This window comes from Larus michahellis, chromosome 3, assembly GCF_964199755.1.
Source record: "Larus michahellis chromosome 3, bLarMic1.1, whole genome shotgun sequence".
NCBI lineage: Eukaryota > Metazoa > Chordata > Aves > Charadriiformes > Laridae > Larus > Larus michahellis.
The window spans coordinates 70799076-70941336 of NC_133898.1; the positions used below are offsets into that span (position 1 = coordinate 70799076).

At 39.7% G+C, this 142261-nt stretch overlaps 2 protein-coding genes and 1 long non-coding RNA gene across 9 annotated transcripts; 1 reads left to right on the forward strand and 2 right to left on the reverse strand.

Annotated features, from left to right (window-relative positions):
• Positions 1 to 7968: 7968 nt before the first annotated feature.
• Positions 7969 to 113715, reverse strand: AKAP7 (A-kinase anchoring protein 7). 7 transcript variants are annotated; one of them, XR_012586225.1, is made up of 9 exons: positions 113442 to 113691; positions 110267 to 110410; positions 108369 to 108514; positions 103393 to 103529; positions 98273 to 98433; positions 85099 to 85211; positions 73463 to 73607; positions 25072 to 25703; positions 23458 to 24738 (listed from the first exon to the last, which is right to left on the reverse strand). XR_012586225.1 is itself a non-coding variant. In XM_074580710.1 (8 exons), the coding sequence occupies exons 1-8, from the start codon at positions 113611 to 113613 to the stop codon at positions 7999 to 8001; spliced, it is 1062 nt and encodes a 353-aa protein (XP_074436811.1). In that variant the 5' UTR covers positions 113614 to 113691; the 3' UTR covers positions 7969 to 7998. The 7 variants fall into 7 exon arrangements, 5 of the variants coding, with proteins under 5 accessions (XP_074436811.1, XP_074436809.1, XP_074436810.1 ...); XR_012586224.1 differs by having other exon boundaries at positions 24982 to 25703; XM_074580710.1 differs by lacking the exons at positions 23458 to 24738; positions 25072 to 25703 and adding an exon at positions 7969 to 8042.
• Positions 18427 to 22904, reverse strand: LOC141740998 (uncharacterized). The gene is made up of 2 exons (XR_012586226.1): positions 20258 to 22904; positions 18427 to 18652 (listed from the first exon to the last, which is right to left on the reverse strand). It is a non-coding gene; the product is annotated as an uncharacterized LOC141740998 (long non-coding RNA).
• MSH5 (mutS homolog 5) lies at positions 77111 to 80677 on the forward strand. Its single transcript, XM_074578302.1, has 2 exons — positions 77111 to 77237; positions 78241 to 80677. Exon 2 carries the CDS (start codon positions 78242 to 78244, stop codon positions 80675 to 80677), a length of 2436 nt encoding a protein of 811 aa, XP_074434403.1. The 5' UTR covers positions 77111 to 77237; position 78241.
• Positions 113716 to 142261: the final 28546 nt, after the last annotated feature.

Genomic DNA, 142261 nt, shown 5'->3' on the forward strand with positions numbered 1-142261 from the left:
CCCCCCAACTCCTCAGGAGTCCGCAGGGTCCCAGGAGCAAGCTCAGCTGAATTTTTTTACTTGGGTAAACAAATGTTTTGCCACTCAAACATGGGCCCTTGGCTGTGTAGCACCCCTTCCTCTACACCACACCCAGCCACATGCGCTCTGCCAAGGACAAGGAGAGATATTCCTCTGCTCCCGAGCTGGGGCATCCTACCACATACAACTACCGCGGTCTCCCCAGGGCTACCACCAAGGTGGTTTTCGTTACAACAGGAGCCATTGAATTAGGAACAGCAGGAATCCTGTCAGAGCAAACTCTTTTTGATTGATATGTTTGTTGCACCGTAATGATAGCAGTAAGGCAGAAATAATGTGACCTATCCTTGGCTAATTTAGTCATCCGGAGCACTTTAGAAAACTGGCCCAACTGATCTAATCATGCTGTGGAAGTAGACTAATGAACCATCAGAGGTCAACTAGAAAAACAGCAACTGCATCTCTTTTTCCCACACTCCCTCTGTCTAACAGAGATGCCAGATGTGGCTCTTTGCTCCTGTTCCTGGCATCTTCTCTCCACTTGCCAAGAGAGCAGGCATCTGTGCTCTGCCTGCTGGATAGATGGGACTCTGGAGTGTCTCTTCTCCAGGCTTTGAACCTTACCCATCTTTCAGAGGCATAAAAACTATGTATCTGGGAGAATGGGCACCATGGGAGGATGTTTCTAATAATAGGACTTCTCTTAGGGAATTCTGAGCATTTTCTGTGCCTGTGGTGTCACCTGCTCACAGAAAGAGCTGGGAGCACTCCTGGCAAAACGCGTTTTCTTTTCACATTCATGAAAACCATGTTAATGAAAGACTACAAAAATCTGACTGCTGTGTATTTAGACTACATGATAACCATAACAACTGAAAAACCCTTCTCTTCCTGAATATATGCTCTTTATATTACTTGCATGGGCTATTCAACTATACAATTGTGTAAATATTGGGCAAGCCTTGCATAGATTTTCTAATGTGTAAAACGAACCTGGGGGGGGGGGGGTGGAGCGTGAATCCAAGGGAAGCCATTGGCACAGTGCTCCTGTAACCTAACCGTGCTTGCAATATTTTCCATCTGATGCCCGAAGCAACGGTTTGGTCTAACAGAGATACGCATGTTCAAAGATCTGTCTCTCCTTTGATGTTGTTAAATATGATCATAATATATATCAGTGAAATTGTTAAAAGCCTGATGGATTATTACTGCCAACAGGATCTCTTCATTTTATCAGTCCTCACACTTGGTCCAGATTCCTATTGTTATCAAAGAAATAGGCTGAATTAATGAATGATGCAATAACACATTCTGGTTTAGATCTTTGCTATTAAAGCAAAGAAAAAAACAGCTTCAATCCAGATAAGTGACTGAAGCAAAACTGAGACAGAATACTGAAGGTTTGTGTTAATGGACAAACCTGTACGCTTATTTTATGTTCATATTCTAGACCAGTAGGACACAAGCCACCTCCAGGTTAGAAGCTGCAGAGCTGTGACTGAGCAAACCAGCCACAAAACCAAATTTGTTTACATGGTGTCCAGGCTGGACCTGCCTTATGTTCAGCCAAGCTGGAGTGCACAGAGTGGGCTGTGTCTGTGAGCACACACCTATGTGTGCTCTTGTGGGTGGGATCCATTAATTATAAAATAATTTTACTAATTTTTAAGCATTTTTTTGTTTCAAAAGAAAATTTATTATAAATAGATTCATTTGCTAAATTAAAAATGTACCTCAAACACTATACAGTTATAAAAGCATAGTTTTAGAAACTAGCTCTGCTTGTTGCATTTTTTTATTATTCTTTCTTTCTTCATTTCTTATGTCCTTTCTTTCTCATCCTTCTTTTCTCTCTGACTTTCTTCCTTCCCTCTTTCCTGACATTTTTCTTTCCTTCCTTTCTCTCTCTGTTTTTTAATTTATTTTTTTTTCCAAGCAGATTTTATTTGTACAAGATGGCTCATTTTTATCCATTCTCCTGCCACGCACTGTCGTTGGCTGGATGGGGCTGTTCAGGGAGGTTGTCTCCTGGAGGAGCAGCTCCATTGCCAAGCCAGAGAAGCTGTAGGTGCCTCCTACCAGGCAGCGCCCTCAGCTTTGCCGTTGATACACCTGGGAGGGCCAGTGATGCACCCTGAAGGGTGTCCCTCAAGGGACTGTAACTCACACATTCAGGCTTGGTTTCATAAGGCCCCAATTTTTTCCTTACGGGATCTTCCATGTCTTTTTCTGAAGTCACCCTAATGCCACCGACCACAGCCAGGCTGCACTGCACCCTCTGGTTTGGTGACCTTACCTTCCAGCTCACACTTTCTTCTAATGGGATTTCCCCCTCCCCGCCGCCTTTTATGTTGTTCTCAAAACATACTTCCCATAGCAACCACCACATCAATAGCCATGGATATCATCTCACACAGTGCTGCTGGCTATGAGATCTCCCCGAGTGTTTTTCCTCCAGCTAAAAACCGGCAGACCGTTCTCACTAACAACTGTTTCTCGTGCCATTTGTAGCTGGCCTCTCCCCACAGATCATCCCTCTGACATTTGATGCATTCAGCGCCGCGGTGCCATACCTAATTGTTGCAAACCAGCCATAAGACTGAGATTCACGAGTGCTGGTTTTGGCTCAGCAGTTACAGCGGGACTACTTGGCTAGCAAGGGATGCTGCCCGTGGGTCAGCAACGTAACCCGCATCTCCCAGAGGAACATGGCTGTAAATGAATTTTTTCTCTCTTCTGAGCACATTGTGCTGATGGCCCGTAGGCTCCCCCAGCTGCAGTAGCGTCACTTCTGCTTGGTCTCCCATGCGCTGGCTCTGTTGCTCAAAGTGACACAAGCCCATTGATGGTGTTCAATAAAATTAGTGGGTTTATGCTCTCTGGTTGCTTTTGAAATATCCACCTTGTAACAAAAACTGAGGGACTTCTTAGCAAAAGGGTTTGCACATTCCTGTGAATCCCATTGACAATTAGTCAACCGTTTCAGTTCTATGAAAAAATAAAAAATCCTGCATGTTCAATACAGCTTTTGTTCTGTATTTGGAAATAGGTTAAGCTACCTATAGCCTATTAGGATGCCACTAGTAACTCCTAAGGAGGTTAAGCAAATTCAGGGAATATATTCAATTCAGTAGATGTAACCAATCTATTCCCAGCTCCTAAAAGAGTTTGCTGAGAAGACTTTTCCCCATTAACAGCACAGAAGTTCCAGATGATCTGGAAGAGTGATAATATAGTGTCAATAGTTTGTAAAAGACTATCAGTGTAAACAATGTAATATACATATATAGCAGCCTGCCACAAATCCTAGGAAAAATAATGATGGAAAATACAAATCACGGCTGTTAGAATTTGTTCAGTCCATTTCAGTTATCAGGTGATGGACAGCGGCCTGATTGCAGCATGTATCTTTCTAGGAAGAAAATAAAAGATGCAAAGATCTTCTTTAGTCTATCAGAAAAAAAATAATCAAAAAACCATCCTGGAAGGCAAATTCAGAGGAATTCAATTAGCAATTAAGATCACATTCTTAACAGTAAAAGCACTTAGTGGGACAAGTTGCTTACAGAAAGGAAGGGTTTGCCATCTCTTGATGTTTTCCAGAGAAAGCTGGATGCATTTGTATGGAGCAGGGCTGGGATCCACGGCGGGTGTTGAACATGTCAAATGAGCAGGACTGCATGGGGCAGGGAGGCAGAACCAGTGTCGGCAGCCCGTGTCGCACCACACCGCCGGGCACGGGCAAGTCACCCCTCTGCTATTCGGAGAATGTCCTAAAATCTGATCTGCTGCCTTTCAGCTCAGATGCTTTAGTCCATGTGGTGGCTGAAATGTAAATGCTTTGAGGTATCTGCAGGTGGGTACTTCAGTGAGCTGCAGCTTACTTCAGATAAACAATCTCCCCTTCCCCAGGGGCTACGCACCCAAAGGCAGGGCATGGACACCCTGGTACCCCCAGCAGTAACAAACGCCTGGGCAGAATCGCGCTGATCTTTTCTGGGGATTCCTTCCTGCGTGTCAGTGTGCCAGGACTCCACGCACTGACTGTTCGGGGTTGCTTCTCATGTCTCTCTCTGGCACAGTCCATTTTCTGTGATTGCCCAGGAGTTTTATTTAATATATTCCCTGCAGCAGTGAACCTAGAACATGGGCAATGCCTATGAAACTCTCCTCTCCAGCACGTTATACATGCTGGTCTTGACCTTTTGCAGCAGGTTTTCAATTTGCTACGAGCAATTGAAAATGGCTTCAGTAAATGCCCTTGGATTTTTCTCTCTAGCCACCCATTTCCTGTGTACAAGCCGGTCCCTTTCAGCTCAGTGCTCCTACAAACCCAGTGCTTGTGTGTGCAGTGACTGCAGCGTTGTGTTTTCACTGCTGTTTCAGCCTATTAGAAAAACAGTTTCCAAGCTGCCTTTCAGCACTGCCTCTGAAAAGACGATGATTTTGGCTGTTTGGTTTAGTTCTGGTTTTGTCATCCCCCTTCCAACAGACGGTCATGTGGACTGCACAGAAGTGGGAAAACATAATCTGTACCAACTGTGGCCCCTGAGGGTCTAACGACACCTCACCTCAGAGCCTCGGTGTTCATCCCATGCCAAAAGAGCCCTGGTGATTTCTTCTGCTCAGTTAGCTGCTGCCCAAATTAGCCGTGCGACACTTAAACGCTTGCCGTGCTCAGCGCCAGGTAACTGGCAAGCCAGAGCCACACTTCCTCGGCTAACCTTCATCTGCGGGGGCTTTGAGCCCTCATTTTGTGGAGTGAAGTGAGGATGAGAGAAACTAGAGGAGCCTCGAGCAGCCCTGCAACGCAGTGCACGCAGCCCGGCTCTGGGCCAGGGGGCTGAAGGAAAGGGTTTATGCTGCAAAAAGCTGAGCTTTCACAAAGGTGAAGAGCATGCCATTTTTTCTCTGGATGCCATTGAAACATCCTCATTCATGCAAGCTGCAGTAGAGAGAATTGTGTTTGTTTTAAGGATTGGAAATGGTGAGGACCGTGTGGCTGTAATCCATCCTGCTTCCAGCCATCACCAGAAAACATGCATGTAAGTATGCCCAGGCGTATGCCCCGGGGGCCTCAGAGACCACCAAGTGCTTGGTTTCTTGGAGACTACTGACATGTCATTTTTGAATACACGGGATGGCCCTAAGGCGCTCTGCAGGGATGTGGTGGGTCTGTAATGGGGCTGGGCTGGAGGGCCCTCAGCCAGCCTGGGAATGGCCGTGGCTCACACAGGACGTGTGTTTTCCTTGAAGGAAGACGAAGAGCTTGTCCTAGACAAGCTCAGTGACTTTGTTTCCATGGAAAAGAGCTTTGCACTGAATTAAGCCATTTCTGGCCAAGCTCGGAGAAGAAACGGAGTGTCCCAGCCAGGTGGGAGGTCTCCCACTTCAAGGCAGCCCACTGTTCCCCCAGCCTGGCAGCCGCCGCCCTACCAGCATGGTGGTCAAGAGGCACTGTGTGCTGGCAGGGAGAGGAGACGGACACTGGTGCCATGTCCAGGGCAAGGAGATGCCCTGAACACCACGAGCTGCTCCCTTACGCTGCTGGGGGCAAAGCCAAGCCAAAAGGGCCAGGTGATGGGGGCCCTTCCCTGATGCTCCCTCTGTCTCTAACCTTAGTCTCGTATTTCCTCCTTTCCCTGCTAAGTGTTCAGGCCTCATTACTGTCAGTGATGACTGGTACAAAACCGAGATGGAGCAAGACTCTCTCTCTCCAGACATCCACCACATTGACTTTCACCACAGCTATTGTAGTACAACGTGGACCTTGGTTGGCGAAGTGTTTTGCAAGATGATTTGAGCAACTTGGTCTAGTGGAAGGTGTTTTGAAAGGGGTTTGAAACTAGATGATCTTTAAGGTCCCTTCCAGCTCTAACCATTCTATGATTCTATGATGGGCATCAGGAGATTTTTTTTTTCAATAACAGCAGTGGGAAGAGTTGTTTCTGTCATGCCACACACTTGTCAGGAGGGGTGCTCAGTGCCCCAGCATGTGCCCATGGGTTGGCAAAGCACAACTCTGCCTGCCTGCTTCACCCTGAACCACGACAGGTGGGAGGGCACAGAGGAAAGAGACGAAATCTGTGGGAACAAACCTCATGGATAAATATGAAGTGCTAGGAAGCACGGGCAAGAGCCAAGTAAAACCAGACAAATATAAACAGTAAAATAATAATAATAATTAAAAAAAACAAACAAAAAACCCCAAACAACAAACAGATCAACAGTTTCCACATTGATGTTAAACTCTCAGCAATATACCACCTTGACACTTGGGATTTTCATACTGCAACCTGGGACTTTGGCAGGAGGATTTCTGTGCTGGACCAGGGTGGAAACTCAGCTGACATTTCCCACTGGCATCAGGAAAGGTCTTTGCAATGGAGAACTTCACCACCAGAGCTTTTCCATGTCCGCCCTGTTACTTTTCTGATAAAAAAAGTTTGTAACAACAATTTAAATTTCAGGATCTGATCTTGCATACCATAAATTAATGTCAATGTTTATTCATATTTTTTCTTAAATGACATCTGGCTGAAGTTGAGTCATTCTGGCAGAAGGAGTCTACACTGATGAAGTGGCATATTGCCACCTCCAATGACTTTCAGTCCTTTTCTGTGCAGGTTGGGGGACGTGAGAAAAAACAGACGAGGCAGTTTAACACAGTTTTTCCCTACCAGCAAGGTCAACTGTCCTGTGTCCCTAAATCTTAGTACACCTTTCAAAGTGTATGTTGTGAGTCCCAGTCTTGCTTCTCACCTGAGAGACATTTAAGGTCACTATGAGAATTGTGGGTCTCAGTAACTCATTAGAAACAATAAATTAATAAAACTGTGAAACAGCCCGAAGACCATGATGCTGTCAAATGGCTGCAGCCCTTTTATTTGCTGGCAGTTACCATACAGTGACATAGTGCAGCTGCCTGCTGTTTTGTGATGCATCTGTTGAGTCAGATGGGGGCAACCACCAGTAACCACCAGCCCAACAATGGTGTCCCTGTGAACATGTGTCCGTCTTGCAGTGGAGACTGGTTGTGTCTGGCAGCAGCAGCAGCAGCTGCAGGACATGTTGGCAATGTTCCCTAGGTACCAGCTCACCTCCATCTGCAGTATTTGGTGGTGAGCCACCGAATGGGGCATACTGTGCATACCAAAACATTTGTATGTATCTTTAGCTCTTTTAAGGTGGTTCGGTAGAATATGTTGCTCTCTTTCCCCACTGTTTTCATTCTTTCAACAACAGACGCAGCCTGCCTGGTGGGCCCTGCTTGGGTCTCTCAGCCAGAAGTAGGGTGGCCATAGGCACTGCATCCTCTCCTGGGGGAAAGCAGCTCCCCAGGAACACGAGAGAGGTCTCTGAGGCCACACCACTCCCAGAGACCTCTGTCCCTTGCCACTAACACCAGAGAGAGCGTGGGGAGGGACGGGGACATGTGTCTGAAATGTCCAGACTTTGGGGGATCGGCTGCTCTAAGGGGGCAAGTTGTTTCCTCAGTAGCTACATGGATTTTGGGACCATGTTCAGGTCCTGCCTTACAGCTGGTCACTGCTCCAGTAACTCACCTAAAGACTCTTAAATCCAAATATGAACAATTTAAAAATAGTGTGTGTAAAAGACATACTATGAATTTGTTGGGGTTTACTGTAAAAAAAGGTGAAAGAGGTTTTTCATTTTTCCCCTGTGCTACTGAGCACCTAAACAATACGTTCTCCTAGACCTTTAGTTGCCTAAGCTGTTTCAAAAGCTCAAAACTCAACTAAAACAAAACAAACCAATCTCAGAAAAACTTTTGAAGTGAATGAGATTTTTAATTTGAAAACTGAAAACAGAAAGTCCTACTCTCCGAAGACCACAGAATTGGAGTCAAACACAAAACATAGGGTGGAGTCATCCCACCATGACCATAGGGAGACAGGGAGCCTGGTGTAGCCCCAGCTGCCGCGAGCATGTCGTCACCAAAGGCGTGGACTTTCTTCACCGAGCTGGAGGAGCCGTTTTCCCATGGGTCAGGAAATGCCCTAGAAATAGAGAGGAGGCACCAGCTGGAGAAAGGGACATACCTGGATAGGAGTGCTGTGGCTTTATGCCATGAAAGAAAGCATGGGTCTGTATAAAAGTCTGTATTTCAAATTAATGTATTGTAGCGACCTCTTGTAACACCCCCTGGCTGGAACAAGGCAGGTCAGGGTTTTCCCATGGCTGCTCTCTCACCTGGCTCCAACGAGGTTGCATGGCAATTGCAGACACTTGTCTGAGATCTTAGAGGCCCCCATGTCCTGGCTAATGACATCCACAGCGTGTCAGGGTGCTGTACTTCCCAGCACGCGCTAGAGAGTAGCCTTAGAGGCCATGCTACAATATTAGTTCATGAATACCCTCAGCTAGGTGAGGAAAGCCTCTGTTTCCCAGCCCAGTATTTGTTTTAATAGATGCTGGGAGGGAGGCAGGGAGGAGAAGAGATTTGCTACGGGTTCAGAGTAAAAGAACTCGCAGGGACAGGCAAAATTGCTTAAAAGGTTGATTTAAATAAAATGTTAAATAAAAAAGCTGCTTTAAGTACCACTAGGCAAGATTAGCATCCAATATCATCAAAATGCCAAAGAAACAATAAGAAGGTCTCATTAAACAGCAAATAGCAAAAGGAAATGTACCTTTCTCCGCACAGCAGGAAGGAAAAGGAACCAATCGATAAAGGACTAATGAAAGTATTGAACAATTAAATTGCCTCTGGCATTGCAAATGAGAGCTGTAGACAAGTGTATATATAAAACTCAATTTACAAGGTCAGAAGAGGACTCCTGCAACATGTAAAGAAGTGGCATCTGATCACACTTAAGAAATTAAGAATATTTTAACCGAACAAAGATCCTCCCAGCTGGAAAAACCTATGGAGAACCTATGGTTGTTTCTTGTTTTCAGCATTTCTCTGAGGGAAGAGAGATCGGTCCAAGAAAAGAAAGGTGTGTTTTCCTCAAAGGAAGATTTCCACGTCAGATTTTCATTTCAAAATAATAACTGATGTAAAAAAAAATTCATGGGATTTTTAAGACTTTTGCTAATTTTTGGTTTTGATGTTTTGTTTGTTTTTTTTTTTTCTCTGTTTCACAGATGCTGCTAGGACTGGAATTGCTACATAGTTGTGTTAAACTGTTCCCAAGGTATTTTCAGCCCAAACAGAAACAGGAAACCCCAGTAACCATAAGGAGAACTTTGTTCTCATCCAGCCACAAGGTTTAGGTGCTTTTTTAGTTGCTTATCTAAACACCTGCTGTTATCTCTAAGTGGATTTTCCAGGATTACTTATCCATGGCAGTTGTGATATCTGGAGGCATGAGACTGTTGCATTTGTTTTAAATGTGTTTTAAATGTATTTTAAATATTAAGAGGACGTATCCTGTGAGCCAAAGTTCAAGCACTCGTGCTCTTGCAAATGAGATGTACGCTGTGGACTATGTCTAAATAGACAAGAAAACTTTTGTATGGATAGATCTGTTTCTCTGTCATTGTGGAAAACGTAACCCTAAAGGCACATTTTCAGGCAGGTTTGTTCTGAAGCAGAATAAACTCAAGTCAATAAAACTACATTTGCATATGCCAAAGATCTTCTTTGGTGCTGAGTTTTGCGTTTGAGAATGAAGACTTAAATTGGATTCTGGCATCTGTCAGTCTTGCCACGTCCTTCAGAAGGCTGATGGGGTCTTTCAAGCTTGCTTTCCGCAGCGGTAGAGTAGCAGGCAGCATTGCCGCTATACGAGCAGGTTCAGGATCAAGCCGTGGGGTGAACTCTGGTTCTGTCCCTAGCGCTAGCAGAAAGGAAAGTGCTGTAACGGGCTCCTTGTCAGGAGAACAACTCGCACACTGAAGAAATGGAATCTCTGAAGAGAAAATCAATCTAGTATTTGATGTTCAATATTTAGTCTGACTTAACGCAATATTATTATTGTAACTGAGTTTTAGAGATCACTGCAACTAAGAGATGAAGCTTACACGGGAATGAAAATATTTCCTGCCTGAAAACTGGAACAGAAGTCCAGATGGTACAAAATGGCTTTAGCATGACAGAAAATTGAAAGCAGCTTTCTTTTTGAAAGCCAAGAATAAATTTTCTTGTATGAAACATTATTAACTTCAGCATGCGGCATTTTTATTTTTGTTAAATTCTCTCTCTCTTCTCTCTCTCAGACCCTTATTTCCTACCCCTCAAATTGCCTAGATCTAAATACAGTCAAGGGGAAACGAGTCTAGATCAAAGCTAATGTAAATGCTTGGAAGATCTCCCATCTTCTCTTTCCTACAATGAACAGCTGCCTGAGTTTGTGCCCTGGTTTCACCTGCATGAGCCTTGGCAGAAGGATAAAAGGGGACGCCCGTACAATTTGACCTCCACCAGTATCTCCATTTTCTCCCCTTGGGAAACTTGGGAGCTTTCATTAGCCAAACTACTAATCTGAAAGAGAAGAAACACTCTTTTTTTTTTTTTTTTTTTAAGTTGCGAGGCCATCTATGGTCCAAAGTTCTTCTGGTTATTGTTGAATTGAGAAGTAGGTAGTTGCACACGAGCTCAACTATTTGAGCTCCTCATACAGCAAAATAAAATAATTTGTGCCAATTTTGTTAAATTTGTTATTTTAAAGGTTCTAACCTAGTTTTCACAGCTTATTTTGACACAAATAGCACTAAGACCTTTCTGTTGGAAGAGCACTGTACTCTCAAGGCCACTGGCAACAGGTGCCTGTTCTTACTGCTTTCTGTTTAGTCTTTAGAAGTATTCTAACAAATCCAAAATAGTCCTGGCATTGAAAACAACTGTGCTCTTCTGCAAGTGGATGAGGTGCTAAGCTTGCAGTGTGGCATTGCTTTTCCTCTGAAATGTCCCACAGCAACGCAGCAACACAGAGAGAGTGAAGTCTGGCTACCAGACCCTGAGTAATTTCTGCTTGAGGATGGTTTGAAAGGACCAAACTCTAACCCGTTGCTTAGAATTACCTCAGATCCCAAGGACTGGAAAATGGTAAATGCGGCATGAATATTTAATAAGACCTCCCGGGGAAATTTGGAAAATTACAGGGAGATAAATCTGCCTTAGGTACTGAGCAGATTAATGGAAAAAAATATTTAAAGATAGATAAATATGTTATATAGAAAATGAATCAACAGGGCTTTTAGAGTAAAATCTGTTGGAGTTATTTGAAGATACGAGCAAACACACAATTAAGGATGAGCTAATCACCAAATCATTTTAACAATGTCTCTCCTGAAAGCGCATTAAAAAAACTAAGTAATTATGAGTATAAAATGAGTAGAGTAATAGGAAATGGAATAGCTGTAGAACTCCATAAATGTTTGCAAATGTTCATGAAAAGAATGTGAAGAATCAGGAGACACTTTTTGCAGATGATATTGAATTATTCACAGTAGTCAAAGCTAAATCCATCAAGAGCGGTAAAAAGATTTTTTGAGAATATCAGTAAATAATGCAATTACTGAAGAAATTCAATACTGATAAATACAAAGTAATGCAAAAGCTACCCTAATTACACAGTCACAAAAATGGTCTCTATATTAGCTATTACTACCCAGGAAAAAGATCTTGCAATTACTGAATACTTCTTTGAAAATTTCAGCTTAGTCCAGGGCAGTGATCAAAAAGATAAACTGAATGTTAAGAATTATTAGGAAAGAAGTAGGGAATATAAAAGAAAATACCATCATGACAGACTATATATGCCTTTGAAATGACAATGGTGTCGTCAGTTCTAGTCACATCAGCCCAGAGGGCCTGGCCTAGAGTTAGAGAGGTATAGCAATGGCCAACAAGGGTAAAAATACAGAAATACAGAATGGTTACAGCATGAAAAGAACACACACTCCCCAATAAAAGAGAAATAACAAGTAGGTTATTTGTATTAGTAAGGAATTGAACTAGGGGGCAAGGGGCGGAGGATAAATCTGTGTGCCAGCGGTCGGAGACACACTGCTGAAGCATGAAAATCCCCTCAGGCTATAAGAGAGTGACTTGCACATCTCATCACCTCCAATAGGCTGTCCTGAATTTACCAGGTCCATGATTATATTTTTATTTGTTATCTGATCACAGCTTGGTAACAATATTTTTCCTGCGTATAATCAAATGTATAGTACAGCAACTTTCCAAAGCCCAAGGAGTAAGGGTGAAAAAGCTCACAGATTTTACTGAGTGGCTGAATTAAAATCTTAAATAATTTCATATTTTGAAAGACAGAAATAGCTTTACAATTGGGGCTTTCCTGAAGTGGATCTGGTTTCCATATCAATCCACAATAGATTTCCTCTCGAAGTACTCATCCATTCGTCCCCTGGAGCCATGTAAAGATTTTCCACTAACAAGATCCTTCTGCAATAGGTTCCACAGATCGATTATCTGCTGCACGATGAATCCCTTCTTCTGTTTGTTTTGTGTCCTGCCAGCTTCCCCTGATGCCCCTTACTGCAACACAGTATATTGGAAGGATCCAGGCTGTCGAAGCACAAAATAATAATATGCACCCAGCCTGTTGCCATGTATTTGAGAAGAACCATAATTTAGAGGAACATAAATAGGAAAGGAGCATAACAGAAAAGGAATATGCATAATGCTGTCTCTCCAGTTAGCACGTTTGGTGCATTAAAAAGAACCAGACTCTTCCGCTAGTGTGGCAATGTTATTTCACCCTCAAACCAAATGGAAAAACAAAAGTGTCTTTTCAATTGTAATTATTATTCAGGCAACATTTCTCCTGACCTAATAGCACAGTAAGAACATTTTCTTTCAAAATATGTCTTTACGTTCTGCAGTTACAAATCTATCATACATTAGCTATTTTGCCTAATGAATTGCATTTGACCCTCTGGTCTAGTTGAAACCCATTTGCCCTGGGAGGGTGTAAGTTAGCCGAATTGCTTACCTGTGAGAAGGAGATCTTGCTAATGACACCACATCCACGCCAGGCAGAACTGCATGACTGCTCCTTGGCTGGTGGCCGTGGCCTCTGGGCCTCCCAGGTAGCAAGGATTTGCAGTGTCCTGTTTAGAATCATAGAATCATAGAACCGCCTAGGTTGGAAGGGACCTTACAGATCATCTAGTCCAACCATCAACCTAACTCTGACAAAAAACATCACTAAACCATATCTCTAAGCACTATGTCTACCCATCTTTTAAATACCTCTAGGGATGGTGCCTCAACCACTTCCCTGGACTGCCTGTTCCAATGCTTGACAACCCTTTCAGTCTAAAATTTTTCCTAATATCCAGCCTAAACCTCCCCTGGTGCAACTTGAGGCCATTTCCTCTTGTCCTATCACCTGTTACTTGGGAGGAGAGACCGACCCCCACCTTGCTACAACCTCCTGTTTGAAAAACAGAGCTGCCCACCGACTTGTTGCTGGGAGCAGCCTCCTTACCACAGCAGCCAAATATTTCTGATTCAGCATGGCAATAAAAGGACAGCTGTCAATCTCAGTATTTAAGTGCTCTGGGCAAGGCTTGCTGCAGGATGCTAAGAAATGTGGTGTAGTACGTGCTTTGCCATTCCAGGTGCACACGATGGGTACAGATTCATAGCCGATAGTAGTCGTGCCTATGAGCAACCCAAGCCACTCAGCATTTTGCAGCCCACCCCTGCTTCTGTGAGAGCAGGGAATATACCAAATAATGCTCAATTCATTATTATTAAACAGAACTGAGTTTCTCTCTAGCGTATTAATTCACTTATGACTTCAACTGTCTTTTATTATCGTCTTCTTATGTGTCTTCTCTGCTCTTTGGAAATCACTTTCGTTTTTGGTAATCAGGCTGGTAATCAAAGCCTCCAGCTCCATACGCAAGCTCCCACTCACAAAATCCCTGATGGGTTGATTGCTGGCAACTGGGAGAACCTGCCAGGGAGAGAAACACTTGACTGCCCCTGTTTAAGCAGCCGCCGCTGGCTGCTCTTACAAGGCAGCAACACGGACCTTGGCTCTAACTCAGTTCTTAAGTTCACATGAGTGAAGTAGATGGGGAAAATTTCCAGTTTCAAATAATATGTTTATTCATGTAAACTACGGTTTGATACGTGTAATACCTGTTAAGACAGGGGATAGAATTCCTATTCTCATTCGGCTCTGAAGTGCTATAAGAAGGGGAACAGTCAAAAACAGAAAAAAATTGTTGAGTTTCCCTAATGTTTTGTTTGTCATAAAAACTGGGCTGATTATTCTTGCATAATCCTATGCATAATGATTTTTGAGCCCATAAAAAGCAATAATGTGACTTGTGGAATGAATGTGTGAATACATCCACAGGTTTACTTTGCCATTGTTCAACTGCATTTATCCCAGAGGCTCAGAACAGGTTTTAAAAGTATTCACTATTGGTCTAAGTCTACTTCCATTTCTGTTAATGTAAATGTCCCATCCTGGGTATGTTTTTCCTGTAGCCTGTTAGGTGAATTTACCTCAGTTGGGTAGCAATGGCATTTTCAGTTTTTAAACATAGTCTAAAGTAGTCTGATTAAAAATAGGCCTACTTTATACATCACGCCAGCAGCCCAGTCTATAAACAACTGCCTAAGAAATATTTACTGGTTCAGGTCTGGGATTCTACTCCTACATCTGTCCTCTCACCACAGAAATCTGAGTGATGAAAGACCCTCCGGAAAGTTATTTTGATTTGATATCGGTTTCTCTAACTTTGGTGTCTCCTAGCCCAGGTTTGCTTAGCTTCTGGGTGTGCTGCCGCTCTGAGCTTCTTTTTCTCCCCACCTTATGGTGGTCACATATATGGGCAGAACCCTTCTTGTCACACAGGTAACTTATGTGACATGGACTTCTGCAGCTGCAGTAGAAAGTGGAGGGAATACAAGTGATTACTTGAGCCCAGGCCCACGTGTGACCATGCAGGACGCTCACCCGTAGCCACCAGGCAAGACTCTTTGGCCTGTGCTTTGTGCGTAACCTGGCGTGCCCACTCGTACAATTAAGAGAAAGTCTGGATAGCAGCTAACCCATTGGTAAGTTTTTCTCTCTATGGTTTAAGAAATGGTTTCTTTTGAAAGCTTCTTAAATTATTTGTATGATTTCCAGGGTAAGTGTTGGTAGGAAATGAGGTTTCTTTAATATCAGGGGAGTGTAACTCAGTTGCTGCAACATGTTCACACCAGACTGTGCTCTGTTGGGCTCGTGTTTCTTTTTAAATTGCTCTTGCACAAACCTACAAATCTAAATAACATGGATAGTGAGGGATGAATTACACAAAACGGCCGAACATGAGCATTTCCACGTGGCATAGCCCCCACCAGAGGAGCACTGCAAGATGACTCTCAGGCAAGCCAGAGAAAGGAAAAGACTATGTGCAACGTGGAGATTTTATCTGTGTGTTCAGTGTCCATCTCCCCAGGTTTCCATTTGATTTTGGCCACATGTCTCTGTGCCTAACCCTCTGGGGCCAGCCATGGCAAAGGCAATCTTCTCTTTGGATTTCTCTAGAGCGAGAAAAGGAAACAGAGTAAGAAAACGCCAAACATTTTGGCGGAGCTAAGTGCCATGGGATTTCTTTCAAGAATAATGATTAACAAATGTCAGCTAACACTTTTTTGAAACCTCCTTTTTCTAATTCTTGCAAGAACCAGTTTGAGTCTGGAATATTAATAGTAACATTAACCCACTCGTGCGTAAGCTAATGTAGTATTTGGATGGAAATGTCTGCTGGTATGGTGAACAACTCACATGCCAGCTGTGGATGTGGCTAGGTTTCCAGTTGCGTTGGGGCTGTGGGGGTGATGTGGTGCAGGACCAGCCAGCGGAGGCCGTGGGGAGCATGCTGTGACCCACACGCCACCACTGTCCCCACCTCTCCGTGGTCCCGGCTGAACACGCACTGAGCCCACAGCCCGGGATGGGCACCTGAGCACACGCCACAGGCATGGCCGGCCTTCCTCAGCGCTAGTGCTTGCTCCTGCTCCTCCGGGGAGGAACAGCATGGATGTCCAGCCAGCACTTGGCTCTCCTGCCTGGTACAGGCCACCTACAACCAGGTCTTAGCTCCTCTTCCCTGCCTGTGACTTTGCCTTTGGCTCACAGCTCCCCCCAGCTGGGGGTCTGCCGCTCACCCGCCCCGGAGCTGAGGTCCTGCTCTGACATGGGCCCCTGCACAACTCTGACTCAGGCTGACGAGGATGATGTGAGACACCGTGGCAGGAGGTTGGCAATGCAAAATGGCCCTGCTGGGAATCGCTGGGTCACACGGTCAGCGCACCAGCGTCGGTGGAGCGGGTGACCAGCAGCAGCTCAGCACCGGGGATGCTCCGGTCCAGGGCACTGTGGAGACCAACCCCCTCTCCTCCTGTCTGATGCCCACCTGGCCAGTAGAGAGACTATGGGGTGGGGAACAGGCTAATGCTTGGCTTGGTAGTTATCAAATCCCAATTTGTAATGTGTTACGCAATAAATGATCACTTTATGCTTTTGAGTTGTGCATGTTCTGTTTGCAGACTCTCTTTGTGCCTGGTTAAAGGCACCCAAACAGACTGACCCGAAAGACAGGCCATAACACATTTGGAGCTAGGACCTACTTGTGTTCACCTTTCCAACCCGGGTTTTCCTGTGCTGGTGGGGTAGGTTGTTCACCCAGATTGGTAGAGCACTTTGCTCTAGAGAGACTCCCCATCCATGGTCTTTTAGTCTCTCTTCATGACCCTGGTGACTTCATTGACTACAGAGAAGATCCTTCTTCCCTTTGATCCCACACCCTCCAGCCTCTTTTACTCCATCAGACTCCCCAGTATGAATTATTAATGTATATAAATTATTAATTTGCATTGACAATCCAGAAATGCTACACTAGTAAAAAACCCAGAAGCTTAATAAGTAATTATGAAGGAGTATCTTCACAGCTACCACAGATGAAAGCGGTCTTCCAATAGCCTGAAGTTACAGGATAGCAACAAGACAAAATTATGGGAATTGATCTGTGGCTTCTCTGTATGTATCTTTTGTGTGACCTACTAAATCCAGTGATGTCCAGTAACATGTGTTTAGTCTGTGTTATTCTGAAAGCAAGAAACTCTCATATACTGAAAATGCCAAAAGTGTCTAGTATATAACTAAAGTTAATTTCCAGTCTCTCAAAAAAGCGCATAACTTCATTTCCTTCTTTATAATCTTCTTTTAAGGTACAAATTAGGTGGGTGTCCTCTGTATTTCAGTGCCTTTCCTGTATTTCTAGAAAAATTATTATTGAGTCTACACAGAAAATTATAGAATACACGTGTAACAAAAATGCCAGGTAATTTACAATGAATGTTAGCTTGATGAGCAATGAGTCTATTTCTATATGTCCGCTGCATCTGCCACTAAGAGTAGTTTCAGTTATGTGTTGCCTTGATTAACACATTTTTTAAGGTTTAAGCGTAACGGAGCTATACATATTAGAGCCCTGCCCTGCACTTGAAGCTTTGCCAGGAAGGCTGAAGTTAAGAATATCCGGATTTACCAAAAAATTAATCCCTTTTTCCTTTTTTACACCTTCTCTTTTTAAACGTCTTCCTTGTCTTTGCAGTACTATTAATTTACTATGTTCGTTTAGCCATTCTCCACATATTCCTTTGTTAGCAATTGTTCGAAAAACCAAGAGTTTCCACCCTGGTGCAGTGATACATCTCATTTTAGAGCATAATGGTAAAGCGGCTTTTAATTTATCTAGTTATTGTATTTCCTTGACGATTCTGCCTGGTTTTGCAGTGGAACCTTTTTGGTAATTAAGCTAAATAAGTTTGGTGACGTTACCTACACAAAGAATAGACATCTCATTTCCTCTTACCCATGATTTGTATTCCAATATCCTGTACTTTACAAGCACAAAATAACGCAGCCAGCAGCTTGATGCTGCAGCCATGGCATGTGGCTGTTTGCAAGCATTCAGCCATCCCCTCGCTTCCCGCCCCGCTCCGCTGGCTGGCAGCTTGCACGCCACAGAATTCAAGATTATTTGCACTGAATTTCTGTAGTTCTCTGTCCACATTTAAGGATTTAACTACCCAGTCCACTTTGATTTCTAGATGCAGAAGTTCAGTGGACCTACGCAATGATAAAACATATCAGTAAAAGGAGCTTGAAATGTACGTTTTGATTCCTTGCTTCTTCCTGCTCCTCTAGAGATCATCTCCCTGAGCGTTGCCTTGACTCTGCCTTGACTCAGCCTCTATCCTGCAATATTTCTTGTAGCCCTTCACTTCAGCGCTCTGCCAGAGCGGCATTTCACAGCCACGTGCCGTTCAGCCTTCCCTCTCACATGTATTCGACTGGAAAATGTGACTGGGAAATGGGACATTTGCCTGTACAGTACAGCTGAGCGACACGCACAGGTGTGCACCATTTGACTGACCAGATGCAGAGAACGCTATCGTTTCACTTCATTTCATCCTTTATTCTCCTAAACATTTGGACTTATTACATCTTTTTTACACTGGCAGCTAAAGTTTGAATTTTATCAGTAGCTGCTGGCGTTTCCTCTTGGCTTTGTTTTTCTGTTACATTTTTGTTGTCTGAGTTATGACTGATGTTAAATCGTATCAGCATGCTTTCTTCTTCTTCTCTTCTGACTGTTTCAGTGCCTCAAGTTCTCTGTATGGCTGGGGGGGGAAAGAAAAAAGAAGAATTAACAATAAAAAGGATTCTGCAAGTGCAGTGCTTTCCCTTACTTTTAATTCAAATTGTAATTTTGCTAAAGAAACCCCACCAGAATCTCTAGAGTCAATCCTGACCTGAAAATATCTCTGCCTTTCTTATCTGAAAGAAAAACTCCTTTTATTTCAAATAAGTTTCTGCTGAAATCCTCATGTGTCGTTTCTTAATCAACTCCTTTTAACTACCCTAATTCTGCATTTTTGAATGGTTTAATCCTTAATCACCAGGGGCAAAAGGGGGGGTTTATTTTCCAGCAATGAGGGGAATCCCTTGCAAGGAACAGTTCCACGTCCCAGGCTCTGCTGATGCATTTTTGCACCCAAGAGTCACTGAACAAAGGCCGCAAACAGCAGCGGGAGCAGAGAGCAGAACGCAGCAGTCAAACCCCAGCCTCTTGCTGCAGAAGGTTTGCTTATCAATGCCGGAGTGCCCTTTTTGCTATGCCAGGAATGGCAGGCATATCACTTTTTGTTTTCCCATGTACCGTTCTAATTATTGCTCCGCTACGAGTGCGCTTTATTTCTCAGCCCAGATACCTCTCAGGACTGATTTTCATTCAGTACAAATGTTCTCACTATAAAGACTTAACATGAGGAGAATATAAATGAGAAGCTGAGTGTACGCTAAGAACTTGCTTATACAGAAACTGTATTGACCAAAGGAACAGCGGAGTAAAACACATGTCAGCATTAACGGGCTCCTACTTCCAGGGTTCAAACAGTTTCCTTTCCCATAAGAATGGTGTGACTCCTTGCCTCTGAAACCAGGCCAACACAATGATTTTGTTTAACTGAAATGTTCAGTTTTGGTCCCCGCTATACAAAAAAGATGTGGACAGGCTGGAGAGGGTCCAGAGAAGGGCCACCAAGACGATCAAAGGACTGGGAAGCCTGCCATATGAGGAAAGGCTGAGAGAACTGGCTTTGTTCAGCCTTGAGAAAAGAGGGCTTAGGGGAGACCTTATCACCGTGTTCCAGTATTTAAAGGGGGCTACACCCTTTAACGGATGGAGACTCCCTTTTTACAAGGAGTCACATGGAAAAGCTGAGGGGTAATGGGTACAAGTTACTCCAGGGGAGATTCCAACTGGACACAACAGGATCATTTTTCACACCGAGAACAATCAGCTATTGGAATAATCTCTCCAGGGAAGTGGTGGATTCCCCATCATTGGACACTTTTAAGATTCAGCTGGACAGGGTGCTGGGCCATCTCATCTAGACTGTGCTTTTGCCAAGAAAGGTTGGATCAGATGATCCTTGAGGTCCCTTCCAACCCGGTATTCTATGATTCTATGAAATAAAAAGTGCAAAGCGTTTCTATAGAACATTATGGTACAGCACTCATGACCTCTTTGAAAGCAAATGCAGCTTCATCAGTTGCAGAGATTACTCCTTATCACTATGTGAAAACTTACGGAGGAATCAAAATTCCAAAAGTTTTTCACAAATTAAATTACTACATGACCATGACTTAGAACAATTTTCAAAAAGCTAAAACAATGCTCACTTTATCCACCCGCCCACTAACTATGCAGCTGACCCACTCACCCTCTCGGTTCCGGGAGGGTGCGTCCCTCAGGAACTGCTTTTGCCTGGTGGTTTTGGGCCATCTCCACCACCTCAGGACCAGACAGTAGTGATCTGTAGATGAAGACTCAGTGAACAGCCGCGCAGGCCCTCCCCTGACCTCTGGCAGGACGAGTGTGACCAGAGGTATCTCTGCAAAGACGTCAATCAACCTCTGGGACTTCAGTGACAACTCCCATCCTCCTCCAAAGGGATGGAAACATCTGAAAGCTACAGTACCGATTCAGCCCCTCATTTTCTCAGGCCAAGACAAGATGCCAACAGCAGCTGAAGAGAGGCAGAGGGCATTCACAGATAAAAGACCACTTTGAAATAGATTGTGTAAAAAAAAGTCCTAGGCTAGAAGCAGAGAGAAGCAACCCTCCGGTGTCCAGCTACCAGGCTCCACGTGAGGCAACCGGATTCCCTCCCGGCTTCTGCGGGGCTGCAGCTGGCTCTGCAGGCAGTATTTCATCTGCAGTGAAAAAGTTTCAGTTTACACTTCATTTCACGAGCATATTCTCAGACATAACTGAATTCAAAAAAGTAAATGTGTGTTTTTACTAAACTTTAACGTCCAAGCTGTACTGAGCAAGGTGGTTTTGCTCTTCTGTTTTTCCTGCTTGCTGATGACATAAATGTGTAGGATATTTCTCAAGACTTTTACAAAATCAGAATTCTAACAAGAATACATGAGTCACGTCTAGACTGACATAAAAATGAAACGGTATCATTCTTGTCACCAGAACGAAGCATGGCTGACACTCTGATCCATGATACGCTCACATGGCCGTTAGGCTAAAATAGCATGCACAAACGTGTGCACAGTTATAATCTGCAACTTCTATAAATATATAACATGAAGCCTCGTGAGTCCTAACTTCCAGATTGTGTAACCTTGCCATGAAGCAGTATTTTACCACTCAAAGCATCATACTTACTTCAGTAGGAGCAGTAGTGGATACAGGGCATTATCCAGTGCGGGTCCCAAAATCTCTATATTTAGATACAGCGTCTGAAGTTCCAACCCCTGCTAAAATTTGTATCACCTTCAGTCAACACAGAAATAGTATTTACTTTCCTTTTCATGAAAAGCTTGATGCACATTCATCTCTTGCGTTACTATCTATCCACCAAACTGAGCATCCCTGTGCCATGTTCACCCGCGCTTGGAGACATTGGTTTCTACAGCTCTCTTCCTACATCAGAGAATTGGTGTCTGTTGGTCAGGACTCACACGCGTTTACTGATCTCTCTGGTTACTCTGTCAACTCTTAAACACCTCTGCTGCACAGCTCAATGGTGCAGAAAATTCATGGCAAGGGCTGCTCAAATGTACATACATATCAAATATATGGCTTCTGCAACTTTTGTGCTCTACACCTAGACCAAGCGTAGATATGAGGACCGGTTTCTCAGTGGGTCCCGGGCAGCCCAAAGCTTTCCAGCTAGCCTAGCCCTGGAAGCTGAGCTACTACTGTTAAACCTGTCACAGACATCTCTACAATCAGCAGTGTAGAAATACTCTCGAGCATGAGCAAGCTAGAAAGTAGAACTGAAAACAAAACATGGACAAACTTGCACCATCTGTTTTGAAATGCCAACACTTTCCCAGAATAACCTGTGCATCACTACCTCAAGACATTCCCCAAAAGGAGAGCCTAATTGTAAAACAGAATTGTTGTCTGAAAATGATTTATGAGTGTGAGGAAGGCAACGTATTTGTTCTGGTGAAGCCCAGAGCTTCACACCTGCCTGTATTAGGTTCAGTCTCCATGTATCTGCACTCTTCAGTGCTCATCCCACAGCTCCATACAAAAGATTTATTCCTTAATCTGGCGGCCAGGCTTCATTACCACTGGAAAAGAAAAATTAGAAAAAATAGAGAACGCAAGAAGAAAGGTTGTCATATGAGAATGACTCCAGGTGCAGAATTTTTTTCACCCTATTTTGTTTTCAGTTTTGAGTAAATTAATATTGGTCACTTGTCAAAACCGGAAATAAAGGCTATGGTTGGCATTTTAAAAAGAAAGTGAATGCTTTAGAAACAAAAGCCCTGTTGACTTTCATGGGTCAAAGCATCTGAAAATCAAAGGTAGGTTTTAGCTGCCTAAACATAGATATCTAGTGTCTTTTTAGAGGCTCTGGGGGATCCTCTAGCCCACAGATCCTGATCCCGAAGAACACGTCTCCCGTAGGGTTTGGGTCATATTTGCCAGACCGATGCCAGGCCCACTCTAGGCCACCTCAAACGACAATAGCTGCCTATGTTCAGGCCATTAACTCCCCTATACTTTTTATTTTCAGAGCTGCTATTCTTGATGCCATCCATAAGAACTGGCCCTGAGCAGAGTCTCTAAAAAGCAGGTCACCTATCAAAGTGTCTGGACATAAATTCAGTGATTAATTTCTACAGTTTTACTTGAAACTTGAAAACAATGACTGTTACAAGCTGAACTACATAAAAAGGCACTTAATCATGGTAATGACTTGTATGGAGGAGAGGGAGATGACGACCTGAGATTCAGATAGAATACAATAAATTGTTTTCCTGTTTTCATAGCTGAATGGCTGGTTTTGTGTTGTCATCTGGATTTAAATTTCTTGATACCATATGAATAGCCGTCTCTGAATGATCTAGTACTCCGTAATGTTTGATATGACAAAAACTTCTCTCCTCAGCCTATGGAATAAGGGAACAAGCTGGGCTCAGAGACTCCCCGTGCAGGTATGTATGGATCCACTTGTGAATGTTTGGGGTTTTTTCTATCTGGGGGTGATTGTCGATTCAGATTTACTTATTTTTTAAAAATTATTATTCTACAGAAAATTTGAGACTACTCATTAAACTCAAATTCAATTTTTGATTTTGAATAGTGGATATGGACCTCTAGGAAGTTGTACCAGTACTTCCTTCTAAACCTACGCTGCCCAGAACATAAATTAATCCCTAGAGTTTTGAAGTTTTGCCATTTAAAACAGTAATGACTTGGGACTAGCTTATCTGCATGAATTTCTTCACATGATTTCAGCTCCCAGCTCTAGATCAGTACCTTGGCACGACACCCATATTCCACTTAATGGTGTGATTCACAGAAGCACCGTTTCTGTCAATCCTGTTATTTGCCAATACTTTATTTTATTAAAGTCCATTTGGAGACGGGTGAAAAAGGTACATAGAGTGCAAAGGAAAAAAAACTTTATTGTGGACATGGCATGTATGAGACATTTCAGAATATACTGTTATATATCAAATGAGAAAAAAAATAAGCTGTGATGCATGAGATAAATGACCAGTACTTGAGACCAATGAAGAATATGCACACAGCTGTTCTAACAGCACAGTTCTGATACCAATCACAACATATATTATATACCTTTTATGATCAGAGGAAATTTTAAACAACGTTTATAAAAAATGCAAATATTGGACCTATTCCTGCATTGCTGTACATCCAAAGCTTCAGTGAATCTTGCAGGCGTGCAGAGGGAACCATGAGAGCAAACTGACACCCCACCTCAGGCAGCAGAAGGTAGAGATGGAGGAAACATCAAAAACAAAAGACAAAAACACTGTTCTACAAAAGTAAAAAGGCAAATATTATCCCAAGGAATATTACTATTTTCACAAGAAATCTTAATTGCAGCATCCCGACTCCATTAAATCCAATGAGAGTCTGCCATTGGGATCAGTGGAGCCTGAATTTCATTCTGAAATTTAAAACATTCTTGCATTAGTGTAAACATCAGCAGAAACAACATATCGGCATCTATACAAGTATTCAAGTGCTGTTTAAAAAAAATAAAAAACAGACAGTGCTAAGCCAAAATGCCAGTACATATCCAAAAGGCAGATAATTAAAAGAGGGTTGTTGTTTTTTTTCCAAATATACATTGTTAAGTATTTAAAAGCATTCATTTTTTAAAATTTGTATATCATCGCTAAGGAAGGGAAAAATCTGAATTGTTTGCAATGATAAAGGAAGGGCACAGTGTTTGCTCAGATTTATTTGAAACTAGTATTTTTCCGCTTTGGAGTCTGACATATACCTGCATATTCAAGTGTGTTTCAAAGCAGTGCTGAGGAGCGGCTGTACTTCATCATTATGAAATATAATCCCGCTGTGCAAGTATTTCACCATGATTCCTCATGAGCCATTTACACCCATTCATATTTTCAGTAAAAAGAAAGGAAAATTTCTTGAAGAAATTTTTTTTGCCTTCAAACAACCCAATGAGATTTTACATCATGGCAATTTACAATCATGCGTTTGGAGATCCAGAGTCAATACAACTTTTCCATTTACTGTTAGATCTGTGCCTGTCTTCAAGCAGTTCTTTGCTTATTTTCATGCGGATCTCAGGACTGGATAACAGCTCCTTTATCTGATTCAGTCTGGATAACAGGGCTTGTGTTTCTCTGTGCAAAGCTTCCTTTACTAAGTCTGCTTCATGGCTCTTTCCTAAAGGAAAAGAACAATATAATACATTTTATAACAACTAATGTCATTTAGCGTCATTAATGTATGGAGATAAAGAGATCGTATCTGCTTTGGACAGTATTAATTGCTCAGCCTTTTGCCCATATCCATTTTTTAAAAAAAGTTACTTTGTCAAAAAAATATAGTTTACATCAACAAATGCTACCAAAAAGTAAAGAACAGTACAGAGTCACATTTAAGAGAAACTCCTGCCATATTACATACTGTGTAATAGTATCTGCGATGAATATCTGTAGTGGTAATTTTTAGCTTGGGGTTGACTGCTGTTGACTAGGAAACAGCATGTGCTCTCACATGGAGTAAGCAGCCCTGCGGCAGTGCCAAACCCTCAGGCGCAGGGCATCGCTTCCACTTACGGCAAGGCCTCTTCCACGGCCATTCATGACAGTCCGAAAGGCAAACACAAAGGGTTCAGTTTCTCCTCAAAAGCAAGGAAGGGGCTCTTGTTATCAAGAACCAGTAAAGACTGGAGCCGCCTGCTTCACCATTCTTGTCCTTTTTCCACCGTCCATCCCTCCCAGCATTCAACAAATTTTCAGCAGTGCAAGCACTTAGTAAACTGGTAGACAATGTCCTTCGATTCAGAACAAACTTTTGATAAGAGACTCACAAAGCAGAGTGCCTGTCACCCAGCACCACTTAGCAAATTTCAGCGGGGAGCTGGGACATGTTTTTGTGGTTATTCTTGGTGGGATATTTGCTCCTGGGCTTTTTGCACAGTGCTCACTTGCTGTTATCATTGTCGCTCTCATTCTTACTGACGCTTGCTGCTGCTTCAGTTTTCACGGGGCTCCCATCAGTCTGTCTGGTTTTGTTTTGCGTTTCTTCTAAATACTGCTGTACAGCCTTCAGCACTGCATTCTCCACCAGCCTTTTGCTGAGGCTCACCAGCTCTGCATCGTCGGGCTCTGCTGCATGTTTCTCACCTATGTGTCACAACAGACAAGAGAAGGAATTCATTGCCACACCACGGAAAGATAGTAGCTGTAACACCAGGAGCCTCTGGCTGAGCTGGATTTTAAGTTATTAGCTGCTTCTTCCTGATTGTAAAAAGTAATTTCTTCCTTCCCAAGCTCTGAATCAAAAATGTTTCATGAAGATGTATACTGTATATCAGATCCAAAATATTTCACTGCTCGTCTTTATTGTAACACTCCAGTAAAAGCCACTGGCTAACACTATAAGCACCCACTCAGCTTAGAAGAGTAAGAGCACAAATTTAATTTCTTCTGGCCAACAATCATCTATGCCATCTGGCAAAGATGAAGAACACGGCACATGATGAATTTACATTTTAGCAGCATTCTTAAATTTAGCTGCCCCTGATTTTTGATTTTGCTTAATAAATTTAAAATCTTCTGCCTATTTATTCACTGCTTGTAATTCAAGAGTTTCTCATGGGAAAAATGACTAAAATACTCTAAGCTCAGGTCAGAATTTTTTTTCTGAACAAAGCATAAAACTTGGAAAAACCTCATACTCCCTCCCCCTCTCTCTTCTGTCTTCTAACTTAAAGCTCCTGCCATTGAAGGAATGCAAAGTCCAGCAGTCTATTCTTAGGTATCTGTTGATAAAAGCAAGAAGTTGGCATCTCCCTGCTTTGTTAAGAGTTCACATGAATAAACGTCTATGATGAAATAACTGTATACCTAGTGAGGATTCTTATACATACATGTATGTTGAAATTGTACTTTTCCATTAGTCATTTTCCTAATAAACTATATAGCCTACTACAGCATCCTCCTTTTATGAAGAATACAATCCAGGAAAAGCAGATTTTATTGTCCAATCTCCTCTGGCCATGTAATTTGTCACTTTGCAATTTCTTGCACTGGGTAAATAACTCTTTCTCTCCATCTGTATTTAAAGGCCATACTTTTAATGGCCTTTTCTGGAGTTAGCATTCTGCAACCAGTAATAAGAGGCTGCTTAGTCACACACATCTGGTGAAAGAGATACTATTGTATGCTCTCAGCACAAAGCTTTGTACTGTTCAATTATCTAAATTTGCTCTTTTTCACGTATGTAAATTTATTCAAGTTTGCCAGCACATATAGATTATAGTTATAAAAGACTTTTATTAGTCTTCCTAGTGGATTGCACAACCCAGGAGTGATTTCACTGATAAAACATAATTCATATGGGGACTCAAGAGGGCGAGGTAAACAAAACCCTTAATTTTGAGAGTCAGCGTCTTAATTAGCTGTTAGTACGAGCATCCTGCTCTGACACATCAAGACAAACCAAACTCTTCCAGTTCTGGGCCTCCATGGTGCCATCACCGTGGGGAAGGAAGAACTGCGCTCTCCAGCTGAAGAGTTATCAGACTACACCTGGGTAAAGCATTTCACTATATTTTGGAAAAAGTTTGGGAAAATACTCTGAAAAATATTCAAAAAGGCAGCTATGGCAATAGTTTCGGTTAAAAGAAAATGAAAAACAAAACAAAACAAACTAAGAGAAAACATTAAAAATGGGTTTAGCATTTCCAAGAAGAAAAATTTTAGGTTAACATGTGAGTCCAAGGGAGGTACAGGCACTATTCCCAAAACCACTCAAACGGCTACATACTCCACATTCTCTAGCCCACTGCTTACTGTGTTCCTTCACTATCTCCAAAACCTGGGCTTAAGCCTATCCTTTAACTTATTTAGAGGAGGGACTTAATTCAGACTCTTATCTCTCCGGAGCCACAAGATATATATGAGCAGCATCTCCTCCCAGCTTTTATTAATTGGTCCCACATGCTCCTTTGAATGCAGTCCTTTGATTCCAAATTTCCTTTGCTTTTATTAAAGATGTTCGACAAAATGTTTTGGTTGTCCCAGTCTATTTATTCACTAGAAAAAAATAACACTGTGGTTTCCAGTTGGAGAGTTTCTTATTTTTCAGAATTGCTAGTGAATCACAGAAATGATCTGTCACTAATGATCTGTCCATGCAACTCTGAACAAAATCAATAGGAAATATGGTGCTCAGCCACTCTGACACTTGACCCTATAGTACTTACTATGCAGAATATGACTAATCAGTCACGGAGGCCTCCAGATAACACAAAACAGAAGTGGTTGTATTTACTCAGAATGTAATTTTACTTGGAGCACATTATATATTATTCTTACAGTCTAAAAAAGGAGCTCTTCTCTCATAATTTCTGCAAAGCATTTCTCATTTACATATACATGTATAAAATCCATATATCTACTAGCACATTTAGAACTTCAAATTAAGTAGATAGCTCACTGTGTAAGTAATTTTTCAAGCATGAAAAACATCAGACTACTTAAGGTGAGCATTTTAAAAGTATGGTTTATATAGCTACAGAAGAATATTTGGGGTTTTTTTGTTGTTGCTTGTTTGTTTTTAATATTTTGAGACATTCATGGCTCACCAACAGTCTGGAGTAAAATCTATAGCACCTCCTAAGTGAGCTCTGCACTCCCACTGGGAAGACATACACGGGATCTAACGGACATGTGAATGCAAATGCGTGCACGTCCCTGTATGAAGGGCACCCTTGGATTTATCTGTCCAGCCACTTTGGTGGACTAGCACATGGGGCTATATGATTCATTCATACTCTGTTTATATTCTCAGACTCCCTAAATAGCAGTTGTGTGAGTGTCTGTGCAATGCTGAGGTTCATTGGCAAGGTACTAGTATAGTATTCTATCATTCCTATTTATGACTGTTGACAAAAAGAAATAGGTCATGTAACAATAACAGGTATTGATCATCTGTGTTTATTTGAATATTTAACACACATATATGTCCTGTTTATCTCTCTCTCTCCACGCTGCATCTGCTGCTTGCCTGCTTCTTAGATGTATACAATTCCTTTGCAGCAGGAAAACACGTCTTTGTGTAGACTGTCTTATGTTCTAGGAATTATCAGAATATCAGTAAAAAGTCATTGCAGATATGAATGTTTTAGATTTAAAAGGGAGGTTTGACAATTTGCTTTGTTTGTAAACTCTGTTCTGGAAAGGGAGCAGATATACCATGTGCGCTGTATTTGGATCTATGCTGTGCCTCTCAGAATGGACTGTGACACTACTTTATTTCTGTGCCTGTGAATAAAAAACTTCCACTGCCTTCTCCTGCATGTGGCTTAGAATAAAAATGAAAAAAACCTTTCATTTTGTTTATCACAGAATTCTCTTCTATAATTCTCAAAAGATGAAAACAAATTCATACTTTGTGAATGTATCTCAGTGCTAAGCAGTGCTTTTTATTACTGAAACTGAAGCGTACCTATTGTCCCAAAATGACCACCATTTTTTACAAAAGGGAACTGTCAACTGCACAGAATTATTCATAAGGGGCTTTATGATCCTACAGAGTGCTGCTAGCAGTTATGGACATGAACCAGATCCCTGCAACCAAATACGAGTTTAGATTCAAATTCACTGCTGTATCTCTCTACTGGACTAAGTTTAGTCTCCAAGTCTACACCCCCTTACACTTTACAAGACTGTGATCTGGATTTTGAAATATTGCATTGGAACAAATCAGATTTTGTGGTCCTGTACAGCATTTTCAAGGTCCTGACACAGCCCGTTTTAGAGTCCATGTGGATATCTCAGATTTGGAGAGAGGCAGGACAGTTACTTGGATCCCTCCCCTGTTTATACTACTAGTCCTTTTTTTATGAGAGATTTAGTTGAAGGAACCAACAGTGGATCCCTTCTACAGGAAAAACCAGTTTTACAACCTTTTACCAGCTACATTCCAGGACAACATTCTGCAATCCTTGTCTGATGGCCTCAACACACTGGGTTTTGTTTTTCCCCTCCAACAACCTTTCATCACAACACAATGATGCCAACATGGGGCAAATTATAAAGGAGACTCTTGGTATTTTGTATAGGTGACCGAAACCCGCTGGGAAGTCTGTACTCAGGCAGCAGACGTTACAGCCTGCACCCTGGGGAGGGCTGTGGTAATAGACATGCCTCTGTCCACACTTTGGTTCATCGGTTTTCTATATACTGTTTTTACAAAATCTAGAAACAAAAAAAAGCCCACTAGGGACTCAGGCAATCTTTCAAAAACTAAACATTAAGAAATTCCTTCTGAATGCTGGAAAACTTAAATTTTCTACTTACACTGTGCCTCCTACTGACACCGAGAGGGCGAGCCAAGTTGCTGTTGCATACATGCAAAGCTTTCACCACAAGATTCCCTTTCTATGGGTGACTCCTCAGTGGCTCCAACTCATAATAATCCCTCACTGTAAGATTGAATAGTAAACCCTCCATACAGGGGCAAAAGCTTTGCTGGTATGCAGTATAGTGGGGCTAGAAGGAAGGAGACAACTACCCTAACCATCAATGGACTATCGATTATTTCTGCATATGGTGGGGTTGGAAAAAACGAAGGAAAGCCAATAAAACAAATGCAAGACAGATGTCAGCGTGTGAATTTATACAGTTTGCAATGTCAATGGCTGTGCCGTTATCATGGTTCACTATCTCTATGATAGCAGGAAAAGGCCTAAGAGTGAAGACACCATTTATACTCACAATGCCCAGGCAGATGTAGACTATTGCAAAGCTGCAAGGCCCAGTTGCAGCCTGGGGAAACATCTAGCTTTTGCTACACTAGACCTTTGTGTCTACAGAATCTGATTCAAAATTAAATTAAATCTCTTTGACTTCCATGGGAATTGGATGAGGTTTCCACACCTGCATACAGAAGTGCAATGTCCTATGCATCAGACCAATGTGATGAACAGTTTCTTAACTGAGGAATTTCAGATAAATTTGGTAGGCCCTATATGTTAACAGAACTATAGCATTAGAGAAACACCATTCCCCCTCGCCCTGCAAAGATAGTGAGCCCAGAGTCCATAATAAATTAAATATCAAGCTATAACCAGGCACCAGACCATATGCTTCCCACCCTTGCAACAGACTGTGAACGAGCCAGCACATTCAAGATCATAGTTTTGAAGTAATGAACACAAACATGAGCATGTGCCCACATCTAATCAACACAATAAGCATGGACAGGAAAATCACAACTCTGAACATTTCCTCGTTAATTAGGAAGGACTTCCATGAAACGTCTCTTGAGTGGTCACTTAAGGAATTGGCACAAATAAGGGACTGAGAGGAAGGGTGAAATTATAATCTCATCATGACATGATGGTGATGAAATTTGTGTTGTTGGATGTTCCCACCTGATGTAAAGCAGCCTGTGTAGTTTAGCTGTCCTTTTGGCAATCTAACAAACTTCTTTAATTTTACAGATGTTGCTCTGTAAATACAGGACTGTCTAACAAGGCAATATCAATCTGCTCTTTGTGCTGACTACATGGGTTTCTAGTTCGCTGGCCCACCATGGAATAAACTCAACAAAAATAGGGATTTCTAGTAAAGAGAAAATTAAGTGTGTTGCAGCTATTCTGGGAAAATGGTGCTATTGCCAGTTTCAGTGATGACAGCCAAAATACCTGCAGCTCTCTTTGAGCTGGAGGCTTGGTGAACATGGCAAAAGTTTGTTTTGTTTCACACAAAACCCTTTGAAGCTCAGTGATCTAAAATTTCTGACCACCTCTAACCATACACGGAGAAAAAGGATGTGCTCTGCTAAACCTACTCTTCCTTCTATGAGCAATGAAGGATATAATGCCACAGGCATGAGCTTTCAAAAAAAAAAAAAAAGCAACTAAGATTCTGCTCCTGGTGTACCAGGAATTCTGTTAAATATCTTGGTCTTATTTTTCTATTAAAAGAGGCCTGCTGACAGAGAAATTTCCCGACTCCCTTAACGTAGTTTAATGCTTAAACTTAATGAATTTATAAGAAGTCTAGCGTAACAGGAAAAAAAGAAACAAAGATATCATAATGGCTGAAGGAAAGAAGATGGCTTAAAAAGCTGTGCGCTTAACTCTATTTTCTCGCCAATACTCAGGCAGAGAAAACAGCCCAAGTCACAAAAGTGTTTTACATAACCACAGGAACATCCACCACGCACGCTGACAATGGGAGAACCAAAACTTCTAGACAGATTGAGATAGGAAACATCTACGCAATATTATTCACCCCCCTTCACCATCCAAAGCGCTGCCTGGATGTATCTGAAGTTGATGAACAAGCACCTAGTAATCAAAATTAATATTATTCTTGAGTCTGCTTCACCATTAGAAATCAAGAATAATTGAGTCCTGATTATTTGTTTAAACCAGTAGGCCTCACTTTCACATCCTTCCTGTGCTAAATATCAAATAGTTGTAAAAGCATTTTCTTTGTGAAAGAACATAACCAACATTTCCCTACCTAACAGCAACAGTTCTTTCACGAGTGTAGTCCCCTAGAGCTCTTACACTGCACTCTAGCAAAAGAATAATTCCCTCTTTCTCTTCCCCCATATTTCTACTTCCTCAAACTCAGTGAGTCAAAACCTATGCTAGCAGCACTTCAGTGAAATCAATCCAGAAAAATACGTCTGCTATGCCAGAAACTGAACTAATCCTCACAACTTTTAGCAACTTAAGTTCTGTAGCATAACGGATTGCTCATTACCATGCCTTAAAATTGATGATTCTCTTCTCTTTTCACTCCTTTTTCCATTCGCAAATTTTGTTATCTCTACCTACACATTATTCACAATTGCATCCCTTCCTCTGCAGCATCCTAATAGTCCTAACTCTGTCCCATTAACATCAACGGAAAACTGCTTATTTATGCCAGCTGGTCTTCTGGTCCATTATTTCTATGAGGCTAAACAATTCTAATTCAGAATTTCATCTTTGTTTCTTCATTCCCTCTTATCTTATAGTAATATTTTTCTCAGTCTTTCTCCACTCAGAGTAAAGGAATAAACATTGGATATTTGTGCCAAAAACAATTTTTGCCATTTCTCTTCACTACATTCAGAACCAACTGTGAAATCAAAAGCAGGTACTTTTTCTTCATTCCAGCTAAACAGCAATGCATTTGATTCCACATTGCCTTTATGTTTGCCACATAGAAAAGTTCCCCCACTTCCATGTTTGGCTGCAGGGGCCAAGAAAATTTCATTGAGGATGAGAAGAAGGAAGGAGATGGGCAATGTTTCCCCTCAAGATCAAATTGTATCATTCATGATTTTAAGATTTCCTGAGATGGGTAAACACATGCAATAGTTGCATGGCACAATGCAACGTGGTTTTAACTCCAAGAATGCAGATATAGCTATATATCAGAGGGTTATGTACTGTTACCACGTGGGGCACCAGAAGCAGTAACCTAGAGCATTTGAGAATTAGCCTGTCCTCACAGCCTGGGTGCCAGCACCACGTCGATCCAGCTATTCTGCTGCTCCTGTAGGAGCTTTGACATGGACATATCTTACCACATGAAATGTTTTTATCCAACATCTAATCCTGTAATCTCTTCTAATTTTATGCCTTCTATAGAGAATATGCCTAAAAAAGGACCAAGGGAATGAAATTAATCTTTCAAAGCAAAATTATGTGCTTCATTTGAAATGGAGTTAGTATTATTATTCACTTGTGCTGAAGCAGGCATTACAGGCAACGCCTCCATGATCTGGCTTGCACTAAACTAAGCCCTCTGTCATTATTACACTTCGTCCTCCTTCCAAATTTTTCAGTCTAATTATAACAGAGAACACACACAATGTGTGAATAGGGCACACAGGTGGGATCAATGGAAAGTAACATTTATTTCATTAAATCAGAGGATCAACAGTGTTTCAAAACATGCAAACACTACACTAAATTTCATTTTAACAAGAGAAAGGTAACCCCAGACTTTAGGAGGGCATTTAACCACTAGAATTCACCTTAGTCACAGGTTATATTTTGTAGAACTACAAAAATAAACTTCTCATGTTGTGCTGGGAAAATCTCTCACATTTTATTGATGATGTGTGTGTGAAAAGTAAAAGGGGAGCTGAGAGAAGAGAGGAAGAAAGGAAAACCTTTTTGCTTGCATTAGGCTATACTGGATGGTAATGGATTTTTAAGACAGTAAACAAAGTTACTCATTTGCTGATTGTCCTCAGCCACAGTAAGTGCTGCTGAAAACATGCCTGATACTTAATACGTTTTTCTTCAATCCTTGTGCTTTGTACTAAAGTGGAAAATTGAATAAAATGCCATTTAAAAAATTATTGCTATGATATGAAACAGAATGAGTAACACAATAATAGACCATGGCATAAGACACTTCTCCTCTTAGCAAGAAGATACAAGTTCTCTAGCAACAGCAAATGAATTATCCATGCCTGAGGATTTTAACTCGCAGGAAACTCAGCAAATGCCCAGATGAAGTTCACCCGAGACTGGCAGATACTCAAAGGGATTAAGTCATCAGCTAAAGATAAAGTTAAAAGTGAGTAAAAACTCATTTCTAATAAGAAGTGAGTTCTCTCTATACCAATTTAGGACAGCAATTCCTAAGGTTCATGAGAGTTACAGGCAGGGTCAGGAGCCTGACAAAAGTTCAGCTGTCTATGCTAACATAATTACAATCTAAAAGCATCAACTATTATAAATGTTTGGCAGTGCCAAATCTATCACTGGTATAGTGTACTTTTAGCTATTTAAGGCCCAAGGACTTAGTCTATACTCAAATGTATATCAATGGAACATATCTAAATTTTAAACAATGTTTGTGGCTTCCATTCCATTTTCTTTTTGTTAAGGCAGGATAACTTCCTAGCCCTATCTCCATCCTAGGTACACATGCTAATATACAACCCTCTCCTACACCCCTCTACACTCCTCTAAATCACAGTCTCTTTTGTCAATTCTACAGTTCAAGTCTATGGAAACAGAATCACTCAAATTTTAGGAACAGCAAAACTGATTAGGTATGAAATATTACTAAACCAGCAATAATCAGCTGCTGAACAAGGTGCCAGTATGCCTTATTATGATACTTTTCAAGATATGTTATTTTCCACTTTGCCTCTAATAATTCCACAAACGATAACAGACCACTGTCATCTAAAGGACAACCCCTCACTGGACCAAAGACCTTTGTTTGCTTGTTTTCTTTGTTTGTCTGCATTAATCTGAAAATCTTGGTCACAACACTGTAAAACATAGAGACTCTCTGCAGTCCAGCATCTGTCACTGACAGGAAGCTTTCCCTGAAATATATACAAAATGTTCTCTCTTGTTCTTATTGCGCATGATGCAACAGAAGCAATCCCGTGCTATCTTAACAGTTGCTTAATCATGTTAACCAGTTCCTCCTTCTGCCTTCTGGCTTTGTAGCTTCTTTTCCCAAAACTAGCTAGTTCCTGCTTTCAGAGCACGTGGGCTGTCCCCAAGATGGAGCTTTGCAGTTCCCCAAGCATTTTCTTGAAGTTCAGCCTGGGCCCCTACTTTGTACTTTGAGCATTATCTTCTTTTGAAAACATAACCCTTCCTCCAAACTTCTTCCTCCTCTGCTCCATAGTTGTGCCTCTTGAACTTCTAGGACAAAAGTTATACTGCATGTGTGCCACTTCTGCTAAAAGGTTGTAGGTCTGGTGGCACACGATCTTGCTGGAGGGGAAAAAGAGATAGGGTTTTAGTTTGTTTGGGTTTTTTTTCCCTCCCAGAGGTGTACCTTTTCCGTAGGTGAAACCTGTTTTCCCTCCTTTTTCAGAGGACTGAGTACAGCCTCCTGGTCATTCCAGGTCAGTACAGAAATGTCAAATTTGAGAGTCTGATTATTTGTTCAGATTTTCGTTTCTAGAGACCTTTAATGAAATAAAATAAAATAACTTATTTCTTAATTATATGGTATCTTTAGGAGAGGCTGTGCAGACCAATTTTATAATGTTTTTTAATTTTAATGGTTTCTGGAATCAAGGTTAAAACATGCCTGCCTGCTTCCAGGAATACCACTCTCCATTAGGAAAACAAAGCACTCAATCAGCTAGCATTAAGCATCACAAATAAGACAGTATAAGAGAAAAAAAAAAAGCACATTTAAAATATCAGGTTGGGAAGAAGTAGACAACTACCACATTTTGGTTGTATAACACTTTCCCACTCCCAAGTGTGGCTATTCTATTTCTGTAATAGATGTTTTTTCCATATGTTACAATTTCTACATTGTGAGCGGCTCCACTCTAAACTCACAAGGATTAGGTTACTGTAGGACCTATCATACAGCAATACAATAGGTTGAAGCAAATGAGTATCTAAATTAAGGTAGCTGTTCATACATAGCAACAGGGAATGGTATTTCATGTTTAGCACGTCACACTTCTTATTTGGCTGCAAATGCTCGACATCACTTGAGCAGGGAAGGAAAATCCAGCTTACATTCTATGTTGATGTTAGATAAAACTCCTGTCCTCAGTAACATGAAAAGTAACATGAAAAGCACCTCTGAAACCCAGTGTCTCATTCAGAGGTACCTGGTTATGTTTACACTGGTGAGCTCCACAGTGCCAGTACTTGTTCTTTGGCCATGGGGGCAATTAGCACAGAGCAGCTCAGCTCAAGCTCTACTAGCCCCTGAAACAGCATGGCTGCATCCAGACTGCCTACTGCGACTGGACTTGGGTTGGTGCTAACTCCTAACAAGCGCCCAGGAGTTGCTGCAAAAAGTGCTCTTTTGCCAGGGCCAGAACCATGCCAGGGTCCACAGTAACAATTTAGGAGCACGGGCAAGGCAGTCCCAGCACCCAGGTGCACCTCTAGGCCCCCCTTCATGCAGTGCACAGGAGTCCAAGAAACGCAGAGTGGGCTGTGAAGCCATGGTGTGTCTGTAGGTAGCAAAGCTGAGAAGTACACTGAGCTGAATTCTGCATTCATCAACACACAGTTAACTTCTGTAGATTTCTACTGGCAGAGGTTTTGACTCTTAACTCCAAAGCAGCCCAGCACAAATGAAAACAGAAATACGAACTAAGAACGGTTTCAGAGAGTAATGCAGTAGTGCCTAGAGTAACGGGTGTGCCAGAGGATAAGATTTGTCTTGTGACTCCAGTAAAGCTGTGGGAACAATACAATTTCTATTTCCCCTTCCACTACAGTCAAATCCTACTGCTGTTGTGCAGACTTAATCTCCAGAACTAAGGAAATGGAAAGGTAAAATTCATAACTAAGTATTTAGACTTTACGATGCTTTCTACTTTTCAGGGCAGATCTTACAGCACTTCAGAAAACCATGCTGCTCCTTCTGCTGTTCGGTGAGTAACAAGTGGCACGATTTATATAGTGAGTTGAGAGGCACTGTGCCAGCGTATACATAAAACTCAGTAAAGTGAGAAAAGAGTATATAATAATGAATATGAGAAACAGTACTAAGGGGATTTCCATTAGACAGAATAAGGTATTTGCATGTTGTTCACTGGGAACATAGGGCAGCTTTTAACATTATCTGATAGCAACAAACCTGTAATTTACCCTTTGGAAATCCACAAAAACATGATGTTGTAGCCTTTGCCTTATTCAATAGTATGCTATTGAAGCAGAGTTCCTCTGAGAACCCAGTCTGCCTTTTACTGTGGCAATGGTGTTACTAAGATAATCTTTATATCATCTTAACAGCTTAAAAGACAGAATATCTCATATCTAGGTATATATGGGGTGAATACAAAACATATTTTCCACTAATGAGCAAAAATTTTTAACCCGCACGCTTATAAAAGTATGAGAAATATAATACAACACTTCCTCTTCTTAAGTGGAACATCTGCATACAGGACAGTCAGTGAAGTTACTCTCTTCAGTTCACCCAAGACATGTTTATGTATATTTACTTTGCCTTTTGCCCCTTATTCTCCCTTTCAAACCCAAAAGGATATGGGATAGTGGCAGACACACTGCTTTGAGCAAAGACGTGTAAATGCAGAAAATTTAAAAGTGATCCTATTTTGATTCCAGGCTCACTCTTGCTTTAAGAAATCATGTTGGAAGTCTCCTGCAGGAGCCATGGGAGCAGACTACCAGCCTGATTTTTAACATCCAGGGCTGCAAGAACAGTATTTTACCCGTGCTCCTGCCCTTGCTATGTACATGCTTACAAAGAGGATTCCAGATGGAGTTGGCAATTTTTTGGCTTGCCATCTGAACCAATCTCTCCGATATTATTTATAGAAGGTCTGCTTTTAAATGGGCTAGCTGATGTTCTCATCCATCTCGCTACAGCCCTTGACTCCGGGGACTGCCAGCGGACTGTCACAGCCATGACCCTTGCCAGGCCTGGTCCTCGGTTGGTATAAATCAGCACTATTCTTGCTTACTGCTGCTAAGGGTTTCACTTGACATTTTCACTAACGCTTGAATCATGCCCCAGATAATCTGTCTCACTTTCGTGGTTTTACTTGCGTGTTTAGCAAAAATCATTAAACACTGTTAGCTTGCTTCTAATTGAATATTCCAACTGAAGTGTCCTTTTAGACAGTTTCCAAGCACTGGAGGATTAAGTAGTATATTATTATTTTTAATTAATATAACCCTTATTAAAATTCCCAGTTCAGTTACGGTATACTGAAAATTTTCTGAGATTTTATCACTACCAGAAAAGTGTAATTTTTATCATACAGAAACAAATTCATAGGCAAAAGCAACATGTATTCTTATTTATGTTATGTTGCAAACTAATAGACAATAGTTAACTGTCAATTATTTCCTCTTTACAAAAGATGAAAAGCTATTACCCATCAAAGTATATTTTAAGATTTATTCATTTCTATTCAAGTTGTTCAAACTTCATGCTGGAGATTAACAAAACAAAGTAATTGCATTTGAAAGATCTGGCCCCATGAGAAATGGTATTCACTATGCTTTGGTCTGTACTACTGTTTGGTTTTTTGAACCAAGAAGCAACACAATTTGGAATATTAATTGCAATTTTCATCTGTAATCTGCCACTGCAGCTGGTGGCCCACAGAAATGCTGAGGGCTATTTGAATGCTATTACAGCAGAACTAACTTCCAAATCCTTGTAAAGCTTTTTTCCCAGACTGCCATATGGAGTGGTTTTGGATATATTCTTGGGCCTTTTTTATTCCCCCCTAACAGGGCAAGGAAATGACCTACGGTGGATGGAATTTAAACTGATAAAACCTGAGAAATACAGGGCTCAATTCTGTATCTACTGAAGCTTCCTGTCTCCCCAAATGTTTGCCAATCAATTTAATTGAAGGAGCATCCGTGTGCTCAGTAAGGGGATCAAGGAAATACTACTTTTCCTTTGGAATCTGCTCTTTTATTCATACTGTTCTTTGAATGAAATACCTTCCAGAAACAATGAATAGAACGTCTGGCTAATGTCATGGTCAGAAACTTCTCCACATGAGCAAGTTTCCAGCACATTACTTCTTCACGTGGACTGCCTGACCTTGTAGCAAGGCGTACTAAAAAATTACTTGGCCATAAATTTTAAAATAGAGAGCAAAAGCAAGAAAACAAATGACAGAAATAATTAATTGCATCAACGTGCAGTAAAATAAATATTTTAAGGAAAGTCCGTCTCCTTGACAGAGAATTAATTTTTTCTTTCCTTTACAGTGCTATACATATAACAGCAGCAATACTGCGTGGTACTGATCATCATCTCTTACTGTGTTTTATTTCCACCCAGAAAGACTTGCATAACCATAGTATAACTAATAGTGCATTTTTCACAACCCCCTCAACCGGCAGCCTCTGTTAGTCTGACAAGCATGCTGACTATTTCCAGCAGTGGTGACCTTTGTATGGACTCACTGAGATCACCGGCTCAGTTCCCATAATCTGCAAAGAAGCCTTCAGCTGTAAACAAAACAATTTTAATGTTGTCTCTCATCTTTGCTCAATGAAAAATCCCATAACAGAGTTATCCACTGCAGTACTAACATGACTAAACAGTGAAGATCTCCTCTGATATAACTAAATAGATTGTTTTACCTAAAAATCCACAAATGGTTCATACAATGCTGTTCACAACAGAAATGAGGTATAAACTTGCATCGATTGTTTCATTTTCTTCCATGGCTCTTAACACTCCCAGACTGGCATTAAATAACTTAAATTACTTCTTTGTCAATAAACTAATTTCTGGAATTCTCTGGAATTATGGTTTTGCAAGTCAGAAGAGGGTGGGGAAGCATACAAATACAAAGATAACCTTCTTTTGAAATATAAGCATGATAAACGCTACTGCACCTTGGAAATTAGCCAACCAATGAGAAGTACTGCACTTTATCCTGTGGGGCAGCACCCATATGAGGCAATACAACTGGGAGGGATGGCAAAAGGGACATATATAGTCCATACATTTCTCAGGGATTTGCGCTTCTAATTAGTCTTGCTGCAGTTCCTGAAGAGGAACTGCAGGTTCCAACTGTGGCTGGACTACAACCAGGCAGGTCCTCCTTGTTCTCTCCATCTGAGTGCAGGGTTGGTACAGAGACACCTTTGCACTGCCCCGAGAACCCTGAATTTAGCGGGAAGGCTGACCCATCTGATGTCTACATGATCTAATGTTTAAGCCACAAGTATCAGTGGATCAATCTGCAAACAAACAGAGTTTATTACTTTAGATACAGTAAAATCCCTTTCATTGCACCAAGGCAGTAATACAGTTTTACTTTATCTCAATTTAAATGTTACTAATAGAGTCTTTTGAGAAGGACACTGTAATCAACCTATTCTGGTCAATGCCCCCTCTCCCCACACCGCTAATCCTTCCCACATGCAAGCAAAGCTTCAGCTCCTTGCCACCCCAGCATCCTCTGCTGGCAGCAGCAAGCCAGCATCACCACGACTGCATACGTCCACAAGATACCAAGGCTGCTCAGCGCTTTGCAAGACTGAGCCTGTGTCTTTCTGAAGCAACAGATATTCTTTACTAGATCCAGTCATACAGTGGAAGAAGTTATTGCAGCTAGGTGATGCCTACCGTCATCTGCCCCAGGGTTTTTGGGGATTCCTTAATGCACTTCAAGCAAAATTAGCCAGGTTAGTGAGCCAATGATGGAGAAGACCTCACTGGGGTGATTTTGCCTTAAAGGAGTGCTCACATAACCTGCTCTGCTATGGATCAGCGTACACCAGCACACATCACCAGTGCACGGTGTACATGACCGGGGATGGTGGCAGCAATGACTACATGGGATCAGCAACCTCTTCTGTCAGCACTTTTGAATCTAGAAGAGGATGGGTTTTTATGACCGTAGAGCCATTATTGTTTTGCTTATCTAACAACTGCCAGCATAGTAACTTTGTTTCTATCAACATTTATCTGTAAAAAGTAAGGTTAATTAGGACTGTGTATGATCACGTATTTCTCGCTAGAACTCACCATGAAAGAAGGCAGCTTGCAGCAACCAACCACAAAGTACAGGGAGGGTTACCAAAAGTGTGGCCAGTTTTCACCGTGATAGTCTTACCAGGGAGGCAGGCATGACAGCGATCACACAACTGCCCCAAAGAGAGTAAAGAGCACTGTGAAGCACAGTGAGCACACAGAGAGCACATAGCAAAGGTGAAAGCAAAAGACAAGAGTTAACTTATGCCCTTCTGCCAGTCATTTAAACGGATATAAAAGATATATATAATTCTCTCTCTCACAATGTGTTTGGGACCTAATACGGTTGCAGAGGTACTGACAGTAAAGTAATAGTAGCATGCCAAATATAGAATGGTGCACTTGGCCTCAATATGGAAAATAAACACAATTGCAACACTATGGGAAGAATCTATGCAAATACTTCTGCAAAATATTATGTGTCATCTGATAGCCACAAAGTTCCTTTATCTCACCTACCCTTTATCTCACCTATGCAAAGTGATGGTTTGCCAATTATGCTGACCATAAGATGGACATTAAGTTATTTACCCTTGAATACTTAAGCTAATGGACAGTCTAGATACAACAGACAGGAACAAACAGCCCACAAAAATATCCAGGAGGGAAGTTTTAAGAGGGTCTTAAACATCAGCGCAGACATTTTCTGGTGGCATCAGTGGAAGACAGGAAACAACCAATATACTGCAGTACCAGCAGGCTGTGCTCAGGGACCTGGGCAGTTCTCATCTTGCTACACAGTCACAAATCACTGGAAGCTGGTTCTCTGCCAACACGCTTTTTGAAAAGTGATGCTTAAGTTTATTAAACTTCCAACTCCACCAATGTGGAGTGAATTTTAGCAACCTCATCTCCATTTCAAAGTTTCTCAGTAGGGTCTTTCTTATTACTCTTTTTCTTTCCCATCTTCTCTTAGCGAGATCAAGAAGTGTTGGTACCTGTCCCATCATGAAACTAGTCACCTATACCAATTAGCTAGTACTGGTCTTCTGCTTGCTACAACTGAAATGAAATGAAATCTCTTCCTAATTTCCCATGGGTAATTCTTCAAGTCCTTTACTACAAACAGGTTTGGTTAAGGGCTTTGCTCAGGTTTGTGAGTGTACAGTAGTTACAGATCACTGTGGTCCAAAGTACTCTCAAATAAAGCTGTCAGCCCAACATACATCTTCATTTCATACATAAGCACATGTTACATAAAGGTTAGACTTTTAACTGAATTTACAATTTTCGCTATTGTAGAACAGTTACAAACTAACCTGGACATTTTTTGATTACGAACCAAAGAACTCCCTGTCTTTGCTCATGTTTCCTTTCAGGAAAAAAACAGTTCTGCCATATCGCTAAATAAATTATATAATAAACACTGCTGCTTTTTCGCCCCATCAGTAACATAACTTAATAGCAAGACAATCACATTCAACTTGATTAATCTCCAGAATTTCTAGCTGCAATTCGTTTTACAAAAAACATCCTGCCAGGAAGGTGGAAGGGAGCCTAACATCTCCAATCTAATAGATTATAGAGCACGACAGCCTGCTGCATACTCGTGGTTAAGGTAAATAAAATAGTTGCCTTTCATTCACTGAACTTTCCTTTACCCTCAAAACCCAATCCCTAGTTTGATACAGTTGGGCAATTTTTGGTCAAGCCTAAAAGAGCAAGATCTGGACTGAATTTTCCTGACCTTGCTGTGTGTTGCAGCTTGCCTGGTTCCTGTGCACAGGGTACACAGCCCCAGACCCTGTGTTCATTTACTTATTTCCACAACTATTTGTACGTGTTATATTCAATATGCACCACAAGTAATAGCGTATAATAGCTATCAAACAACAAATTACGTGCTTAATCTCATTAAATCAAAACATGTAAGAGTGCTCACACTGCTATGCTCTGCCCTCTCAAAGTTGTGAATCACATCTTTTAGAATGCAAATAAGTTCCATGTTCTATTTTGATGTGACCAGCCTTATTTCACGTCCCATCCCACTGACATGGGAATTTTGTATGCGTTCAATATTTAACAGCCTTTTTAAACAATTTCTGGCCAGTACAACAAAGAGTAATTTTTGGTTTCCTGTCTGGAATCAAGGAGCAAATGGGCTAACACATATACAGCTAAAAGGAAGCGTTACAATGCTTATTTTGTAAAATGCTTTCTTTTATGCCACATTAAAAAGTGTCACGCTATGAAGTTAACAAAAACAAACAACTTCAGACCAAAAATAAGCTTCCAATGAGATCATCTCAAAAAGCAGTTAAAGATCATTTATTTCAAAACGAAAAAGCGCTTATTTAGCATTGACATAAGCAAATAAATATGAGGTCTAACTCCAGAGTTACCATACAGGGAATTCCTTCATGATCTCAGAAACATGAAAAATTATTTGTTAGACTACATGCTATCCTTTTTTTGGAATATACACTCTTTCAAAAGCCCCTCCTTAAACATAGCATGCCAAATTTTGAACCCTCCACCAACTTCACTGTAATTTAACATTGTTGAATGATAGAAGAAATAAAGTTGGGATTTTTTACTTTTTCTTGTTTTTAAATAAATGGATTTCCACCCTAAGACTTTAATTTAGAAAAAAAAAAGTCTTTGTAAGTTTCATCAAAATTTTCATAAATTTTATCAAAATTTATGTAACTTCTAAAACTATTATTTCCATCCATAAGCATAACTTCCTTAAAATTTATAGGAACCTAAGGGATCTCTTGTGCAAGATCAGGATAATAATATCAATATGGTTTCATTTTATGTACCTAAAAACAAAGAAAAAACTAGTTAAGCCACTGGTTATTTAAAAAGGGTTGTCTGGTAAAGGACTCAACATAGGATGAATAGATTAATACACATAAAGACAGAATTTACAGATGCTGAATCAGGTATCTGCATCCCTGTAGAAAGTTCCCCAGCCTCAGAGGGGTTACATGATCATTCACGTAGACAACTGAAAGAATAGTTTGTGAAGGTCCTAAATGCCTAAGTTATAACAGCTTCTACCCATGCTTTATTTGTACCTCTGTCCCACAACCAGTAGTGAGGACAGACACTTCTTTCCTTCATTTCTCTGCAGAATACTCTAGCTCTTTGCTCCCCAGAGTACATTCTGGGAACTGATTTCTATCAAGTGTGGAAGAAAAACTGTTTATTTAGATAGTAATCAGTAAATCAAAGTGTATTTGTTGGCACGGCTAATAAGGTTCATCATAAAATACGTATTTAAGCTGTAAAGCTCCTTGACAGAAGATAGCGCAGATATTAAAAGTTTGCATGGATTCAAGAGGTGACTGGAAAAATTCCTGGAAGAAAAATTTATTAAAGACTTTTAATTATCAAGAATGCCACCCCACTTCATGAAGTGCACAAGCCTTGAACTGCTGCAGTACTAGAGTATTTTGAGGATCACCTTCTTATGCCTGCTCTTTTCTATGGTTTTATCCCGCCTACAATGCTGGGGAGAGGATCTTAAATCTGGTCCAGAACAACCACTCTTATGATCTTACCATAACCATTAAACTTGGCTAAATGTTTTCCAAGTTATACCTGTATTTGAAGAGAATAGGGGCGGATGTGAAATCCATACCGTGTGTGGATACAAGATGTAAGCAAGTGTCTGTTCATACTTAATAACACAACTCAGCTTCCACTTGTCACTACTTTGTTGCATTTCAGTCATAGGCATCTCTTAATTTTTAAGGTTAAATTTATATATTTTTATATATAAAAAATATATATTTTTTAAAGTGCAGATTAGGCAATGGGTTGAAGCTAAATTCAATTCCGACTTGATGTGAAATAGATCTAAACTCAAATTTTAAAAGCACACCATGAAAGAAGTGAGCTTTCACTTCACTCAACACAAATATGTACTATGTAACAGTACCAGATAATATAATCTACACCACCATTTGAAACTGCCCTATATATGAAATGGAAACATTTCCTTACTGAGTAATAAACTCTCAGCAATTCAATAACTGGCATTTGTCAGCTGTGTTTAACTCGGGGCACCTCAGCTGAAACAAAACTTATAGGAAGACCATAATAACATTTTCATCTTCACTGTGACTGAAGTGAGTCAAGTAGCGTGGGGAGCTGCTGTTTACTGCAAATGCTTGCCTTTATTTAATGTACTTTTCGTTTCTTGTATATAACAATCACATGATTGTCATTTCCACCTGCATGTTTGCTAACTGGGATAATTTAGTGGCAATAAAAAGCCCAGGTTAATTTCCCAGCACAATTAGTTTAAAGGCCATCGTGACGGTATGATAAGAGGATGAAAAATGGATGTGAAAATCATTCCCTTCTGCCTGTTCCGTGTGCCCAGCTTCAAATTGTCAGTTTAGCTGGGGCACAGCCACAAGCAGCAGTGCTTCCTCCCACTGTCCAGAGGGAGACCCAGGCATGGCAGAAGAAAGGGAGGGAGGCCAAGGTACCAGTCGAAAGGCAAGCCCCTTCTCTTCTCCCTCTTGTCTCCAGACTGTGCTGGACTGCGGGAAAAGCCAATCATATCCACCATGCTCATCACATACTTCCTCTATCTTGAAGATGTCTCAGTCTATCTTATTTCCCCACAAACTCTGGTAAAACAGTGCCACATCTGTTTTTTTCTCTCCTTGTTTCAGGCACCGCCCTCTTAGCTTGTCCATGGCCAGACCTCTTTGTTTCAGATTCCCATCGTCCTATAACTATCCTTTTTGTCCCGTCCTCATTCTCAGGGGTTTGTGCTGCACTTTGCAGTTGCGACATGCCAAAAGCCCACCTTTTTCAAAAGCCTGTGTGACTCTGCAGGCAATGACATCTCCCAAATGATTTTTTTGACTACAAGCAGTTTGAGGTCGTGCTATGCTAAATGTTAAGTTCCATTCACTCACAGGAGCACGTATAAGGAAAGTTGGTGCGTGACAGGTAATGCCAGAAGAAAAGTCAAAAAGCAGTGAAGTGAGGGGACCGAGAAAAGCAGGACACAGAAGAATCTATCGCTCTTTTGTATCTTTTGTTCTGTGTCAACAGAACAATTTTAAAAACAATTTTTATTTGCAGTCTGTCTGACTGCAAAGAGAATTCACCTATTCTGTATATTAGAAGTGAGATGCATTAGCTACTTGCTTTTCACATGAAAACATTCTCTACTGACTATATGATAAAAAAAGTTTTGAAACATAAAATCTTCCTAGCCATTTTCCCCACGAAAAATTTACATTTACCCTCATACCATGACCTGTGAAGGAAAAACATTTTAAAACAGCCAACTCATTTTCTTGAGGCTGTCTTCTAGATTTCTTGCACTATTGGTGTACGCATCTATTTTTTAATTGATGTTATAAACTATCATTTTATTTATGCCTACACAGCTTCCTGAGTAACAAGAACGAAATAGAAACCAGATCAGAAAACTGGATTTCCTAGCCCACAGCTAATGAATTATGTGAATTTAGTTAAAACTGATTTCGGACACAACGTGACAGAAATTTGGCTGTCTCTTCTAGAAGAAAGGTTGAAAATATTTCACTAAGTAAAAAGTCAAAAGTAAATATTTTATTGTGTAAGCAAACTTAGGACAAACATCATTTTCAGCACATAATTTAACAGAAACAACATTCCAGTCAAATTAGCTAGTTCGACTCAGTGCACCAAAGGATGAGGCAATCAGAACTGCTTCCTCTAATTCAACTTATATTTACTCAACTAAAAGCAAGACCAGAGATATATACTTGACAGTCACTCCAGACACTACCAGATGAATATGTGGAGATAAAGTGCAACTATTCCCTCACTCGGTCAGCTTAAAACTACACATCCAACCAACACCCAAATGGAAAATGAACTGATGATTTCCTTCATCAGCCGTCAACATTGCCATCAACAAAATCTCCATTCTTTCTATCTGTTGCTAATGAGCATCAGCATGCCTACACTATCAACATCAAAACCTTCTAATTTCTTACTCTAAATTGCACTGGTTAAAATCACACTCGCATCTGTCATTTTAGTGGCCAGCCCAGCCCAAACCACGACAGGTCCTTTTAATCTCTTACTCTAAATCTCACTTGCTAAAAAGGAAAATTAAAATACTCACTTTGGCTACATTTGCTCAGAGAAATGGACTGATAGAGTGCTCATAAAGAAAATCAGACATAATTACTTATCTCTATTACAAAGAAATCTTAATCTACTTAGTGGAAATATTGCTCAATTTGTCTCCACCTCTCCCCATCCTTGCTCTAAAAGGCAATCAGTTAATTTTCCAAAAGGAAAAAAAAACAAAACCAACCCAAGGAATGCCCGCCAGCTCCCCGCAGCTTTCCTCTCCCCGCGGCGGCAGCCGCCACGCCACAGCCCGCCGCGCCGCACACCGCTGCCCACTTACTGATTTTTTCCTCCCCTCTGGAGAAAGGAAAGCAGCAGAGCTGGCCCATGGCATCTACCGCTTTAGCTTCTTCCTCGTCCTCTCTGCCCGCACCTCAAGCCAAAGCTGTAGATCAGGCTGCAGTCCGTGAAGAAATTGATTATTCTGCTCTGGGAGCCAGCGGGAGACCGGGAGTGAGCGGCAGGCTCCGCTCCGCCCCGCCCCGCCTGCGCCCCGCCTGTGCCCCGCCTCCGCCCCGCCGCCCCTCGGCTCCGGCGCCGGCTCCGGCTCCGGCTCCGGCACGGGCACGGCCACGGGCACCCCCAGCCCCAGCCCCAGCCCCAGCCCCAGCCCCCCTCCAGCCCCAGCCCGTGCTTTCCTCCCTGCCATGGAATTTGTCTTAAAGACAGCTGCCCCATCTCCCCTTTCTCGTCTTTCTGTTAGAGGAGGGATGGGCACTTAAAAAAAAATAAATAGGCACCATTCGGCCACCTTAAATAAAGCAGCGGTCGTTTAAAAAGTCTAAGTGTGGCTGTGTGCCCTCTGCCACCACAGCTGCCCTCCACTTCACAAAAGTGTGCTGAGAAAGGGGAGAAAATATGGCTAAGTATATTTTAAGTATATATATTAAGTATTTATACTTAATAAATGGGCTCTCCTTCTTTTCTCCAGAAGCAAAAATGAGGTTATAAGACTAAGCAAGGGAAAAACTGCTTAAGCCACTGGAGGAGCAGCAGCCCCAGCACGAGATGCTGAGAAACAAACTGGGATTATTGCTCTCAGTTCGGTGGGAATTTGCTACCAACTTCAGTAGGAATAGAGCTGGTCACCTGGCTTCACTCCATAAAAAACTTATGAGATGCGACACCAGTAAAGAGTAAATTAGTGATTTAAGATGAAAAATAATCAAAGACGGTCCTACAGGGATTAGTACTAGCCCCAACATTACTCAACACAGACATTAATTACTTGAAAGTAAATAAGTAATAAAACACCTAGGAGTGGAAGTTTGGCATACACAGTGAGACAGGACAGCAAATGAGCACAGCCTGTACGGCTTTGGCAAACTGAGTCTATTCATCCAAAGTATGTAAATAAAACGAATTGTGAAGACATATATTTTGTTTAAGTCTTCTTGTGTTCACCAGAACCAAAACTGCTTGGCTTCCTACCTATGTTGTCTTGTGGTTCATTGAATTTTTAAAAGGCATTAAACAAACACTATTTGCACGTACATAGGCTGTTAGCTATCAAAGCATCCTTGCAGGGTAAGTATATTGTGAATATCCCAGCTTTCACTGCAAATAGCTGTTCTTTTAGACAACAAAGAATGTGCATGAGCTACATGGCTGAGAAGCAGCTCTTTGGTGTCCAGTGAACTCATACTGAAGACTGACCCATGGAAAGCCATTCATAATGGCAACAGTCCCTGCACGTGCCTTGTGCCTCTTATAAGTTGAGCTCATACTGCAATCTTTCCTTCATCGTCAGAGTTAATAAAATCTCTCTCTTCTATCCGGATGTGTATTTCTCTTATCATGTAGATATTTAACATTTTGAGACTTCTACATCTGTTTAATTTACCAGAAATTTGTCAACAACTTTCAAAGTTATTGTTGTAATGGACAGATAACACCCACACATACACAAAACATGATCCCACAAGCCTTCTATCATTAGGCTAACAATGAAGGAGCGCAGATATACATAGAAATCGTGGGATCACTGTCCAGAAAGTCTGCACACCATTTCCTGTCCAGGAGATCCAGGCAAACCACAGCGTATCCCTGAAAGATCATCTGTGTGCACTGGAAAAGCAGCCTTTCATGGCTGCAGTCAATTTGCATTTGAAAATAATTTTTTTACCTTCAGAATGTAAAAAAAAAAAAAATTCAGAAGAAACCAAATCCACAAATACTCTCCATTAAGTCCTAATGTTGCACACCTTCTCTGGTAATACCTGCAGTCACTGATAGATTTTGAGTACCCATTGAACATAACAGAAAGCCTGTGGTAGCAATGGTTCTTAACATACGATATTAATATGAAGGATGGATAAAGCTTGCACTTTTCTTTATCACACCAATAAAATAAATGATAAGGCTTAGATGAAATTTTTTTATATTCTTGTTTATATTCTAAAGACTAATATTTACAGTTGAAAAAAGAATCCATTTAACACAAAATGAGAGTAAGAATTCTGCTACTATTAACCTGCACTTTGTAAGTGTTCTAGTTAGTATATGACACACTTTCCAGAAAAGCAATAATTTAATCAGTGGCAGAAATTCTCCAGAAAAATGTCTAGTGCTTCATACTCAAACTACTATTTGATTCACCAAATTACATGTTGGTTTTCCTAGATGTAAGAATCTCAGACTGGAGAATCCTATGAATATTTCATACTTCTTATAGAGATAAATCAGCTTATCTGAGAAGAATGGGTATAATATATTTAACATATTTGTAAAGCACTGTTCCTTATGAAAACAGAATTGTCTTTAAGCTAAGTACTATTCCAAAACTAAAATGCATTAAAATAAGGTTGGCAGGTTGTGATTTTTTTACTTTTTTCTATCACTACTCTGTTATTAACAATAATTAAATCATCTAATATTTTAAGAATTATTACCTTCCAGTAGAAGAAACAAAAAATCAGGACGGTATACAAGTTTTTAAAATAACTGTAACAGTTATTAAGTTCTATATTCATAGAAATTCATTTCAGCTGTGCAGTTGCCTCACTTGAGGAGATGCTGTCAGCCTAACCAAGAGCAAAAAGAAAAGAACATGACCCATATTCTACAACATAAGTGAATTAAACATGAATACTACAGGGCATAAGTAAAGCCAGTCATCAAAGCACAGAGACTATTTCTAAGAGTGAGCAGTATCTTCCATTCTGCTCAGGATCAAAACAAGAACACAGGCCATATCTTAGGCAAGAAAACAAATATTCTTCACCATGAAAAGTTAAAAAAAAGATCAGGAATGTTCAAGTAATACACCAAACAATAATATACACTTTTCAGTTTCATATAGGCATTATCTCCCTCTATATAGACAGATCACATCTACGTAATGAATACAAAATTCCTGGTGCCGTCATCTTTTGATAAGCATGTTTTACAAAGCAGCACAAGAAGCACAAAGTCCTCTTGTACTTAAAACCAAGCATCCTTCTGTTAAAACATGCAATAACCATAGTTCTTACTGATTGCTTTCTAAGCACTCCTGGCAATTCATGGATGTCAGGTTGACAATATTCTATTAAGCTGTTCTGGAATAGTCACAACCAGTGACAGACCTCTTTCATCCATCTACAAGCTGTATTTTAGCCCAAACTAACAAAGTACATAAGCACAAATGTGGATACAGAGAAGAAACAAAGGATTCAAGGAAGTTCCTGGCCATTTAACACAGGCCAGCTCAGCGTATGTCCTTTAACGTGCAAGATGAGGGTAAGGATCATGAAGTCAGTTGAAACCTCGTCAGCTGGACAAGGTCCATCTTAAGTATCTGGGCATACATTCTGTGAGAAAGGTGGGCCTGATCACATTTGCAGTGCTTCACTAGCTCAACGCCTGTAGTTTGCTCTGTTCTGACATCTCTTGAAATTCTGGTGAAACACGCAAAGAACATTTTGACAGATGTTACAGCACAGTGGCAAAGCTTTCAGCTGTTTCAGGCACGTTAGAGTGACTGGATATAGAATTATAATAAGTCTAGCCATATGAGGCCTAAACAGCCAAAGTATTATTAAAAATGAACAAGCCCCAAGAGGCACTGGTGTGTATTTTGTTGGGAGGCAGGGAAACTGGAGGGCATCTTGGGATTGAAGCTCAGGGGTGGAATTTTTCCAGGTAAGGAATGTCAAGGTGCCATCCTTTATCAAGGATAGTTGTCTAGACTAGCCAAGACAAACTGGTGCAAAACCAGCAAACAGGACTACTGGCCTCCACCAAGCAGAAATTACAATTTTGAATCTTGGAAGTGTCTCTCTTCAGAGCAGATAAAGACTAAGAGAAACTAAAACGTATTCCTTATAAGCAGAGGCAATTTCAGTCTTAATGCTCCTGAATACTGTTCAGCTGATCCAGAAGAAACCTAGCAAAGCTTTTTTTAGATGATGCTTGTGGTGCAAATTATGTAAAAAGTGGATGAGGAAGAAAAGCTGATCTGCATTTCAACTTAAAAGTATTTCTGCACTCAGAACCTAAGCTGTTCCCAAGCCTTTGTATATGAACACACATACATACAGAGTGCAGAAGACAGTGCACCACTGTGTTTTTTTGGGAGCACCTACCAATTCAGAATTACAATCTCCATTTAGAAGAAAAAACTGGGATAAACAAATCATCTGTTGGACTTGCCAAAATGCAAACATTTTCCTACTGTGTTTGACAGTGTGGACTATGCTCCCATTTCTTTCTGATATGTGGTTTGTAATGCAATGTGTAATTCTATCAAATTTTCCATCGTGTCCTGAAAACACTTCCAATTCAATTTTTTTGAGAAAAAGCTTAAATGACTAGATTAAATTAATTTTAATGTATTTGATTTTCTTATTCTTCAATGGCTTAAGAATGTTCCTAGAAACATGTACTATAAAGAAAAAAATGATACTGAGTTGTCATTTGCGTTCTAAAATAGAAGTGCCTATTTTAACTACGCTTTTTTAAACCGCATTAAAATACTTCCAGGGAAATCTCACCACTAATATGTGTTTTACAACACTGCCTTCTAGAGAGAAAATCCTGCTCCTATTCATTGTAAATCACTGTTTCTGTGAGTTCCATCTGCTGAATGCACTGTATGTTTTTCGCAATGGCTGGGACGCCGGCCATGGATATGCCTGCCTTCTATTTTAAGTGCAACCTCAGGGCGAGGCTCAAGACCAAATTTGCCAACTGTCCAGCTTGTTTACCCTCAGGAATGCATTCAGTGCTGTGTTTAGAATAAGCCATACAGCACCTCTGGGTGAAAACCCCAAATATATTCAAGCTCTGCAGAGTACTCACAGGGTCCTTCTTTGCAGAGTGGATGTGGCTACCTGTGGTGCGTATGTCCCAAGGTATCGTATCCCATCCCATCCCATCCCATTAGAGCCAATGGCAAGGCTCTAATGACTAGGTTCTAATATCTAAATTGGTAAACCTTTATTTCCAACAAATTATCACTACACTCTTTGCCTTTTTTTAAGAGGACTTCCATTTTTTGGCTGAATGTTGTTTGAAATATTTACTGTCGTGATTAGATTCAGCATTTTTAAATGCTTATTTTGATGAACAGGAAAACCTAACTACCAAGAAAAAGTAGTTAAAGGTCTGCTTTTTTACTTCCTTCCCTCGCTCTCCATTCAAACATGACAAATTTTTTACATGTAAATAAAATGCAATATGAACATAGCACAACGAGGTTTTTTTGCAATGTTTATATATTATTGATCACATTATGTTAAAACTTGCTTTCTGGAAGACTGAGAGTTGTGCACAACCTAGAAGAACAATTCTTCCTTAAAAAAAAAATCAAAATTAATTTTCCACTAGAACAAACAAATTGAATAAACTTTTTTAAAAAGAAAAAAACCCCTTAAAATAAATGGTGACTACTAATATTCTTTCCCTTCGAATTTGTCAAGGAAGTCAGTGAAATGCACTGACACTGTACTGCAGTTTTGCATGTCAGATCCGGTAATGCCACTGACCCCAGTCAGTATTTTATTGCTGATGTATTGCTCTTCATTACCTTTTTACACTAGAATTCTTCTGGGATTTGGAACATGTACTGAATGTGCCCAAAATTTAGCTGGCCTAAGGCTGCACAGGGAGGCCCTGATTACAGTCTGCTTTCCATTCCTGTTGCAAAACTCCTCAGTATTGCAACTTATCCCCAGTCTCCTCCATTTGGAACTTCAGAGCCCAGATTTGTTAACTTTCTGAGAATATTACAAAGCTCCTTTTCTCCTTCTTGTTAAAGCTGCTGGTGAGAATGCAAGGGCTGAGATTTAAGGTAGTCCTTTCTGTAAAATTTTCATTTATTGAAGAGGTACTTGACACTACAACAGCAGAAGGCTCCTTAAATACGTATTTTTACAGTCTAAAGAAAAAGTAAATGTTGAATAGGCAGATGCCCTATGCTCTTTGAAGTTCTGAAAATCAGTAGTAATAGGTTATTTCTGCTAACTTTCTGGTGAGAACAAAACCCCAGCATTTTACAACATTTTTTCAGTCTTTTGCCATATTATTCTGGTATGCCAGTGAAAATGTGGTATTTGGTGCTGTGCAAATAAATACTTAGCATTAAAGAACAGAAAGTGAAGGACCCAATGCTATTTACCATGCATTACAGCTATGTTTTTAAGACTGTATCAAAGGCTTTTCATGATTCATGGGAGGAAAAAAGGAAAGTAGCATAAAGTCAGCAAAAGAATTCATGTAAAACTTAAATTTAAAAAACTACAATTAATAAGGTTTTGACATTGTCAGCTGATAGCACTTGCAAGATTGCTGCACCTTAATATGGTTCACTGAAATCTGCCTGTGTGCTGTCATTTGCTTCAGTAAACTGTATAGCTAGCCAAGGAACACACCTTAACCGATCTGTTTGTTCAGATTATAAAGAAAAAAATATTCTGAAAGAAAAGGATTAACTCTTGACTCCCTTTCCTTTGAAATGGAACGGATTGAGAGCAGCCCTGAGGAGATGGCCTTGGGGGTGTTGGTTGATCAGAAGCTGGCAATGTGCGCCCACAGCCCAGAAAGCCAACCACATCCTGGGCTGCAACAAAAGCAGCATGGCCAGCAGGTCGAGGGAGGTGATACTGCCCCTCTACTCTGCTCTCCTGAGACCTCACCTGGAGTGCTGCATCCAGCTCTGGGGCCTTCAGCACAGGAAAGACATGGACCTGTTGGAGAGCACCTCTCCTATGAAGACAGGCTGAGAGAGTTAGGGTTGTTCAGCCTGGAGAAGAGAAGACTCCATGGAGACCTTATAGCAGCCTTCCAGTACCTAAAGAGGGACTACAGGAAAGATGGGGAGGGACTCTTTATCAGGGAGTGTAGTGATAGGATGAGGGGTAAAGGTTTTAAACTGAAAGAGGGTGATTTAGATTAGTTATTAGAAATAAATTCTTTACTGTGAGGGTGGTGAAACACTACCACAGGCTGCTCAGAGAAGTTGTGGATGCCCCGTCCCTGGAGGTGTTCAAGGCCAGGTTGGTCTAGTGGTCTAGTGGAAGGTGTCCCTGCAGGGGGGTTGTAACTAGATGATCTTTAAGTTCCCTTCCAACCCAAACGATTCTATGATTTTATGATTCTATGACTCTATGAGTCTATGAAATAACACATTTCACCTCAAAACTTTCCAGAAAAGGAATCTTTAGATTTGAATATATCCTTAAATACGTCCTTTTCTTTCACAGACAAATGTCCTTCGAAAAGATCAGCCATAGTGGGAAGAAGGTCTGTGAAGGGCGAAGGAAGAGAAAAGGATGCTCTGACCAGTGACCAGATTCAGTACAGAGAATCCTCAATTTTAAATGCTTAACTGGCACACACATGAAACGTGCAGGAAGTCACAATGATTACCAAGATTGATGCCCAGAGGAATTCTAGCCTCCTCTGTGCCAACGAGATGAGAAAGCAGCTTAGTCTTCCAAGAAGTTCATTCTCCACCATTGCTAGGGCTTTGACCGCTGTCAGCAGTCAAAACATCTGTGTTCCATGCCTGCACCATGCACCTGTGAGACTCCATAGAACATCATCTTTTCAACATACCTAAACCAATTCAGCTCGGCAAAGGGCCAGGTAGGCTAACAGCCCACACTACAGCAGAGATCAGGCTGGACTATGGAACCACATCTGGCTTTTATACTTCACGCAGCTTCAACAGCTATTTTTCAGAAATTCAGCAGTCTCCACCCTGAGTTTCAAACAGAAATCAAGTATGGACCCTTTAGGCTGCCCTCTTGTTTGAACTGTTTTATCTGATTTATGTGCAGCACCATGGCTTTCATCAGAGATGCACAATGTAATTTAAAGCAGTATGTATAAGGTTAAGCCTGTATCTACCCTAGCTAAAACTGATACACGGAGTACAGTCTTTTGCAGATAGCAAACGTGCTAAACTGTTAAGCTCTGCTCTGAGTATACTGGTTAAACCAAACTTATTTCAGGAACAGCTTTGTTCTCAGTCCTTCCTAAATAGACAGAAATGGGGCAATGGAAAATATAGCCCACATATTCTAGAATATTGTAAACAGTCTAGCAATCATTTATTGACTCTAAATTTTAAAAATCTTTTCTTCCCTTTTACAATTTTTTTCTTGCTATTCTATTTTACACCATGAAAAGGAAGGGGAAAACAGCATGGAATTCAAAATGTTCATTCTCACAAACAGGCACGAAAAATGCATTCATTTTTCATGTATCTTTGCAGCAAGTGTACTGAATAACCTGCACTTATCATTTGCAGGTGACTCCTTAGCATATCTATTGCTATGTGTTGGTATCTACCAACACATCATAAATCCATTACCAAAGGATTTAAATTTGGATAACTGTTGGTGTAATTTTAACTAACAGGTATTACACTGCCACAGCTGCGTGTGCGAATCTATCCGATTCATCATTGTGAAGAGAAGTGCCAGATAGATAGTCTCTACTAAAAGATCAGGACGGGCAGTAACACTGACTCATTTCTTATGGTATTCTGTTCCAAGGTTTTCTTGAGACCAAAGCAGAAAACTCATTCTAAATGGAAAGGAGAACTGGGAATGCCAGCCAGCTTTGGCTTTCTTGGATGACTGTGAAGTAAACTCCTTTTGGTTAGTCATACACAAATTCTTGTTATTCCTTTCATATATTCTCAGAAAAACCTAAGTAACACAAAAATGATGTTCTTCCTCAAAGTTAACAGAAACTTCTGCTGGAACCCAGCCATTCTTTTGCTACAGACCAACAACCTCCTAATTTTAATATTGATTTAAACAAATAGTTCTGTGAGTTTTTCACTGGCCTGCAATTACAGATGAGATAAAATACTAGAGTTCATGATAATAATGTAAACCTAACTATACTACTTACCCAAGAGACTCAAACATTAACATATGTTTAACATAAGAATATACTTACAGATTTAAAATTAAAATACGTGCTGAAAATGCAAAATAAAAACTAAACTCAAGCCAATAGGTTATTTTGTAAATTACTATGTATAAGAGTATCAGCAATTAATCTGAATGTTATGTATACCTCAAAGAAGTAAAAAGTAAAGTAAGAACAAGTTAAGCAAAGCTTGTGCATTATGATTTTCTATCACATCTCTACAAAAAGATGTAAAAGTGATATCTACCTAATATGAAGTTGGTAACACTGAAAGTCCTCCTAGAAATCCAGGGAGTCAAAAGTGAGCTAACAGCTAGGAGTGATTTACTGGAAGGTTCTCAAAAAAAACCAGCTAGCACTGGTTCTAGACCTAGACCTAGACCTAGACCTAGAAGACTTCCTCGTATCTTCATCTAGAAACATGTTTATTGTCTTTCAGTCTCAGTTTTTAAGATTTATAACTATGAGGGAAGTGCATTCTGGAATTTTAGTTTCATATATGAACACCTATTCTATTTGTACAAAAATTATATAATTTTGAGAAAAATATTTTCCTTCTTAAAAAGAAATTCAAGAATTGGGAGCTTTGTCTGAGATGCCTGTATTAACTGAGTACAACATAAGTAACTGAGTGGGCATTCCTACATATTTCTTTACTCCAAGGACACGGTGATATTTCTAAAGGTCAAAAAAAGGGAAAGCGATTCTGCATGTGCTGTCAGAGTAAGCAGAGGATACAATATCTACTAAGTGAAACGACAAATTCTTTCTCCCTTCCTCAATGTATTGAGAAATACTTCTTTACCAAATGTACTCATGTATAAACACGCTTTAAAAGAAGTAAAATGGCTTCCTTTGTTCACTATGGATTCTATTTATTTCCATAAAACTTCTGTGTACTGTACAAAGTACAACTGTGTTTCCCTCCTAGAGAAGGGAAAGAGACATTTGTTTTCATCCTTAGCAATGATAAATACGTTTTGGACATAGGAGAAATCACTGGTTACAACTTCAGTATCTGCTCTGATTTTTAAATTGCTGTTTTATACTAACTGATAAAATAGGATTTACCTATTTATTTTAATTACAATGTTAAACATGAACTTTTTATTTAAGTGCTAATGAAGCTTTTATGTAAGAATGCAAAAGATAGCATAGCTTGAAAAATAAGCTAGCAACACGCAACAATCAAAAAAGAGGGTCCTTTAAATGGACGTTCATAAACACGTCAGTATATCAGACCCTCCAAACTGTTTTCAAAGAAAAGGAACATTTCAAAAGAAAAGGAACATTTTGAACAGGCTGCCCAGGGAAATGTTTGAGTCACCATCCCTGGAGGTATTTAAAAGATGTATAGATGTGGTGCTTAGGGACACGGTTTAGTGGTGGACTTGGCAATGCTAGGTTAACGGTTGAACTTGATGATCTTAAAGGTCTTTTCCAACCTAAACAATTCTATGATTCTATGATTCAGTGAAACATGTACTAACAATACATGAGAAAATTAACATCTTGGCTGTTAAGTCCAAAGCCTATGATGGGGAATCTGCTGTGCAGCTTTGATATATGTCAGGGTACCATACGAGTCCCATAGTCAAAGGCTGTCCAAAACCACATTTGTTCAATGCTTTTCTGGTGTGCTTTTTCTTAAGCTCCTCCATGTGAACACCACCCACTTCTGTGGCTAAATTGATTAAAAGGTTTCCAGCAAGAAAAGAGCTGCTTAAAAGGAATGTTTTGCATTACCTCACAGTAAAGTAAATACTGTGAGTTATGCTATGTAGACATGCATGCATGTGCATAAACAGAAACACGGAAGCACACACACACACAGACATACATACCTACATATATATATGTACTGGTAATTTGTCTCTGATGAATACCAAAAAAAGACAAGCACCAAACAGAGCATTTAGACAGGAGTGTTGTGTCAGCCTCCAAAGACTGAATAAAACCCACATATTCTACTATTGTCCAGCAGTAGAAGTAGTCATGTTCAGAACTGGCTCAATTTGAACTGCCTGGGATCCATCTACTTAGCATCCAGAAACTAGACACTCCCTTTCCTTTATCAGCCACAAGATTAAAAGTCCAGTGGGCATTTTAACATTGTGCTTGTGACCTCCTTAAGACTAGACACTCCAAAAAATAATCACAGCATTACAGAGTCTGACTCGGGGCAGGGGGCGTTCAATCTTTGGCCCTATGAGATGTCAAATCTTTGCTACTCAGAAGCTCCTTGAAGGAGATTCCATGCCAAGCTGCTGGTTGTGGCTTTTCCAGCCTTTGGGGGCTTGAATTCCCCCGAGCTGGGGGAAGAAAAAAGCCCTGATGTCCAATTTGAGTGGGAATTGTAATCAAACAATACATGTAATAAGTATTTCCTCTTCAAAATAAAAAAAGTGAAACATGATTTAAGTACCCATGTATCATCCGCAGAGGATACAGGGCTTTGGATCCCAGTAGGGTGAGATGCCTAACTCAAAAATCAAAGAAAGACAGAGGTGTTGATACAGTGTTTTGGTGGGTGCTTCCCACTGGCTTGTTCAATGCAGCATTTAGTTCAGCCTGCAGTTTCTTGACTCTGCTCTGAGATACTGGACTCTGCACACAATTGGAAATGGAAACTTCTCATTCTAGGGCCAAATTCCTACAAAAGATATTCACCTAAAACCTTTCTTTGACGTGTAAATTTTGTTTATACACAAAGATATATAACAAACCCCTCCTTTAATACAAAACAGCAGGACTTGTCAATATAATACACCTATCAAATGCTATATAATACACCTATCAAATGCACTTTTCAGTCAGGCAGATAACACACATTCAGTCCATGTGTTGTATTTCATGGCACAAAAGACTGGACCAGGACTGTGGACCAAAGTCTGTTTGGAAAACATCCCTTAAGAGAGAATCTGTAGAGAGAATTCTTACTCTAATGGCACTAACAGCAGAAAGTTATTAATATAATTGCACTGATGGACCATTACATTTGAATTTGCACAAATGTAAATTTGCATTGAAAAAGTTTATACTTGTGACAGAATGCAATCCCTTACAGATTCTTCCATTAAAGAAACCAATAAAGACAAAAGTGTTCAAATAAAAAGGCAATAGTCAGAATAGCTACCACCACAAAAGCTAAACTTATTAAATATATGCATCTGACTAATTCCATGCGTTTGAGCATTGCAATTCATCTAGAGTCTAGACAAGAGGACTGCTAAGTAGAAGCTCAAAAACATTCAAATATTCAAAAATATTTTGTACTCAACCACTGCACTCTACTGTATAATTCTTACCTTCAAATCTACTCTACTATAGAGCAGTATTCTCCCCAAATAATATTTTTTTCCTTAGAATTTCATTAGGTAACCCTCCCCAACACTGGCTCTGTACCACTGAAGTCCCAAACTAAGAAAGAAGTGAAGAAAGGGACTGAAAGTGATTGGAGAGTTTAAAATTGAAAGGGCAGATAAACAATCAGAAAGAACTCAATTTTTAAAATCTCTTAGCCCTTGTTCCTCATAAGCAACCTGGATAATTACAGCATCATGGTGAAAATTGGTAATATAAGCCAACAAAGGCCCCATGAAATAGAGAAGTGGTAAAAATACAGATGATTCTTTATCAGGAAATAATTCACAATAGTTTAAAAATAACTAAGGCATTACGATTTACACATCTGTATTTCAAATTATGGATTTGGGCTTACTTTGAAATACATGTTTGTTATCCCTACAATAGAAAGAATTGTATTATAATATTTTAAACTCCATTTGGAGAAACAGTATGTCTTCAAGTGTTTTGTGTTCTTCAAAATTAAGAAAAGTTATCCCCAAGAACATAACTAACCACTAAGTACATTCAAACCAATCCAGGTACTGAATTATGAAGAAAGATAAACCAGATGTTCTGTATATTTCTGAAAATAAAAAATATATATGAAAAGCTCTGACTACATAACTAGTGAACTACAAGCCAATTGGAAGATGTAAATGACTGAGGTAACAGATAATCCAGATTATGGATGGTAATTGAGTAATTTGGAGATTAGCATCTTTACATTTTAGGTACTACATCAGGAAAGGAAATTATAATGTATAGAAAATGGAATTCACTGATAATGAAGATCACAAAGAATTCAACATATGCTTCTAAAAGAGTACATCCAAAGTAGGTATATTTGCCATGCAAAATGATTGCTTTTACTTGCTTTCATGTGAAAATAGCATTTCTAATATTAAAGATACGCTAATGAGCCTCCTCTTCTGTGAAAGGTTGTATAACATCCTAATCAAATGATGTAAATTTTTAACAGCCAATGCATTTTGTGTTTGAAATATGACAGATAGGAATGGGGAAGCAAAACTATAGGGCTTGCCTGCATTTGAAAGCTGAAACAGATTAACACTGGCTGGGAATTTTAAAATACTAAGAGTTGTTTCTGAGCAATTCCATATGTGAATGCTCTTATTTTGGAGTAAGAGTGCTTTTTTCCTGTTCAGCTTGACCCACTTTCCAAGTGTATATAATTAGGAACAGTTCTATGTGTAAGAAGGCCTTTTGTTTGTTCTCTTGATTAAAGCAATAAAGTTCGGTATCTAGGGTTTCTGATTCAAAACATCTTAAACATTTTAAAAAAATAAACAAGCTATAGAAACAGTGTCTAGGTATTAAAATGCAATTGTTGCATTTTCACTGCTTCCCTAAATGATTTCAAAGTTAAAAGTGTTTTTAAACAGTCTTCAGTCAACAATTACTTTCTGCTGTAATCCATAGGCTGTGGATGGTTACCCAGAATCCTTCAAGACAAATCTGCTCTTTGCAAAACACGAAGTTACAGCAGAGGTTTTTAAAAGCGTATGCCAAATTGTAATGTCTCAGCACTTCAGAAATCAAGCTATTGACCTAAAGTAAAACTATGCAGTCTAGAGAGGACAAGAGGAGCTCACTCTTCCCATACTCAGAGCTGACCTAAATCCAGGTGAACAGAATCTGTGGTGCCAAGTCAAGTTATCAAGCTCAGCACTGTGCCAAGCACATACATCCAAGTATCTGCTTAGAATGAAAGTGGTGTAAATCCACTTTGACTCAGAAAATACAGTGTAGACATGTTTAGAAACTTCAAAAATTGGAAGTCTAAATTCAGGTGCCTGTAAGTATGTCTAATGAGTACGTATGCATGTTTGACCTAGGCCTGGCACCACAGCTTTGGCCACGTAAGTCTCCTCACCTACTGATGCTTGTGTAGAAATTAGTACATAGCTAAACACTATAGCATCAGCCCGGAGACGGCAGCCAACGCTTCAGAAGCAGGAAGAACAGCTTCGTTAAGCATTGTCATCTCCACCTGATCCCATGTGCTCCTTGTCTGTTCCACAGCACAAATAAGCAGCGTACCTTAAACCACAACAGTAATACCACATAGTTTATGTCATGAGCGGTTAACACATTTAATCTTGCAATGGAACAGCGGAGGAATGTTCACATAGCATGAAAGGCAGCGTAGAAAATTTATTTCTTATGCATTGCTCAGCCATTTATTTTCAGCTGTAAATGGCAAGTTTTGGCACGGTTCTGCTTACAGTGGTAAATTTTCATGCTGTGAGGCAGGGGGATTAAGCCCAATGCTGGACTGTCCACAGCTGGATGGCTGATAAATAAGGCCCCACAGGCAGACTCAGATGTAATTCACTAAGAAGAAATAGAAACTCTTCTTCACCTATGAAATAAAACAATACGTTTATGAATTGTATGTTGCATCCTCCCAGAAAGTTCTCTATACTGCATGAGTATAAAGAACCAGCTATTCATACCCAACAGATCCATGCAACAGAGACGTGTTTCAGATTTCTATCTTGTCATTTCAGATCTTAAATGTTCGATCTTCATTTGGAAAATCAGAAGATTTCATACAATGTATTCAGCAGGTACTGTGATGGCCCTTTCTGATGTGTTTAGGAACAGATTAAAACTTCAAGTAATTTAGCAGACTACTATTAAGACAATAATGGTATGTTTTAGCTTGTGGTTGATGTAATCTTGCTCTTACATTCTACTTCCATAAGAAAAAATGCATTGCTGCTTTCTAGGAAAAAAGAAATGACACTATATGCCACGTTAATGATGCTTCTTTAAAATCTGTCACATTTTATCTTGAAATTATTTCCACTGAAAAGAAACTACTTTTACAAATACTAGGGGCTTCAAAAATATTTAATGTACATAATAAGAAAATTACTGGAAATGAAATTATCACCTGTTTCTAGTCATTGCTGATTACTGTTCTGAAAGAGAAATTTAAGTTGTGGTATTAAGCAAAACAAAGTCCTTTTCCTCAACAACTAAATTTTTATGTCAGTGTTTGTATTATTCCTGAAGTACTGTTCTCTATTGATTTGCAACCATGTCTTATTTTAGAATAGCTCACAGGATTAGGTAGGAAGCTTAGCTCTGGGTAACCATGCAGCACACTGGATAAGCTCTTCAGATCTGCACTAACCATCAACAACCGAAAAATGGTGACATTCAAACAATGGAAAACTGGTTTTCCTTTCACTCCACGTCCTTCAAACGACTGAAAAAGACTCCTCACAGGAACTCCAGAAAAGCTTAATTCAATTACAGGAAATCAAACGTGCCTTCCCTTTGATGTTAAGACTATACAATAAATATGTATTAACAAAAGCAACATCCTAGCTAGGAAAATGTTAAGAATAAAAAGTAATTATCTTTTACTGATCTATTCAATGAAAGAATATTACATATTTAATTTACTCCACATCTCCTAGGCAGTCTGTTTACTTTTTGCTATTAACATATCTTGAAATTAATGTTTTACATATTTTCAATGTATTATTAATATATTAAATTCAGGAATAAATTAGTTGTTTGGACACCAAAGTCTGCTTGAGGAAAAATGTCTTTAAAGCAGAAATACTTAAAATACAAAAAAAGCTGCTAGATGTTATTAAATTGTATTTTATAGCATATTATGTTATATCGTAAAAAATCAATTCTCCCGTTTTTACATCCTCAACTAAATTTTTAGTCATGAATCACATTCTTAATTATGCCAAATATGCTTTTGTGTTTTCCTGTCAGATTTACTTCATCAGTTTTATCCCACTGTTTGCACATATTTTTGTAAGTAATTTGTGGAAAATCTCATTTTCACTTATTTTCAGCTATTGATAACAGCTCTGGCATTAAAGCACATCACTACTTCAGACACCTTTTTGATGAAAAATAAAAGTACAATAGTCTTTAGAATAGAATTATATTATGGTATTTTTAAAAGAAAATTGCCAAAATTACCCTGTACAATAAAGCAAATACTATATACCTCATAATCACAGAATCACGAATCACAGAAGGTGATGAGAAGGTTTTACTTAAATTTCGGTATTAGGAGACACATGATTGAATACTAAACATCACGTTCCTGTCTTTAAAGCTCCTTGTCACTTTCTAATGAGAAGTTTGTTACATATTTGCCAACATCAAAACTCAAAGGAGAAAGGATGAGGAGAAGGCGGAGGTACTTAATGCCTTCTTTGCCTCAGTCTTTAGTAGTAGAACTAGTTGTTCCCCGAGTACCCAGACCCCTGAGCTAGTAGATAGGGGCAGGGAGCAGAATGAAGCCCCCGTAATCCAAAGGGAGATGGTGAGGGACCTGCTACAGCACCTAGACATACACAAGTGTGGGATCCACCCGAGGGTACTGAGGGAGCTGGTGAAGTGCTCACCAAGCCACTTTCCATCATTTACCAGTAGTCCTGGCAAACCGGGGAGGTACCAGTTGACTGGCGTCTAGCAAATGTGATGCCCATCCACAAGAAAGGCTGGAAGTAAGATCTGGGGAACTACAGGCCTGTCAGTCTGACCTCGGTGCCTGGGAAGGTCATGGAACAGATCATCCTCAGTGGGTCCAGAGCGGTCAAGAAGGCCAACAGCATCCTGGCCCGTATCAGAACTAATGTGGTAAGTAGGACTAGGGAAGTGATCGTCCCCCTGTACTCGGCATTGGTGAGGCCCCACCTCAAGTGCTGTGTTCAGTTTTGGGCCACTCACTACAAGAAAGACACTGAGGTGCTGGAGCAGGTCCAGAGAAGGGCAACGAAGCAGCTGAGAGGTCTGGAGCACAAGTCTTACGAGGAGTGGCTGAGGGAGCTGGGGTCATTTAGCCTGGAGAAAAGGAGGCTGAGAGGAGACCTTATTGCTCTCTACAACTAGACAGGTGGGGGTCAGTTTCTCCTCCCAAGTAACAGGCGATGGGACAAGAGGAAATGGCCTCAAGTTGCACCAAGGGTGGTTTAGACTGGATATTAGGAAAAATTTTTACACTGAAAGGGTTATTAAGCATTGGAACAGACTGAGTCATCATCCCTGGAGATATTTAAAAGACAGGTAGACATAGTGCTTAGAGATATGGTTTAGTGACGGGTTTTGTCAGAGTTAGGTTGATGGCTGGACTAGATGATCTGTAAGGTCCCTTCCAACCTAGACAATTCTATTCTATAAAGTCAGGGACATTAGAATTTGCCCTCAAAACAATGAAACATCATTCTGAAATGAAAATTTCCACTTTCTAACCATATCTACATTGGCTATTTCACTCTCAATCAACTTGTTCTCCTCCTTATCCACACACAGAATTTATCAATATAGCTTTTAAGTTATAACTGGTAGTACAAAATTAATATAAAAATGCTGTCTCATTCTGAAAAATGCTATACTAATGGCCAATGTTTCAATAGCAGAAAATCACAAAATACAGAAGAAACCGCCCAATGTAAGGATACAAGATGAGATATATCACTAGAGCTAAAGAGAACATCCAGCAAGTTATAATGTAAGATGAGCAAAAAGTAATCAATAGGGGACCACCACTCTGTTCTCAGTAGTGAATGGAAAATATTTGATATGTGTAAGAAACCACCGGATCACTAGTCACCAGATTGGCTTCTAGATTATTAACAAAAATGTGAGCCTTTCTCTGCCATGTTTAAAAGAATCATTTTTATAAGTCAATATTCTACCACATGACACTGCTAAGAAATAGTGCTTTAGGGAAAGACTTTACTGATTAGCACACAATACCTGTTGCTTTTTACGTAGGCAAAGAATTATTCAGCATACTGCATGCACAAAATTGCAGCAGCTGTGGATAAACTCATCACAGTGAATTAACTAATAATTTCAAATGTTAAGAAATGGCCTCTGGGAAGCTGCCCAAGACATTTTTATCCAAAAGCAGTATGACTGCTGTATTATTAATTAAAATTTAGGAAGGGTGCCATAGATATGCAAGAATCTCCAAAGCAGTAACTCACAACCTAATAGAGTGGAGAAGGCAGAAGCTAGTGTACATCAAAGAAAGGAAAATTACGGAGTGAAAGAAACAGACCTACGCATATTTTGAAATTACAGAAAAAGAAGAAAGAAGGACAAATAACAGATAAAATCAAAGAATGATTCATTATTTTAGAAGTGATTCACTGTCATGCAAGTAAGAAGGAGAGTAAAAGAAACCAACACACAATACGCATCATTTTGGAGGATGTAGAATCTGGACAATCAAAAGAGCATTTACTTGTTCCAATGTGAGAAATGTTTAATTGCTGTATGAATAAAATCAATCACATTTAGGTCAAACCATCTGTTGACAGAGGAGTAGGAAAGTATCTAAAGGAGACAAATGGCAGTCTTTCTCTTCATTTAAGCCAGTGCCACTTTAAAAAGATTTCAGACAAATTGTGCAAACTTTGTATTACAGACTGTATTTGAACCCTCTTCTTCCTTGATGGTGAAGGCAAAATATTACTATATTTTTTGCTTGACACTGTAAGTGCATTTTTTAAAAAGAGCCAACTGAGGGATGATAACAATCTATTAAGAAAGATTACAATTATTAAGAAAATCTATACAAGATAATAAAAAAATCTTTTATTTTCAGTCTTCTATTTCTTCTCAGTATTATTTTGAGTTCATAAAGTGATGTTATCATATCTATTTTCTGTTTCAGGTACAGATGAGACTTTTCTTCCATTCTTCTTTCTTTTGATTCTTTCTTCTTGGTGGGTATCCCCAAAACCTATTGCTGACAAACTTGCCTTGAGTCTGGAGAGCTCTTATACAAGGTACCACCAGGAGCATCTTGTTTTTTGTTTGAGACATGGGTGTTGAGCAGCTGCCTGGCTAACATTGTAAAATGTAATGTGGAAGCATAAACTGCACCACTAAATCCTAACTCAAGGCTATTAAAGCTTAAGTAACTAAAAATTTACTTAAACAATTCAACTAGCCTAACAACCACAATCTGCAAGAACAAATTTTTTGTAACATGTTTCCATTCATAATGTTATCGATCTCCCTCAGAAACATAACGCTTACAAATATAATGAACTTTTTTTGTCATTTAGTTAAAAATTTGTATCTTTATACATACAAATATAAAATTAACGAGCAACCTAATTAACAAATATTAACAACTGTTCAAGTAGTGTATCTTACTCACACCTTGTCTATCTTAGACACCTCTTAGATCTTGCCTGTCTTACACACACATTGTAGGATGGGATGAATGACTTTCTGTAGGTGTCTCCCATTTCAGAGAGACTGCAGAAGGTACCTTGATGACAAGGTCAGACTGGACACTGAACTTATACATAGTTCCATTGAAATGTAAATCAACCCACTAATGTTCTGCTACTTAACAAGGCATCTGTTTAAGGTATTATTTGAGCAGCAAGGAGAATTACCTTTTACCATATTATTATGCTTTTATCCAGATAAACCAGATGTTTGTAGTCTGATATTTCAATTTCCATATTGCTACTGCTAGATTGCAACTGTTAAGGGGAACTGTAACAGCACTTTAACCTCCAACTTGGCACACATGCCAGATACGTGAGTTCTGGCTGTGCAGAAAGTAAGAGTAACCTGCTGGGTGGTTTCCACCCAGGAACAGACTTCTTGAAGTTTTTCTAGCTCAGAGATAGCACAGGGGAAGTCTGATATATAAACTTCTCCTTACTAGCCACTCAGGAGAACCTTATCCCAGTTTACAAGCTGAATACAGCATGGCATGTGATAACTTTCTTTAATGTGTATATAACCTCATTTTACACTATGTTACTATAAACAAATATTCCTTGAAACAAGTCTACAAAAATCTTCATCAATGGATCCTGAAAATATTTAAGTGAGATAGATACTTAATGCTAAAGGCATATTTAACATAAGAAGATTTACATAATGCTTCCTTTGATGGTCACAGGGTCTATTGAACATCTTCACTGTGATATAGAAGAACTGACCAATCATTAAGGTGAAGGTGTACATACTGAGAAGCTCAACTCATTTCAGCATTCACTGGTCATCTTTGTGATTTGAGATGACATAAAACAGTTGCCATGAGGTGAGTGGTCTGAAGAAGGACACTTCGTTGTCTTGCTGTTTTGTTTACTTTAAAGAATAAACTGAACTCTACTTTGAGGATCAATCTTCAACATTATTGTCACCGTCACATCAAATTTTAACTCCTGAATACATATCCCGTGGGGCTGGCATGCAGATACAGAGAAATCTTGTGGTGCAGATGTCTGTAGGTTCTGCCGAAGATGCTGCTCTGTACCTGCTGCATACTACTGCAACTCAGCAGGTATTTCACCTCTGCCTTTATTCATATCAAGCTTTTCTGCTTCCCATATTTTTAAACATGCTTTTAAAATGCGCAGCTACCAAGGTGATATGTGTTGTGGCACTTATTAGCCATTGTAGCATGCAATTCTTTGTTGTGGATGGATTTCTGTTTCTAACATTAGTTCTGATTCCTTTGTAGATCTTTTCACCTTATTATACGCATAAATCTCAAATCTGGCCCAAACTCTAGGTGACAAAAAGTAAAAACTGTTTTTGTATTTTCTGTGCACTTCAAGGAAAGAAGATAACTGCTTGAGTACACGTACATGTAGAAAGAACTAGAGCTGGATACAGTGTTTTGTCTATATTAAGTAATTTTCAATTTTCACTATTTCTAATTGTGGTGGTGCAACCTCCTCCACCTCTCCCTTTTAGGCCACTCAGTGCTTGGTGTGATTTCTAGCCCCATCTGGGCCACATAACAATACAATGCACCAGAATGTTACCTGAGACACATAATGGTCCAACATAAAAACAAAGAAAGAAAATGAAGGGTAACGGACCAGAACGCTATGGTAATCCCTTAGCATACCTGGCTCCCGTGACTCCTATCGCTTGGGAACAATAACGGTAATAAATCACTTCTGACAATAAATGGATCATGGCCCAGAGAGGGGGGTGATACCAGAACTTCAAGATCTAGCAAGTTCTGGGCTTGCGCAAGCGGTGGAAAGCATCAGAACATCCCACTGTCCGAGCTGGGCTAGAGTGGAAAAGGACCTGATGAAAACCAATTAGCTTGGACCCTATAAGTAGTGATCCTAGTGAGACCCTTTGAGCTCTTCTAGATCGCAGCATGCTGTGAACAGCATGAGTTTTGAGTTTGAGTCCACCCTTGAGTTTGGACGCTGCTCAGGCAGACACCTCGAGGATTTAAAGGCCAGGGTGAGTTAACCCTCTCGAGTCTCAGTTATCACCCGCTGAGGAATGCTGATGCATTGTGAATATTTACTCCAAACTTGAGAGAAATTTTAACTATAGGCTAGCCTCTCTTTCATCCACCTCTCTGTCCATGTGTCTCTAATATACACATTATCTCTTAAGACTGTGGGTGTTATACTTTACTGGATCCAAATACTTTCTGTCCAGTTGTTTGTGCATGTGTTAAAAAAGGGGCACCCGTTGGCTCGTTGGAGTTGCCTGTTATGAAGGGACCTTTGGTCCTAGCAGTTAAAAACTCAGGTGTGGGTCTGTGTGCGGCCCCTCGAGTGGTGTGTGTTTGTATGTTTGTGCTCATATGTGTATGTATTGATTTGGGATACCTTATAGTAAGTTAGTGTGAATCTTGCCATTTTTGAATCTGTAATTAAGTCATTGTTCAATTATTTTGTTAAATCATCTTGTAAATCCTTAAATCAGTTCATGATTAAGTGCTGCTAAAATTTAGCCTACTGATCTATCTCAAATCATTAATAAATTTTGAATTGCTGTTAAATCATAACCATCTCAAATATTTCCATATGTGACACTGAAATATTAATAGAACTGCATTAACTCCCTCCTGTGTTTATTTTAATATCCTAGCTGCCTATAGTTACTAAAACCATATTCAAATCACATTTTAAAATGAGTTTTTCAATATTCATTAAAATGAATATTTTCTCTGAAATTAAAAAATAAGTAATTTAAACTCCGTTCCAATACAACTGTTTTCCTTCTCCTTTGGCTTTAGATAAATATATATTAACATGTACAAAACCAGAAAAATGAAATGCATGTATTTGGGCAAGATGCATCTATGTCCATATAGGACTGAGAAAAGTGGGGATAGTAATACTACACTTTCTTAAAGTGGTATCAGTGGAGAACATCCATTCAAATACTATGGTTAGATGAAGCCAGATGTAGTACTCATGTAAAAATAATTCAGAGGAATTGCACTGAATTCTCTTTGGACTGTGAAAATGACACTTCCCATAAATTCTTTATGCTTTGTCACCCCAGGAGTGAGTTAAAGCCAAACAAGCATCTGATTCTTGCCTTGATTGACTGCTGTTATAAAACACTTAATGGGACTTACATTCAAAGGACATCTGAAAGACTGACTGTCTCATTTTAGCATCTGAGATGTCAGTAACAAGACAAGTTCAAGAAGAGATATTTAAATGTTTCAAAACAGATGTTTTGAAAAAACATTGTCAATATCTACCAAATATACTACTAATCAGCTTTTATTTGTAATGAGTTATTTACCAAATTCCTTAATCAGATACATATTTCGAAATATTCTGAAGTATATTTGGGAATAGTGAAGCCTCAATTTCACCCAAAAGAAAAATCTTATACCATGTTAAATAAACTTGTAATTTCTCTTCCTCTAAGTATTTGGATGCATATAAATAATATCTTCTGTACAAACATGTACAGAAGTAGTATAGTTATATACACAAATATAAACATAACTATGAGACGCGCATAACACAAGGCAATAAATATGATAAAATATTTAGATAGAAAGATAGGTAGATAGATAGATAGACAGATATGTATAAATATATCTCACTTTAATTTTGACTGATCTTTATTTTGCAATAGTGTTGTCACTAATTTAAACACACATCCTACACTTTTTTCCTTACTGCTTTTAATTTGTTTTGTTAACAGTCTACCTAAGCTAAATAAAGGTGGCCCTAAGCGCAAACAAAAACATTAACAGCAATTAGCATTTGTAAAGTGCCTGACATGTTTAAAGTATTGAATAAGTATTTAATCAAAAGTCCTCAAAGCAGTTCTCAGGACCACTGAGCACTTCCACCAGCAATGCTGCAGCATAGGGAAACGTTACCACAAGGCAGAAACTAAGTTGCCACCAAAGCCATACAAAGAGCCCTGGAACCAGCACTAACTTTTAATAGCAGTATTTATGTAAACCTAGTCCAAACAACATGAATTTAGCAATAGTACTAACTATTCAGGAACACTCTTTGTCTCCAACATAGTGTTATTATAGCATTAAGAATGAAAGAATCCAGATCTTGAAAAGCAGATGAAAAACAGCGGATGAGGCACCAGGTATAAACCGGTATAACCTGACTATTAACCAGGTATACTTTTAGGATGATGAAAAGAACAGTATGTGCTTAGGAAAAATTGAATATAATGCATTATTGACATGTATTTCTGTCTATTATAAGCCCTTGAAAGTTGGATCTTTCCATCAAAATTAACTCCACTAGAAGAGGTTCCTGGATCAGAAGTTTTCCTTTTATTTATGCTCATCATATCTTCAAAGGTTTCACAGAATTTGGGGTTGGAATTGTGCCTTCATAAAATCTTCATCTTCTTGAGATTTCTTAGTCCTTAACAATGTATCTTCATTACAAACAGAACTTTTCATCTTTTTGAGATTTCTTAGTCTTGAAGGATGTATCTTTGTAACAAATAGAAGTTTTCATCTTTTTAAGATTCTTTATTACTTAAGGATGAAGACAGGGCTTTCCTTTAAAACTGTCCACACAAGAAAAGATTCCAGTGAGGATGTTTCTATTCAGCTAGTTGGGACGGCAACAGTCCTGGAAGATTTCCGTAATGTTGCATGTTTTGTTCGTTTTTTCTGAGGTATCATCATTCCTTGGTCATGAATATTTTCATTAATAAGGCTAGTGTGTTTTGGATTGGAAAACGTTAGACCCACTGAATAATTTGCTTATTGGAATGATTTCTGGTCACTTTTTTCTTTTAGTATTTCTGCTTATTACCAGAAATCTGGAAAATGTTGCAAGGCATATGAGAACAAATTTATCATAGTCTTTAAGTAAGCATTTTGTTGTTGTAAAAGATTTTTCATATTTCTTTTCTATTATTAGAGGATCCATACAAGAACAGACGTTCTCTTTTCCTTAAGTAGGTCAAAGTTAAGATTTTGCCTTATTAAGATTTATTAAGACCATCCACATTCTTGTTGAGATGGACATGTTGCTCATTGACATCATTGCTCATTGACAAATAGAAGTTTGCTCTATTTCTAAATGTCTATTTCTAAAGCAAAAAGACAAAGTTAAGTCTTCACGTGAACTTTTAGTATGAATTTCAGTATCTCATGTCTTCTAACACCACTGCATTCAGCCTTTGACATGACTGCAGCAAAAAAAAATATTAATCCCAAAAATATAAAACCCAAGCTGTACCAGTACAAAGAGGAAAAAAAATAAACAGACCTCCAAAGACCATGACCTGTTCCCTGCTATAAACCTGTCTTTTGAGACTCACCTCTAATGTGACATATGTAAAGAATCAGCCTAATTAGAACAGGTGAAAAAAACACTTAATATAAAAAACTTTATATTTTGCTGTATTACTACTTGACCATCTTCCCATGTCATCTGATTTCTTAAAGATCTGCAGGTGCAGGAATGGTATTTTTAAAGATATTCCCAACACATCACGTGATACATTCCTAGATTTAAAGAGGTGACTGCATTTAAGAAAAAAATCTTCAACATTCTCTAGTTATTCCACTTAGAGTGTTTTAACTCATGTTCTCAATATGACTAATAGCAGCCCCAAGATCGACTATAAGCTACTGGGAACTAACCATCACTGAGAGGTTTATTGTACAAGCCATTATCCCATAGTCTCTCAGTCCATAGACCTTCCACATGTATCATCTGAAGTTCCAGCTATACAAGACTTGTGGCAGAAACGAGAAGACAAGCCTAGAATCACAGGGATGTGAAGCTTCTCTTCAGACAAAGCAGGAGGATGCAACTGTGATTTCTAGCACTGTAATGATCTAGGCAAGGTGTCTGTACAATGTTTAAAGTCTTGATGGCATTCTGAATGGTTATTATGAAATCTGTTGTACCACTGAAATTCTCTCTGTATATGAATATAGTCCAAGTAAGGTTACATCTCTGTCAAACCAGAGACATTTCACTGAGCTTTAGTCATATATAATTACCGTGTCTAATCTAACTCAGTCACACAGTCTGTCTTTATAGCCAACAGAGAGATAAGTGGTTCTGGAGAGTGATACATCTCACTCTTAAACACTCATTTTAGGATGAGAAATGGAACTGGATTCTGGGGACGGAACTGGATTCTGGGGATGGATAGTTGAACATAAACTTCAGCTGCCAGCAAGAAGCACTGCACAATGCTCTTGGAGGGAGAGGATTGAAGGACAGGCCTCTGTCAGAGTCCGTGGATATTATTACAAGAATTGCCTAACATATACTCCAGAAAAAAATGGCTTTACAGGCATATAACTTATAGACAAAACTGATATAAAAGGAAAATAAAAATGTACTTACCAAAAACAATAGAGGACTCACAGTAGTAGTAACCATTCGGTTGCTTTTTTTTCAACATGGAGCAAAGATCTAAGCGGTGCAGAATTTCATCTCCAAAATAGTGGCTTTTAAAATCTTCGTACAGGCTTGAATCAATTTTTTTCACCTTTAAATAGCAACATAAAGTTCAATTAGGCATTCTACTAGAAGGATGAATTTTCATATTTAATTTCTATGGTTTTCATTTTAACCAGAGGTATAGTTAGGATGTAAAACTACTTCAAGATGCAAAAAGAAGAATGAAACAATAATGTGCTAAATCTTCTGTTTTATTTAAGCACTGTCTGCTGCAGAACTTAAATAAGGAAATAAAAGTGTCATTACACCTCCTTTCTACTCCTCCCTCTTCAGTCCTGTAGGAAACAATGCTACATACACAATGCTACAAATGCTTTAATTTCCAATGGTTTGCCACAGTCTTCATGGAACATGTAACTGGAAATTATTCTTGCTGTCATCACTGGGCATGTTACTACAATGAAATATCTCAAATGTTTCTCAAGGGCAGTTTTCTGGGTCTTTAAAATCACCAAACAGGAAAATGTGGTTTTATTTAACAAGCACTGGGCTTTTTATCTCAGCAAATCTAAAAACCTACAGTGATTTACAATATCACTATTGTGATGTAGTTTTGCATATATGAAGTGGAAAATAATAAATATTCTATTTATCTGTTTTCAGAAAACCTAATTTCAGTAGTTAAGAGTTTAGAGTTTCTCATTCCATTGCATTTTCAATAAATATAGATGATCTCTGTAGAAATTCAATATTTTCTCCTTCAATCCACTTTAAAATAATGCTGTTTGCTTTTTAAAAATAATTACTATATGCTAAGGGATGTTAGGAGTGACCACTGTCTCCAGCAGCTCCAGCCCAGCTGCTGGAGCCCAGCCTGGTGCCCCAGGGACACAGGGTCTCGGATGGATATACCTACTGCTTTCATGTCCCAGAGACACATACACATGCTCAGTGGACATGGACATGTCCAGCTACACAGGCTGCCATTGCCACAGCCTTCAACAACACACAAGTACAGGGCTCACATAAGACACAAGTGCAGATAGCCCCTGGCAGAGACAGAAGGTCACTAGTGCAGGCATGCACATGACTCTCTCCAGGTTCACAAGGACACACACGTTTGTGCATCCCCCAAGCACAGTCATGGCCCCTCTGTCTGCCCGGCACCCCTGCCCAGATCCTAGGCACCCACGGGTCCCCCGCTCACCAGCTAGTCCAGCCTGAGGTTTGGTAACGAACACCCACACCCCTCACACACGGGTGGTTTGGGGAAGATACAGACATTTGCCCCCAGCAGCCAGCACACCAGCTCAGTCAGACAAGCGTGCCTGTCAGCCCCACACAGAAACGGCCCCTTTTATACCCCTTTCTGTCCACTCCTCCTTTGTTCCTCCCCATCCCCTCCCCTGCACATCCATCATCCTTTTGCACAGGCCCACCGACCCCCCCAACACCCTGGACCCTCAGATTTACATCCCCAACAGCTGCAAAGTCCCAGTTTGCCTGCAGTTTCTCGATAGCCCATCAATTAGAGTGACTGACGAGGATTTTTCCTGGTTTTGTGTGTTATGTTTGACAGGTTTTTGTCTCTGTATATTTTGTTTATAAATCCCCCCTTTCCCTGACCATCCCATTTGACAAAGTCCTCAACCAGACTGTGGCTGACCAGCTTTGGCTCTTGCTACTGTCTCCCCTATCATATGTTAGTCAGGTTTGTGTCTCTGTACATATTGTTTAGGCCCTCCTCCTTTTCTTATTAAACCCCTCTGCACTGAAAAGGTCCCTCAGCAGACACCCTAAATGGGACACACACTGTCTCCTTCCTCACACCCTTACACTATATCCGTTCATCTGAGCATCACACTGACACATTTCTTCTGGTGCTTCATTCACTATTACTCAGTGTTGGTATGCCTGCCGAGCTTTTACTTAGGTACAAAATTACTGACTCCAGAAGCACTTTGCTTGAGTACTTGCACATTTGGTTCTCTAACATCTAATTCAGAGACTTGTGGTCCCTTTTAGTAAATTAGACTTTTGGTCTCCTAAAGTCTAATTTAGTGAAGGTCAAATGTCTTTCCACTTACTTAATCTCTGAAACGATGACATCTAGTGGTGGATGCTTTTCATTTCGGGTACACAACCTCCTTGGAAGTCTACATTTATTCCATCCTCACTGACATTATTTAAAATTTGATATTCTATCGCTAGATTAGTTCTTATGTACTAAGGTTATTTTGAAATTAAATCATCATTCTTTGCTTTTTAGCTGACAGTTCTTTGAAATACACTGGGACATTAAGCAGTAATAAAAAAAACCCTCTTCAGCCAGGAGAACACCTGTCAAAATGTGAAGCCTTGAGTACTTGTGGAATGAAATGAGGTAAAAATAAAAATCACTACTTCATGCTCCAATAAAAAAAAAGCACTTACAAGAGGTTGGGATGTTGCTTGTCAAAAACAGATTGGTAAGGCATGAATCAAATGTTGAATGCTCAGGACTTGAGTTATGCTGGTGATGCACTACTGAAAGATATTTGGAAAAGCAGCCATGGGAAAACGGTATGATATTTTTAATAACTTGGAGCAATTTCTGGAGCACTGTTTGCAATGGTTGCAATTAGATGTGAAAGGGTGAAACAACACAGGTGCATGGGAAGGTCATGGTTCCTTTCTTAATTGAAAGGGTCTGGACAATGGAGATGAAAGAGAGTTGTTCCCACATGGGAAAGGTATAGATGCTGATTATAGAGATATGCTATAATTGGGGGTGGGTGAGAAACAGAGTACTCGATAGGCCATTTTAAAGCATTTGGTGCTGGAAGGGGAGGACATGTGCCTCTTGCGGAAGCACTGTAATGAATGGATGCCTGTAAAGGGACATGGCTATGTAACATGGGCCTGGAGACGCTTTGCATGTGGAGCTCTTGTAGGCCCAGCAGGGCACGAAGGCAACAGCATTTGGTAGCCCTGTTATGTCTGTTAACTTGCTGTATGTGCCTCCTCTATATGCAGGCGCGGAAGGTGCAGCCTGCCACCCCCAGCCTGCAGTTAAACCACAGAGTCTGGGTGGCTGCTGTCAGCGGGTGGCTGGGCAGCACTTGCCCATTTGTGGGACCAGGGGAAGGAAGCCTTAAGGATAGGCCTTAACATGGCTGCAAAGCGAGGTGCCCAACGCCCTCCCACAAGCAGCTTCAGTTTCCATGTAACATACCCCACAACCATGCAAAGGCAGGTCATGGAGATGCCAGGTGGCAGCCGACGCCTGGCATCCCTTGCCGGCCAGTAGGCTGGGCTGCTCAGGAGGCTTCTTCCAACCTCCCCCTCAGCGCGGGGGCCGAGGAAGCTGGGGAGGGAGGCGGTGAGCCGCTCCTGGGGACGGGTCAGGGGCTGGTGGGAGGAGCTCGACCCCCGAGGAGAGGGGTGCCCCATTCAACCGGGAGGCCGCAAGGGGGGTTAAGGGTCCCTTCCCTGCTGGGAGGGGCCTGGGGTGGGCCCCCGGCAGCGGGGGGCGAGCGGCGGTTAACGGCCGGGGGCGTAGACGGGGCTCAGCGCCACAGCACGGCGCCGCCCTGACAGGACCCAGCGGCGGGGAGGCCTGAGCGCAGGGAGCGCCAAGCACCGGCCCGGAGAGGGAGGGGAAGGGGGTCAAGATAAAACTTTCGGGTTGCAAGGAGAGACAGCAGCCGAGACGAGCTGCCCGTCCGTGGTGAGGAGGGTGAGTAGAGCGGGGAAGAAGTGGGAGAGGGTTGGAAGTGGGCTGCTGACAGCGCCTGTGGATTCTGTGGGGGAAACTGGTATGGTTGATCCCTGCTGCAGGACCTTATGTACTTGCATAGAAACCAGTACTATGTGATGGTGCTGCATAAATACCAGGGTAGGACCCTGAAATGAGTGGTTTATGTGGCTGTGTTGTTGTGAGGAGCTGTGGTCAGTGCACGTGGGTGTCCCGTACCTCTGAGGGGAGGATGATTTTGTACGTGTATATAGGTACATTACTGTATTTATGGGTATTTGGGCATGATGATTAGGGGATTGGAACACCTCTCTTATGAAGAAAGGGTGAGGGACTCGCGTCTCTTCAGTCTGGAAAAAAGAAGACTGAGGGGGGATCTTATCAATGCTTATAAATACTTGAAGGGTGGGTGTCAGGAGGATGGGGCCAGGCTCTTTTCAGTGGTGCCCTATGACAGGACAAGAGGTAATGGGCACAAACGTGAGCATAGGAAGTTCCACCTAAACACGAGGAGGAAATTCTTTACTTTGAGGGTGTCAGAGCACTGGAACAGGCTGCACAGAGAGGTGGTGGAGTCTCCAACTCTGGAGACATTCAAAACCCGCCTGGACACATTCCTGTGCAACCTGCTCTAGGGGACCCTGCTCTGGCAGGGGGGTTGGACTAGATGATCTCCAGAGGTCCCTTCCAACCCCTACCATTCTGTGATACATATGTGCTTACTAAAATAAAGGATACAGACAAAAAATGTAAAACTATTCCAACATTGCTGGTCGTTATCTCAGTTACACCTTGCTTGGAAGCACGATGGTGACTGTAGTTATTGGCTGCATCTTTTCACTTGAACAGGTATCTTTAATTCCTGGTAGCATCGTAATTTCTCAAGGGTTGGAAGAGTGAGTGTGAACCTGCTGTTGTCAATTACAGTTACTTATCAGAACTTGTTGGATGAGTTTATGAGAATAAAAATATTTTTCTCCAGCAGAATGAGTACCACATCAGCCACGAGTTGTGCCTTGCCACCACCACTTGGGCCTGAACAAGAGGACCAAGAGTGCTCCGGGACTCACATGTCTGTTTTGTGGTATGCAGGGCAGCTAGCAATTACTTATTATGATACAGAAGACTGCTCAGTCTACTTCATGCCTGACATACCTGATAATGAAGACCTCAAGCTACTGCAAAAAGTGATTGGGGAAGTTAATCCTCAATGCATAGTGACCAGTGCAAAACAGGACCAGAATATTGCCAAATTCCTGACCAACCTAACAGCCGCTGCTGGTGATAAAGATATAGGAAAACCAGAAATTGTCCTGTTTCCTAACGTAGATTTTGGCCTAGAAGTCAGCAAGCAACGAATCCTATCCAGGCAATTTCCATTTATCCCATCTCATATGACTGCAACAGAGAGAATTCTCTACTTGTCCTCCATCATCCCTTTTGAGAGCCCACTCATGATACGAGCCCTAGGTGGACTCCTTAAGTTTCTAGACAGAAGAAGGGTCGGAGTTGAGCTTGAAGAAAACAGTGTTGCAGTTCCTATTTTGGCCTTTAAAAAGTTTGTGCTGTCAGATATTGTGCATATGGACCAGGACACTTACTGTGTCCTGCAGATATTTAAAAGTGATATCCATCCTTCTGTGTACAAGCTGTCAAGTGGATTAAAAGAAGGATTCAGTTTATATGGAATTTTAAACCGTTGCAGGTGCAAATGGGGAGAAAAACTGCTGAGGCTGTGGCTCACACGACCTACTCGGAACTTGACAGAGCTGAACAAACGGCTAGAAGTTATCCACTTCTTCCTGCAGGCTCAGAACCATGAAACAGTCCTCACTCTTCAAGGTTGCCTCAAGAATATTAAAAATGTGCCTCTTATTCTAAAAAGAATGACTCTTTCCCACACAAAAGTTAGTGACTGGCAAGCACTCTATAAAACAGTGTACAGTGCTGTGTGCCTTAGAGACACATGTCGCTCTCTGCCCAACACTATTGAACTCTTTCAGACTATTTCGCGTGTCTTCACCGATGATCTCCACTACATTGCTAGTCTTATCAGCAAAGTGGTGGACTTTGAAGGCAGCATCTCAGAGAACCGCTTCACTGTAAGACCCAATGTGGACCCCACCATTGATGAGAAGAAACGAAAGCTGATGGGACTGTCAGACTTCCTTACAGAAGTGGCACGAAAAGAACTGGAGACCTTGGAGAATCATATTCCCTCCTGTTGTGTAATCTACATTCCTTTGATTGGGTTCCTTCTCTCCATTCCACGGCTACCAACTATGGTGGATAAGAGTGACTTCGAAATCGAAGGCTTGGATTTCATGTTCTTGTCAGAGGATAAACTGCACTACAGAAGTGCTAGGACTAAGGAGCTAGACAGCCTGCTGGGTGACTTGCACTGTGAGATCAGAGACCAGGAAACACTTATTATGCACCAGCTGCAGACAAAGATCTTGGAGAAGTCTGAAGTGCTTAACAGTGTGATTGAGTATACTGCACACCTAGATGTGCTACTAGCTTTGGCGGTGATGGCCCGGGAGAATGCTTACTGCCGGCCACGCTTTACTCACCGCCATGGCTTCCACATTAAGGATGGAAGACACCCGCTTATGGAACTATGCGCAAAGACTTTTGTGGCAAATCCTGTGAACAGTGGCGAGGCTACCAGACGAATAAAGATCATCACAGGGCCCAACTCATCTGGAAAGAGCGTCTACTTAAAGCAAGTAGGTCTTATAGTATTCATGGCTCTAATTGGCAGTTATGTCCCTGCAGCAGAGGCAGAGATTGGAGTAGTTGATGGGATTTACACAAGAATCCACAGTAGGGAATCAGTTTCTGTAGGGCTCTCTACTTTCATGATTGATCTTAACCAGGTTGCCAAGGCAGTGAACAATGCCACAGAGAGGTCCTTGGTACTTATTGATGAGTTTGGTAAAGGGACCAACACACTGGATGGCCTGTCCCTTCTGGCTGCTGTCCTGAGGTACTGGATCAGTCAAGGCACCCAGTGTCCGCAGGTCTTTGTCTCCACTAATTTTCACAGTTTAATGCAGCTAGAACTCCTGCCTGACACACCTCTTCTGGAGTACCTGACCATGGAAACCCACCAAGATAGAGATGAGTTGATATTTTTCTATCAGATCAAAGAGGGCATGTCCACTGTTAGTCATGCTGCCAACATAGCTGCATTAGCAGGAATGCCAGCCAAAATTATTGAAAGAGGAGTGGAAGTCTCAGAACTGATTCGCAATGGAAAAGCTATCAAACGCATTGATCATCCTTCAAAAGGAGACTGGATGGAAAAATGCAAGTCTGTTGTGGAAAAGTTTCTTCACCTAGACCTTGATGATCCCCAGGTGGACTTAGAAGAGTTCATGCGTAAAGAGGTGCTGCCTTCTGCAGCCTCAGTCCTGTAATAGGGGTATGTGTAAAAGCATGATTACATTGTATCTACCATGTTCAATAGGAGAGTTTGGTAATTTAAAGAATGATCACTATGACTAATACCTCACACTATATTTAGCTTGTAACAAACTGTGTATAGTGTATGTCCTTTCTTTGTCTTCTTTAAAACAAGTACCGTAGTTACTTATCTCTGCAACATGGTGTATGATATGAAAGCAGGAAGACCGAAACAAGAGAATTCAAGAACCTCTTCCAACTGTTGGGTCACCCAGTTTGTGCATTTTCTGCCCCTGTTGTTAGATGTTCCTATTAAAAAAATACTGTAGAAAAATCACAAAACGTGTCTGCTGGTCTCCTAAGACTGGGAAAGCAAAGTGTTATTTTGTATTGTGCCGAAGTGATCATTTCAGCTGTTTAAGGATCAGCATCAAAACTCCAAATAAGTATGTGCCTGAGACTCCCATGCCAGCAAGTAGCAATTGTCACAATACAAACTACTGGCGTAGAGGCTAAGTGGAAATACAGAGGGATTTAATGACCTCTGTGCCTTTTCTTACATCAGCATTTCTGTCCAAAATGCCAGAGATCCCAGGAGTTATTATACAAAGAATGCTGGATGTCAGAATCAGCAGGGACTGATAAAAAGTGGAAGTGCTTTGGTTTTACTGAGAATCACTCTCTTCTCATAAGGTCCTATATGAAACAACTATGCATCTATGCCATATGGTTATAAATAAAAGCAAAATTACAAATCTAGGAAACTGAAAGCCATACTAGGAATGTAAGACAGAAATTCACATTTCATATTCTATTTTTGAGTATTGAGTAAAACTTAATATTAAAGGAATAATACCAGAAGGCAAGAATTTCCTTTCATTTCTCTTGTCATGCAGAGGATCTTTAATGAACACGGTATTTGATGTATGCATATGTAACAAAAATTGATTAAAAACATTAATGAAGCAGGAGACGTGATATGTAAGTGCTATAGAAGTAATAACCTTTCCTGCAATAAGTGCCTGAGATTCCTTATCTAAATAAGACAGAAGAGCCATTAGATAGCTTATTGTCTGACTCCCAAAATTTGCTGTAACTGCTTACAGCATAGCTAATAAAAGACATCAGCAGATATACCACATCTCTCTCCAGCTATATTTGATTTCAAGAAGCCAAAAATACTAACATCACATAAATTGAGAAAAAAATTAAAAGAGAAGAAGAAAAAAGTAATTACCTTCATAAATATCAATATTTAACATCTTAACTGGTATGTCTAGCTGAAGATAGCAAAAAGATGAACTCGAGTGCACATCAAAAAGATTTTAATTTGGAGACACCGCCTTGGGTTTGATTTAGTGTAGAATAGCCTCCTTTATGATGGAGGAATTATTATTATTACAAAATAAATACCTTATGTTATCTCTATATGAAACTAGAGTAGTGGCAAAAGTTTAACATAATTTACATTAAAATATACAAGAATAAGTTATTGAATCATGCAGTTACTGCTATTTCCAGTGCAATCATACTGTCCACAAAATAATCTTGACCATGTTACCATTGAAGTTGAATGGTCACAGTGAATCAGGCCTTGTACATCACTTGCAAGTGTTGTAAATACAAATGGATTTTTCTCACTAATATATTCTCTTTTACTAATTATATGTATAGCATTCTAAAGATATACTGTACAGGATAATATATTAAATATTCATAAATTATATTTTTGGCATTTTTTCTTGTCAGCTACTGTCTAGGCTAAGGATAGCAGATGCCATCAGAGCAGTTTAGCTGCCAGTCATGTATGTATGTATGAAATCCATTTCACAGTATTTGCAGTTCAGGAATCACTAGGTATCAAAGGATCTCCACATGTCACACAGCATTTATCAAGTGTGCCTCACAACACGCCCTGAAATAAACAGCAGTCTGGATGAATGAAAAACAAAGGGCTTGTGACTGACCTCTGGCAACATAGCAGGCTAGTGAGGGAAGCACAAATAGAAACGTTATCTTCAAGTGCACAACTCCAGTTGCTTCTTTCATTGTGTTTCATTAGGTTCTTTGTATAGAAGATAACGATACTAGCACAAGATTCTTATCATCCAAACAATCAATTGTGGAAATAGCTAAACGTGTGCAAGTAAATTATCTCCTTTATTTCCTTCCAGAAGGACACCTAGAGGCACTGTACCTCCTGACTTTGGGGAAGTGTTCAGTGGCACATTTCATCTCAGAATTGCCCAATTAAGCATGAAGAATAAGTTGCTCCCACTTATGAGTTGGCAAATAAGTTCTTTAACCTGACAAGCTGAAGGAGGTGGAGTAACCCAGATAATGTGGATTAGAAAAAAAGTTATCTCACATTTTAATCCTTTATTAATGTCTGTTTCCAAGTTCTTTGCATTTACCATTTTTATCTTAATGCTGTGCCTTCAAAGTGGAAAGCTGATTTCTTGAGATCTTCATTAATTTTGAATTCTCAAACTCTTTGCTTTGTAAATATCAGCAACAATTTGGGAAAGTTAAAATATTTTCAGGAGATATGCATTTCAAAAATGCCTGTAGCTATATTAAGGTTTGAAAAACAGATATTTTTTTTCCCCAAAAGGTAACTTGTGTGGAATTTAGAAGTCATTATGAGGAGAGTGGTTTAGCAGAGTATTGCTTCAAATAAGGAAACTTACATTAAAAAAAATTAATATAATTATAAAGCTACAGCTGTGAACTACACTCAACTACTTTAGTTCTGTTTGCTCTTTTATATGCTTTCTCATGTAATCTTCATCCACTCCCCCTTTTTTGTTTTTCATACTGTTGTATGATCTGAAAATCCAATTAGACATTATATTAAAACCTACTATAAAATAGTTACTCCTTTTATGTTTCATGTTTTTATTTATTGTTTTCAGTAAATACATTAAACTATCTCACTAAATGCACAGACACAATGAGACAAAAAAAACTATAGTAAAGACTGATGCTTATGCCTGACAGTGGATTGACAGAGCAAAATTTACAGATTTTTAATATGTAGTATCTTTTGATACAGTGTATCTTTAGAATACCATATGCATTATCCAGCATTATGGAGGACTAAGGAAGATGATTTGTAATGACAATGACCTGGTTCTGTCAGCAGCAATGAATATCACAACAGAGAAAGTATGCATCCTGGCTAATAGTTCATGCAAGGTAGATAAATGTAAACAAAACAAACAGCCAGCCAAAAACAACCAAAAACCAGAATAGCAAAAACCCCACCCTGACTATCTCAGCTGTTTTAACCAAAGAGTTAAATTACTGAACAGCTGGTATGCTAGAAGAGCTGTGGATTTTTAAAATGAGTGTTTTAAAAAACAAGTGTTAATACAAGCAAAAGCTTATGTGAGCCTACAAATTTAATAGCTATAATATACCCCCTACAACCTGTGGACAAGTCCTTATTTCTGTTTCAGAGCAAGTATATATGCCCTTGAAGTATCTCAAATCTCGCTGCCTTCTTCCAAATGATTTCACAATACTACTCAAGTAAAGTGTGCACCTTCAGCATTTTTTAGAGTTATTTCTAAAGAAATTTTAAAGTATTTTTCTTTAATCCTTACTATTAAGGAAAAAAAACACTTAAAATATTTATATTATGCATTTTAATTCTTACTTTAAAATATTAATATTTTTTCTAAAAATTATTTCCTGGTCAATGTTAAAGAATCACGTAAAACATTCTATACAATGTCAGCAATAAAAATTTATGGAGATATACCTTATGTTAAATAATACAATTTACTGTTAAATTAGTATGAAATAAAAAACTAGATATACTAGTAGTGCTTCTAATATATTTATCATCACATTTATAACCTACTTTCATGTATTTGTGTATTTTGTCAAAAAAGCTAATAAATAGGCAAGAAATAACTGCCTGCCACAGAGAATATAGAAGATGTGTTTCATCACTACTCTGAAATTCACCAAAGCATATTTGATAGAGGGAACTGACAGTCTGCATATTATGCATAATCCAAATATAAATGTCGCTGTTTATTTGCTTATTTTCTCCTATAGAATAATAAAACAAAACTGTCCAAATAAAGTGCATGCATATAATCTACACCCTAATAATTCTTCTGTAATTTCGAATAAGTACTTTCATCCTTTGATTGTGCATAGTTTCATAAAAGAAAACAGAGCGTGATATTACTGTACTGAGAATATCAAGAGTGGTAGCTTAAAGTACAGTAGAGGACTACAGTTTATATTGTAGATGTACTAATTATTTTTTCTAAAAAAAAATAAATCAGTATTTTCAAGTCTTACCTTTTCAGCTGGTTACAAAGTAGAAAGTATCTTGCTACAGCATAAGCAAGTCCTTTGTTCATCTCCAAATTAAACTTTCTAGATTGCTGCTGAGCTATGTGAAATGTGAGCTCACCTGCTTACGTAGCTGTGTTGATTTTGACAACTTCATGAAGGTCAGATGTGGTTTGAAAGCTCTTTCTTCTCCTGCAAAGATGCCCTTTTCTTGAAATATCTTCTTTATAGTCTCTGAGGGGGGGAAAAATGTAGAGGTACAAAGATATTACATGATAGAATGCTTAAAAATGTGCTTTCAACTGTAATATGAGTCACAGTCGCTCCACATGGAAAAAACAAGATGATGAGTACTGAAAGGCAGAGGGATTTCTAGTTAACTTCAAAGGTACATATTATTTCATGTGAAAATAGTCTTATATTTGCAGTTAATATGGGTCACAAATATGGCTTTACTAAAATAATGGCAACTAGAAAGCTGTCCGTGCTCTCTGCTTTTGCTATCAAAATAGGAAATTAACATTAAAACTGTTCAGGATTTACTCTCACTGAAGTTTTGGAAACTTCAGGGAAACTGAGTACGTCACAGAACTGTCTGTCTTCAAAAATTCTATTCTGTAGTGAATTCTATTATCTGTATTTGGGTAATCTCCCACGCAGACCAAAGGAAATTGAAAGCTATAAATTCTGGCACTGGATTTACATGGCGGAACTAGAGAACGTACCGGGTATGCTGATGACTTTTGGGTTTTTTTAAGCTTCACTCTTGCCTTCTAAGCTAATTTCTTATTTTTAATATACATTTCTCTCTGTCTGCAGCCCAGGCCAAAGCAACTCTACTACACTGACCTAGTTTACTATTTCCCAACTCTTCTGCCCAATGTAATATTTAATTTCTTGGAAATAAATTTTTGGTATAATTTTTGAATTATGTTCCATGTTTCCTTCAGCTGAAATACTTCACATGAAAAACTTATGGTTTAATTTTGAAAAAAGTTTAGATAAAACTGATAAAACCTGTGCCAAAAATAATACCAATAAGTAGAATATTTCTATTACTGAAAAACAGAAAAATGGCAAAATTTTTTTTTTTTCTTTGCAAATACAACTTCCTGTTTTTCAGTAGCTGTAGGTCCAGCTGACTCATACTATCCTTGAACTAAAAATCAAAATAGCGGAAAAAAATAAAATTAATCCTGTCACATGAATTTAATCAAACCCTACCATAACAATGTATTTGCATTTCAGTGTATTATTTTCTGGCTCAATAGTTCAGCTGTAACAGAAAGATCCAGTGCTTTATTCTCCTACCTGGAAGAAAATGCATTACACTGGGAAGCGAACAGCATAGACAGCTGAAAAAAAATAGGGAAGGCCCAAGGAAGAGTAATACAGGCATATAAAGCTGGCTTACACAAGTCTGCCAGTTCACGCTCCTGTAACACGTCATTCTGGAGTCCTTACTCTTACCATTTTTGTTTTCTATGCTGTTTAAGTGAGCTACTTTGAAATCACACTTATGAAGAGATTTTACAAGTTTATGCATTACTTTCCAACAGAAAAGTTCTAGAAGAAGCTCAGAGTATGCACTTGGGACCTGTAGATCAAAATTCACTTCTCTTTCTCTGCTGCTTATGATTTATAACCTTAGGCTCCACAGTCTACACAACTAAAGTTGGGATTTTGAAAGAAGCCAAGGAAATCAAAGACCCAAATACCACCTCTTACACAGGCCCACTTGAAAGTTCTCTTTCAACCTTTACTCTTCACTTACAAGATGCTGATTCATTTAAAAAAAAGAATTAGCCCAACCTTTTAGTCAACACACAGCATGCTGAAAGGACAGCCAGATTAAAACTTGCGATGCATTTACACAATGGTAACAGAGGTCACATTACTATGACAGATGCTGAAAATACCCTACCAGAACGGTTGAGGTGAAAAGGGACCTCCAAAGGCCGTCTGGTCAAACCCTCTTGCTCAAGCTGGGCCACCTAAAGTTGGTTATCCAGGACTATGTCTGGAAGGGTTTGGCATATTTCCAAGAATGGAGACCCCACAACCTCCCTGGGCAGCCTGTGCCAACACTCGGACACTCTCACAGTAAAAAAGTGTTTCTTGATCTTCAGAGGGACTCTCCTGTGTTTCAGCTTGTGCTCATTCTCTCTCTCCCCCTCGCTCCATGTATGTATATATGTATATACAAGTGCAACTGCTATACAGATCTATAGATCTATGTATCTAAATACATACATCTGTGTATCTAGAGCTATAGACCTACTATGTAGCTATATATCTATACACAAGTACAGCTTACCTACTTTTACTATTTTAAATTGTGTCTGTGGGAAACATTTCTAAATTTACAGTGAATCCCCACTGAGCTATTGTGCAGCTGTGCACACCAATACTGCTGAACAACAGATTAACATATCAAAACAGAAGACTACAAATAAGTGTTTGCGGCTTCTTCAAACTGAGATACGGAAGTCAAATTAAGTCTTTTAGTTATGGTGTGCATGTATTTCCATGCATCCAATGGCCAGCTTATTTTCTGATGTTAGTAAGCTAATTTATTTAAAACTGAAATTATCTGTAACAAAGCCATTTTCTGGTTGCTTTGTTTGGTTCTCTGAACTGCATCGTTTGGGCACTTATTGACTTTGATGTTCCAGAAAAGGATTAGTATTATCAAAACTAGGTTTATGCTACTCTGTGATATTCTGACTCAGTCTTGGGGATTGTAGTCTTTTTTCTCCCCTAAAAGCTCAAATTCTTTCTGCCATCACGTCTTATGCCAATCACCGTCTTACCTCCCACTCTGCAATTACGATCTGTGCTGGTGGAGATCTGCACCTCTAAGGGTGTCCCCCCACCTCCAGTGAGAGCTTAGCGTCGGACCAGTGGTTTGCCAACATGCATCTGATCACAGAATTTTAAGCCCAATGTTTTCAACGGGGTAGACTGATCACTATAAACTATGTTAGAGTGGGACAGTAGGGCTGAACAGCAACCACGTGGCTTACACGTATTCATTTTGTGCTAAATAGCTTTGTTTGATTTCTGCTTCTATTTATCTTTCTAAAGTCATCTTACTTCATACCTGGCAATTCTAATCAAGAAAAAACATAATGAAAAACTGGGTCAGAGGAAAGAAAGCATAACCTCAGAGACAGATTGCTGTTTTAAAGTTAATAGATTCTGGGGGGCGGGGGAGAGTGTCCACACATATTCTCATGGTGATCTGACTTCTCACACAGCTTTGTCATGGCACAGATGTATTAAACATCAAAGGCTCAAGAGATTGGCCACACTTGCTGGTACTAAGATAGCCCCAGTTTTGCAGTTTTAACACTTGGGGAAAGTGTGACATTTTACTGGTTAAGGTAACTTACAAACATAATTAGCACGATGTTTCCTTCTTCAGAGATAACAAAAATAGAAATAAAACTGAGTAGATGGAAGTGGGGGGAAAGAAACAAAGGAAAATGTTTTCCTGAGAGCACAGGAAGGTTAGAAGATAATGTAATGCTATTAATATCCATGCAGCTCTTTGAAGAAGTGGCCACAAGAAGGGTTTTAAAACAAATGGGGAAGGAAGCATGGATGCTGTGGGCAAGAGAAATTTCCAGGCTTATGAGACAGCATGAAAGTGGATTTGAAGACTGGGCAAATACACGAAGACTAAACTTTACGATGGGGATTCCCTGAACTGAAAGAAATTAGACACTGGTTACAAGAATCGTAGACAGACAATGCCCACAGGTCTTAACAAATGAGGATCTGCCATCTTTTCCCCCTGACATCGACATTATTAGCTAGACTGAAAAAATCAAACAAGATCTGTGTTTTCCCTTATGATTCTCAGGCTGACCAATGTTTGCAGCTTCAAAGTATACCCTAGAAAAGTTAAGGCTATTTTTACAAGCTCAGTGACTTCCTGGAACAAATTTTTGGACAGCTTTCAGGCCGTCTTTCATGCAATTTGAAGTACTCTGCAATACCATTTTGTACCTTATTTTTATAATGTCAAAATTACTGAATGTCATCTGCCTCTCTTACATTGGATGCAGCTGAATCCATTAGACAACTGTTTCTCCATAATTAGACTTGAAATGTGATATATGAAACTTACCCAGAACAGCTATATACTGGAAAGGCTCAAAAATTCAACAGCTAGATCAATACTGAATGATTCATAGAAAAATTGCATTGAGCCATATTCAGCAATACAAATAGCCATCATCTTTTCCAAAATTTCATTAGATGTGGAAAACTGCTACACATGTACATTTTCAGCCAGTCTATTTATTTCTGCTTGTCTCTAAACCATGTTCCCTCAATTAAAAGGTTTGGAATTCAGAAACAGTATTCTGTCTCTTTATTGAAGCTAAAGACCAAGCTAAGTATAGATAACTTACAATTATAACTAGCATGTTGAGTCATGTTAAAATTTTTTAAGTCCTTAATTGTTTAAGAGTATTCTATTGGCTGTTGGTTAGCAGAAGTTTGGGTTTTACAAAGAAGATCTGGTCGTCCTTCCTTTCCTAATAGCACAGAGCATAATGCACTTGCAAAGTCTTACAAGACCTAATTTCCAGGGACTCGAATGCCATCTATTAAAGAAGCTAATATTTATCACTCAACTGTATGTCACCAGAGGTGAGCACCATGAATTAAAAAAAAAAATAAATATTTTAGATATCATGTTATGCTTGGAATATATAATCAAAGGATGCATCAAGCACCAAACTCTCTACCATCAAGACCATTATGAAGGCTAGTATCAGCCTGAGGAGTGTCCCTGGCTGCTGCCTGACAAAAACTACTGACTCCTGAACACCTCAGCAATCCGCAATCTCTGATGAAAAAAAAAAAAAAAAAAAAAATTTTGGCTAAACCAGGGTTAGTCACTACCTCAATTTCCCAATGGTTCTTCCACAGCTACTTGTTTATATATTACTTTGGCTTTCCTACAGTGAATTGTCGCTGTACCATGCCACTATCACATATCAGTGAGCTATTTGGTTATTTCAAACACCTATCAGCAGTATGGGCAGGTTGTTCTTTTTTCTCCATCACCATGCACAGATATAGAAGCAAGATGTGCTCATTTATAAAGTAGGATCCAAGGAGCAGCTGGACCAAGCGATCCCCACTTTGTGCAGAGATGCCAATATGTAAGGTAAGCCTTAAAAGACAAACAACGATAACGTGAAGGCTCAAAGTGCTGGACTGAAACAGAAACTCAGGAAGGACTTCATGATGAAACTCGGTTCTTTTACTGGCTTTAATCCATTCCAATACTTCCTAAAAGTTTGCCAGTCACAAAAGAAGTGGGTGAGAATACCTGCTTTTAAACCACATCAGAGTTATTGTTATTCGGTGTTTCTCAGCACAATCTGAAGAAGAATGTAAATGAAAATCTAAAAGCATTTTCTGTCCTTGCTTTCAGACAACCGTACTTTTCATTTTTAGCATTAAGGAACAAACGTGGAGACCACTAATGGGTGTTTTAGAGGAACGAAGGCAATGAAACTGTACATCCAGTTTAATTAAATAATACAGCAGTGATCAGCGGCCCTTGACTAGTTCATCATATGTATTCTGTACAGCAGGATGTTAACAATCAAAAAATATCTCATAATAAACAATCAAGGAGAAATTAAATGGCAGATTCAGAGCCAGGCACGCACATGGTTAGTTTGTTTTATACATTTCACATACACAACTACAGCGAGAACAAAAACCATAATAAACACCAAGGTGCAAAGATAAAATACTACGACAAACTGAAGATGGTTCAATCTCCCTAGTAATTGAGTAAAATCCTCGCAACAATTTAAAACTTTGTTTTCCATCCCACCTGACTACACAACAGCAAATTAGAGATCACCTGGTCTGTAAATGCCAAAATCCTCCCCTAAGATTTACTTTTTCCTTGCCTTACAAACATTCTCTACTTATTCCTGCTACCCCAACTTCCCTTCTATTAAACCCTCATTCTTCTCCTTGTATCTGCCCTCTCTGTACCTCGCTGAAAGTGCCATTATACAGCCAAATCCATTTTTCTTAGCAAATTGAAGAGATTTTTTCCGTTCTGACTCCTTTCACACACTCCTTTCATCAAAATTTTAAGACCCTGCACAAAGAGTTGTAGAGCCCAAGGGCAGGAGAGGCACTGCAATATAGCGCCCCAAAGCTAGGCCCCATCCCAGCCTATTGTTCTTGCATATCTACTGCAGCCTCTTCTACTTGTCACGTGTCACACTGAAAAGGCGAGCTAAGAAAGAGATTTGGCAATAGCACAGCATTTCACATTCATATGCAATAAATGCTGAGCTCCAGAGTAAACTGTATTTAATAACTACTACCTGTTGGAAGCACAAACTCATAAAACTAACTGGTGTTATACTAGGTCTTAATAGTAACTCTTCATTTTCACTAAAATGTTTGCCCCTGTTGTCAGCATTTGTCTAGGGGTCTAAAGGGTCTAAACCAAAGAAAACTGTTATGTAGCGCAAAACTAAATTAGAAAAGGTTGCATGCAGAAAACAACGTAACATTAAAAGGCGTGAATAGTGCTCAGGTCTATTGGAATCAGTCCTTGATGTAAGTAAGTACAGCAGGTCTGGGCTCTTGTAATGGAATGAACAAAAAAATTGTTGGATTTTTTTTCTGCTGGTTATATTCATCACACAATACAGCGTGTATATATATTTACTGACAGAAGATAATTATACTTGTGAAACAGAACACTGCCACTTTCAATTTTAGAACGTGCTTCTCTTGTTACTGTGGATGAGCCAAATTCCTACACATCCCAGTTAAGTTCCTCTACACACATCAGTACGAACTATAACTAATGGCACATGAACTAGAAGAAAACCTAACGTGTCACAGCAGTACATTTTCAATGCAACTGTTATGTAATGGGACTAGCAGCTTTTTGCACTTCGTACAAATCAGTTGTTTTAATGGAAAATTACAACAGTTTTGTGTTCTCAATTTTTCCATCATGTGAAAAGACAAGAATAACTGACAAGAGGCAAAATTCATTTATCTTAGCTTCGGCCATCTGGAAGTAAAGTGAACTAAATTAACTGAATTAAACTATTTCTCTAGGCTCTCTGAAGTCAGGGCAATGTAACTCACCCTAAAATAGATGCTAAATGTGTGGCTTCATAATTTTTGAAGAAGCTCATAAACCACCATCCTTGCCAAAACAGACTGTTCCTCTCCAGCCCCATGCCAGCAAATGCTCCCATCTTTTGTGCCGACAGTCATGTAGCTGTACAGTAAACTGCATTGGCAAACTGAGTAGGTTAAAAATTAGCTGGCAAAGGTAAAAATGTTAATTTAACCACAGCTGAATTCATCATGCGGCTGCACAAATCCCCAGCACAACAAAAGGGGCTGGACTGCTTTGGTATGGTGGCAATGCCAGGTTATGCTGGAGTAAAGCTGTGATGTACCTGGAGAAGAAGATGGGCAGCATAACTCACTTTCCATTTCTCTCTCTCTTTAGTATGGACTGTTAGGAAAGTCAATTTAGTAAGATTAGACTAGATGTCATTTTTAGAAAACTGAAGTTGGGGGAAATGACTAGTTAGGTGTACTACATGACTGTCTGGTGCAGTCCTAACAGTATGAAAATATTTAACCCAACAAATCAACATTTCTTAAAAACAAAGGACCAAGAGCATATTAAATAGTTATCTGCATAAACAAAAGAATAACTTTTTTGTTCATGAAATACAAGCTCCCTCTGATGGTCAGATCATAAGATGCATCATTCATCCATAAAACCAAAATCTGCAAATCCTACAGGCAAAAAACAGGATTCACTTATTCATTTTATCAGCTTCAAATAGCATTTACGTTGTATTATCAAAATGAAAATTGAAGCCAAACAATGCATTACCTTTTCCAAATTCACTTAGCACTTCAATATTCTGTAGGGTAGCAAAGCACAAGAAATGAAGAGGTTTGTTGTTTTTTTTTTTTAAATCACTGTAAGTGTATACGTTGATTTTAGCTCAGAATTTCTAAAAAGACTTGGGACAAATTGTGATTAAAATAGTCCTCAAATTTCTGTCATAACAGTTTTCCTGTTAGTATTCCTGGTAGATAATTATACGATGCTTATGTCCTTTAATGTTTTGTTGGGAAATAACTAGCAAATCACAACAAACAGAAGATCCATATTAGCTCTGCTTTTCCTGTACTTTTGTGTCAAACTTACATTTACATTGGCATTAGCAGACATGCACTTGACATTATAATGCTGTACCACATTCAGATGTTATTGGTATCAAACAAATTTCCATATAATTTATGGAACTAAATTGTCTCTCACAAGAAGCTGATTTAACTTCACAATTTTCTATTGTTTGTGTTATCAACATCCTTTAATATCCACGAAGAACACAAAATAACACATTAAGTCAAAATTCACCTTAGACCATAACAGAAACTAAACACAGTCTTAAAGTAGCAAAACATCAATTCTGTAACAAACTAAACTTAGGTCTTGCCAAAAATCAAACCAGCTAAAAATCAAACAAGCTAAAGAAGTGATCTCTCTTTACTGTTCCATGGACAACAACAGGATTATTAACATCCTGCAGGCAACACTGTATGTTTATTTTCTTTCTGCCAGCTTCAGTTTTAAAATTGCAGTTTTCTAGGGATGCAAGTGATATCACAGGCAAGCCGTACTAGGAGCCAGAATAAACTTGTGACAATTAATTTCTGTCAAATATATATAACCTCACAGCAGTATGTATGAAGAACTGATAACAATCTTCACACAGATCCTGACAGTAGCAGCCCAGTAGAAGAGTTCCCAATATTTTCTCTTGCATGCGTCTCTCTAAAATTGTGTATCCTATCCACAGAGCAGGAATAACAGGCATAATTTTCACATACAGCCTGTTTTGAATTAATATGTGAAATGTATTACAGAAAATAAACTCAATGGCACATTTCTGCTAATATGATTCTTTACATCAGAAGGTGTATCTATTGTGTCAAGTACAGCCTGGAAAGTACTACATGCTCTTTTCCCCAAAATGCAACACCTTCAGCAGGAGGTTTGGCACTTAGAGGACTATCTGCTAATGGTTTGTAAAAACTGCATAAAAACTAAACTATGTTGTAACTAACTCTGTAAGTGTATTCTTACGTTAAAGGAATTATACATGTGATACAATCAGGGGAGGAGGGAGAATCCTAATGACTCTCCTGTTTACGTCATCAGTTCTGAAGAGTTCACATGGATTCTTTTGTTTAATATTTTTTCACATTCCAAAACGCACTGCCCTGAAGGACACCTGTGTAATAAGAAATAACCTATTTTTATCAGGTTAGTTATATTAAATTATTTGCAATTTAATCTAATGAAGACATACGTAGAAACTATTTAGTGTATTCATTTTCTTCCTACTCATACCTGGCCTTTCCACTAATTTAATATTTAAGTAAGCTAACTTTTGAAACACACTTGTATAATCTTCAGTGTTACATAATTACAGATCTAAAAGCTTTTTTTCTGGGACAAACATCACTACAAAAACTGAATTTGCTTCCATGAATTATAGGTTACTCGTTATGAAATTATATTAGCACTTCCAAGAAGGCACAAAGAGATACTCTGAAATCAGGAGCAATTCAGAAGCTACAGTTATGACAGTCACTAAGAAATGTTAAGATAGCATATCCTGAAGTCATATCCATTAAACATTTTGAGTCATTTTACCATTTTCTTCTGGTAATGTTCAGCTCTCTACCTTGTTTCAGAACTAAATCCAGACAAACAAACATCACTGTATAAGTTTTCAGACTGAATGACAGGCGTAAGGCCAAGAAATGATCTATTCGGTTGGCAAAAGTAAGCACAGAAATAAGAAACATTTTTACTAAACAGTGGTGTTAAGTGAAAATAATAATATACAGCTGTAGTTCTAAAAAAAGCAAAGAATGCTCACCAGTGAGCATCAGCAGTTATGCTTTACAAAAAAACCATAGGCTTGCTTGTTTGCTAAATTTGACTGTACTGGGTTTGTCTACTAGGAAGGACTGTCAAACTGAAAAACAAAGGTTGAAATCTGACCTCATATTTTACTTGTCTAATTCTCATCAAAATCTGGTTCACTAGCCTAAGATGTGGTAGGTTGGACATGGCTGGACACCAGGTGCCCACCAAAGCTGCTCTACCACTCCCCTTTCTCAGCTGGACAGGAGAGACAGAATATAGCGAAAGGCTCGTGAGTCAAAATAAGGACAGGGAGAGATCACTCATCAATTATCGTCACGGGCAAAACAGACTCAACTAGGGGAATTTAATTAAATTTAGTACCAATCAAATCAGAGTAGGGTAATGAGAAATAAAAACCAAGACTTAAAACATTTTCCCCCTACGCTTCCTTTCTTCCAGGGCTCAACTTCACTCCCAAATTCTCTACCTCCTCCCCTGCAGTGGCACAGGGGGATGGGGAATGAGGGTTGCAGTCAGTTAATCACATGTCTCTGCTGCTTCTTCCTCCTCAGGAGGAGGACTCCCCACAATCTTCTCCTGCTCCAGCGTGGGGTCCGTCCCATGGGAGACAGTCCTACCTGAACTTCTCCAACATGAGTCCTTCCCATGGGCTGCAGTTCTTCACGAACTGCTCCAGCGTGGGTCCCTTCCGCAGGATGCAGTCCTTCAGGAACAGACTACTCCAGCGTGGAGGGTCACAAGTCCTGCCAGCAAACCTGCTCCAACGTGGGCTCCTCTCTCCACAGGGTCACATGTCCTGCCAGGAGCCTGCTCTAGCATGGCCTTTCCAGAGGGTGACAGCCTCCTTTGGGCACCCACCTGCTCCAGCATGGGGTCCTTTATAGGCTGCAGGTGGATATCTGCTCCACTGTTAACCTCCATGGGCTGCAGGGGGACAGCCTGCCTCAAGGTGGTCTTCAGCACGGGCTTCAGGGAAATCTGCTCTGGCGCCTGGAGCACCTCCTCCCCCTCCTTCTTCACTGACCTTGGTGTCTGCAGAGTTGTTTCTCTCCCATATTCTCACTCCTCTCTCCAGCTGCAGTTGCACAGGTTTTCTTTTTTCCTCCTTCTTAACTATGTTATCCCAGAGGTGCTACCACCATTGCTGATGGGCTCGGCCTTGGCCAGCAGTGGGTCCATGTTGGAGCCAGCTGACATTGGCTCTATCAGACATGGAGGAAGCTTCCAGCAGCTTCTCACAGAAGCCACCCCTATAGCCCTCCCACTATCAAAACCTTGCCATGCAAACCCAATACAGATGTGCAGAAAATCACTCACAACAAACTCCCAATACAGATGTGCAGAAAATCACTCACAACAAACTCCTTTATTTCCTGCAATTAAAAGATATTTGGCTCTCCATGTCTAGGAACTTCAATTACTTTGGAGTTCTTAATTATTAATTATAAACTTCTCAAAATCAAAAGTTACTGTCACTAACAGAAACCATTCATCTCCTTTCACAAAAGGTATTGAAAGGGAACACAGTTTATGAATTATCTCACTGTTTATAAAACAGCATACATAGAATATTCTGTTACCTTTAAAAGAAATCTAAAGACAAACTCAGGGACAAGGATGAGGAAGCATATAGTCCAAAGGACTTAAGAAATACTTGTTAGATTCAATCTTGGAATAATTACGGGATTATTTGACAACTGAATCCTCCCTGGAACTGTAAATACTGTTCAATTTCTACCATATTGAATATTAGAAATACTTCTCTGTTGAGCGCTGCTTAAAATAATAAAGTATCGCCCAGTAACAGCATAAGCAATTTGGTAAGCTGAAAAGCTCACAGCCTTCTATTCAACCTTTCTTTCAAATGAAAGTTAAAAAATACTAAACATTTTCTAAAGGCACTTCAGAAATTAAACTAATAAATAGCTACAGAAGGCACTGTATTAATAAAGACTTCTTCCATTTTTTCTCTGTACTGGACTGCAAAGAGGTAGCGTGACAGCAGCAGTCTTTGCTACTCTGCAAAATGTCCTCCATGGGTTATTGCACTATTAAATCGTGTGACCTCACATTCCTCAGAGCACAATAGATAATTCATCAATACTGAAAAACTCTTTTAAAGAGTCTTTTCAAGGAATAGTTGGAATTGCCGGGATAGTTTTAAAGGACACCAATGAATTACAGACAGTACTGTTCTCTGAGAATTTTTATTTAATATCTGTAAACAACATAGTTCAAGTATAGACTTACAGACAGATTAAAAACTCCACTCTACGTTGTTTTGCTATAGGTACCGACTGCTTTTTCTCAGCTGATATTTACACTCCTTTTAATTTATATATTCCTAGTGACTTAAACTGTATCTCTGGATGCATTTTATCTGACTGGCAAAGGCAGTGGCCTGAGCTCCACTGTTGAGACAGAACAGAGAGTTTCGCTCTTGAAGTGAATATGTGGTTGAACATGCATACTAGCATGTACCTGCCACGTATTTCAGTAACTTTCTAATTGCTAAAGGAAGGCAATTAACACTGAGCAAGCCACAGACTGTTAAAAAAAAAGTTTTCAGGCTAAAGCAGCTTGGAATCCAACTCCATTCCTCTGGCAGATGAGTCATGTCCTCCTGAATTACGCTTATCCTCCAGGAGTGCAGAGAAAGTCCAGATTTTACTTTATACGTAAATGGAACTACATGCATCAAGTACATATATATATATACACATATGTATGTGTGTGTGCATATGCGCTTATTCATGTGCGAGTGGTAAGTTACAATTAATTCACTGAGATTTAAGAGTGATATGTATAACATACAGGAAACACAAAACGTCCCAGAGCACGGAACAAGAAAAAATGTCACTGTCTCAGTGCTCTATTCAGCATGAACACAAAGGAGAGAACTATGTGACTTTGCAAGTCAGGTAAGATTGCATCAAAGATACAGTTCTTAAAGTCAGTAAGTATGAATATAAAAATTGAAAGGGGTATAAAAATCAGCTGAGAAACAGCACACAGTACTTGGGCCAAAACAAGGTAGAATTGAGTCTTTACATCCATCTACAAACGTGCACTACATTTTTTATATATACTAAATAAAAAGGTATCAGAGAACAGTACTGTCTGTAATTCATTAATATCCTTTTGAACTATGCTGGGAAATTCATCATATAGCCTTTGCAGCTGTTAAAGGTAAATTAACGTTGACTAAATTAGCACCAGCTTATCTTAGTCCTCCATTCTCATGTAGGTAGTCAAAATGTCTTTAAAGCACTTAAACTATATTCATAAGTTGTACCTGCTATTTCCATAAGTATAGTTCTGTGATCATTTTCCGCCAACTTCACAAATCCAACTTCATTTTTGAAGTGATCAATTCCTTGAAAAGACAGTTCCACGGTTTTTCCTTTCAGGAGTTCTTCTACAAAATCCTTGCTGTCTGAAAGAGCACTAGCTGCTCTGTCAAGAGGAAAGAAAAATATCTATGTCAAAGTCAAATATATTAATACTGTTTACATCGCTATTAATCATTCTATGCAAAAATCTCATGAAGATTTATTAGTATCAATTTATTATCTACTCAGGTACTTCTGCACTACTTCCTATCAATGCAGTCAGCATTATTATTAGCATTCTATAAAGGTAAATTGGTTCATATACTCTGCTGTAAAACCACAGAAATAATAAGGCAGACCTAGCAGCAATTCCTCAAAGAGTTTATCTCTGTCCTCAAGGTGACTAGATATTAAGATGATAATTCTCTGTTACTCTGTGCATCCCATTTAGATAAGATGCTTACTCAGAAGCATTTGGTTTTCCATTCTTAAATTAATTCACTTTTTTCATCTCTTGATAGCTCAACTGAACACTCTTAAGATTCTGCTTCATTCAAAGTTACTACAGAGTGTAGTGACTATATATATATAATGACAAAATTATATGGAAATTACTATTAAGCTCATTGAGAACTGTTATTAAAAGAAGTACTGTCTAAATTGATACTTTCTTTAAGAGATAAGTAACATGCACAGATAATCTACATATAACTTAAGAAACAGGAGCAAACCTGGTAACCTTTCAATAATCATTTTAATTAGCCATATTAAGTGCATGTACTATTACATGAAATATTTGTTTTGACCTGCACTTGAAGTGATTCACATGCTAAGCAAAAACTATATAAACATTCTTAATGTCTTCAAAAGATCTCTCACGTGCTTACAGTTTTTAATTCTATTCAACGAAACTGAATTTAAACTGTTCACTAAACTGATGCTGACTTTATAAACGCTAGATGGCAGTGACAGGTTAAAAACTCTCAAGAGAGTTTATTTTACTTTTCCTGTCCTAGCTGGATGAAAGCCATCACCATGATTTCTAAAGTTGGCTAAATTATATTCTTTAAGCCTGCACAATTACGAACAACCCTATGCACGTTTCCATTGTGTTTAACAAGATAGACTCTTGATGACAACTATGCATTTAATTGAAACATAGGCCAGGTTAAGAGAGACGTTAAGGTTGATTACATGACGAAATATCCTTGACTGATACAGTCCTCCTGTGTTTTATTTACAGGGCTTAAATCTACAATCTAGAAGTACTTTAGCTCCTATATAACCACTTTAAACAACTTATTCCTTGGCAAAGATATTTTTCTTTAAGCATAGTCTCTGCCACTTACCTACCCTTTTACCACGATTAGACAAGTCTGTTCCTATGTCTTCCATATGTTGCTATACTTCAAGACCTTTCAAAAACCACCTTCTAATACTGATTATACTTGTCAGATTACTTCACAGGGAATCATGTATAGATTTATTTCCCGTTGTGAACACGAAAATTGTTCCTAAACAAGTACAGATATTTCAAATACAGAGTCAAAGACTGCAGTGGGCTTTTAAGTTGTGAATCATGCATATACCTGAAACCCATCTCTGGATTTTTTGCCTCTGAGAACCGGTACACAGAGAGTTATGGAAAGCTCTGTTCCCCAGATGAATAAAGATTTATACTTCCATACTGTAGGGTGTGCTGCACAACTCACTGACCAGCTCAACTATACCTGATGAGGTCTATGAAAGGTCAATTCAAACAGTGCAGTGTGTTTTCAGTTTAGCTTGTGTCTCTGAAGATTTAGTTCTACTTTTTCTTTTATATATAATCTTCTAAACACTAAAATATTAGAAAAATAGTTGTCATCTGACTCTATAATATTTTGTATTTTCATATTCTATCAATCACTTTATAATATCTAACAATTGCTTTGTAAGAGTAATGCACAAGGATAAACATTTCCAGTGAAGTCAATAGCAACAAACACAACAGTGGTATTTTCTTGTTATTCCATACCAAATAGTATTTACGGTGCTGAACAGTAGTTACACTCCCTGCAACTAACCCACAGCGATAACAAAAAAGTTCACAAGCATTTTGCTCCAAAGTGGAGAAAGGAAATTAAAAAAAAAAAAAAGGAATTAAGCAGCATATTCTAAGTGAATACAAACTAAGATTACAGAAGCAGTGACTGTTTTTTTCTATATTGTTGTAATGTAATTATAGTGCTTAAAATTGATATAGTTTCTTTTTAGAAATTTCTGAATTGCCAATTTTGATTACTTCTTAGAAAAAGCAAAAAAAGCCAAACTGAATCCTTTCAGCTCTCATATTTATAATGAAAAGGTTAGATTCACAGAGTCTTTCACAAATAACAAGCAAGAAGAGCTTGACAATATAGTCTGGTAATGAAGGCATTTAATGTGAAGGCAGGCATCCTGATTTCTAGTCTCTGATCCCATGACTATGCATACAGTTAGCATGGGCTAGAACTCCTTTGCTTGAAAGGAGTGCTCTCATGACTCTTTCTTGCTTTCTTTCTTTCTGGTTTTTAAAATCTTACACTCATGATTTCATGTAATCCTACAAAAAGAGATGTAAAGTGTGTTCATGAAGGGTAGACAACAGCCAATGAGTTAGGCAACTCACACAGGAACTGCAGGTCTCGATTCTTTTAGAAAGAGTGGCCTACATTACACACAGGTTCTTTTGCCAGCCTGGATCTTCATTTTTTTCTATTAACTTGGTATCAAAAATTGGTGAAGCAAAGAAAGGTAGGAAAATTCAACTTTTTACTCTTCAAGTTCTCCCAAAAGATTAAACAGAAAACATCAGTTATAAAAAATAAAATAAAATAAAAAGAATACCATATAGTAGAAAATGCAATCATGCAATCTAGAATACCTGAGGATAGCTGAGCTAGATACCTGTACAAGGCATCTGGCCAGGGAAGGAGTGAATCCCTGGGGAAGCTCTGCTGACTAGAGTACAGCTCCTGGGTGCCTGGACTGTGGAGTTCTGCTGGGAGAGGCAGAGAAGAACTCCGTAAGTAAGTGTTTGGGTGACAGTCAGACAATGAGAGCTGAAAACGAGCCCAAGGAGTAGCAGAAGATACTGAACTTGGGAATATTTGTTTTGATATACAGTGTAGGACTCTAAAATATTAATGAGGAGGCATACTTGCCTTTGAGATACCCTCTCACATTCCCTTTTTTAAGAAGTTCATACTTCAAACCCTTTTAAAAAAAAATATTGCACACACAGTCAGTGGTTGTTCTCACTGACTTTCAGGTGCTACCACAGTTTGCTCATCAACCAGAGCAGCGGGAAGCTGGTGTGCCGACTCCAGGAGACAAAAGGCACATAGAGCAGATCTAGTATCCTTTGCTTTCCTTTCTATTCTCTGTTCCTGGCTATCTGTTTCTTGCCCTTTAGATCAGGCCATTGGAGATGAGGATGCTGGCAGACTCACATCCTCACAGGAGAGGTAAGAGTGTTGAGGCCTCAAGGATATAGCATTCAAGGACACAAATACGAAAAGCAAGCAGGGCAATTGATTTAGATATACTGATATCACATAATTTTTAAGTGTGTTAAATGTTTTTAGCCAAAATACTTCTACTTATTAGACTTGATTACCAAATGGTTCCTACATTCTATCTTGGATTCTCACTTTCTTATGAGCAATCTGCACTTTAACAGCCAAACCTTCTGGGGAAAAGAATTATTCAACACGCACTTATTAGACATATTATTTTGTAACTGTACTACCATAACCAAAGCAATGTCTCACTGCACTTATTCATTATTTGATCTAGATAATTCACGGACCGCATGCCCGCTAACACTACAGAGAAAACCAGTAAGTTATATATATGACGCAGGGCTGCTGAAAGAACTCATTTGGGGGAGGTGAAGCTGTAAGGCTTCTCTTTCACAAATTTATAAGGATCTGATGATTTTTGATTCATTAGCAATTCACTACAAAATTCACACATAAGCAATGGAGGGTTCCCAGATGTTCATATAATGCCAGTAGGTCATTTATCAGCATTTTACATAATACTCTGTTACAGTTACCAAAGTGTTTGCAATCTCAATTCTGCAATTATAATGCGCAAATATAGAAACATCACATATGCAGGCCATTGGGCACCACATCTAAATAGAAACTGTTGAGAAAATCTGTGTAAAGCAGGACTATAAAACACAATGTATGTTTTCAGTTCAAGTCAAAATTACAGCTAGACACACAAATTATTATTTTGAGCATTCATAAATTGCAGTTGTACCGACAGACTTAAAAGTCTGAACATCTTCGTATTAACCACTGAACTTGTATATTAAAGTAGGCTTGTCAGATAGCAGTACAGCATGTGATAAACAGTAAAAAACATGAACGATCTGCATTTTTATAAAGCAAGTAGTTGCATCTAACACATGACGTCATTGTATAACACATACACCTTTCCACAACTTTTCTACCTTTTATATGATAAAAAAAAAAAATAAATCAGCTACATCACTGAAGCAACATAAAAATTACACTTTTGATAATGCCTAATAGCCACCTCTCTTTTAGTGTACTTACATTTTGTGTATAATCAATTCATTTAGGGACATAAAAACCCCCAAACTACAAGCGCATGAGGCATTAGCTTGGAGCTAAGGTTTATTTCACTAAAGCCTTTCAGTGACAATTACTAATTCAGCTTATAACATTTGCTAAGCTACGAAATTCTGAAAATTCCCCTGTTAATCTGTTTAGTGTCCCCTATATCAAAACATTGTTTTAAAACAATTACTTTATCAAACATGAGATTTGTGCATGCAAGTTCAGCACGCAGTATGAAAAATGCAAAGGAAAAAAAGCATACTTTATTCAGAGCTCATGACATACCGTAAGTTATGAAAATGTCTAACATTAAGATTAGCATTTTAAGAACAACATGAATTAAAGGTTCAGTGAGTCTAGTAATTTAGGGCTGACAAAAAATAAGCATCAGTTACCCCTTCCAGTCTTTGTATTAACTCCTTCAGCAAAAATACTTGCATATACTTAATTTAATACCAAATACCTACAAGCTAATTTCTTCTTCATTGGATAAATGCATCACTAACATGGTGACATGGAATGAGCCAGAGCGAACCATTGCTTTGGAAAGCCTTTGATCCTTTTGTATTATTGCATTTTGGACAGCCTGAATACTGCCGGTAATCTGTGAAGAAAGACAGACACAGAAACAACAGTTAGCCATTACAATTACTGTATCCCATCATGCAAGCGAACAAGAAAGCACACAAACTGAAATCAAGCGTTTATGTAAAAACCATTCTAGCAGAAGAAAGTTTTATCCTCTGACAAAGCTGTGCTAATTGACCCGAGTAAACTCAAAGTGGGTACAAACGGAGTGATTAATAAATCACGGGACACTCCCTATCACATCTTAATAGGAGTTTGCTTCCATAACTATGAGATATTCCTGGACCGTGTTACGATCATCCAGTTTTACACTTCTTCAAGGACTTTCTCTGCCCACTTTGCTAAACTTGTATGTTGCTATGCGCAGAGAGCATCTGTAAAAACAAAGAGATCTTTGCAGGATCAGGCACATACAAAACAGGAATATTCAGTAAATCATTTGCAGGGATACCTGATTTACAATTCCGATTATACTGTCCAATAGACAGTATATACTCTCTTCAAACATATTTTAATGACTTCCCATATATGTATACATTTCTAACTTCATCAGTCTTTTTCTTTAAAATTATTTGAATTACATTTTCTTCACTGAAAATTATTTGTATGGTTATACATAATTTATAAATTGTATTCAAAATTTTAACTGTGCTTGCCATTATGATAGTAGTATTGTAGTGATTTATAAAAAAATCAACCGAACAAAAAAAAAACAAACCTGCAACAATGCTTGAATATGTTAGTCGAAATTAAATCAAATCCAATAACCTCGACCATCTGACAAAATGAGTTATTTCCTAAAGCATGGTAAGCAAAGACATTACAGACTAATCAGCTTTGGTGTATTAAGTCTAAAAGAAGCATGTAGAAGGCTTCAATCTGATTTTTTTAATTATTTTTTTTTTTAATTTGAAACTCAGTGCTGAATGCTTCACAGATATTCTGTACATATTCACTTTTATAGCATAACCACAAGTAGCTCTTAGGTTAAAAAAAAAAAAAAAGCCTTGGTATATTTTGGTAGCTCTGTTAATTGTAAGGAACACCCACATTTCCTGAAAAAACATAATCTAATGGGAGTGGTCAGTATTTTCCTGACCAAATTTCTCAAGATGCGTTTTGCCATGCAGGAGTTTTACCTAATGTGCCATAGATATCTAATAGTGCCATATGCATAAAACCAAATTATAACTGAAAGGAACCAACTCTAGGGAGAGTGGGGAGGAGGAAGGAAGGTAAAAGCCACTTGCCAGAAAAAGGTGATATGGCATCTACAAAACCACAAGTGTCTTAAGTAGTGTAAGACATATGAAGAAAACTTCACCAAGATTTTGATCATAAATATGTTGTAATAAGATCATCTTCCTTCATATGTCAGAACTGATCTTATCCTGGATAAATAACACTTTTATTGTCTCAGATGTAGGAGAAATTTAACCAACATTTAAGCAAAAAACTGGTAAGCATAATCATCCCCGATAATTACAATGTATTGACTGCATAATTATTTAAATCTATAAACTAAAGCAAATGCAGTTATCCCTGTAAAGAAAAAGAAAAAAAAAACCAAACAAAAAGCAAACAACACAAAAACCCCCAAACTTCAAAAATGAAATCACCTATCATATGAATTACAATTTTATTCCATTTTCAACTATTGCTTCTAAATTTAATTTTCATCTGAGAGCTGGCAAAAAAAAAAGTATAAAAATTTTAAAAAGTAAGTGTACAAGCCCTTCAGAATATAGAAGAAAGGTGTGGAACTGTGTTATCCGTCTTAGCTCTGAAAAAGATCAATGTTATTGAGCATTCAGATTACCAGTCAATATCCCCACATCCCCTTACCCATATGATTTCCTTCAGTAGTACTTCCGAGTCCCTTCCTGCTCATTGCCTAAACTACCTCCAGCTCCCTGATATAGTTCAGTTCTGGCTTAGGCGAGAAGCCACACATGCTGTGTCTGATGTTCAGGGGCCAACTGGCTAACAAACAGGCAGATATTCATTCGCCAGCTGCCAGGTCTAGAAGAATAGGTAATTGCCGCACTCACACTACAGTCTTCAACAAAAGCATGTTCTTTCAAGGCTCTCTCTTTTACACAAGCACCAATTCCACAAAAAATTGTAAGAAATTAGTACCTCCAAGATGTCAATTTTTTTATCCAAATTTGAACAACAGGTTGAAAACGCATAGCAGGTTCAAAACCCACAAAACCCCAATGGGGTTATAACAAGACAAACAGATAGGCAGGCTCACACCTGTATAAACTCCATTAGGAAACCAAGCAAAAAACTAATGAATAACATACCTTTGGAACCGGACTAATTCCAAAGATAGCCAGTTAGCAGTTCCAGAAACAAACTATTGCTGAACCCACCTGGAAAGTATGAAACAAGCTGCCTTTTTGATAAAGGCAAATAAAAGAAGACTGAGCACATTCTCTATCTCTGGCTAAAGTGACAACATTCTACCCAATCTACACTATTTGGAAAGAAGAAAAGAAGTCTTCAACTACATTTCTGTGAATTTCAAGAATCTATTTTTAATATGTTTTCCCAGAAGTTATGCGATCAAAACATAACACAAAAGCTCTAGCATAGCTGTGCCATCACAATCCATAATATAACTTCCGATTTGTTCTGTTTTGTTCAATAAATCTAAGGTGCAATTACCAGTTGAGTGTGCTGAATTTTATTTAAGCAAACCAGGACTCTTCCTACATCTCTGTATAACTAGTTATGACCCACTGCATAAATAAAAACTTTAAATAGATATTTAAACTGCTATTTACATTACTTTAAAAGTTTTATGCTGTATTTCAACTGCTATCATGCTATTTCTTTTAACTTGAGATTCCCTAACTCTAAGTAACCCTAAGTAACGTCTGAAGGCAGATCATACTCAACAATTCCCCACTCAGATTATTTTCAAAAGCGCTCCAAAATAAGGCCTCAAAAACTAATTTCAAGGTCCACTCTCCCATTACTTAGAATATGTTATTCTGAAGAGTAATAAAATAACTTAGTTTTGCATATTACAAGGATACTACTAGTAAGTGAATATGAAGACTATAAGCTTTAAAGATTTAACAGATTAATTATAAGACTGGAGGACCTTGAAAGGCTAACCTACCAAGTGATAACATGTCAGATGAAACAAACAAACAAAATTACCAGAAAAGGATACAGTGATAATCATCCATTTAACTATTTTTGCACAAGTAATAATGCAAAGTTCAATATAAATTCAAAATTAATGGAACACCACACTTACTTCTGAACATTCAAAACATAACTGAAATGAAAACAAAGAAACTGTTTAATTTCCAACAGGAACAGTTCATTAAACACTCCAGAAATATCCCTTGTTATAAAATGGTTCTCTGTGTAAAATATGAATAAAGCATACTAATGTCTAAAACACTTCACTGGAATAAACTCAGATCCTCAAAAAAAAAAAAGAAAAGAAAGGTCTCTCATTACTAACTGAAATACTTCCAGTAATTACCAGATTCCCTCTGGCTATCAAGAAACCAGGTGTCTTAACTCTAAATTTTGGCTAAAGTTGCCTATACAAATTCCAACGTGTATTTTCTACTTTCAGAACAACTCTACATCTAAGGCAAGTATAAACAAAACTTTCTAGCAAAGTCCTGGAATTCCCAAATGCTCTGAGATTTAATATAGCTGTTCTTTAGCTCTGTATGTAAGACTAAATACATGACATATAAAAAAGCACACATAGTTAAGACCTTTCCACTCAACTAGCCATGCAACACAGTAACAATTGTAAGCAGGAATTCTCAATTATCAGATTATATAACCCTTACATTATTCTTCCACTTGTTAAATCATGGAACAGACAGGAAGAAAAGATATTTCAGAGTAAGATGGCACAAAAAATCTCACACAATATTCGTGTCAGGCTATCCTGGCTCTTATAAAGCCAGCCTCTACAATCTCTTCTTCACATAGTATGTTTTGAGAATCAAAGACTTCACTGTAATTTTCAAACCTACTATGATTTATTTTCATTTCAGATTCTCTTAATCCTTGACTTCCTCAGAGAACAGATAGTACAGATGTAGGATGAGTTAAAATTCACGTGAGAGAGCTCCTGATATTAAAAAATAAACCAAAATTTAGAAATGGTGGTAAACTGGTTTAACTTTTTAAACATAATGCACCTACCTTCCTTGTTTGCAGACACGAAAGGTGTACCAGAGACATGCCGCAGCATGTAAGAAATCATTCCCATTCACTAAATGAGACAACACATGCTAACTACAAGAAAATACATTTGCTTAAAGAGCTCTCTGCACTTCTTGAATCCATTTGAACAACATCTCACTAAAAAAGTAGGTTTCTTGAATTTTAAATAAGATGATCGATTTTACTTGCAAAATTTAAACTACAAATTGCCTAGTGAAAACAGCAACAGACCCAAATTTAAATTCCTATCTATAAGGAGAGCTAAAAATATTGCTAGGGATTTTGTTATTACATTAAATATGAATGTCTCTCTTAGTTATTTTCAGTGAATGACAAAAAAAGCAATACTGGACCAGTACAAAGGGGAAATTTAAGCCAGTTTATGTCAAAATAATGTGAAATCCATAAGATTGACAAATGGAATAAAAAGATAAATATTTTTCCTCTAGTCTTTTCCAAATCAGAAATTTTATTCACAAAAATGTCTCATAAATTGAAGTTACTCTCTAAATAAGCTGCTAATGTTCCTTTAAAAATACCTGAAAAAAATTATTTTGCTCAAGATCCAACACCGTTCTTATGAACACATACAGCTGTTGAAGTGATTGTGGTAATACTAAATTAGTATAATAAAGAATATCACCTTTGGATTAGTAATTGGAAGTGAAATGAAATAATTCGGCTGATACTGTTTTTTCTTTGTCTTCTTTCTCTCACCGCCTTCTTCAATTTCTCTTCCAGTAGTCCTCTTTCTTTTCTTTTTTATATTTATTTCAGAGGTTGCACATACTGAAAAGAAAAAAAAAATTACATTCAGCATACAGACAAATCAAAACAAAGATACTGGTGGAAAAGGACCTGGGGGTGTTGGTCAACAGTTGGCTAAATACACGCCAGCACTGTGCCCAGGTGACCAAGAAGGCCAACAGCATCCTGGCCTGTATTAGAACTACTGTGGTGAGTAGGGCTAGGGAAGTGATCATCCCCCTGTACTCGGCACTGGTGAGGCCCCACCTCGAGTGCTGTGTCCAGTTTTGGGCCCCTCACTAGAAAAAAGACACTGAGGTGCTGGAGCAGGTCCAGAGAAGGGCAACGAAGCTGGTGAAGGGTCTAGAGCACAAGTCTTATGAGGAGCGGCTGAGGGAGCTGGGGTTGTTCAGCCTGGAGAAAAGGAGGCTGAGGGGAGACCTTATCACTCTCTACAACTACCTGAAAGGAGGCTGTAGCAAGGTGGGGGGCGGTCTCTTCTCCCAAGTAACAAGTGATAGGACAAGAGGAAATGGCCTCAGGTTGTGCTGAGGGAGGTTTAGACTGGATATTAGGAAAAATTTCTTCACCGCAAGGGTTGTCAAGCATTGGAACAGGCTGCCCAGGGAAGTGGTTGAGTGACCATTCCTGGAGGTATTTAAAAGACGTGTAGATGTGGCACTTAAAGACACAGTTTAGTGGTGGACTTGGCAGTGCTAGGTTAATGATTGGACTTGATGATCTTAAAGGTCTTTTCCAACCTAAATGATTCTATACACTTAATATCATGCCAACAAGAGTTGGACTTCAGACAACTGACTGGAGCATGTCTCTCCAGTCATCTGATCTGCCCATGCTCTGAACTGTCTCATTGGGATCCTACTCCAACCTGAATTAATGTACTCACACAAGTGGAGAGCCACACTTGAACTAACAGCCTACACCTCTAAACAGGGCTTATAAGCTGCTAACATAGACATGCAGATTCCAAACTACTGTGTTTCATTTAGCCAACTCACACTGCAGTGTAATAGGCCTCCAAATTGTCTACATGTGAACACGGACATGACTTTAGAGCAAAAGCACCAATATTAAGTTTCAAAAATCCCATGCATGCTGCATTTTTAAATATAAAGCAAGATAATACACAGGATTATTAAAGGTTGTATTAGACTAGGACTGGCCAACCCACAGTTCAAGGATCAAACCCAGCCAAGAAGAAAATTAAATCCAAGCCAGATCTACTCTTTACCTCCTCCTTTCCCAAAGACCCCTTCCAACATAGGTAGCGAAAGAAAAGTGCATGTCCTCAATTCTTCCTTTGCACCATAAATTATTTTTTCACAGCTTATTTCCCCAAGACTTTGCAGATCCTCTTCCACCATGTGGCCTGATACATACCCATAAGCTGACCAGGCTGCAGACACCCGCTGTTCAATTAGAAGTGCACTTCTAGCCCCATGCTGGGAACACACATACTGGAAAATAGCTCATAAAAGCCACCACGTGAGAAGCTCATATACAGTAATGTGAATTGACATACAAGATGTCTTTATTCTGTGACTCATGGCTGCAATGGATCTAAAAATGGTACACTTTTAATATGCTCAAGTATTTGCAGAACTGAGCATCTATAAAAGAGCTTCTGGACTGGATCCTGTTCGCTGTGAGACTCTGTCCCATGTGCACAGCCTATGTGTACAGGCCAACAGGCAGAACCAAGACCTGAGTGCGTGATGTGTCTATGCTTCTACACCACTTCTACTAACAAATTCATTTTCAATATATACTTACTAACAAATTCATCTTCAATATCTGTGTCAACAAACGGCATTTCTGCCATCAGAGATTCTACCGAATCAGCAGGACATGGATCTTTTCTCTGTTGCATCTTCTTCTCTTTAAAGATATTCTTTTGCTGTACATTTTCAAGTCCATCTGTAATACATTTAAAATAACACAATGGGTGTTAGTTTTTTATATAAACAGCTAAGAGACATTATACACAAGGAGTATACCAAGTATACATTTGTCTAATTATCAGCAAATGAATATTGACATATTACTCCCTTAAGAATGCTGCTCTTCTTCCTTGTCAACGTATTGGCAAAAATACTTTAACACTTTATGTGGAACAGCCAAAAAAGCGAGTTCAGCCCTCTGTATTTAATAACTTAAGGTGTTGTTCAGTTCTAAGTAAATGCAATCATGTGCAAAAAACAGGGATACTTAAAACCAACAACAAAAAAAATAAAGTCTTCTGCCATCATGTAAAGTTCACTTTAGATAACAGTAATAGCATATAAAATACAATGCAGACAAACATTGGCAAATGAATTCCGATGTAAACACACTGGAAATGAGGCACGAAGGAGCAGGAAGGGAATCGCACCATTCCAGATATAATAGTGTTCTCAGCTGACTACATCATTCAGGAATGAGATGATGATTCTACTCCTGCATCTCCCACACAGTATAGCATGTAATAGACAGCAATGATCTGTACTTCTGGTTCTAAAAGCTGATTTTTAGTGTTTAAGCTAAAGAAGGAATCAATATATATCAAAACTTATCTTGCATGTATAAAGAGATACATAAAGTTCTATCTCAAGAGTAATACCACAATGACAGAATAATCTCCAGTAACAACAACTTTTTAAAAATGTCTTTTTCCCCAAGAGTACTAAGCATGAGTCATTTCCTTATGTCTGCTTCATGTTTCTGCATCAGTAAACTCTAATATTTGTGTATTAAGTTATACCTTAAAAATGAAAAGGTAAAATCTTCTCAAGCAGCAAAAAAACGTGCCCATAACCAGGCACATCCAGCAATATTCTTTTGGGACATCTCCACAATGGGATTACTGTAGTCGAAGAAGCCTTATGTCAGAATTGCAGTTTATCCCAGGACAGCTCATTACTACAGACAACGCGCTTTCAAAGCTCCTCTTGTGACCAGTGCAGATAGTCCAAATCTGGCCCAAAGGGAAAATCTGGCAGCAAAAGCGTGTATTATGTTCTTGTGGCATGCAAAGCTACACTACATGTATGAAGTCAATATTACAGACCCAATCTGGGTTATTAACAGCCTGTGGACTGTTCCTTGCATATATCAGTTTATGGTAGAGAAGAGAAGTAAAAGAATGACCTGATTAAATGCTAATTCACTGCCGTCTAAATTAGGCATAAATCACTCTGTGGTTGTGCACTGACACCTGACTTTATACCAGAAGCTATTAAAAAGAAACAAAGTATTTAGATTTGTTGCTTGTTTCCCCTGTAGACACTAAAGAACGAGGCACAACAAACAGATGTTTAAGCAATAATAAAATTATTACTTAATGTTAAAGTCAAGCTCACAGAAAACAGATTGTTGCTGGTGATCCAGAAGCATACAGGAAACAATAATCCTTCCTTAGAGAGATTTCAGAGCGAAGGACAAGACAGAAATAAGTCTATGAAAATTACAAACAAGTAGGTCGGTCTAGGGCAGCGAAGATACCAACAGAATTCAGAAATGCAGAATCATAACCAGCTGGGAGCAAAAGGGATTTGTGTAGCTGCAGAACAAGGACTCACATAAATCTGAGGGGTGGGTATTGCAGATTACACATTGAATTTGCTCTGTCTGCTCAAAAAGCAACATACTTGTGCCACTTTGAAAAATTCTATCTTCTCACAATAGCAGACGGGTATAGCAAAGGCACAGCTAGCGATTAACAACATCCCTTCTCAAATCAATTAGCTGAACTGAACAGGCACTGCTTCTAAATTCTACAGGCTATGTCTCAAGCAAAACACCTCCATCCCTCACCTTTTCTGAAATACTTATTAAAGAAATCAACAACAAAATTCAAGAATTGTGTGCTAGTCACTAAAACAACTTGAAAACAAGATTTTTCAAAATTCTTGACATAATATCGATAATCTGAGACCTAAGTAACAAAACCAACTTCCATAGGAACTCCTTGACCATCAAGCTGTTATAGGATAAACGATTTTTTCTTAATCGCATGCTGAATTATATTAGCCTGAATTTCATGTGTGAGCAGGTGCATACATTATTCCTGTATTTGTATAAGTGGCTGCTGATCTTCACCAGTATTCAAGTCATTTGTTCCAGCAGAAGAAAAATAATCATGATACACCTAGCTCATGAAAAATACATATTTAATTGCATTCTCTTCACAGCCCTCTTCTCCCCATACTTATAGTTTCAGCTAGAATAATGTACTATTTGACACCTACACGTGAGAGATCGCAGTGAGATTAGGTCTCCAGGCGCTGTTCCCTGTTTAATAAGTTTATCTTCACATGTTTGTTTATATGTCTAATAACAAATTAATCCTTTGGAGACAACGTAACTGAAAGCTGATGTAGAAAGAGATGGTCTTACTCTCTAGGAATTTTGAACTGGCAGTAGTGTTTACATCATCACAGAACTGAAAAAGCTTAAAAAAAAAAAAGAAAGAAAAAAACCCACACACCTACAAAAAAAAACCCCGAAAATCAAACAAAAAACCAACCAAACTTTGGACATAAAATGATAGGTTTGGTATTCAGCCAGGTCAGCTGCTTACACCAACTGCCAGCCTGTGGGGCACAGAGGCTGGGGGAAAATAAAAGCAGAATCCCTTTTAGCAGCAGCCCACGGTTCCTTTGACTCGTTCTCCCGCCCCACACCCCCTACGACCGCCACAAACCCCCCCCAGGCTGCGAAATCCACCTCTTTCCACTCGCCGGCCGAAAAAAACCTGCGCACAAGCCGCGGTTTCCACAGCTCGCCCTGCCCCAGCGCGGCCGTTTAACGCCTAACGGACACCGGCAGCGGAGGGCGCCCGGGCCTCGCCGGCGAGGCCCCGCGGCCGGTTCCCCCGTCGGCTGCGGGTGCCTGCGGCAGACGGGGGAACCGGCCGCGGGGCCTCGCCGGCCTTTGCCCTCTCCCCGCCACCGTCCCTCCGCCTCCTCACCGTCCTCCGGGGTCGCGCTGGCTCCGCGGCGGGGACTCCCTCCCGCCGCCGCCGGCCGCAGCGCCATGAAGCGCGGGAGGGCGGGCGCCGTTCTCCGGGCCAAGGGGGTGCGGGCCGCCGCCGGCCGCGCCGAGCAGAGGGCAGGGAGAAGGCACCGCAGCAGCCGCTGCATGCCCGGTTAGGGCAAACGGTGAAAGGACGGCGGGAGCCCGGGGGAAAACGGGGGCCGTGGGCCCGCCGGACTACAGCTCCCAGCGTGCTCCGCGCCGGGAATGGCGGGAGGCGGCCCCGAGTCGGGCACGTCCCCAGCCCTCAGCTTCTTACACCTGGCGCTCTGTCAGGGCGGTCTGTCCCCGTACATGGTGAAGGCACCGAGATAGTGTGTGCCGAAACGTGGGATCCGCGTTTGCACGCGTTGCTTTCGGTCAGGATTTTAATCAGAACTAGCGTGGTGAGTAGGGCTAGGGAAGTGATCGTCCCCCTGTACTCGGCACTGGTGAGGCCCCACCTCGAGTGCTGTGTCCAGTTTTGGGCCCCTCACTAGAAAAAAGACATTGAGGTGCTGGAGCAGGTCCAGAGAAGGGCAACGAAGCTGGTGAAGGGTCTAGAGCACAAGTCTTATGAGGAGCGGCTGAGGGAGCTGGGGTTGTTCAGCCTGGAGAAAAGGAGGCTGAGGGGAGACCTTATCACTCTCTACAACTACCTGAAAGGAGGCTGTAGCAAGGTGGGGGGCGGTCTCTTCTCCCAAGTAACAAGTGATAGGACAAGAGGAAATGGCCTCAGGTTGTGCTGAGGGAGGTTTAGACTGGATATTAGGAAAAATTTCTTCACTGCAAGGGTTGTCAAGCATTGGAACAGGCTGCCCAGGGAAGTGGTTGAGTGACCATTCCTGGAGGTATTTAAAAGACGTGTAGATGTGGCACTTAGAGACACAGTTTAGTGGTGGACTTGGCAGTGCCAGGTTTGTGGTTTGACTCAATGATCTTAAAGGTCCCCTCCAACCTAGCGATTCAATTCTGTGATTCTAAGAACTGTACACAATCCAGAGCAATAAATTCCCTCAGTTTACCTGCAGTCCAGGGGAGACTAGATGGTCTTACTCTGAACTTGCTCTAAACTCCTTTGCACAGCTGTCCCACGCAGCCGTGGCCGTCTCTGATCGCTGGCACTAAGGCCTCTGCTGTGGCTGTACAGTCTCCTGTCGGGCATCAGTCCCTGGGGGTACGGGAGAGGCTGCTTCCCTGAGGCAAGGAATGGGGGATGCTCTTTTGCTGTTTAAATAAAGGCTTGGTGCCTCTTGGAAGCCAAATCCTGCTGCTGGGTTCCGAGGGAGAAGCCCAGCCAACTGTTGCCTGGTGCATTTGCAGATTGATCCGTGCACATAGAGCAGATCTGACGGAGCCAATTGTTTCTATGTTTGTATAGATTCCTCCTTTTGCTTTTAAAGACAGTAGGGATGTCCAAAAAGCAAATAAATAAAATAGGATGGCCATGGTAGGGAGGAAGCTGCATGTCTGCAGCTGGATGTTGGGAGCTGAGACATGAGCGAAAATTAAGGCTAGTTTCTGTATTTGGCTCCTCTGTGCCTTCTCTTTCTGGGGGATAAAATCTGTTTGGAAATATTTTGCCACTGTTTTGACCCATTTTGTGCTGTGTTTGCCTTCACTGTCTTTCAGACAGTATTTTCATTTGGTCTGCATAGTTCTATGGAGACCAAAGACTGAACATGACACAGGAGTACAAATTCTGTGGGACCTGAGAGAAGCTTTAGGATGAGGCTGCTGACAGTTTTTCTTACTATACACATTTCATCTGAATGTCAGCTATTGTTAGGAGACTAAATACATAAGTGGTCACCTCTTCCTAGCCTGTTAGCATTGGCGAGTAAGATAATTCCATAAAAATTTGGTTCCATGGAGCTATAGATGGGAGAAAATCTTTTGTGTTTAAGTGTCTTTTTTAAAAATACGAATTGAAACACAGTTTTGGATCTGAAGCTGCTCCCAATCAATTCATTAGGCGTTTCACAGAAATATTCAGCAAGCAAACTCTAGAAAGAACGTTTCTGTTTGTACAGTTGACAGGGGAGTCCAATGCAATTTTTAGATAAGTTAGCATTTAATAGTCCTCTTAACAATTGAAAACACAATGCCTTTTTGTGGAGCTAAAAGTATATCTAACAAATACCCACTAGCTTAGCACTAATATGTATGTGTATTTTTGGGGTTCATAAGGTGCCTGAATATAGCATCTCCAGGATGAGGGGAAGTGAGAAATTAAAACCACCTTAGCTGGAGCTAGTAGCAGTTACCATGTCTTGTCTCTACAAGTCGGTTGCAGGGAAAATGTTGAATTGTGGACAGAAAGCTAAGTAACAAGTTGTGATTTTTCTGCCTACCCAAATACTGCACAAGTTTCATAGGGGTCACTGACCTGGTGCCTGGCAGAAACTGGTTTTCACTATTGCTTAGGTTTGAGCTAAAGCCAGCACTTTATCAATTTTCTGTGGCCTTGCCTTTATTAAAGAGAGTTTCTCATTAACCTCTCAGTGGTACGGTTGTCCTTTTGAAGAAACCAAAAAAAAAATCATATAATGACAGCTGAGTGACGCTGAGCTGAGTGAACAGAAAGAGGAAGTGCAGTCAGCTCTGCAAATGTGTTTGCTTACACAACCGCACTGCCCATGCCTGTTAGGCTCTCACCCACCTTACCTTCTCTTAATCCACCCTCTAACTTCAATCAAATTTAGTATAGCGTAAGAGGATTCAGAGGTAAAATATTCCCACACCTTTCCTGAAAATAAGTGGTGTGTGAGAGAAGAGAGACTCATTTAACTCCCACATGAGGGAAAGAAAAGACAATGCCATGCATATGTTTTTCCGTGAAACAGTGGCTGGCCATAAGTACTGGTCAGCTCATTACACGATAGGTCACAGTACAAATTATGTCTTATCTTAGTCAAGCAAGAGATATGGGGGAGCTACGAGTACTTGGGACATGACTCACTGTGGGAGGTTAGGAAATAAAGGGTCAGGAACGGGACATGTTACAGGGAAGACTAAATATCAGAAGGGGACATTGGGATATTGTGTAGGATGTGGGAGGGAGTTGAAGGTATAGTAATGGGGTGGTATGGAGACTATAGGGGAAGTTTGGATTATTGTGATAAGAAGGGAGGACATAACTGACATGAAACAAGGCTTCATTACTGACACTACTGGTACAGCAACTTGTCTTCTGGCAAGTAAAGAATGACAGAATCTGGTAGTAAAAAGAGTTTTGCTAGAGAAACAAAGACAAGTTTGAGCTGCAGAACTACAGATAATGGGTAGCAAAACTACAGGAAAATGAGAGGTAGAAGAGTACCTGGGATAAAGTAATTTAATGCAAAGATCAAAAAGCAGATAGGCTAGGGTTTCTACAGTAACTGGTATAAAAGGAAGAAGCTCATGAAGATGCTATCAGTTGTACTTAATTAATAGAAACTACATTTGATTGACATTTAACATGAATATGAAGATTAATGTGAAAAGTATTAACGTAAAAGGATATTTTCATGTTCTGTTGATCACAGGCAGTTCATTTACATTGCAGGCGGAGGGAACAGAACAGTGGGAATCAGCTGAAAAATTAACTAATTACCCAGAGCAGTAATTCTTCACTTGCTGCCCTCTGCATAGTTATGAGGGACACTGTCTGAAGATCAGCGTAGACACTCAAGTGCTATTAATGTCAAGGTATTGTTTCAGACACTTCCAGATTCCTCCAGGCTTTCTGAGGAATGGTGACTGTTGGGTGGAGAGAGAATTCATGTAACAAAACGGGGCATGAATGTCTTTGCCAAAAGGCTTGCCAGCCTCCTAAGAAGGGCTTTAAACTACATTATTGAAGGATGGAGAAGCAGTCCCATCAGACCTAAGCTGGAAGAGAACTGGAAGAGATAGAAGAGATGTTCTGGCAGAGAGGTAGTGGTAGATAATGGAAAAGCGGATGCAGGATAGTATGATGGCAGAGGCTGTCCCGCTCTGCCTCAGCAAGGAGCATGCTTGGGGACCCATCCTGTGTTCCGGCACACAGCCTAGCATTTAGGGGGACCTTAACAGGCTGGAGAAGTGGAAGAACAGATGCTTGCTACGTGAAGTTCAATGAAGACAAATGTAAAATCTTACATCTAGGACAGATGGGTTTTGGCAAAAGTCACTGGATGCACATCTGCACTAATTTACAGTCTGTGACATTTTTTACTAACTTGGACTCTGCGCTGGCTGTTATTATTAGGGTGTAATCTTTAGCTTGAACTCCTACAGTGCTTGCTCCCTGAAAAAACACAATTATTAGAGCTAGTTCCTTTACCCATTTGCCCTGCAAATTGGCTAGTTTTAATATTTCCTCTTAAATACTTGAAGCAGCAGATTAGCTTTCCTAATGTAATTTTTTTTTTTCACTTGTCAGCACAGAAAATCCACCAGAAGTCATCTAGGCAAATCCCCATTCTGCAGCAGAGTTACATCATCCTTCTATAGTCAACAAAACCAGTCTTCCCTATGTTGCTCCACCATCAGGTTAAAATTTTAATTTCTTTACCTTTGTCTCAGAAGGACAAATTCCATCAAACAATAATGGATATACATAACTTCAGTTTCTGAAATATAAACTAGAATGCAAATAATATTATAGAATACTTCTACTACTTCATATTTTGTGATGTGGGTAGCTAGCTTTCTTATTACTAAGTATTTATACACACACAAACGAAACTATAAAATAGAAAATAACTTTAAGTTATTTTGATCTTGTTTCTCTTATTATTGGTACCTGTAGTTCGGATTTAAGCAAAAATTTGCATTTTCTGGAGACCATTGAGAATGTCAGTCTGCAAAATAAGACACCATTTAGTTTGATAGGAAACCGTCACAGATCTGCAACATGAGAGACTGTACACTGAAATAGAAGCACATTTCTCTTTTAGGAACTTTACTAAACCTGCTGGACTGCTTAGCTCCAGAGGTCAAGTTATGTTTGATCAAAAATCTCCAGTTTATTGGAGACCTGTTATTTTCTGACTGAAATAGAGATTTTTTAAAAGTATGTGCAGGGGAAAAGTGGCGCAAAAGTGTTTTATTTAAAAAGACGACACTGCCTGCAATTAAGTTTAATTTTGAATGCAGTGAATATTGCCAGCTACATGCGGAAGTCATACAGCTGAGACACTAGATCCTGCATTCCTTGAGCGAAAGACACTTTACTGGGAGTCTTAGGCAAGTAAAGAATGCAGTTCTGAATCCAAAATTCGTATTGTTCCAGATGTGGGTGGGGGAAATACGTATTTACTGACTAAACTGAAAAATCTTGATTCTCAGCTGCCTATCCGTTGTGTTTCGTGCTCTCCTCTCCCCTCTTGCTCCTCTGTCTCTCCCTTCAGCCACAAACTTCTTTTTAGCACTGTCTTTCTTACTTTCCCAAGCTCCAGGTATTGCACAAACACGCTATGCGTTTGTCACCACGGTGCAGGCTTCATGTGTGGCCTTGCATCTTTTTTCCTCTTTTATCTATGGACTTTTTGTAGTTAGGATGTCTGAGGAATAGGGGCAGTATCTTTCGGGCACATTTGCAGAGCACAAAGTCCAATTAAAAAACCCCAAATCTTAGCTTCTTATTGCCAGAACATAGTACAGTCCTTCCTGAAGCTCAGATCATCACTCTTAACCTCCACGTGCATTTCTGGAGTGCGCCTCCCTTTCTTCCCAAGATCAGCTGAGACAGTAGTTCACAAGCGCTACCAGAACTTCAGCCAGTTGCTCATTTAGTCTAAGATGTGAATGTAGAATGTACCTGCCCTGGGACTCTTCACCAGTCAATAAAGAGAGAAGCTTCTCCAGAGGGAAACTGTAATTCACATAATAAGTAGAGGAGTTGTTCTAGAGACGCTCTTCTCTCTCCATGGACAGCAGAGATGGCCAGGACAACCAGGCTTGTGTCCTGCTTAGGCATGTCGGTTAGAAGGCTCAAGTTGGGTGAAATGGATCAAGGCCTCAATTTTGTGATCGCCTGGTTCAGAAACAGGAAAAAAGCTTTGTGCTCTGGCCCAATGTTTCAGGCTCTGGCAAAGCCACTTGGAGCTCAGACAATTAAATTCAACATCTACTCTCTAACTGGAAACACTTGTGTCAAACAGCATTTCTCAATTGTTATACTAACCCTCATCCAGTTGGAAGAATCTGATGATGGCTATGGCTAATGCTGCAAAGCTCAAGTGCTCAGAAAACTTCATGCAGTGTAGGTTTTGGGACTGCCAAGTTAGAGCCTACCTAGGAAGAAATAATTAAGCGTTGTTGTTTTATGTTTCATATGAATTTTGAAATTGATTTACCTCTGGTATTGCTGGGCCTAAGTGTGCAAAAAAATCCCACCCACCGCTTTCAGATCAGCAGTCTCTTAGGATGTCTGTTTATATTTAACCAGAAGTGTAAAACAAAAAATACCTTCAAAATACCTTTCCTACAAACTATTCAGGGAAACAGTGACTTATTGTTTGAAGTAGAAAAGGGTCCCTGACCTAAACAGAAATGAGGGATCTCGGTTCTAACAGCGTTTTATCTGCCACTAACACCTGGAGGGATATGATCTGGCATCCAGTTTCTGTCACTGAAATTTCTTTCAGTTATTGGTTCAGTCTGTATGGATTGCTCAGAGGGTATTCGCTATCTCTTTGCTGATGGTGGAGTTCCCTGATCCTCTTCTCGAGGCTCAAGGTTTTAATGTATCAAGTCACAAGGGTGAACCAATTTAAAGCTCCCTTATTTGCAATCATTATTTTAATTTACATTAAGTAAAAGACTTAACTTGTACCCACATTCTAGAATTATGACAAAGCATGAAAAAGGAAACAAATACAGTTAAACAATAACACCTAAACACATTCTGGCTGATGGGGGAAGATACAGGTTTTAATTTTCCAGCTTAGCACATTGCTATGTCTTTATTAGTCGATCTCTTACAGTTATTCGATCCTGCAGGCTTTTGCTGAGCCACTTTCAATTCACATTCACTCATACAGGAGCACTAAATATGCTGCAGAAACTGAAAGGGAGGAAACCATTTACATTTCCACTGGTAAATCTGACTTCGAGTCCAGGCTAGAGCAGTGTTTTCAGCACCCCTATTGAAAGGACCAGATTTGGGTCATTTTGTCAGGCATTTTATCTGTCTCTGTAAGCCAGCATGTCCCCATTACCATGCATCTGTGAAAGTGGGCTAACAGCTGTTTAATACAGTTAGTATAAAGTAAGGAGAGGGTGGGGAAAAGCATCTCCCAGGGGTCCAGAAGAACTGTAGTTCATTTTGGCTGATCACAACAGCTATTTGGTCTCACCATAAGAACTTGTACCCATGTAGGAGAGAAAAAAGGTGGTGATTTTTCTGGGTGATTTTCATTTTAAGAGTAGAATTTGCCAGACTCCCTTGTATGTAAGAACATCAATCTACAGCTTAAAAGTCACGAAAGGTGGCTTACACATGTTTTGAAACACTGAAAGGAAGGAGCTCAGGCATACATTAAAATGCATTCTGTCAAGAACTCTGTTTTTGGTGGGCAGCCAGAGAATCAATACATTTTTTTGACACATAATTCATACTCAATTCAAAATATTTCAGTATCAGATACATTGCATTCAGTTTTGACCAAATGGTATGATAACTTCCCATGTAACACAGCATTGTGACATGACTGCTCTCTTTCTTTATGATTTGCACAGGTTCCTGAAAACTTCATCGTCATTATTTTGAGCAAAACAGATAAGCATCAAAATTGCAAATAATGAGCACATTGAAAATAGCACACAAATAATACCATGGGACGTGTAGTTGTCTTTCTGCTGTGTCTTGGCACAATGGTATTTACAATCCTAAGAATAGCGTTCCTCACAGCATAGCTGGCTGAGACAGGTAAGCTGCATGGAGACTTTCGAAAAGTGAAATCATACCCAGAAAAAGGTTGCTTTATGTTTTGGGACAGTTAGGAAGGCGGTAGTAGGATCCCTTATTTAAGGGGCATTCAGTGAAAGAAGTCATGTTTTCCTCCAGTGGTATAATGTGGCCAGGACCCGTTCCCTTAATTGAAGAGGAGCAAGACCAGCAGAAGAACAAGTGGGGAAAAAAAAGAAAACTGAATTGCCAAAGGAAATTTTGAGTTGCACTTTTATCAAATCTATATGTGGATCTATGGCAGGTGTTAGCAATTATGTACTGTGTTTGGAGGACGCCAGAGACCCATGGGAAGTACCACTTATGGCAGTTGACTTGTCATATCCATGTCATTAGAATGACTAGGGAGATTTCAGAGCAAGAGAGAGTGATTAGATAGAGCTCACTTCCCATGACAATTGGCAACATAAGGGGCCTTTGTCCCGTTGATAATAAGTCTGTATGTACTTGCTTTTCTGGATGTTAGATGTTTTACCCATTCAGCTACAGGTTCAGTCAATATGTCTACATTTGCCATCCAAATTTTTCTCATATTGCGTGTTCTACGGTCCAGTTTCTGCCTTACAGCTGAAACTGTTTTCACCTAGGTCTCAAATAACAAAGTCCCAGAAACAAGACTCCATCTTTATTCTTAGTGGCTAGTCGACATCTTTCAAATCATATGGTCGGATTTCTCTCACTGAAATCTTGTCTCACTTGCTTTTTATTACAACATTGACTCATGATTCACCCATTTTTCAGCATTGCCTTTGGAGGATTTGTCTTACTCTACCCCTTTCTGTGTACCCTTCACTTGTTACCCTCTTTCATCTAAAGCCCAAATTACCATCTTTATCAAAATCACTCCCAGGTCTTTCTCTCCTTCATATGTGTTTCCTTATTTTCAAATTAAGATCTCAGCCTGTCTTTGATTGCCAATCTGCTTGTGGATGTCTGGCTTTCAGCCCACATGCAACATCATTGAACACAGTTCGTCCTCCCTCTCTATGTTCCTTCGGTCACCAGGGGCCACAGCTTCCTGCCCTGCTATCACATAGGCATTATGTTGGTCTCAACCTCTCAAAGCTTTTCTCTCAATCTGTTATTGATGTGTTACACAGAAGTTAACTTCTTATCTAAGATAGAATCTTGCCAATGTATCCTGTAATGCTTACTATTGAAATTCTTGTCCAGATCTTCACTTTATGCCTCAAGAACTGAAACATAATTTCTTGTGGCCTTGAAAAATACAATTAAATTCCCCTATGCAGTAATTTAGAAAGTCTTTAGAAAGGTAACTTTTTTTAGAATTTCAACTTTGAATCGTCACCTATCTTTAAATTCCTCCAGAGCTTCTGTGTTTTATCAGACAACTTAGGTGTCATGACTTTCATTCTTTATGGTTGATGCTTGCCTTAATTATCTTTTGTTTGATACTGAGGAGGTTGATTTCTTTTTCTGAAAGGACTGTAACTTAATTTCTAAACAGGAACTATCAGTTGTGCCTGCATAGCTCAAGAGAAACAACACAGTCCAGATCTTAACAACCGGTCGTGAGTACTGGAAACTGGACTTCTGCATAACTGTGGCAGTACATCTGGATGAATATATTGTGCCTCTCAGCTCGGTAAGCAGCCCAAAGAAAATACTGCCCTAATGAATTTGTTCTGCTTCCAGTGCCATGTTAACTCATTCAGAAGCAGCTCAAATATCTGTCCACATCATTACATTAGTACTGTGCAGACACAGAATCCACGTTTCTTCCTGTTCTTCCTCTTCTGTTTGGAAAAACTTTGCTGTTAGCACCAGCAAAACTACTTTGTTGTTCTCCTTTAAACTGTTATCTGCTATGATATCGCCAGAAAAAAATCCCAAACAACAACAACAACAACAACAGTAATCCTTACAACTGCTGAGCTAGTAATGCACTAAGACAATCTTCTAAGCCGTTTAACGCTTGTCTTACGGCTCCCTTGTATACATCCCTTGCTTTAAAGCTTGCCTGCTTTAAAACTGAAAAAAAAACCCAACAACAAAAATCTGTCTAATGAAAACTGGACAAGAAAACTTCTTGTTTGTGTGATAAGTACCATCAATTCAAGCCTTGACACAAGAGCTGATATCTCTTCGTAAACCTTTACTTTAAATTCTCATTTTAAATTACTAGTACATCACTTCAAAAAGAACCCATAAGAATTACAGTAAATCATATGTCATAATAGACACATCTTCCTGCACATACCTATTCCTGAATCTTTTAAAGTATTATTATTGGAAACGTTTACTTTCCTCCAAGTATGTTTTCTAATGTTGATTTCTCAGTGACTCATTGCATGCTATACTGTTGAAAATGATCCAGTTTCATTACATGAGATGACATCTATGTTGGTGGAAATCCAGGATGTAAAGCAGTAATAAAATCTGTACCACAAGGAATTATCTAAAGAATGACAAAGTCCTTTATATTTTATTTAAATCTGCTTTTTTTGAAAGTGACATTCTTATAATCTTGCTCTGATTTCCCCCACAAAGAAGGAAATGTGTATATTGCCTCTACAATGACAACACTAGAATACTTAATTAGTCCTTTGCAGGCAAAAGGTGTGTATGCTTTCTGTGATTAAGCTAGACGCAGATTTTTTGTGTATGATCCTCCACTTGCTGGCAAAGGATGGGTAAATCCCCCTTTCTCTTGCTGAACAGTTACTATGAGACTACTAACACACTGAAAGGAAATAGTAGCTTTTGGAATACCAGGGCAATTTCTGCCAAAAATACTGTCCCCTTAGGATCAGAAAAAACCGCTGTTGTGTTCCTGCTTTCAGCCGTAGCCTGTACGTGCCCAACAATGAGTAAAAGTTGAGCACAAATGCATTTAATTGAGTTACATTATTACAGTTTCTTGACTATATTGAAATATCTGGGTATAAACCAGAAGATTAAATATCTAAATAAGATGTTTGGAAAATGTATTCAATGTGTTTTTCCTTACCAAAAACTATCTTGTGCTAGCTTTTATATGCCTTGTTACTGAGTGTTCACTGTGAGGGTTGCTCTACTCTCCTTATTCAGGGAAAAGGAATTTTTGCCAGAATTAGGACTTCATAAGCAGGTCCTGTACATTATGAACTAGCACGTGGAAGGTCATTAGGAACCGTCTGAACACTGTGCACAAAGGCTGACAATTATTTTTCTCTTTCCTTGTATATCCTGCCAGTACCTGATTTTTTTTTCTTACAGATCAGAAAATAATATTTTTAATACTGCCAAACTGTTTACATTTCTGGTGTTCATATCGCTGTCTGCACTGTTAATCCCAGTTTTACAGAAAACGGGTCACAATCTGCATTAATTGACGCTGGTTTAAAAAAAAAAATTGCACCAGTTTAAATACTTGCATAAAATATTTGCCTAAACTATGAATGTAAAAGTAGGCACAGTAGAATTAAAAGTTTTTTGTATCCTAACTAATTTCTGAAAAGATCAAGACAGTTAAGTCTGGATCAATATTAATTTTATCTTTTGGTCCTTTAATAATTCTTTTTCCATAGTTATGATTGGAATTTGTAATGGCAGGGGAGATTCTACCCACAGATAATGTTTCACAGGTTTTCCTGCTACCCTAGCAAAGAGTCACAACTATTGGAGTTTACTCTGTGCCAAGCTGTTGAATTCATGGGATATTTTACTCCTGATGTCGGTAGGGCCTGGATTCTTGCCCTTGCGCTGTGGCTGCAAAAGATGAAATTCTATCCACTCTGCAGTAAAAGACAAACTTTCTAGTATCTTCAGTCAGGAAAAAATTTCACACTTCAGGGGTAACTCAAACTTAATTCCCCTTTGGTAGCAGAACCAGTTTAAGACTCTTCTCCTAGCTCCTTTCCCCACTGCAGCTGTGCACATTTGCCTCTGCACCACTAAAATGTAAGAGGTGAGAATGAGAACGTTGGAAAAATTTGGATTAATAATACCTTAAAAAAATTAATTTGTTTTTTTTTTTCAGTGCCGGTCATCTTAGCAAGCCACCTTAGCCTGGTGTCCACAGACAGCTCTGTTCACACAACTGATGTGGATGCAAAGCACAATGCAGATTTGATCAGATGGGGAGCAGTAGAACAGAGTCCATTGATTTGACTTGACTTGACTTGAGCTGGTTTTGCTGCCAAAAGCAGTGCTACATGGATGCGCAGTCTTCCTGTGTAAAGTAACTTGTGCACAATGGGAAAAGATGCCGTGTTCTTGTTAGTGATACACGGAGAAGAAAGAGAAGTTGAAATTTGGGGTAAGAAGATGGTGCTTGTTGGGTTTTTACTTATTACACTCTTGGCTATCATGGACAACATACATAACCAATGGTCAGAAAACTGTGGTCAAAAGTACTGAGAATATAAAATATAAAAAAACCATATTGGAAGCGATTCGATAGCCTAGTTTCCTACGGTGCATGTGACTGTGCTGTCAGCCATTGCCTTTTAGCTTTTGAAGTCAGTGACCAATTTCAGCCATATGTGCAAGAGGATAGTGATCTTAAAGACAATTAACGTCTTACAAGCTTTGTAAAAAACCCCACAGTTGGCTAGAGGAGAAAGGAAAATAATTCTTCAGCAGAGGGGGAGGTAGGCTCAGCCACCATCCATGGTCTCTTTAGTGTCAGGCAAGTGCCACAGAAGACAGAGGAGGACCTGAGATTACTGCAGTGGGGAAGGAGATTTCAGGACCAAAAGACACAGATCTTTACCAAACCAGACTCTTTTAGTTGTGATGATCGGCAAAACATTTGTTGTTTCCTCATTAATGGCTACTGTATTTTTCTGACATGAGCGCAGTTGAAGACCCACTAGCTCAGGATTCTCTGGCAATGCAAAGAAAGTGCTTTTCATTGTGAGGTAAAAATAAAACCATTAAAAAAGAAGTAAAGAAATAACTTCCTAAACAGCTTGAAGGAAAGAGGAGAAAAGACCTCCCTTTTTTTCTGCTTCTCTCTTTACCGGATACAGGGCTCCCAATACCCCGGAGCATAGCACCTATGAATGAGCAGAATCTGATAGCCCATTTTTAATTACTGCCTTTATCTCCACTTCTGCAAAACAAGCAAGCAAATTAAAATGCCTAAAGCTGGGCTTGCGCAGGGAAAACCTAGGTGTTCGCAGGACTGAATTTACCACGCTTCTTCTCTCTGCACCATCTCTCTTTTCTTCATTCTGACTTTTGAATCTGCCCTGATGCCCTCATCTGACACAGCAACTACATCAGGGAAAGAGAAAACAGGATAGGCTTTCACTTTTGTTTGGCAGCACAAGCTTGCATTCTGTGCTTTGGAGGTTTTCAGAGGCTCTTTATTCCATGTAATGTTCCTGGAGTGGAGAAGCGTATCTTTTGTTCTTCCTTATAAAGGGATATTTTTATACACAAAGATATACAGTACGCTGACTTACAAGAGTTTTTATGTATTGGATTGTGAGGCTTTAACGCAGAAATTTCTGATGATTCTTTAATTCCGCCTTATCCAAAGCATTTAACTTCAAAACCTTTAAAGCATACATGAATCAAAGCCTCAGAATCCATCCAACACATCAACTAATTGTAATGACATGAAAACCAGAATGAGACTCTTAATTTAAACAGATTTCACTCCTAGCATGCTAAACATGCAGCCCGCATATATGTGCTAAGCTGTATTATCTCGGTATACATATGTATGCCTCTATATACTTGCAAGTAATTAAAATGAGGGAGGACAGACGTCTATCTTCTCTGCAAACAGAAGTAATTCCTTTATGTTTAAGCATATCCCTTGTTTTAAACATAACTTCCACGTTTTTGCTGCAAAATGCTGTATATCCGAAGTGTCGAAGCCTGTATAGGTCTTCTGATTCCTTTAATATCGTTTCCATATTAGATAGCCAGATGGTGGAGAGCGATAATACTCTGTACTAATCACTTAGGAAGTCTACAGAGTGGTGCTTTGAGATTTAGACCCACAGCTACTGCCATCACTCTTTTGATGGGAAGCCGCAGATACTATTCCAACCAATTGAATGTTTTTAAATATATCAACACCGAAAAAAAATTATCTAAACAGGAAAAAGACTGATAAATACCATTCAGTGGTAATGAACAGAGGGGTTTGTCCAAAGGAAATAATTGCTTTTACAATGATCAGAGATCAACATGACATTATGCAACAGTATTTGTACACATCTGAAAAAATATGTTTGATTCTTTATAGCCATCACAAATAGGAGAGAGATATGCATTGCTAAGTTACTTTAAAAAGAAAAAAAAAAGCCTAAGAAGCAGAATAACTACCTCAATGAGTTTCTTAGTGCTTGATTTTTAATTCCATGCTGATCTGTTCTGCCAATTTTAAGACTTTCTCATTCTGACAGATTAATCAACAAAAACCTTTTTCCTATGGCAATATCCATTTATATCCAGGAATACTTTCTTGTTTTGTGTTTATACCTTAAAAGTGCTTGGTTTCCTTTCTGAACAATGCATTGTTAATCTATGGGATGCATTCTATAGGAAAGAAATGTCAGATATGCCCATTCCTAACGCCATAGATTTTTTCGTATGTTTTATTGCTGCAATTTCTACATTAAAAAAAACAAAGGAAAATATTTCTCTGTGAATTTTATTTTTATTGTTTAACCTTTTATAAAAACCCACACTGCAGGCTTCACTCCAGGCTGGCAACCAGAGGCACTGGAAAAAGAGACTGAGGCAGCACTAATCAGCGCTCAAATACCATAAGCAAGCAGACTAAACATGTAAACAAGTCCTGTGCTGAGTGCTTTGTTTTGGTAGCACCGATTGTCATTTCAGTAGAGGAACAAACAATCCACTTCAACCTATCTGCCTTATTACTGTAGAACACTTTAAATAGTAAAAAGAAAACAGAAAACAACGTTAAGCAAAAAGGTTTGTAATGCACTTGCCAGAACTGGGCTGCTCTAGCAACAATTTTCAAACAGCAGCTGTGTTTTACTCCATCCTTAGGGTAAAACGAGCATCTTCATTGTCCTGACATTTGTACCACATTGTACAAATGTTGCAAAGATGGTGGACTTCATAGAATCTACCTATCCAGCATTATTTTTTTTCAGCACTACTGAACTAATATTTGCTCAGCATTTCTGAAAATAAGGTTATTTAACACCTGAGAACAGAAAACTAAAGATGAAGTAATTATTTTAAAAATGATAATATATCTTCTTAATTCAATGTGTATTTTCCCTCTTACTGTGCTTCGTAAAAGTAAATTAATTTTTGAATGCCAGTATTAAATTGCTAATTAATTAGAGTTTTTCTCGTATCCTAAATCCCATACTCTGTATTATATATAGTATGTATCATTGTAGATTGATTAGTTACATTACCATGCAGTGTGGTATTTCGTGATGGTGCTGAGGCAGCCTGAAGCCAGAAAGCCTGATTTTAACCTTGAATGACTTCATGGAGTTATTCTTAATACACACTAATATATTAAAAAACAAATACAGGGTCATAAATTGTATAAAACCAGCATTCAGCACATGCTACTGTTACAGCATGCAGTTGTGAAATATACGTGAGAAATAAACAAAGGATTAAGGAATGTCTTTAAAACGAGGATGGTGCAGACACATGGAGAGGAAGAACATGTAAACAAGTGGTGGAAAAGAACAGATGTGTGCTGTTTAGACACACAGGCAACTCGCCCGAGGGAAGTTTGGATTATTGAGCTAACATGGCAAAGATACATAGTCTGTTCACATTTAAATCATAAGAGGTTCTGTGCCTGTTCTGGCTACTTCTCCAAAGAAGTATGCGATTTCTTAGAGTACGCCACAGTCACGTGTATGGCCAATTTACAGTTCAGTTTGCCTAGAAGTTTCCTCAGAAAAGCTGGTAAATGCTGTCTCTGGTACAAAATTCAACAGAGATGCAAGTTACAGAAGCCTCTCCAAGATTGCTTCAAGTGAATAGAAAAAAATGCTTCAGTAATGATTTTCAATAGGTTTCGCTTCCACAGATACTGCATCCCTGTACTAAACCTTGACATTTTTCAGAGTAGAGAATACAGTTCAATGCTGTTATTACCGTATGCAGGTGGTCCTGGATATACTTTTTGTTTGTGAGGCCAGCTTCCCATGACAGTTGTTCACCATAAAAAACCCAATTGAGGGAGCAGGAAGGGGAGAAGAGAGACAGGTAACATCTCCAAATACTCCGATGGTAGTCCAGAGATTCACAGACCACAAAACTCATCTGACATAACTTTCCTGCCTTCACAGTAGTTACGATCCTAGTAAAAAAAAATAAAATGGACCAAAGAGGAAACTTAGTTTCATCCACATTAGCAGAGAAGAAAGACATTTTTTTTTTTGGTTCTATTTTAGGTCTGTTCATAACAAATGGTACCTAAAGTATGGCAAGGCACCAGAGTACCTAGGGAAGGAGAGAAGCGATTATATAGGAATAGCAGCAATTTGTCCGTAGTGAAATTAGTGTTAGAACTGAAGACTGCACAGCAATAGTCAGTAGTTCCTTGTCACAAAAATTACTCTTCCATGGACTCAGGCTTGCACCTTCTCGCCAGCATCAGAATCGTTCCTGCCCCTTGTCCCTGCCACATTTTATGACTCTGCTGAAGCTTTAACAGAGAGTAGGGATCAAACACAGGGCCCTGCAGCGAGTCAGACAGGGAAAGGGAGAGAGGGAAGAGGCTGCAGATGAGAGAGGTGATGCCGAGTGAGGTGCAAATGTTAAAAGGAAAAGTGCTTTGTGCAGGGTGCCCTGGCAGGGCCCTGAAGGAGTGGACGGGCGTGACTTTCCCCAGCAACTCCAGCTATAGCATTTTCTCCTCTTAAAGACGGAGAACTTAAGAGGATTTGTAATGTGTTTGCGAGGTATGCAGAACTGTTTGTGTGCATCTCCACGTGCTGTCTGCAGACTCTTAGGAAAGCATTTTGCTACCCTTTCTCCTTGCACAGCCCCCCACCCCCCCATCCTTCTGCAGCACCCCATTACTCCTCTCTGTGCCCATTACTCCTCTCTGTGTCTTGCACTTCACACCCCACTGCTTGGCTCCAGCCCTTCTGACTGAACAAGAGAAAACAGTTCAATGTTCCATCCTTCCATACTGTGAGTGTATTTTGGATTTGCGATGGTGGCTTCCCATGGCAGCTATGCACAGTGGGACTGCGGGTTGATGGAGTGGAAGGGGGAGCAGAGGGGCTGCCACCACCGTGGGTGCCATGCGCCTTGTGCAGTAAGACCAGAAGAAGCTCAAGGAGCCTGGCGAAGGACTCCCCCGGTTCTCCTGATATTGCCTACAGCAGCTTGCCCTCTGGCTCACCACAGAAAAGTGGAGGAAAAGAGGCAACACGATGGTGATGGGTAGGGAAGAAAGACAACAAACAGTGAGATTAAAGGAAGTCAGTGAGTCCTGTAAATTGCTCCTCCTTTGGAATTAGTCAGGACTGCTTTCCAACAGAGCCATGCTTCCCAGAAGACTACTAGTAGACCTTACAAAAACAGGGTGATTGAAGCCTGCAGGAGCGGGGCCGCTAAGACTGTCAGGCTTCCCGTAGGATAGAGGCTTACTGATTTTATTTGAGAAAGGGAGAATAAGTAACGCTGCTAGGCTGGAAGCCAAGCCACTAGAAAAGGGTTGTGGAGCAAAGGGGAATCCAGGCGAAGTCCCCGAACACCACTGCCTCCTGACAGATTTGTGAGAGGCTGCCAGAGTGCGAAGGAACGGCTGAATGGGCTGAGAGATATTTAACCTCCCGTAGCAAGGCTGTGAAAAACTGGCTATAAGGTAAGCATGCAATATGCTGTATAAAACTCTGCCATAAAGTAAGCATAACATTATTTATACATCTTGTTTAACACCTATTTTTTTAAACCTGTACTAAACAAGGTTGATAGTACACGGGATTGCAGACCAATGCTTGGCAAGAGTTAAATTGCATACGGTCTGCAAGCGGTGCGTAAGTACGCTATATGATACAGCAGAACGTCACTAATCCACAATAATGCAGGGAAGCCCCAGTGCAGATTAGTGGGGTTTGTGGATTACGGACTGGGAGGGCATTCGAGGGGAAGTCAGCCATGGCTCACTCCAGACTCCAGACCTTGCCTCTCAGTAGGGCGGTGAGTCCGTGGAAGGAGCCGTGAGGGGCATGGCTGCTCCGCGCCGCTCCAAAGGACGTTGCAAGCCACGGTGACGCCGCTATCGCTTCTCCTTCCAAAGCTGTAGCAGGCCTACTCCGAACAGAGAATTGCACTCCTGGTCCCCCTTGAACCAATTTAAACATTTAGTGCACACCCGCTGTGCAGACACATTAAATCAATTTAAAGTGAGGTTACTTTGTGCATCAGGAATTGGCAGGAAACTCCAACCTGTCCTGAGCACAGCTTGCGTGGATATACGCTGGGGTGTGGGCAAGTCAGACTGCAAATGCAAAAGCTAGTTTCTGAGCCTTTCTAGGCAAAACAGTAGTGATGTAAACAAATACATTGTGTTACTATTAGGCTTTGATTTTATACATACAATGGCTGTTTCCACTCACTCGAAGGACAACAACGCTGCCTAATTCACATTAATCTGAAATTGCATAAGGGATAACCGTGTTTCTCACTAATGATACAACCAGTCACAGAAATTTGTAACAGTGAAGGGTGCTTTTACTGGTATAAAACTGAAATACTGCTGAATGTCATGTGGATAATAACCAAAGTTAGTTTCATGATAAAATATCAATACAGTAACCATTTTGATTAAACATTTTATAAATGCATGCAATGTTAAAGACTTTGAAATTGGGTAACTGGGCCCAATATTGATATTCGCTGTCATGTCTTCCTTTCAAGAAACAAAATGAATAATTCATATTGAAAAAAGAGAGCGTGAAGCTTTTGACTTTGGGTCAGGCAAATTTTAAATTATCTGAAAATTAGATATTCATTATTTTTGATACAAGAAATCACAGATGTCTTGGCAAAGTCATGGCTATACATGGCACACTTTTTTATGCTAAAAAATTACCTGAGGCAAACACTTGAGACAGACGATTTTAAAGAGATTAGCTCTTCGTGGTGCATGTTTTCCCTTCAGCACTCTGTAGGCTCAAACAATGAGTCCGTGCATTTTGAGTTTATTGACCTTTGTGAATACAGTACTTGAAAACTGGTAACAGATTTCTTTGAAAATCAATGCCAGTTGTGAAGCTGTTTGTTATCCACTGTTTTTTCTTGAGTGTGATTAATAATAAAAAAAAAAACCCACATAACTGAAATTGTAAATTCTAATTGATTAAAAATGAAATATTCATTCCATTCTGCCTGGGAAAACCAAAATGTTAGAGAGATGGATGTTTTATCTGGATCTCCCTCAGATATATACACTAATGTAATTCGTCACAGACCAAGAAAACGTCTAATAGTCAATCCTGATCTTTCTATGAGAAAAGAAAACACTGTGTGGAAGTTTAGTGTTATGGTCAAATGCCCATGTAGCAGTAGGAAACAACCAGTAAGCTAATTTTCTTCTTCAAGTTATTTTTATCTAATCTCTCAAAAGAGTTGATTCACACTACTGGGCCATATTTCAGTGTAAAACATACAGGATAAAATTCAGGCCCCGTTGCTGTCAAGAGAGATTGTTTTTTAGTGAGGCAGTGAAGCTGGGATTTGACCTTTGTTTCTCTTATCATCATTAAATTCTTACATGGAATAGTGAGAATTACAAACATTGACATAAGTACCAATTTTTCTTTAAAATATATTTTTCAGACACATTTTCTGACAGCAGCGCACACGGCCTTTTGTCAAGGAATTTCCTATAAAGGTATCTAAGCTGCGCGGGAAATCTCTTGTGGGCAAAACTAGTTTCTAGCTCTGCAAACAGACAAAAAATATGAGCTATATACCTAAAGGTCTGTAGGAGTCAGGTCTTAGCAACCTTGGGCCAATCAATCCAAACATTAAAACTCAGTTATACGGTAAGTTGTCAGTAGCCAGGTTCCCCGAATCAGCCATGGCTGTAATATAGATGGGGCCCTACAAGCTATTCAAACAAAACATTGCAAAAGCTGCTTGCCATTTAATGATTGCATTAACACCATTATCTACTACCTAATCAATGCTGTGATTGACAACTTTGCAAATCAGATTAGCTTTCAGTCTGTGTATGAAAGCAGCGTGGCTAGGAATGGAAAATTGCGTGGGCCCCGATTTATGGCAGATGAACAGCAGTCAAAGGTACAAAACAGAAAATCACTGATATTGCAGGTTAGTTGTAAGAACCAAACCCCAGAATCTATTAAAGTCAGCCCCTGTGATTTTATTCGCAACTTGCGTCCCATCGCTCCAATGCTGCTCGCGTACAGTGAGGGGAAGTTCCCACCCAATGACATCATAGTTTGTCTTTGGCTACAGCCAGCTACATATTTTTAAAGAGGTCCTGTTTGTTCCATAACTGAACTCTTCACCTTTTGATTATATGTTTTGTTGGGGGGGGGCAGGGGGTTAAAGGGAAAAAGCCTGCTAGTAAATTTACTTAAACTTGGCGTTCACAGGCTGAGACTTGGGTGGGCTGCATTCCCTCCTCCGGTTACACCCTACCTGAAATCCTTGTATGTTAAATCACTTGACTAGTTCAGCCTTAATGATTGGGTCATACCCTGGGAAGCAAGTTCAGAGATACTGGAAATGTGTGCTTACAAAAACACACATAATTGTAGAAAAATATGTGGATAAACTAAGACAAGAAGATTGTGACTGTACTGAGAAAAAAAGCAGTTATTTGGGAGAAAAAAATTATCTCTTAGTTGTGATGAAGTGTCACAAAATACACATAATGTGCTACATTTCCAGTGACACATTTTTATGAATGAAAATAAAACGCCTGCTAATCAGGAAACTTTAGTTTTTCATACTAACACCAACTTGAATATTCCTCTCTTCTTCAGCTGCTGCAAATGCATTCCCTATTAGTTATATTTTCTTAGCCTACACAAACATCACACAAACACAGTCACCTCATGAGGGCTAGAATGGAGGAGGAGCTGGGTTGTCATGTAAGTACTGGTGTAAGAAAAAGAGATTTCTGTGAATTTCTAGATCTTCATGGCATTGGAGTGAGCTATCGATAAGCTTGAACTGTTGGAGACGTTTTATGTCACAATCAAGTGAAGTGGATTTATTATTACAGACACACAACTTTGTGTTTTCAATAGTAGCAATCTCCAAGATGGGATCTGCAGGCAATTTTGTAATGGTCTGTAGATAATTGATAGGATGCTAGTGCTGCTTCCTTGCTTCCAGATACTTGGAGGAGTAGCCAGGAAAAGAAAAGTCAGGAATCTTATTTAAGCACTTGGAACGGGATAGAAATAAGTGTCTTAACTGCCTCTTGTATGCAATGTTCTCGCAGAGAAAGTGAAGGCCAGAACCACAGCTGGAACAGTTAGGAATGACTAAATATTTTCTTAATGTTACTTTTCCATTGGAGCAGTTGCTCTGGTTGTCCCTGTTTGATCCACAAATTAAACGGGAGGTGACCCGCACCACCAATATTCTGTGGTCCTCACTACGGCCTGGGAATGCCTGCTTTAGAGGATCTTCAGCACATACCCCAAAGAAATGAAGCAGAGCAGATGCTCGATATGATTTTTACGTTGAAAAAATGTTAGCTTTTGGGAAACAGGTGAGTGGTTGGATACGGTATCAAATTTGTGGTTTTACAACTTTACTAAAATTGTGAGGAGAAGAAATGGGTAAGTACTATTGCTACTTGGGTTTTTTGGTGGTCATTTTTCAGAGGGAAAAACGGGATGGTCGTTTTTCTGAATTGCTGATTTCATTTTGTGCCTATGCTGTGAATTCCTGTTTTTAACTTTTTGCCATTGGAAAGTCTTGAAAAATTAGCAGGAAAATGAAGTCAGTGACTGGTATAAACTTAAAACATTTTATAAAGGAATAGGGAATGTAAAGAAATATTCTGTTCAAAGCCCTAGCAGGAACTTGACTTTATTCCTGTAGAAATATTCTGATACATATTCTGATTTGTCTTTGTTGGAGTAATGAGGCCAAGACGCCCACGCAGAGTTGGGGGGTTAACACGTAACTCATCTAATTAACCAATGACATCTTCTCTCACTGTGTGGTCTGTCACATTGCGATATGCTCTTTCCAAAGCACTCTTAGTGAGCGGTTTGGCTTCCTACCATAGGACACTGCGATACAAGAACTTCTTTAAAGAATCCTGGTGAGTCTGTTCCTACGAGGTGTTAAGTGATTTACACTAAGTTGTAATCAGCCTCGGTTTCTTTGAACTTTGCTAAGCGGTAAGGTTGCCTGCAGCTTGGCCTCAGGTTCTTTAGCTGGATGACTCTAGGAATGTGTATGATAGATACCACGCTGGTGACATAAATATCAACATTACCACTGAGGATAATGGGACCAGGGTGGGACCCTAGCCTGTTTGGCACAGCTCTCATGGGACTCCAGTATAAATAAAAAACATCCCTCCCAGCCTACGTTTTTTCCAAGATTCTATGTATCAGCCCCATTAAAAAGCTTTTCAATTGTGATAATTATACATAGCTTTTGTCAGCTAAGTGAGAGCCCTCTCTCACATAACCCCATCTGCTCACTCTGAAATTGCAATCTGAAAGTCAAACCAAGAAAATCTTTACACTCAGGAGGAAAACAGATCAGCATGATCAGTGTGGTCCACGGGCCTTTTATAGCAGCAATTCTTCAAGCAGGAGTAGAGATCAGAGCTTATACGGGCACACAGAAATCTCCTGATGAGGCAATACCACCTGTGCACATCTCCACACAAAGAACATGTAGGCTACTTCCTTGAATTATCTTTATGAGATAGCTATAGGATGTGCCTCTCTAAGTTAGATGATGATGATTATTATGATTATTAATGCACGTGTATCCATTTTATCTAATCCTTTCCACACTAATATCAATATCTTAGAACTTTCTTCCAGTCCTCTCTTTTATATTCAGCTTCTTTCTTCTACACTGTACGAGTGAGCCTTGGCCTCCTTACAAGGTGTTTGTTCTCTCATCCTAAATGCTTTTCACTTTATGGCCTTACACCTAAAAGTTGTAGCTACTGTCTATGTGCCAAATTTATCCATCACAGCTTTTGACGTGACGAAGGAAAGCTCTCTCCAACCAGATTCCATTAGCTTTCATCGGTAGTTAAATAAATTAGAATCAGAAGCATTTTAGAGAGCTGTTAACAGAGATTGTATATGAATTGAGAATTATTGGCTTTGCAATTAAAATCACAGATATGCAGCAATCACATTTTTGCTCAGCTGCCAAAGACACACATCCTTTGCTTTTCTTAAAATTATTTTTTTCCCCTGGAGTCTTCATTGGTTGTTATGGTACAGCTATGAAATAACTGATTGTTTTCTTTCTTAACGGGCTTTCATCCTCTACCTTATTACCACACAATAATGTTTCAGCTCCATTCCTTTTGGCATAACTGATTTTGAGTCCTGGTTGGCCTGCCAGGTTGGATCTTTCTGTTGTGGATGTTTGCTCTACAAACAAAATCTAGGTCTTCAGCAACACTTGCCACTTACTCATGCCAATATTTGTTATCCGCTTCACTACTCAGTCTGTAGCAGTGCCAAGCAGCAACATCAAGAGAATACAGGCTTTTCACATCAGCAGTCACTTTGAACTACTAGTTGGTTTTTGCTGTTCAGGGGAATTATGTTGTGGCATTGATTTTGATGCTTAACAACACTACAGAATCAAACAAATGGGGAAGATAAAAGACAAATACCACCTACGGGTATCAATTTCACGACCAACATGGTATATTTCCCATGTGTTTCTCTCTCCCTCCCTTATCTCCAGTCGAATAAAGAGTTTAAATTCATTGTGGTTACCTTACATCACATACTGCTCATCTTCTGGATTTTGTTATTTTGTGTTTTGCCTTTAGCACTTGTGCCTCTACAACTTCTATTGCTATTAAAGGCGCAAAGCCCCTTAAGGTGTGCCTTTTCTTCCGGAGGTAAAAGCAGGCGTCTTTTCTTCAATGGTGTGGTCTGAAAACCAACATCTCCTTCTACAGCGGTGACATGTCCTAACTTGAGGACAATCTTCAAGTCAGTATAGCAGTAACCAGGAAGAATCTTAGCAATTCAGAAGGTGCACTCACAAGAAAGAGTCTTTTAACCAGTAGTGTCTGCAAGATTGGAATCTTAGTAATTCCAAAACCCCACAATTACATTTATCATCTTATAATCACCATACAAGAGCTGTCAGAGTGTCATTGCTGCATTTGTCCTCCCTGTCAGCACCACAGCTGGGGTGTGAGAAAACTCATGCCTTCATACTGCAGCAATATAACTTGTCTCTTGTTTTGGGCTGCGTCTGACGCGTCAAAATCCAAGGCCAGAGGGAATCCACTGCACGCTTCTACTGCCAGAGACGCAAAGCAGAATCACACATTAAAAAGTACCCAACTGGAAGGGGCATTCCTTGACCAGCAATCAAGTGTAGTAGCAACATCCACTCCTGCGATGCCAAGGGGTGCCTTTCACATGATGTCATGCATGTGTATTAATCGTGTAACTCTGAGATGCTCCATACAAATCATAATACTGGGCACATGAAGCCTTGTGTGCTGAATGACTGAAAATGCTGTCCATGAAGAGGGTCTTGATTGATAATGCAGGTTTATCGCATTAAAGTTTCAGATACAATGAACTTCTTTTCCTAATGCACATTTTTATGCCATAGCACGTTTTCATTAATTATAGAAGATATTTTCACATGCTTTTTCAATGCTTGGAACCTCGCTGGATGCCAGCAGACGTGCCAGCAGACAGAATTCTGGACAAAAAAGGAGACAGATACATTTCCTTTCCAGAAAGCAGCCTTCTAGAAGCTTATTCCCACCTATAAGAAAACTTTATGGAAGAAGTGCCAACACGCAAGAAGAAGAGATACACTCTTTCAGGAGACCAGTTTCTAAACCACTCAGCATTTTATGCACACAATGGTGCGTAACCACAATAGTGGTGCTGAAGAATTAAACTAAAAATTAAGCTCAACAGTAGTTATATTATTGTAGTAGGACTAAACTTTGCAGGTTTTGCATTTACATCAGCATTTACAGCAGTATTGCATTTACATCAGCCATTTCTTTGAACTTTTTTCATTCTTCAAAATCTCTAAAATGGAGAAAGCCTTACAAACAAGAAGGCAGCATCAGTATTTTTCCTTATGCCCTGTTTTCTAACATCCAATAGTTTACAATAGGAAATGGGTATTTTTCCCATCATTTATTTTCTTTTGTAACAGGCAGTGCTGATGGCTGTGCAGCCAGGCTAATGTAGAGTCTTTGTTGAGTGAACATTATGAAGGAGGAGTTACATTAGTGTCATTTAGGTAAAGCCAAGAAGCAACTTACTGGCGCAAGAGTTGAGCAAATGGCCATTTTGACTATAGACTTATCATCTGTACAGAGAGCAGCTCCAACACAAGGTTTAAAAATTGCTATGCTTACCGCCAGTTGTATGGCTGTAGTCTTTATTTCTGTTAAACGGTGCTTTGGTTGGATCAGCACATTCAAAAAATTTTGCATATTGAGTCCAACAACAGATCGATAACGGTTCTTATCACTGTGGCACCTACACAAAATTTAGACGTAAACTCAGAAAAGCGGAGAGAGGGTGGAGGATAATATTTAAAACTGGATTAATGGCATTTCTCTAATACTAGTGCAGCAGCAGCACATCTCCTAAAATTATCAGAGTATGAAAACCACCACCTGACATGCTGTAGACAGAATGACATAGACTTCATTTGGCTATCCAGATGTTTCATCACTCTGCTTATAAAATTCTCTACATCCTTCTACTCCTTAGGCCATGTGTGTCCCACAATAAAAGAGTTAAGAAGAGCATACACCAAAAATTGTATTACATTTTGTATTTTCTAAAACATAGCTTTTTAAACCGATGAAATTGCTAGAATATTTACTTTTGCAAAATTGTACATCAGAGAAGAAGAAAAGTTTGTCATAAGGCAGCAGATTGTTCCAGGAACAAACAGCCTAAAACCAGTGTGAGAAGAAACATCAGCGTAAATAAACCTCTCTGAGGGTTACTGCTAACTGGGGGTCTCAGCAGAGCTGTCTGAGGAGCAAAAAGAGGCAATTCTGAACCACTTTCTTTTGAAATCTTCCTTAATTTTCTAATCTAGAGAAATTTCACTACAGGCATTTCCACTGGTTTTAGCAACATTGTGAACCTTATTGAAGACAAGATTGTTGCAGGCGCAGCTGTTTTTATTACTATGCCAATTAAATTTGCTCAGGCCAATGGTATTAAATACTGGCAGCCACACAAGTGGTAGCAATAAGAAAAAGCAGTTTGGATGGTGCAAAATCAGGTACCTTACGAAAGCCGCAGAGACCGAGTGTCTCCCATTATGTCTGTAAATTCAGCCTTTAAAAGTAATAGTTACTGTTTTTAGGAAGGCGTGTGAAGCTGCTGTATCATTTTCTTGAGGAACTGGAGCATGTTCTGCTATCATTCCTTCATGCTTAGATGTTACAGCATCTGAGGAATGAACCAGGGAAGATCATACATAGAGTTTTAGAGACTGTTCTGCATATAAAAAGCATCTAGAGGTAAAATCCTAATCTAGTTGGTATTGTGGTAGTTGTAGCATCTGCTATATTAAAGAAAGAACCACAGTGACTGGTTTTCCTGAAAAAGAAAAATGATACTCCATCTCCTCTTTGAAAGAGTTGAAGGCTTTTTTAATGCTGTTTTTGAACATGGAGCAAGAGATACTGAAAATACTTCATTAGCTTTATTGAAATTATACATTATAGTAATTAAACCATGAAGATTACAACATCAAGCAATATAGGTATTAAGAATTAAAACTGCTTGTGCACATGCATTATAATTCCTTCTTTAATTATTAGTCCCTAACCTCTTTCACTGGATGCAGAATGAACAATGCTGAATTAAGCACAGATATCTAATACTGCTTGGTCTCTATTCATTGCCGACTCATTGCTTCTCTGTGTGCTTACATTAATTTCCTTTAACAGCGCTCTCATGAGCTGCAGGGTTGCTTTTAGTTCTGAAGCACATGGATTAAAGAAGAGATATTCATCAGTATCTAATAGGATTTGATTTCTCGATTTCATGCATTATGAAATACCCAGAATATTTATGGTATGTTGCCTGTTGACTTCATTTTCAGTAGTCAGCTACTCTTAATGAGACCCCAGCATCTTAAGATTGGCATTGTGAAAACAGATCCCTCAACCCCTTCGCAAAATCATATTCCAGTGATGTGACACATGGTATCACAAAGAAATTTTTGATAAAGAAAACTTCATATCTTACAATGTCTTTAGAATTCTGTAAAGGATACTCAGCAGCCTGAATCATGATCCTGCTGTCACCCCCTCCTCCATTCTAATTTTCCTAGAAATGACACAGGGATTCCATAGAAAATAGCTTATTTTACTGCACAGCTCTGCTCCAAAGTAGAAAAATCTATTCTGTGCACTCAAAAAGTCATGTCTCAGTTTGCATTAAGAGAGTGAGGTGGGAAGCCTGTAGTTAACTTTAGGTTATAATGCATAAAAGGGATGAACTGAAGTTGCACAAGCAACATATACTGCCCAAACCACGACAGCTACGTGCTGGATTTTGCAAATTCGGTATGAGTGCGTGTAATGTAAATAATTTTCTTAATGAGAAAAGATCAAATCTAAAAGAGGCCTTGCTTTCTTAACCAGACAGTTGTTTTGTTGGGGTTTTGTTGGTTTTTGGTTTTTTACACCTGTTTGTACTACATTTCTCTCCCAACTTTTTTCCTTCTCATACATACATGCACAAATTGCAGGCCACAGCATCACCTCTCGCTCCAAGATTTTACACACCTTTCATACGCTGGAAGAAAAGTTATAAAGAGAATGAAAAGGCCCATACATGGTTTAAAGGAGAGCTCAAAGGGCTAAGGTAAGAGTTGCCCTTAGGTGGGGAAGGCGCCAAGGGCAGTCTACCCACAGCACCCCTGGGGCTGCAGCCCATACAGTGCAGCAGCTGCCCTTACACTCCATCAGGGTATTCATATCCAGGCCTTCCAGCAGTCAGCATCCACAGACACATCCAACAGATCTTTAACAAAGCGGAAGACAGCCCCCATCAAGATTATTAGAAAATTCAGGTTGTAAGATCTCCAGCCTAACCTCCTGCTGACAGCAGGGCCAGCAGTCTGGCCAGAGCAGGCTGTTCGGGGCTGTGTCCCCTCCGGTGGGGAAAACCCGTGAGGAACCCACTCCGTTACCCGACTGTCCTCAACATGAAAAACCTTTTCCTGACACCCAGCCTGAACCTCCCATTTCAGCTCACACCCGCTGTCCCGCAGCCTCCCACCCTGTAGAGCCTGGCTGCGTCTTTGCGGCCCCCTCCCCACGGGTGCTGGGGGGCTGCTGTTACCCTCCCAGCCACATCTCTTCCCCCGGATGAACCAACCCCGTCCCTCAGCCTCCATGGACGGGAGGGGTGTTGCGGCCCGGCCACCTCCGGGACCCCGCTGAGCTCCCTCCGGTGTGCCCGCGTTCCTCCCGGGCGGGGGGCCCGCCTGGAGACAGAGCCAAAGCAGGGTCAGAGGAGCGCTGGGCTGAGAGGGGCTGCCACCTCCCTCCGGCCGCCGCCGCGCTCCCCTCCCGCACAGCCTGCGGCGCCGCTGGCCTCCTCCGCACCCGGCAAGGGCTCATTCCGCCTAACATCCGTGGGTTACGAGCCTGCCTGGAGACCCCGCTGCCACAAGCGCTGCGGGGACAG

Excerpts from the sequence above, each read along its gene's own strand:
- MSH5 (XM_074578302.1), top strand. The coding sequence starts at position 78,242 with ATGAGTACCACATCAGCCACGAGTTGTGCCTTGCCACCACCACTTGGG.
- AKAP7 (XM_074580708.1), bottom strand. The coding sequence starts at position 113,613 with ATGCAGCGGCTGCTGCGGTGCCTTCTCCCTGCCCTCTGCTCGGCGCGG. Across the intron at positions 108,515-110,266 it reads TATTGAAGATGAATTTGTTA|TATGTGCAACCTCTGAAATA; the intron begins GTAAGTATATAT and ends TTTTCTTTTCAG. Across the intron at positions 85,212-98,272 it reads TATACTTATGGAAATAGCAG|AGACTATAAAGAAGATATTT; the intron begins GTACAACTTATG and ends TCCCCCCCTCAG.